We start from the raw sequence: 144,179 nt of genomic DNA, 5'->3' as shown, positions 1-144,179 counted from the left end.
ATTAAATTCCAAATAGACAGTGAGTATGTATTTTACTATACTGAAAAAAAACTATTTGTCGTCGATGTAGATTTCTTGATGGTAAATAAATTACATGTAGAGTCATCGGACTTCGAATTTAACGTCGCGACTGGGATTCTACTAAATGTTGCCTGAGTTTAAAAACAAAAGAAATCGAATGCCGCCGATGAATAGTTTCGATGACTTTTCACCATGGGCATATAGCATATAGGTGTCTCAACCACCCCTTTCTAGATCCACGCATGCCATTTACTATGATGTACCGTTACATGTACCTAATATGCTCTTAATATCAAACAGTGCATCTGGAGAGGGGGCATGAACACATAATAATGTGTTAATGCATGGTAAGTAATTTTTAAAAAATATTGTTAAAAGTTTAACGAAACACATGCGTAAACCAAACATCATCACAAAACAATACATGTAATATGTGGAAGAGGTTGAAACGTGGGGTGTGGCTGTGGATGATTAAAGTTAACTAGAGATAAAGAATTTAAATTGAATTGAATTAACATATTAAGACTAAATTAAGACTAATTTTAAGACATTATCTGAATAGGAAAATTGGCATACATGTGGGAGAACTTTTAATCGACTGTTTGATCAGTAAACGACACATACATTTTAATAAACCGAGACGTTTATGGTCTTGTGATAGTCAAATCAAGAATGGCTTGCGTCAGCATTTACATTTCAAGTGTTTTCTGCGAAATGAAACTATAAGCATTAGGGAAACGACTCTTTAAATCACCAATGCCATAAATTAAAATGATCACGTGATAATTTGCTAGACTAAGAAAAGCTATAATACTTTGTTCGTCATGCAGTGATATACAGGGTTTGTATTTGATCATAAAGAAATAACTAGTGTCCAGGACATAATATGTAGTAAGTTCAATGTGTTTATTCTAATTTTAAAAAAAATTATTTTTGATCGGTAAGAGACATATGAAATAAAAAAACCCAGAAACATTAAAGATCTGGAAAAAAAGGTAAAATTAAGAACGTGATCTTGTCAAAAAAAAATCAGCGTTGCTTACTCTGTTTTTAAAACTTTTTAGTTCATTGCAAAATTTATAATTTAATAAAAAAAGATATGTGGTCTAACTAATTATGTCTTCTTCCAGATTCTTTTTCAAAAACCATTTAATTATGGACCCCCGGCATGGTGCTCAGGATTTATTGAGCTGTCATCTCTGTGAAACCCCGATCCCCTCTTTATATTGCGAAATTTGTGATATACATGTTTGTTCAGTATGTGTTGGAAAACATATCTTAGATGAAACTACACAACACAAAGTGGGCCCGTTTAAAAAGCGGGGATTTGCTACCATATGTCAAAAACATTCCACAAAAATATGCGAACTTTACTGTGAACAATGCGGCGTTCCTATTTGTGCACAGTGTGCTTCAAAAGAACACAATGGTCATGAATTTGCCGAAATTGTTGAAAAGATAGAAAGCCAAAAAAAATCAATGCTGAAAGACTTACAAGAATTAGAGAAATTCATTTGTCCAAAATATCAAGAGATTGTATCCACCATCCCAGTTCAGAAAGCAGATCTGATTGAAAACTTACATAAGTTGACAACAGCTATCGACAAACACGGAAAAGACTTGCACAGAGAAATAGACACCGTAATTAAGAAACTAAAATCATATCTTGATGAAATGGATTCCAAACACCTGACTCTCCTAAATAAACAGGAAAATGAAATCACACACACCATTTCTGAGATAAAAAAGAGCATTGCTGGTCTGAAGAAGTTATTGAACTCAAATGATGTTAGTCTTTTATATGCATACAAATCCAGAAATGCTGAATTCAGAAGATTGCCTCGTAGACTTACGGCTACATTACCAAAATTTAAGAGTCCGCAGATCGATAAAGGAGAAGTTAATCGACTGATTGGTTCTCTGTCAGCGTTATCTATCAAAACAGACGAACATGGCTACACGATAGATTCTCCAGGTGCTGAGTCTTCTCCCCGGAACAGACCGTTCATTGAGGTACCACGAATCGTCACTGAGATATACAATAAGTATAACGATGATATCAGATTACGCAATGTGTCCTGTCTTAGTGATGAAGATATTTGGATATGTGGTAATGACAAAATGATGAGCCTGTTAAACCTAAATGGGGAACTCTTGAAGTCGGTCCAAACCAAATCAGAAAAGAGGCCAGATGGGATAGCAGTGACAAGGAGCGGTGATCTAGTTTACACTGATTACAGTGATAGAACTGTAAACATAGTAAAGAATACACTGATACATACAGTGATCAAACTACAGGAATGGAGACCTCGCAATGTATGTAGTACCTCTTCTGGTGACCTCCTGGTTGTCATGAGCAATGATTATAAACAAACAAAGGTTGTGCGTTACTCTGGCTCTACCGAGAAACAAATTATACAGTTCCAAGAAAACGGAGAACATCTCTTTTTTAGGGGGGGATTTAACCTTATATGCATAAGTGAAAACAGAAACCAAGATATATGTATGTCTGACTGTGACGCCCGTGCAGTAGTGGTTGTCAATAAGGCTGGGAAACCTCGGTTTACCTACACTGGTCCTTCCATTACAACGGAAGATTTATTTATACCATACGGCATCACTACAGACAGCCAAGGTCGAATTCTTATAGCAGATTGTGACAACAACTGTATCCACATCCTGGATCAGGACGGACAGTTCCTCCGCTACATTGAAAAATGTGATTTACAAAGTCCATATGGTTTATGTGTAGACACCAGAGACAACCTCTTTGTGGCTGAATGGGCCATAGGTAAAGTGAAGAAAATACAATATTACTTATGAACAAACTGTGTTTATTTTTATAAATCATTCACAATTGAGGGACCAAATGACGAATGTTATAGAAATATATATGACTGTGGCTGAATAATTCAAAAGTTAAGTGAAGAAAATACAATTTGCTTATAAACAACTATTAGCACTCCACACCAATGGGACCGAATGACGACGTTTATTGACGAAAGCTCCTCATTGTGGATATTTTTACTTGTACTTCAATATGTTCCATGCAATGATATCAACAAACGAAATGTTTCATGTAATTATATTACTAATGTTTTGATTAATTGACTTTTTTATAAATTGAATGCAAAAGAGCTTTATTTTGTTAATTAATCAATTAAATGTAAAAAAAGTAAAAAAAAATGTCTGTAATTAAACTTGTCTGCAGAATTAATGCTATACTTATAAATTAAGACATTTTGTCAATAAACTCAAACATGCGTGCACCATTAACTGCTTACATCTTTGGTATTTCAACACGAGACAAGCTTTAATTGAATTTTACCTAATAAGCAGTTATTGTAAACTTATTTAAAAACCTACTATCATTTTCGATAAACTAACCCGAAATAGCCAGGCACGTAGCGTCGCGGGGGGGGGGGGGCACTTTCTCTTACAGCAACTAATTTTCTTAGGTTTACATATAAAAAATTGAATTATGATGGAGTTGGTCCCTACATTTTGAAATTGAAATTGAAATAAGGAAATAAATAGTGAAATTGACGCTACAGATATATTAGCCCCCCCCCCCTCCCCTCCACGGATAATTATTAAGATTTTGTAAATTGATCTTTTTTTGAAAAATTGGTAGAGAAGTAAACATTATACATTAATTTGTAAATCATGAGCAATCCATATGAATAAATGATGTATGCACACGGCGGGGAATAAAGTTAAATTGGAGGGGTTGTATGGTCAACCTATTGCTTATTTATGGCCCTTAATCGTTGTCATTAATAATATTAATCTCACTTTTTTTTTACAAATACATCCCAGATATCAAGCAATCCTAAAACATTAATTTCACCACATAGAGATTACACCTGCTCTACGGACAAAATACTTAGTTAAAGTAACGACAACAATCATAAATAATCATGCATCTTCTTTTATTAAGCGGCGATATAGAACAAAACCCAGGTCTTTATGATACTTGCGCGGGCCTTAATCAAGACCCCCATTAAAGTTCACTCTATCAGTTTTTGGAGAAATCGATCACTTTAGTACATCCCAATGTTCAAAGTGTTAGTGATAAAATTGATATCATTCAAGCAGAATTATGGGGGTTTGACACCATAACATTGAATGAAACGTGGCTGGACCACAATACAGATTCCGAAGATTTGATAATTCATGGTTTTCAAGAACCAATGAGACCAATGAGGCGCGATAGTAGTGACAATAGATATGGGGGCGTAATGATATACGTCAATAGCAATATCGTGTGCATGCACAGAACCGACTTAGAAGTTACCCAGGTAGAATGCATATGGGTGGGATGTATTATATATAAAAAGAAATTTCTTTTTGGAACGTTTTACTGCCCCTCTAAGTCTGAAACAGAAAAATGGAACTTAATAGCGTATTCTATGGAAAAGGTTAAAAATACAAACATATCAAATATTATTACGCAGTACAGTTAAGGCGGTCAATAAAAATATGGGCAAATTTTTGTGATGAAAACACGTATACTTTAGTTCAACTGGCATGTCCTTTTTAAATCAATAACAGTCACTCAAATGCAATATATTTCTAAAATATATATATAACAGTACAATATTTTATGTTCTTAGTGGTTACGTGATATGGCAGTCGCATGGTACAAGCAGATGTATTTGTGGTTTTGAGGTCATTTAAAAAATTCAATATTGCTAGGGCATAATCATGTCAAAATTCACAACTGAATTATGAAATAACTTGATGTTATATCGTAGATTTTGAAAAACGGTGCGAACTTTTTAAGATAAGAATATTTGTTAGTAGAAACCGTAATTTATAATGCATATGTTGAATAATTTTGAAGGTCATAGGGTTAATTTCATTAAAAAATAATTAATTTGTAAGATTTTACAAGGATCGTAGAAGTTTTTAAGTTACATAGCATATTTCAAATTCACATGTAAAAGTTTGTCGGGATCAGGTAAGTGTATGCCCTTGCAATTAAGTGATTTATTTAGGTACTCAGATTTTAGATATACGATATTTTATACAAAACCGAGGTGGCTTCTTTATACGATGCATACTTTTAACAAAATGAAAATAAGACAATATAAGTAGCATTCTACTACTAATAATTTTAAACAAAATATTCATTTATACTTTTCCGTTAATTTATGACATTTATTTTTCTTCGCTATAAAACTGCACGATAGCCTTCAATGATTTAACTTAATGCGTCATTTTGAAGCATATGACGTCATATTTTGTAGTACAGCGAGAACGACATCTCGCTTATTTTTCAGTGTGTACGATATAACGGACATCAAAATTGTAAGTAATAGCATTTGTTGTTTTTAATTAAAAGATTAGTATAAGTTAATTTTACTAATAAATAGATTAATAAGTACTTTCGAGGTTTGTAATATACTGTGATGTCATAATGCACATTTCCCGTACTATTTGTCTGAACGGAGTTTATTGACAGCCTTAACTGTGCTGCGTATTACAGGGGATTTCAATGATAAACTTTACAACCTAAGAACTTCCAAAATTAATGATATTATTAAAGATCTAGGAATGACAAAACTCATCGCAGATCCTACGAATCTTACGGAAAACTCTGAAACATTAGTTAATAGTTACAAAATTACAAATGTTAAAAAATGTAATAAATCTACGTATTCCCCAATAAAATTAAATGATAACAGCACACTTGTAAACGAAAACTGTCAACAATCGCAAGTAGATGATGAAAATATTACCCGTAAACTACGATAATAATGACCCGTATTGTACCCTAGACAATATCAATATTTCTGTTCAAGATGTCAAGGACAACTTGCAAATCTTTAAATACTAATAAAGCTTCTAGTCCCGATAATTTAAATCCTATGTTTACCAAACAAGCTTCATCAGAACTTGCTTACCCTCTAACAAAACTCTTCAATTTTTCTCTGCAAAGCTCTACTGTTCCAAATCAATGGAAAATCGCAAATGTAACTCCCGTATACAAGAAAGCCCAGCAAACACAGTGAGCAACTATGGACCAACATCCCTGTTTAGTGTCCTTGGGAAGTGTTTGGCAAGATGTATTTTTAAATACCTATACCATTTTCTCCACTCAAACAACATATTAACTCCATTTCAATCTGGCTTCCGCCCTAATGATTCTACTGTCAATCAACTGCTTAGTAAATCTATTGATTTTTATCGAGATATTGATCAAGGCAAAAGGATAAGGTAGTAATATAAGCAAAGCGTTCGACAAGGTATGGCATAAAGGTCTCCTGTATAAACTTACTAATTTGGGAATACGTGGCAATTTATTGAAATGGTTTCATATTTACCTTCATAATTGAAAACATATCTCGTTATTAACGGTACCAAATCTTACCTGAAAAACGTGCAAGCTGGTGCTCCGCAAGGAAGTATTTTAGGTCCATTCTTTTTCTTCTAGTGGTCGATAATTGTAAAATTAAACTGTTTGCTGATGATACGCCAATTTACATAGCAGTTGATAACCCGTTTAGCTCTGCAGCTCTACTTAACTCCGATCTTGAAAAATTAATGACTGGTCTAAAAATGGTTTGCACTGCTTCAACCCTTCCAAAACTAAATAGATGACTATTACCAATGACATTAAGAAGCCTTTTTTTTTATCCTTTGCTCATATTTGATAATGTCCACCTCAGAGAAGTTGAATCGTACAAACACCTTGGTGTAATTTTTAGTAGTATCTTATCGTGGAACCTGCATATAGATCAAATGATATCCAAGGCTCATGCAAGATTGGGACAAATGCGCAAAGTTAAATTTTTATTAGATAGAAACTGCTTACAAAAATATACTTCTCTTTTATTACACCAGCCTTAGAATACGCTGATATGATATGTGATAATTTACCGGAATATCTTAGTCTAGAAATAGAAAATATTCAGTTAGAACCGTCACAAATAATGACCGGGGTAATAGAATGGCGTCCAAGGCATTTTTATACAAATAAACAGGTTGGGTGTTACTTTCAAAGCGTAGGGAAAACCATCGATTCGTTCAATTCTTTAAAATGTCCATGGCAAAACTCCAGAATATCTTTCTATTATTTTAAAAACACAAACTTTTAAAGATGGAACACATTAAATTTGTGAACGAACAAAACTATATTATGAGTCATTTTTTCCAAGCACAATAAGGCTCTGGAATACACTACCTAATGAAATACAAAACAATCCTTCTTTAAACAATTTAAAAAATATCTAAATCGTAGCTATATAAACATTCCCGATTACTATAATTTTGGATCGAGAATTGGACAAATTCTACACTCACAGTTAAGATTAGAGTGCAGCGCTCTGAAACTTTATATGTTCCAAAGAAAACTTTGTCCCTCCTCTTTTTGTACCTGTGGTTCAATTGAAAGTAATGACCACTATCTTTTATATTGCCCAAACTTTAATGTAATGCGTAGTAAAACCATTAACAAATTCGAAATTCAACAAATGTCAACCTATTACTCTTTTGGTCTCCCTATCTAAGCGATAATGATAACAAATACAATTGTTATATGGTTCAAGAATTTATCATCGACAGTAAACGAGTTCAGGGTACCTAATTTAACCTCGACACTTTTTCTACTTAATTATATTCTTTAAATATGTGAAAGTATCTAGGATATATTTATACAGGGATGTATTACATATATGTATTTGGAGTTTTACTTCAGATTGCTCTGAAGATTATTGTATTGTTTCTCTTATAGTATTACATGAAATTATACGCTCTTGTGTCGATTACCTCACTGAATATTGCATTCTATAATTCCAACTCTCAAACTCGTTATTCATATGTCAAAATGTCTACTCTCGATTTTTTTCTTATCTAAGATAGATCGACTTGAATAGGTAGAAAATCTGGACATCACTAATCTATTCCTATGCGGTCTTGTTGCTATGGTAACAGAGAGTACAGAGGTCAAAATGGCATTTAAATTTTGTGACAAGGTGGAGAGGTAAAATAATTCTAAAGCTTTATTTTTGAAAGTTGAAACCGACCTTTATGTAAAACAGTAAAGACATTAATCGGATAATGATAATACAGTGTATTTGGGAGAGTGTGGAGCGTGGATAGGCTCTTGTTGAGTAAATTTTAGTAGAAACAACAAAACCTTACCTTTTTTAGAAAATAATTTCAATCTGGACATTGATATCGTCTTGTCAATCTTTCAAAATTTTAGCAATACGTCAAGAAAATTGCTAGAAGGCATTGGAAACAAAGGTATTTATTTGTTCAAATTTTAAATAAAAAAAGATATTTTTCTACAATTTGCGGAAAATTGTTATTTAGGGTTAAAATCTGAGTTATCATTGGTAAATTGCTGAAATCTGAAATTTTAAAAAAACTATATTATATAAAAAGGTATCAATGCTTCACTTTTAAGGTGTAATATCCCTCTGCTATATGTATTAATTTTACCATAATTGATTTTCATCAAAGTCAATATCAAGAGATTCAAATGAAACAAAGTTGAAGTGATGAAGCGCCCTTAGGTTATTGTGATATGAAGAACATTGGTAATAGTGTTTTAAAAAACCAAACTTTTACCAGTACAAAATTAAAAATAACAAATGAATATGAAAATAAAATATCGTTATATACAATGTCAAATCATGTTACAACACATAGTTAAGCGATGATTTTTAGTTCAGAATATCACTTTGTTGTATAGGTTTGTAACAGAAACTGTTTCAATCAGCAAGAGTTATCTTTCTTTATCATAAACTATTGAAGGTCAATATTCAGTGAAGGACAAATGAAAATTGAAATAAATCTGAAACGCTGAAGATCTTGAGAAAGGTCATGATAAACTGATTTTAAAATGCCTTCGTGTTTACATTTACATCATAAACATATATGATTTTTTAAATAATTACATATTGCTTGTTCATTAATAATTTAATCTGAAAAAAACATTGTGTTTGACAATGGATCCTCGGGGTAGTACTATGCAGGATGTGTTACGATGTGATCTCTGTGAGATCCCAATCCTACCAACAGTGTGTATGTATTGTGGCATTTGTGACAAATATCTATGTATTCCATGTGTGGGGAAACATCTCTCAGACGAATCTAAAGAACAAAAAGTAGTACCTTTCAAAAAGCGTGGATCAATTACTTAATATCAGAAACATTCTCCCATAATATGTGAACTTTACTGTGGGCAATATAACGTTCCTTTTAATGTGCAGTGTGTTTCTTAAAAAACACAGAGATCATGAATTTGTTAACATGACGAGAATTCCAAAAAGCCAAAAATACATCATGCTGAGAGATTTACAAGAATTTGAAAAATGTATTGATCCAAATATAAAAATATTGTATCAACCATCTTAATGCAAGCAGATGATCTTAAGAGAAACACCCAGGTATTAACAACAGCTATCTACAAACATGGAGAACACTTGCATAATGAAATAGGCAAAATGATCAAGAATCTTAAATCAGATATTCATGCATAGACTCTCCAAACATATGGTTGTCTCAAACTAACAGGAAGATGAAATTACAATTACCATTTCTGAAATTGAACAAATTACTTCACTCCTATGACGCCAGCCTTGCTTTTTCTACAAATCCAGGAATGCTGAATTAGGAAAATTGTTTGCAAAACTCACTTCAACTTTGACAAGTTTAACCTCTCAGAAGATAAACAAAGATTGCAAACAGTTGGGTTTTCTGTCGGAATCAAGGATCAAAACAGAAAAAGATGGTTACACAATAGGTTCTTTAGTTGTTGAGTCCTCTACCTCACAAAAATCACTGGGTCATCACAAATATGCATACTGCGTAATTTATTGGCTGGAAAAGTTACGCAGTGTGGCCTGCTTGAGTAATGATGATATCTGGACGTGTGGTAGTGATTTAACAAGAGGAAACTTTAAAACTGCAGGAGGGATCAGTAAAGTCAATCCAAACCGCGTCAGGAAACGTGCCACAGGACATAGCAGTGGGAATCTACTTTATCCTGATTACCATGATATAATGGTCAATATATTGACAAATCACATATTAAGACAATGATCAGACTAAAAGGGGAAAACCTCTTCATGTCTTTAGTTCTTCCTTTGGTGACCTTCTGGTTGTCATGGACAGTGATTATTATAAACACACAAAAGTTATGCGCTACTCTAAATCAACAGGGAATAAAAGTATTCAGTTCAATGACAGGACAACCCCTCTATTCATCTGGTTCAATTAAATACATCAGTGAAAACCGGAACCTAGACATCTGACGGTCATGCTATTGCAGTAGTAGTAGTCAACCATTCACCTACACTGGTTCTCCGTCTAATAACAAAGGATCCTTCAAACCATACTGCATCACCACAGACAGCCAGATTCGGATCCTGACAGCGGAACATTGGAATTGCTGTATCCATATCCTGGATTAGAACGGACAGTTCCTCTGCTATGTTGACAATTGTCATTTAGAACAACTATGGGGTTTATGTGTAGACAATAGAGACAACCTGTTTGTGGCTGAATGGTCAACAGGTAAAAAAAATATCGTATGCATTAACAAACTTTGATAATAAACTCCAAAGACCAAGAGGCCGTGAATATATGCATATCAGAAGACATATTGGTTATGTACATTCTTTTATGTGATGATTGTTACAAGTAATTATATATTTCAGTCTTCAGTTTGAAATGCGTTGATTCATTGAATTTTTATTACGGACTGAAAGTGTTTTCGTCAAAACGCTTGTATGCGGGTCATGTAATCAAATTGTTATATATAAATAAAATGTTAATGAAAATATAACAGAATATGTGCCTTATAACATCAGTGCAAAGGCTATTGATAATCGTATGTTGACGGGCGTTTTTCTTACTAACTGTTACACCATAAATAATCCCCTAATTGTGTACGGACTTTTCCGTTTTTCTCGATTACGACAAAGGACAAACGGCAGGTATGACCGGTCACCAGAGGATGCTCTTATTATTATTTTTTAAGCGGTAAGTGTTTGCTCTGTTCCTGTTTTGTAATTTTCCTTTGGACTTTTGAATTGGAACACTGTTCGTAATCACCACATGTCACATTATTAGCATTTTTTTTTTACAAACTTAAGTCAGCTAGATGTCCTAACAAAAATAAGAATTGTTTTATATTGAAGAGAAACGTCCACCTCTCATAAGTATACTAAGAGCTTATACCTTTTTCTCAGTACTATATCTTTACTTAACAGCTATTTGTTTAAAAGGTTTTTTGGAGAAAAACAGGAAGATGCCTTATACTCTGTTGTATAGCCCTTGATCTGGTTTTTAGCTACAGTCGACAAGGAATTATGAAATGCACGTTTTGCATGCATATTTAAAAAAAATGATACCTGAGGAATACCGAAGGAATGCTTTTTGCCATTTTCTTTCCAGGCTTTAGCCATCCTTGAGGCATCAGGTAAAGCATTGTCAGTTTGAAACATGCGTGTCTTGATTGTAACATATTTGGCTATTACTAGTCTCATGTTTTCATCTAATACTTTGATTCCTTTTTGAATTCATTGTCCAATTTTACGTCTACAATTGTCAATAACTCCTGACTATGGTATGTAAAACAAGCGAATACTATCTTTTTTAACTTATTGATTTTACTTAAATGTCTGGGTTTTCAGTTAATTTCAGAACAACAAGCTTAACACGATGTTGCACAGTTCTAGTGCTGGAGTGAACAAATTTTTTTTTTATAAAATGGCATCCAAATTGCGTGACCAGGCAAAAAGATACAAAAAAATCTTAATTTATGTCTTCTTTACGAATTTAGTTAGCAATAATTTGGAAATCTATGAAGTTTATCATAATTATAAATCATGTTTGCATCTTAACATTAACTGATTACCCTTTAGATCTACTAGACTTTGACCCGCGCGTGCACGGGTTGAGATTGTATATGATGTTGGACATAGATACATCGACACACCGTATTGTTGCCATTTACATAACAAAGCTTTAAGCCTACAATAATGCTATTAATTGCCCTACACTCTGCTTAGTTAGAATAATCTAAATGTGTTTCTGGGCAGGCCTAAAATGCCTCCCATATACCCTTAATGTAGCAAAAAATTGCAGAATCGCTCCGAAACGATGCTGGAGAAAATCGAAGCTGCATTGAAAATAACAGTCAAATTATTCAAAATAAACCATTTTGAGGCTGTAAATACCTTTCATCTAAAAATTAAATTCATATTAATGAAGAATTCAACACTTTCTCCAGTAAGGGTTTTTACTCGCTTCGAGTTGACATTCGAAACTATCGTGATTTTTCATATTAAATGCACTGAGTTAGAATTATCTCCCGTATTTCCTTTGATGAACAGAATATATATATATGACAAATTTTCAGTTAAAAATTACACGTATTTGTAATGTTGTTTCTGAGTTTAACCATGCAAATGTAATATTGTGGAAACAAAAACTAAAGAGCCTTCCGTCATTTAGCATGAATGTAATGTGCAAGATTGTAAAATCCGGAAAATCCATAATTTGATTTCCGGATTTTTTAAAGGAATTTTCGTTGATTATTGAGAAAAAATAAAAACAAATTGGTAATTTGCAAGTACCAATAATGTTTAAAATATATATAACAAATGACAGTACTCTTCCGATTTCTCGGTATTTAAATTTGGATCCCTCCGACCGTAATATTTACCTTTCCAAAAATTTTAAACAATTTTTAAGTCATATCAGGGTGGGAGGGGGGGGGGTCAGGGGGGAGACAACTTTTTCTCGCAGCAAACATTTTTTATTTTTTTATTAAATTTGGCATATAAAAAAAGTAAATCTAGATGCCCCCCTCCCCATTCTAGGAGCAGGTAAAATATGAATTGAAAGGAAGGAAACTAGCAGTAAATTTGATGTTATTTGTAGGTACGTTACAGTATGCTCTGCCCCCTCCCCTCTCCATCCCACCCCAACGGTTTAGAAATTTCATGATTTTTGAGAAGTTGTTTTTGTTTTTTGTTTTTTTTTTGCTTGTCAAGATTTTTTGGATAAGTTAGGCCTTTCCACTTTCAAAAAAATAATGTTACATGCCTATGTCAAACAAAGTTTAAAAATTCAAAAACGGTGAATGCTTTTGATTATAATGTGCAGAGTGATCCATATATTCTGATACTATTTTTTCATAAAACTCTTACCCGATGAGGTAAACTCTGAAATAAGGTATCATTCTAATCTCCAGTGACTAAAATTTTATATCATTTGTAATGTACAAAAAAATCTCCTAAATAAAAGGTCAATCATTTTAAAGTTTGAAAATTCAAAAATGGTGAAAGCTTTTGATTATAATGTACTTTTATCTATATTAATATTGACAGATGTTCTATACCACCATAAAGAGAGTTGGGCCGTCCCTTTAAATCCACCACTTTAGTCACGTGATAATTTGGTAGACCAGGAAGACAAAATACAAAATCCGCCATGTTGTGTTGATAGGATGCAATTTGTTTATGTAACGGGTGTTCCAGATATGATATGTAGTAAGTGTGCCTTTATTCTATCACAGTAATCAACCTTTTGATCAGTAACGACAAACAAAAATAAAAACTAGCAGAAACCAGCTCAAAACTTTAAAGTTGTTGAAAAGCAGCTGAAAAGGTCAAAATCGAGACCGTAAATTTGGCAATGCATGAAAATTTCACAACTTAATTTAGTTTTGCTTTTTGTTAAATTTATTGTTTGAGATAGATTATACTACTGTAGATTATACAAGAACTATGTAAATAATAAAAGAGCTAACTCAATAATATTTCTTTCAGAATTCTCTTAAAAAACTGTCAAGGTGTCTGACAATGGACCCCAGGCATAGTGCTCAGGATGTGTTACGGTGTGATCTCTGTGAGACCTTGGTCCCTCCATTATACTGTGACATTTGTCACATACACTTATGTACAACATGTGGTGGAAAACATCTTTTAGATGAATCTTCAGAACACAAAGTTGTGCCATTTAAAAAACGAGGATCTGCTATCAAATGTCAAAATCATTCTTCCAAAATATGTGAACTTTACTGTGAACAATGCGACATTCCTATTTGTGTGCAGTGTGCTTCTTCTAAAGAACACAAAGGTCATGAATTTATGGACTTGATGGAAACAGTCGAAAGCCAAAAGGAAATCATACAAAGGGATTTACAGGAATTGGAGAAAATCGTTTATCCAAAATATCAGGAGATTGCATCTATCATCCCTGTACAAAAAGCTGATCTAGCCGAAAACTCCAAGAAATTGACAACAGCTATTGACAGACACGGAGAAGACTTGCACACAGAAATAGACATAATGATAAAAAAACTAAAATCAGATCTTGGTGAAATGGATGCAAAGTACCTGGCTGTCCTAAATATGCAAGAAAATGAAATTAAGCGCAACATTTCTAAAATCAAACAGAGCATTACTGATTTGAAGAAATTACTTAATTTCAATGATGTCAGTCTTGTTTTTGCTTACAAATCAAGGAATACTGAATTCAGAAGATTGCCATCTAAACTCACAGTTACCTTTACAAGTTTCACCCCTAAGAAGATAAATAAGGAAAATATTTTTCAACAGTTTGGTTCTCTGTCACCACTATCTATAAAAACAGAAGAACAAGACAACACAATTGATGCTGAGTCATCTCCCCTGCACAAAAAATTCATTGATGTACCACAAATCATCACAGATATGAACACCGAACATACTGACTTACGCAGTGTGTCCTGTTTGAGTGATGAAGACATTTGGACGTGCGGTAAATACAACATTATGAAACTCTACAACTTGCGCGGAGAACTAAAAAATTCAGTCCAAATCAAGTCAAGGAACAGACCAGAGGACACTGCAGTGACAAGAGGTGGCGATCTTGTTTTTACTGATAAGAAAAATAGAACTCTGAACATAGTTAAGAATACAGAGATACAGACACTGATTAAATTTCAAGAGTGGAATCCTAACGGTGTCTGTAGAACCTCCTCGGATGACCTCCTGGTTATTTTGAAAAGTAATGATTATAAACAAACAAAAGTTGTGCGTTTCTCTGGCTCAAGAGAGAAACAAAGTATTCAGAACAATGAAAAAGGGCAACCTCTCTATTCATCTGGTTCTTGTAGATACATCAGTGAGAACAGAAACCTAGATATCTGTGTGTCAGACTATGGAGCCAATGCAGTAGTAGTGGTCAATCAGGCTGGGAAACTCCGGTTTACCTACGCTGGTCATCCATCTCCTACTAAAGGATCATTCAATCCATACGGTATCACGACAGACAGCCAGGGTCGGATCCTGACAGCAGATTCTGACCGCCACAAAATCCACATATTGGATCAGGACGGACAGTTCCTCCGGTACATTGACAACTGTGTTTTACAGTCTCCATGGGGTTTATGTGTGGACACTAGAGACAACCTCTTTGTGGCTGAGTACCACACGGGTAAAGTGAAGAAAATAAAATATTACACGTAAAAAGCTGTGCTAAAATCTATCCCGAGATATTCATGCAGCACATTTAGACGTTTTTTAATAAAAGTATCCATACCTGTGACAGAAGTGCAGTTTTAATCGTTAAAAGGGAAAATTTCCAAGATATTTTCATTGACACATAATCCTTTGTTCACTTGAAAATATTCACAGGAACAAAAACAGATTTTTTCTTAATGAGATTTATAATGGGGAATGGGTACACCTTTTCTCCATTCGGAAGTCACTCGGAATACCTCCGCAATTTTCCAATGTTTTCATCCGGGCTTGTTCCAATACAAAATCCCCGTAGACATCACACATTGTAGTCGTTTATTGAAACCTGATAAGCTAAGGGGGCGTTGCAACTGAGAAATCTTGGATAAATGAACTTCGTTTGAACCCTGAGGTATTTATAAATATCGAGTATTGAGGCAAAATGTGAATCGATGATATTTTGGGACAGACTATAAAAGTACTCAACATCAAAGGCGGCAAATATGATGTTTATAGTAAATGTATACTATATTTATTACGTTTTTCTGAATCTTAATATATATGTATTCATATCAACAAACTTAATGTATATGATAATATCACTTAGATTAATTGACTGTTTTATGTGTTGAAAGTAAATAAGCTGTGGTTATTTACTAAGTAAATGTAAGCAAAATAGATTTAACGAGGCCGGGTCTAATTTTTTCTGCCCTAGATTTTTTAATGAAATTTTTTACAAGAATTTCTACTGATATAATTATTATTTTAAGGGAAAAAAATCAGACATTTACCAAAGCGTTTGTTCAAGGGGTCGCCTCAAAGTTTGTTAATCTTTAACATAGAACCCTATGGGATTTTGCTTGAAACGATCAATTTTGCACATTTTTTACATTTTTTTAAAACTTCTGCTTTAGGGATTTCTTTTTCTGTTCTACATATTAAGGTTATTGCTAAAAGGCATCAACTGGTCAAATAAAAAAAAACCTTTTACCTCTTGTTTTGATCCAGGGGTCTTATCAAAGTTGTTTTTTGTATGCCCAATTTCCCAGTTTGCCAGATAATGGCTAATTTTTTATTTGACAAAGACAGAAATGGTGATCTTTATAGTATTATTAAAACATCTTAAGGTAAAAAAACACCACCTGTGATGCAAATGGTAATTTTTTAATTGTTGATGTTGAGATTGAAAACAAAGATTTCCTTTTAGTTAATGTATATGGACCAAACACAGATCAACCTGATTTTTATATTAACTTAAGAAATGAAATTGAAAAGTTGTACATTAATCAGCATATAATACTAGCAGGAGACTTTAATGTTGTTTTGAACCAAGAACTAGATACCATGAATTACAAAAAACTAAACAACCCCAAAAACCAACGCGAACTTACTAAGATAATTGATATCTTAGATTTGGAAGATATTTTTCGTATTTCTCACCCAGAACTTAGAAGGTATACTTGGCGTAAAAAAAAATCCTGTAAAACAGGCAAGGTTAGACTACTTTTTGACTTCCAATTCCTTATCACCCTTTATCCATAACATTAAATTTGAAAATAGTTATAGATCAGATCACTCCCCAGTTGTTCTCTATTGCAGACTTACTGAACTTAAAAGGGGAAGAGGTTTTTGGAAATTTAATAACTCTTTGCTAACAGATATTGAATATGTACAATTAATTAAACAGAAAATAACTGCCATTAAAAAGCAATACGCAGCTTTAGTTTATGATATTGAAAATATTGAAAGTATAAGTAATGCAGATATCTGTTTCAGAATAAAAGACCACATATTTTTAGACACTTTACTAATGGAAATAAGAGGAAAAACAATATCATATGCAACATTTAAAAACAAACTCCAAAATGAAACTGAAAAAAAGTTAGAGAATGAAATTATATTATTAGAACAAAATACTGACAATGAATCAATAAAACTAATTGAGGAAAAACAAACTGAACTCATAAATATTAGAAACCACAAACTTAGAAGAAATTACATAAGGTCAAGAGTTAAATGGATAGAAGAGGGAGAAAAACCATCAACATATTTTTGTAATTTAGAATCACAAAACTTTATTAGTAAACAAATAACTAAACTAGAAAGAGAAAATGGCCAAATTATATACAATCAAGATGATATCTTAAATGAAACAAAAATGTTTTATGAGAACTTGTATAAGAAGAAAAGACAAATAGAAAATGAAAATATATGTTTGAAACTAAATAATTTGGACATAAGAAAACTTACAGAGGAAGAAAAAGAAAGCATAGAAGGACCTATAAGGGAACATGAAGCCCTGAATTTTCTGAAAAATATGAAAAATGATAAAAGCCCTGGTGCCGATGGTTTTACAGCTGAATTTTTAAAAATAATTTGGCCTGATTTGAAATACTTTGTTATTAGAGCAATTAATAAATCTTATGAAATAGGTGAATTGTCTTCTACCAATAAATTAGGAATAATTACTTGTATCCCAAAACAAGATAAACCAAAACAGTTTTTGAAAAATTGGCGTCCAATAACTTTATTAACAGTTGTATATAAAATAGCGACAGGCTGTATAGCAGAAAGAATTAATTTTTTTTTAGATAAATTAATTAGTAATGATCAAACAGGCTTTGTTAAGGGTAGGTTTATAGGGGAATATATTAGACTTGTATATGATATCATGAACTACACTGAACGTAAACAAATACCAGGTCTAATTATGCTTATTGATTTTGAAAAAGCATTTGATTCAGTGTCTTGGAAATTTATTTTTGAAATTTTAGAGTATTTTAATTTTGGTAAATCAATAAAAAAATGGATAGAAGTATTCTACAACAATATAACTTCATGCATTATACAAAATGGCATAATATCTGAATATTTCCAACCAGAGAGAGGATGTAGACAAGGGGATCCCATTTCTCCATATTTATTTATACTCTGTGCTGAAATTCTTGGTATCTTAATTCAAAATAATAAAAATATAAAGGGCATAAATATAGATGGGGAAGAATATAAAATATCGCAGTATGCAGATGACACTTCATTAATCACAGATGGCTCTCCAAAATCTCTTGATGGAATTCTCCAAACACTAGACTTATATGCAAATGTGTCTGGACTAAAGATAAACTTTAGTAAAACAAAAATAATATGGATAGGAAGTAAAAAATTCTCAAAAGAAGTTTATCATCATTCTAGATGGAAATTTACTGAATTTGACACAAGGTTTAATCTTTTGGGTATAAGTTTTTCAGTAAATCTGGAAGAGATGAAAGATATAAATTATATATCAGTAATGGAAAAGATTGATAAACTCTTAACCAGATGGAATTCTAGAAACCTTACACCGATAGGCAAAATAACAGTTATTAAAACACTTATAGTCCCAAAAATTAATCATTTAATTTTAACACTACCAAACCCAACATTAGAATTTATTAGAAGTTTTGAAAGAAAACTTTTCAAATTTATTTGGAATGAAAAGCCAGACAAAATTAAGAGAAGCACTCTTATTCAAGGATATGAGAATGCCGGATTAAAAATGATAGATTTCGAAAACTTTATGATAGCACTTATAGGCTTATATTTTCAAATTCAAAATGGACAAACTTGTTTAAAGCTAATTTTGGACATAATATGCAAACATTGATGAAATTTGGTATTGATTTTACTAATATGATTATGAAAAATTCAAACAATAGATTCTGGAAAGATGTATTGCAATGTTGGAGAACAATTATTTATGTGCAAAAAGGAAATTGTGATAGATTGTTTAATGAACACATATGGTATAATCCAGATATTAAAATTGACAATAAATCAGTTTTCTTTAAGGATTTATTTAACTTAAGTTTTATATATATAGGGGATATGTATGAATATGACAATCAGATTTTTAGTTATAATCAGTTGAAAAAGAGATACAACTTAAAAACAAATTTTGTTCAATATCTCGGTTTAACACAAGCATTACAAAATTATGTGAAAGTATTAAATATACCGTTAACTAAGAATTGTAATATTGGTTACCCAAATACAGTAGAAATATTTTGTAGATCTAAGAAGGGTTGTAGTGACATGTACAATCTCTTGATATCAAAGAAAAGAACATCCAAAATCAGAAAAAAATGGATGTCAGAAATCAAATTAACTCAAAAACAATGGAGGAAAATTTATAGTTTGCCCTTTAAATGCACAAAGGATTCAAAATTACTGTGGCTTCAATACCAACTATTACATAGGATCTTGCCAATCAATTATCATTTACATAGAGTAGGGATAGTAAATTCTCCACTGTGTTACTTTTGTCAACAGACCCCTGAGACTATAGAACATATTTTTGTTGACTGTTATTTAGTGAAAGAAATTTGGATTGATTTGGAGAAATGGATGACAGATATCTTTGGTTTACAAACAAATTTTGACAAATATTCAATCCTTTTTGGAAAATTTGATAATAGAGATATTCATAGGTTGGAAAATTTAATCATTCTTTTCACAAAACAATGTATTCTGCAAACTAAAATGAAAACATCCAGGCTAAATGTAGAAAACATTAAGAAATCTATAACCAGAAGACTGTTTATTGAAAAACTTTTGCTTCTGAAAAACTGTAATTATCACTTGTTTGATATTTATTGGAAAGATATATTTCAACGTTTGGAACATTCATCACCATCTTTATTCTCTCCTTAATGTCCCTGTTTCTTATTATTTGTTTGGTTTTGTTTGCTCTGTATCTTTTAATTTTTCCTTTTCCTTTTTTTTTCTAAAAAGAAAACCATTTTTCACATATATATTTATACCACAACTTGTTCAAATTATATCGTTACTATTCTGAGAAGTAATACATATATGTTCATATATACTTTATACCAAAATATTGATTATATCTATCAAACAAATACTATAAATTTAATGTATATGTATATATTGCAACATATATTTATATAAATGTTTATGCTATGGTATGTGAATATGTGAAAATTCAATTAAAAAAAAGAAAAGAAAAAAAAAACCAGTCAGACCCATTTAAGTACTAAATAAATATATAACATCGCATATTAAGGGTCATTAATATAAAATACATGGTTACTGTCTTGAAATATATGAATTAAGCTATATTTAGGCGGGTTAAGAAAACGTGACAGAGGGCTAGGCTTGCTGAACCCTCTTCACGTTTTCGAACCGAGCCCAAATATAGCTTATACTTCGAGACATTTATGTTTATTCCACAATATAATATCAATTTTACGCATCAATCGAGCTATTTTCAACAAAATTCGCTGAATATCTGCAGATGAAACTATCACGCCATGGCGTCAACAAAGCAAAAAGATGACGTCACAATACAAATGAAACGCTGCGCGAAAGCGTGCGTACTCGTTCTGTACTCGGCCTCGTTAAATGTGATTATTGTTTGAAGGTTATCGAGCTCTCTCTATTTACATTTAAATCTCAAAGGTAGACAGACAGAACAACATTGTGTTAATGCAAAACACGTGCAAATACAAACACTGGTAACATATTTAGTGAGGACGTAGATGCTTGAGCTTATTGAAAAGTTTTAAAAATTACAAATCATAGATAAGGGGTCAGTAGCAACCCAAGACGAGGTTAATATCTACAAGGGTACACAAGACAATATGCCCAGGTGACGGATAGACTAAAGGAAAAACCCAAATACTTCAACATAAAAATGAAACAACTAAAAGTATATTTCAGAGATTAAGTCAACAATAAATATATGAGTATAAATACATACCTACACAAATTTAACATGATTTTGTAAGATGCTTCCATTCGCGTTAAAATAAGAAAATGGTATGCAGGGCTACACTGCGTGAATGCTTGACAAAAAAATTAAATAAAACAGAAGCATAACTTGCAATTATGTAAAACTTAATATAGCATTTTATAGTGAAGGGAAATATAGATTGATGTAATGATGTGTTCAAGAAAAGAATAGATAACTAAATATACAAAATATAAAATAAAAGTAAGAGTATGACTAAATTTCAGTGTAAATGGTCCTGTAAAGTGGGTGAGTGTTGGTAAAGGTTGTTTGACCCCGTTAATGCATCACTAATTTAGTTCAATAATTCATGTAATAATTCGCTATATACAAAGTTTACATTGCAAAATTGAGCAATGTAATCTGCTAATAATGCTAGAGTCTTTATAAATAAGATTTGTGTTGTTCTAATATTTATAAAACTGGACCTTGATCTGGTAAGTAACTGAAGTCGAAGAGGAATTGAGGAATACAAGGTTTGACGTATATATATATATATATATATATATATATATATATATATATATATATATATATATATATATATATATATATATATATATATATATATATATATAATCACTCGTTTTGGCTTTAACCTAACATTTACCTATATCGACGATGTATTATCAATTAACAAGTGTTACGTCCATACGCCGACTCGATAAATCTCAGTAAACTCGAAATTAAAGATGCCACAGAATCTGAATCATCTGTTCATTTCTGGATATCTTACTGGAAAAGGAGATTAATGGTAACCTGACAACAAAATTTTATGATAAACCTGATGACTTCAATTTCTCTTTGATCAAATTTCCTTACTTATGTAGAAATATACCTTCATCAGCTGCATATGTAGTTTTTGTTTCTTAGTTAATTCAATACTCAAGGGCATGATCTTCGTAAGAACAGTTTCTAAGGTAAGCTTCTGACTAACAAGTTGATGAAACAGGACTATCACTAGTACTGATTAAAGTAGTCTTTTCGTTAGTTCTATGGTCGATACAACGACCTTGTCAGCAAATACAATCTTCCACTGGGCCGCATGCTGACTGACGTTTTTTAACTTATTGTTCGACCATAATCTATCACCTAATTGTATACAGATTTTCCCGTTCTCCCGATTACGAAAAAGAGCACACAGCTGGGTTTTACCGTTCAGTAGAGGATACTTACTCCACCATGGCACTTGATCCTACCACTAATTTTTTAAAGGTCCATGTTTGCCCTGCTCCCGTTTTGTATTTTGGACTTTTGATTGTTAACACTTTGTTATCACCACGTGTCATAGAACATGGCATTTGGTGATAATAAACAGTGTTAAAAATCAAAAGTCTAAAGGAAGAATACAAATCTATTAATGTCCTTTTATGCCTATATTTACGTGACTTTGTAACTAAGTTTTATGTAAAACGATGTTATAGTAATTTTTGTAGATATATATCTAGATAATATAACATGTTTAAGTGGTCAAGCTGTCAATTAACTTAAATCGTACAGGCCATATATTTTGATTGGGTGACTTTGTATCGTCTTTGCAACACTGAATAGGTAGTTGCTTTTAAGTTGTAAAACAGGGGCAAAGCCAAATTATGGGTCTTTTTCAGATCACTTATCTAGTGAGGACGACATAGATAGTTGAACTTATTAAATAGTTTTAACCCACAGATCACATGTGAGGCGTCAATAGCGAGCAAAGTTAAAGAAGAGATTACTACTAGAGTAAAGAAATACAACATGCGCAGGTGGACTGATCTATAACAAAAATGACGTTGAAAATAGATAAATTAGTATAGAGCAATACATGCATACATACCCACATACATACCAAAACGTTAAAACGATTTTCCAAGATGATACTGCTTGGGTTAAAAAGGTAAGCAGGGTTACACTTCCCAAAGGGCTGAGCCCCCCCCCCCCCCCCTCCAAAAAACAAAACAAAACACAAGTTGTAAAAATGGGCATTTCAATCTACAGGGGGAGAGAAACATGGACGATGTGTTCATGTGTAGGAGGGAAATCAATATGTACATAAAATCAATTTTTTTTAACAATTGAATAAAATTCAGTCTGATGATTGGTACTGCAAAGTTGGGGGTTTTTGAGGTGTACTAGGGCGTCCTCTAAATGCACGACTAATAAAGTTCAATAAATCAAGTGATTAATCGGAAGATGCAAAGTTCATCATGTTGAATTGTGCATGATTGTAATCTGCTGATGAAAGCGTAACCGGACTTCAAGATTTAATATGTTGTAAGTATTACTTCATTTTTTTTCTCTGAAAGAAACATTTTTAACAGTAAAACAACGAAAGGAGATATGAATTAAGGTCAAGATCTAGATAATGATAGGAGCCTACCGATTTTTAAAAATTTAGATATCAATTCATTTAACGATGCTTCATAACTATATCTCGGGTTTATAAGGTGTACCGTGGCTTGATTTTGCGATAACACAATGAAAAGTTGTTTTAAGTTGTAATGTTTACCAACATCTTAAAAATAAAAACATCTACAGATCTCGGAGTTTTCCCGTTTATAATAAATGAAAAATATTCAGAACGTCTACAGTCTTCCTAAAAACACCATATTGAATGTTCTTTACTTCTTAAACAAGAATATTAGTAGTGATATTGGTCATTTTTTGCAAGTATTGCATCCGTTAATGCCACACGAGGTGCTCTGAGACGTTGCTTATCCTTAAAGTCTGTTTGGCAACTTTAAATTTGCTGAACCACCTGTAAACTTGTCTCAATTACATTAAATTGTTTCAATACACATCACACAGTTCTTTGAAAATTTCTTTCGAATCTTTACCAAGTCTGACACATGCTTTTATGAAGTCTCTAATTTCAGTCTTATTGGAAGATGACTAACCAGTCATAATTTCATACAGTGTTTCGAGTAGGGGTTATATATCTGCTTCTCAAGGGAGTATTTGGTGAAGAAACGTGGTAAGAAAAACGGCCATAAATATATATGAATCAAATCAAGCGTGAAAAAGTTCAAACGAAAATTGAACCCTGTTTTTATTAATCTGATTATAGTGTCATTATTTTTTTTGAACGCCCCTTGTAGGTATCAGTATTACATTTTATAAGATTTCAACTGGAATGTCTGAATGTCAAGAAAATGATTTATTTTCTCTTAATTCTCATATTTTAATAATAAAAAGTACAAGAAAAAGATATATCATATCAGTGATTACGTCAGAATGGGTCGAGAACTTAAAAGACATCACTGGGAGTTATTTTGATATTTGTTTTGTTTTCGATTTATTGTATTGGTTAGTTTTTAATTCTATTTCAAGTGATTTCTTTCAATTTCAAGTTAAAACACACTGTTGCATCATTATGATATACAATACAACTACTAGATCTTGACCTTTAAATACTGATCAAGCATTTGCTTTGAGTAACATACTAATGAGATAAATGCAGATTTTATGAAAACGTTTTCAAATGATAATTTAGCGAACTCATTGTTCTTCTTTTAAGAGTTTTAATAAAAACCTAGCAACGTGTCTGATCATGGACCTCCAGCCTATTGACCACGACGTGTTATGCTGTCATCTATGTAATGTCCCGGATCCCCCTATGTACTGTGACATTTGTCGTGTACACTTGTGTAAAACCTGTGTTGGGCATCATATCTCAGTGGAATCGATAGAACACAATGTGATGCCATTAAAAAAGTGGGTATCCGCAACAAAATGTGAAGAGCATTCATCAAAGATTTGCGAACTTTACTGTAAACAATGCGACAAACCTATTTATGTTCCGTGCGCTTCTTCTCCAGAACACGAAAGCCATGAATTTATTGACATAGGAGAAAAGCTAGAAATCCATAAAAAGTTAATCCTAAAAGATTTGCAAGAACTTGAGAATTCCATTTATCCTAATTATCAAGATAATGCATCTATCATATCGGACCAGAAAGCTGATTTTATACAAAACTCCCATAAATTGATGATAGCTATTGACGAGCATGGGGATAATTTGCACAAAGTAATAGATAGCACGATTAAGAAACTGAAATCAGATCTTAATGAAATGGACTCAAAACTCTCGGCTGTTCTAAATAAGAAGGAAAATGAAATCATAGACACCATTTCTGAAATCAAACAGAAAATTGCTAATCTGAAAGAAAAAATGAGTTCTAATGATTTCCGCTCTGTCTCTACCTACGAATCCAGGAATGATGAGTTCAGAAAATTGCCTACCAAACTAATATTAACTCTACCACGTTTCATCCCTCAGAAGATAAATATGGAACATATTTATCAAGAGTTTGGTTCTCTCTCAACATTATTTATGGATTCTTTAGATGTTAAGTCCTCTCCACCGGACAGTCAGCTCATTATTGCACCACAGATCATTACATCTATAAACACTGAGTATAAATTCTCAAATAGATTGTGCAGTGTGTTCTGCTCGAATGATGAAGATATTTGGACTTGTGGCAATGACAAAATAATTAGACTCTACAACCTGCAGGGCGAACTAGTGAAGTCAGTCCAAACCAAGTCAGAGAACAGGCCAGGGGATATAGCAGTGACAAGGAGTGGGGATCTAGTCTATACTGATAAAGATGATGGGACCGTAAACATAGTGAAGAATACAAAGGTACAGACAGTGGTCAGACTACAAGGATGGAGACCTCTCGGTGTGTGTGGAACCTTCTCTAGAAGCTTTTTGGTTGTCATGGTTAGTGATGATAATAAACAAACAAAAGTTGTGCGTTACTTTGACTCCACAGAGATACAAAGTATTCAGCTCGCTGACAACAAACGGCCTCTCTATTCATCGAAAGGCACGAAATACATTACTGAGAACCGAAACCTAGATATCTGTGTGTCAGACCGGGGAAATTGCGCAATAGTGGTGGTTAATCTATATGGGGAACTCCGGTTTACCTACACTGGTCCTCCCAATACAATTAGTGATTCATTTGATCCACGCGGCATCACAACAGACAGCCAGGGTAGGATCCTGATAGCAGACTGTTACAGTTATTTCAATCCCCGTATTCACATCCTGGATCAGGATGGAAAGTTCCTTCGCTACATAAGCAACTGTGATATACGGAATCCATGGGGTATATGTGTTGACACCAGTGACAACCTCTTAGTGGCTGAGTGTGAGACTAATAGAGTGAAAAAAATCCAATACAGCATGTAATCAAACTCTGTAACAATAACTTTAATCAAAGTGACTGGGTCATATTTATAAACAAAATATCTAAAGGACTATAATTATAGCCTGAAATTTAATGAAATTCGATGCATAACAGATATGTGTAGGCTTAGTGATCAATACAACAGACATAAATTCCATAGTTAAGTATCAATATGTAAGGGCGGAATGGTCCTAATAAATAATATTTTTCTAGTATTTGAAGAACTGTCCCACTTTGCTTTTACTCTATGAAAATTAATACAATAAAATACCTTGAATGAAATTCCTTTAAATAGTTGTTCCTAATGGAAAAAATTCATCTTTTTAATAGCAAAACATTTATTGATATTTTTAGAATTTTAAATAATGTTTTGTCTTTTTAGATCTTAATGCAATATTTTTGTTTGATAGGTAATAAAGTCTTTTGAATATTTTTACAAATACTACTAAATCTACTCTAAAACGCTTCGAATTAATATCAAAATTTTAATACGTGCTGGATATTCAAGGTTACAAAATTAATGCTATTATGAATCGCATATCTTAAACATAGTATGTTACATCTTTCTATTGTATTTATACATGTCAACAAACTGTATTTATATATGTATATTTACGTCTACGAAGTATAATTCCCTCTGTTTCCTATGGAAACTTATGGTTAATTCATGGCTCTATAGAAACAGCTAGACTGAAATCTACCCGGCCCGTTTATCGATTGGTCAAAACCTACAGGGATCTAAGAAAAATCACGAACTGCACGAAATAATCATGATTATGTCAGACTCAAAGTCTCACGGGAGACGATTTGACTTTTTCTTTTAGCTAACTTACTTATGTACATTAGGAGTAATTTAGTGGAATTTACTTACTTTTTATGACCAATTTATTAATGAGTTAAAAGAAAGATGTAAATATAAACAATAAAATGCTTTCTTTGATTATTCATGCGGGTTATGAAGGTAGCAATTATTGCAAAAAAAATTGTACATAACCCGCTAACGCTGGTTATATTTTTTTTCTGCAATGTTGCCACAAGGGTTTTTTTGTGAATAGTATCCATAATCCACTTTAAATTAATAAACACTACCTATCCAGAGAAATCGGGTAATCTACATGTATGAGGAAAAAAAATTAATAATTAGGATTCTTTATATCAAGTTAACTTGGAACCAATTTATGTCTCTCTTTGTCCCATAATGAAATTTTTTTTAAAAAAACGTTCTATCTTGAAAACTGTAGGAGGACTTTATCTTCACAATAGGGGTACCCTAAATGCAATATTATGCAAAAAAATGACAAAAATTCAACAGCTGGTACTTTTGTATTCATTATCAAAAATCAAAAAAATCCAAGTAATATGCACATCTCTGATGTATGTTTAACTGATCAGCAAAAATTAAAAATAATCCTGCCTTGAAAACTGTAGGAGGAGTAATCCGTACAATATGGGTAATCTTTTGGTAAAAACCCAACGGACCGACATTTTTACCATTATAATAACTGGATGTGTTCCTTCGGACTCACAGTTTTTAAGATTTAGAACAATTTTAATAAGAGCTTAGGCATTAGGTAGTTGTGTCATACAGCAATATGCCGTAGGCTTGTCTATTTCAGTGCTAACCACTCGGCCATAGCTCTCTGAAATCAAGATGTGTCTGGCTTTTGAGGTAGGAATACGCAATCAGTGCATATTTCACTCGAAACCAGAGTCATTTTCTACTTGTTTTGAAGCAAGAAATAAATAAATTGTCAACGTCCTACCGAAAAACCAAAGGGCTTCTCGGACCACTTGATCACATACCAACCAAGTTCATATCCCGGAGAACTTAAAACATTGATGTTTATTAGTTCATTTACGTTTAAGAAAGCCAAATCGTTTATAATTAGAACCATTTTAAAAAGAGCTTGACAAGTTGTGTAAAAGAGCAATGTGACGAAGGCCTGTCTACTTAATTGTTTGCAACTCAGCCATGTTTCTTTGAAACCAGCAAGATTTTTCTGGCTTTTGAGCTAAGACTACGCAATCAGTGCATATTTCGCTTGAAACTAGCGTCATTTTCAACTTGTTTTGATGCAAGAAATAGATAGTTGCTTCCTACCGAAAGTCTTGTTAAAATGGTTTTATTAACATAACCATAGTTTTATGTTAACAACTACATGTGTGCAACCGTCAAACGATAAGCATTGTGATTTCGCTAAAATGTTTACACAAAATGTTTACACAAAACGGACGTGTTTGCTACCCACTAGGTTCATAGCAGGAAACATATTTGCAAAATGTCAATGTTACGGTTTTGAAATGACTATCAACATATAACTCAGGTATATCGTATATGCCGTCTCAATAATTCATGAATTCAACAACTGCATGGCAGTTTTTTCCTCTTAACATCGCATTCGCAAATAAATATGCTTTACAGTAGCTGTACAAGTATGTCGAACAAGAAATAAAAACTGAATTAAAAATCCATGATTTCATCTTTTTAATGGAATCCATTAAATAAGGTATTATATTCATAAGTGGTATAAGATTGTCAACACAATTAAATATCTTAGTCATTCAATATAATTCATACAATGTATCATTTTGCAATCCAACATGATAAGAATCGGTTTTCTGAATAAAATATTGATGAACTATCTGCATTGTGAACATAATTTTGCAACATAAATAACAGATTATAAGTCAAGACATGTGAAAACTCTGGACTGTTTGATCATATTGTAATAATATAATCATTATAATAGTTCATTAAATAATCAAATCAATGATCGACAACAAATGTCTTATCATACTGGACTGATAGTATACAAAAAAAAACCCCAATATATGGTGGCATATTTCTGCCCCCTACATGCAAGATTAATTATATCAACATACGACCTTATGTGAACATGCAAGATAATTATGTATACATGCAAGTTATTAAGTTCAAATGCAAGTTACAAATTCTTAAGTAAATCTGATTTATATGTACATGTACTTAAATCACTTACTACATGTAACACGCGTATCTGGCATCCCATATGCAAGACGCAACATAATTATGTAGACATGCGACTTATCCATGTCAATATGCGAGTTAATTATGTGGATATGCGACATATATATGTACACATGCAATTAATTATGTCAACATGCAAGATATTTATGTCAACATGCAACTTATCACGCATGTTAACATAAATAACTCACATGTTGGCATATATACGTAAGTCGCATGTCCACATAATTATATAACTAGCATATTGACATTAATATCTCGCATGTTGACATAAATATCTTGCAAATTAACATAAGTAACTTGCATGTTTACATAAAAACAGTCGCATGTCGACATAAATAAGTCGCATGTCAACATAATTAACTGGCATGTTGGCATAAATAAGTCGCATGTCTGCATAATTCACAGGCATGTCGACATAAATAAGTCATAATTTTATTGCATCTTGTATCTTTTATTTCGAATGCGGGCGTTAGTAAGTGATTTTAACCATATAAAAAACAGATTCCCTAAATAGATTTGTAACTTGCATGTCAACATAATCATCTTGCATTAAGACATTATTTTGCATGCTGACATAATTTTCTTGCATGCAGGGAGCAGAAATATGCCACCATAGGATAACAACTTAACATTGATTGTGCGCATAGAATTAACTATTATCCTAAAATTGTAAAATTATGTTAATTCAGCGGGGATACATACATGAATTTAATGAGAAAGAAATAAAAACAAAAACATAAATAGGGACTATGGGATCATTTCTAACCATGACTGGGTCAAGGTCAAATCATATGCATATCTGACCTTGCATATTCTCTCATGATTTGCTATGAAATATGGTTTTTATCCAATGAGTTGTGTGTTTTCTATCCCACAGCCTTGGCGAGGTAATAGAAAACACACAACGTGTTTGATAAAAATCATACACCATTGCAAATCATGAGAGATTCTTTTATAACATATTTATTCTATATATTGTTAAACCCCATATATACATGTGATAAATTGCCACAATATGCTTATATATATGTGTGCATTACTACGACTTGTTGTAATGCTACATCTTGAACTGCTTACAATTACAATAATGCTAGAAAAACGGATACCATCTTCGCTAGCCAAGGGTTTTCGGTCCACTTTGCTCCCCATTATGGCTAGTGAAGATGGAAAGATTCTAATATGATGACATATATTAGTTTTTTAGGTATCCCTTTCAAACAATGTCACTTTCACGTCAACATGATTGTATATTAACACGTGATGAAATAGTCAGAATGTTCAAAATGAATAAAATTCAGAAAGCTGTACAGATCCGGTCATGTTGACGTCATACCTGAGGAGTTGTTTTGGTGCAGTTGTACTCAGGAAAACAAACTGTAAAAGGCACAAGGATATTGTGGAAAACAGCCACACTACACTATATACCCTCTGTCAACAATTAGAATTCTATCTAAACTAATCACTGGTTTATTCAGGGATTTTGATTATTAAAGTACTGGAATAGATATTAGATAATATACTTTCAGAACTTGCTCAAGACTTTAACTTAATATGCACAAAAGATGCATTCAACAAAATTTGATTTAAGCAATAAAATAGCTAAAATGGGACTTCCTATATCATCAGCAAATGCGATACATTATTTGCAGCATAGGATTCAAAAACAAATTATTTGAAAATTGTCACAGACAAAATTCTATAACTTTACTGCATGGTATACTGGTATATCTATCACCAAGGACACTGAACAATTAGACGTACACATATTGTATATGACCTACAACAAAAAATCTTGAAGAAGTCTGGCAATACTGTAAACCAACTTACTTGTGATGACTTTTTATCTTTAATTGAATATAAACTGTTTTGCAGTCACTACATTGTAATTTTCATGATCTTAAAATAATATGCTTGAGATATCTGAGATCTAGTTCATGGTGAGAAAAAATCGCAAAGACGAGGCTCTAGCAGCATGGAATTCCAGTAAAACTGTGTAAGGTTATTTTTCCCCTTCTTCACTTGCAAACAGTTTCACCCTGTTTTGAACTCGCCCAAACAAAGCTTGTGTTTAAAAATTGATAATTTGAGACAATGGAATTTGCTAAGACTTGAATTTGCACGCTGACAATAAGGGCCAAAGGGGCGAAAATAAAACACAGGCGTGAATATTACCCTGTATACAGTATCTCGTAGTGTGCAAAGGAAAATACTGATACATGTTCATTGTACTATGACTGATTCAATGACAACAAACAGATAGATTATTTGATGCATGTCACAATAATGATTAACATGCACAAACAAATTGAGCAATTGAGTTAACTTTGGAATGCTATCATTAAATAACAAAGATATGCTTTAGTCACATTAGACGTATGAGCATAAAAGTATCAAAAATTCAACATTATAATAAACTCAGTGACATACTATTTGGTTAATGCATAATAACAATAATAAGGTTCCAACTAGAATATTTTTTGCATACAGAGATGAAAAAAATAATAATAACTAGAGCAAAGCTCGTTGCAAAGCAACGAGTGGGTCTTCCGTTAATGTCGGAAGTAAAGCCGGAAGTTCCTGTAAGAAGCAGAGCTCTTAAACCAACAACAAGAGTAACTAAAATAAAAAGATGAAAAAATCGAATTATTCCTGGTACGACTTAACAAAACCCGAATGATTTTAAGTACGAATTAACAAAAACTTTTCTGATTTCAAGAACGACTTGACCAAAAAAAAATCCGAATGTGTTCAAGTACGACTTTACAATTATTTTTGGTACGAATTAATTTTACTTTGAACATTATGCTATTTTTTAAACCAAGGACGCGGAATCAAAATTTCCGGAAAAATCATTTTTTAAACCCCGATATCTCTGTAAAGCATCGTCCGATTTTCAAACGGATTTCAGTTTTGAATTCACCATGGCCAGTACTATAAGACTGGTGTATTGTCTTATTTTGTTCAAAGAAATGAAAATTTCCAAAAATTGGAACTGCTTCCGGTTTTGAGCAAAATTGATGAACAAAATTTTAAACCCCCCAGTACATTATAGAATTAATACATCTATCATCAGTAAAAATTTCAAAGCGATATCTTTAAAGTTTACGGAGATTTCTTCCGGACAAAATCACTTTTTTTAAATTTAAAAATGGCCGCCAAATTTGAACGGAAGTGACGTAAATGCTGAAACTTTAAGATCTTTTAGGCACGGTAACTTTACAAAAACTCTGAAAATTTCATTGAAATCGGATGAAAACTTTTTGAGATATAAAGCCGAGAAGGAGTCAGAAAAAAAATAAAAAACTAGAGCAAAGCTCGTTGCAAAGCAACGAGTGGGTCTTCCGTTAATGTCGGAAGTAAAGCTTGAAGTTCCTGTAAGAAGCAGAGCTCTTAAACCAATAACAAGAGTAACTTAAATAAAAAGATGAAAAAAATCGAATTATTCCTGGTAAGACTTAACAAATCCGAATGATTTAAGTACGAATTAACAAAAACCTTTCAGATTTCAAGAACGACTTAACAAAAAAATCCGAATGTGTTCAAGTACGACTTAACAATTATTTTCTGGTACGAGTTAATTTTACTTTGAACATTACGCTATTTTTTAAACCAAGGACGCGGAATCAAAATTTCCGGAAAAATCAATTTTTAAACCCCCATATCTCTGTAATGCATCGTCTGATTTTCCAACGGATTTCAGATTTGAATTTACCATGGCATGTTCTATAAGACTGTAGTATTGTATTATTTTGTTAAAAAAAATGAAAATTTCCAAAAATTAGAACTGCTTCCGGTTTTGAGCAAATTTGATGAACAAAATTTTAAACCCCCCAGTACATTATAAAATTGATACATCTATCATCAGTAAAAATTTCAAAGCCATATCTTTAACGTTTACGGAGATTTCTTCCGGACAAAATCACTTTTTTTAAATCTAAAAATGGCCGCCAAATTTGAACGGAAGTGACGTAAATGCTGAAACTTAAACATCATTTAGGCACGGTAACTTTACAAAAGCTCTGAAAATTTCATTGAAATCGGATGAAAACTTTTTGAGATATAAAGCCGAGAAGGAGTCAGAAAAAAAATAAAAAATAAAATAATAATAAAAAGAAACCAAAGAAAAACAAGAGGGTCTTCCGTTGGAAACGGAAGACCCTAATAAAAAAATAATAAAAAGAAACCGAAGAAAAACAAGAGGGTCTTCCGTTGGAAACGGAAGACCCTAAAAAGCCAAAAAGCCATTTGCTGGTGTACCCGACTACATTAATAGTTCAATTCCAACACAAACTCTGAAGATAAAGGCAAAAAGACCTTACATATGAATTTTACATAAATTAAAGTACCGGTACTTTAATAGGATTTTCACATGCGACTGTTTTTACTTAAAATTTACATGAATATGTGCATACACTCACAGTATAAAAAGTAGCTGCACGTGATAAAAAAATTTCATTTTAATAACATAATAAAATATAATATTCAAACTTGTGACATTTTTCTTAATTTCCAGAATTTCAGTAATGCTGTTTTTTATATAAATTAAAACAAGACAGGACATGTTTGTAGTAACCTTGGTCAATCGATTAAAAAATTCAGTAGTTCAGGCATGTACTTTTGAATCATAGGATCTTCACACATTTTCTTGTAGAATGTCAAAAACTCTTCATTCATTTCTCTCAACTTCAGAAATACATTCATAATCCTTGAAAAATGAAGCCCACTTTCATTCCCTAGCCTCTTTTTGAGAAGGTACTGAAGGGCATCTATAAATAGCATCTGGATCTCTTCAACCTTGTCTCTGGCATCAAGGTCACACCTGTCTGTTAAAGAAAGTAAACCAATTACATGTATGTTAGATTTAGTATTCTGAAGAACTAACTAAACATTAACATAATATATTAAGGGGGAATAGAAAGACTGATTGTTCAATGTCATCCTCAATATTTCATTTCCCATTCCTCACAAATATTTTAGGGTGGTACATGTAATGCATAGGTATTTTTCATTAAAAAAACCAAAACCTTTATCATGGTTAAAGAGGGTAAAGGGTTAAAAACACAGATACATAAATATTGAGAATCTATTTCCTCTTTTTACAAGAAAAATGTAAAACTTGGTGACCTTAAGGTCAAAGGTCATTTTGGTAACATTAAAGGTCATTGGTCAAGTTCAGATTGATAATAGATGATTTTACTGAACAAAGAGGTCATACTCTGGGACATGATGTAGGATCATTATTTTTTTTCTGGTAGTGGCAGTGATGGTGGGCGATCATATTTTTGGGGTTTTGGAGATACCTAACTCAAGTCCCAACATATAGTGATCAATTAATTGTTCTTCTCAATTAAATATATCAAATTTTTTTCAAAAAATCATTATTCCAACACACAATAAATGTCGGATATTCTAGCCATTCTAAGAAACAACCTAAGTTCAATAAAATCTGAATTATCCCAAACTACAAGTCTTGATTTTTAATTTACCTGTAAAGGTGAGACAGATGGCAAGAATGACAGCGTGCTCTTGAGTAGTCAGGCTGAGATTTCGGACATCGTCGGAGATGTTGACCCACTTCACTGCCATTTCCTCGGATATATAAGGGTAATACTGTCGGATGGGAAATACGAGACCTTTGTATGTCATCAGCATTTTGGTCTCGGAATCAAAACTTCTGTAGCCCAGGATGAAGAAAAACTCCAGTCTGGCCGCTGGAGAGAGAAATTAAGAAAGAATTATGATCACAATTGTTGAAAAAACAAGTCTTTGTTGAAAGTCTTTATCTATCTTTCTTTAAAAGTGTTTGAGGAAATGACCTTCATTAAGGTACCTCACTTCACCTACACTTATACTTTTTAAGACACTGCGTCACAAGATGGCAATTTAAATGTTTTGTCAAACTGTTTATATCATTCAATAGGGTTGTATATATTTGTAGGTTAGTGGTTAATGTATTGGGCTTCTGAACCGCAGATCACGAGTTCGAATCCACCTGGAGCTTTTGTTCATATTAACTGAATTAAATTTTTTTGAAAATGTAACTTTTCATTCAAAATTGCACATTTTTTTTTACCTTAAATACTTCTTATCCATTATGATATCTATCACAATCAAGTAATATGGTGTAGTGAGCCACCTTACTGGTCTTTATTTTGAGTAAAAAAAGTCATGAATGTAGTAGTGTATACGCTTAGATCCAGTAAATTTTTGCCAAGGAGTCAGAGGAAGAAATGTATTTGCTATAGGGTCAGAGGCCTATGTTTTGTTAATTTTAAACTGCAAATATAAGAAATTTGAATTTTCAAAAGAAGGTGCCCCCTCTAGATATGTGCATGGTGTAAGTGTTTTATTTCGTTTACCTTTAAGGAGCTTAGCCTGGTCTGTGGGTGGGAGATCTGAGAATCCTGGGAGACCATGGGTGAAACGAACATACTCCTGGACCAGTATGCCAAGTTCATCTCTTATCACCTGTTACAATGGCATAAACAAGCTTCAGTTCTAGATAAGGCCTAGAAATTAATCTTTAGATTCTCAGGCGATACATATCAAAATATAATTTGGCAGCTAGACAAGATTTTTTTGAATTTCTATTTACTATACAAGATATGCAAATCGGAACAACTCAATTTTCATAGCTATTCCTTTTCAATACGGAAATAAAAATTAATCAATGTGGCACCAGTTGACCTAATGTGGCTGCGGCTGGGGCCTGAGAACAAATACATTATTTTTTCCATTTTTTTTCTTGCCTAACAATATGCTGTTTTTATCGTACCTCAAAGATTTCCATCCGCCCGTCGATGTCCATCTGCGTGTTACTGTAGATTTCACTGTAGACACCGGCGGGGACTGGGTCCATGTTCCCAAACACCTCCACTTTCTTCATGTGCTTCTCCTATAAAAAAAACCCCCAAAAACATGGATTTATTTGGAGACTGGGAAGTCAACAAATTAACCATCAGATCTGCCTTAAACCTTAACGTAATAAAGTTTTGTCCTTAAACTAACATTTAGTACAGAAAAAAAATCAAAAATCTTATCTTTTAGTTTTTTATATTAATTTTTAATACAGAGCTCTTCTTCTTTGGAGATTTAAATACCGACAAACCATCGTCTAAAACCAGCCTCGACCCACGAGCCCTCTTAAAATCTAAGGAAGGAAATTTTCTTTTTTTGGAAACATAATTTGGTGGATTTATTTGTTGCTTTCATTGAATAAATGGATTATGCAACTATAATTGAACCATCACGAATTCTGATGTTTCCACCATAACTGCAATTATTACAACTGTCTGGTGCATGCAGCTTAATACTCGGCAATTTTTTAAACATATTTATGTGTAATACACTGACGATCTAAACAAAATTTTGGGACTGCTAAAAAACCTGTGTCAACATGGTCAAAGATCTGGTCAATGCTTAAATTAATACTTACTGTATTTTGGGATTAGGGAAAACTTTAAATTTGCTAAAAACATGAAAAACTTTCAAGTTTTCTTTATTGAAAAAAAAATAACTGAAGCATTTGTTCTTCTGTGGTCAAAATCATTTTTTTTTCACATATTTGCTCACTGCATGTATATATGTTAACATTTTTTTTATCAAAGGACTATATATGATAAGGGCCTAAAATGGCCCCCTTAAATGAACATCATCATTTTACTATCATTCTTTGTTTTCTTAGTACAGATATGTATGTGATGTGTTAACGTAATATTCATTTTGGTTCAAGTGCCCACAATTTAGAAATATGACATTGTAAACTTAAGACAACCTTTTCCCGCCATTTTTAGCGTAAAACAGCTTGTTTTCAAGCAGTTTTTCCTTCCGAAAACATAGAGCGCATTCTTGAACAAATAAAATATTTTAATCAGAGATGTATCTAGCCCAGACTAATAAGTGACAAAAAAATTTTCCTTGTTCAAGCATGCGCTCTATATTTCCCATTCGTAAATAGATAAGAAAAATGTCAATTTTTGGCTGATTTTGATTGAATTATAGAAATGGCGTCACTTCTGACGTCATATACTGCCAGTGAGTGCAATTAAATCAAATAAATAGATGAAAAATATATTTTATATCAACTTTTCTAAAAAATTAGATAACATTTTATTGTTCCCGAAACACTTAAAAAATGGCAATTTATGGGGGCCAAATTTAACTCTTATCATATATAGTTCTTTTTTTTTAAGCGATAGGGTGGATGGAGGAGGGGAACCAGCTAACTACATGTAACTATAATAAACTCACATATCCCTCCTTGAGGATAGCCCTGGCTTCATCATCACTTAAAGACATGATACGTGGAGTGAGTTCATGGTATCCCCTGACGATTCTCTCCAACAAATCGGTCATCTCTTTGCTCGCCTCCTTGTCACTATCTGACCTTGACATTTCACCTTCGACCTCCATAGCTGAGGAATTTTCAGAATGTGTGGCACTGGCTGATTCTTCTTCTGGTTTTGGTAATGTTAAGTCCAAACATTTAATGGCTGGTTCCTGATTTGGCCCTTGACCCTGGCTGACCTTTGAAGTTGAACTGTCTTGTTTCAGACGCTTCATTTCCTCAATAGCTCGGGTACGCTCAGTGGCTGTGTATCTTCCTTGACGGATTCCTGGTCAAAAATCAAAGTATTAATATGTCCATGGCACTCAATCATATATAATTATTGTATACAGACTTAACATCATAACTACCCAGCAGATATGAGAGTAATACATGTGTACCTGCATGTGGAAGACCGAAGATCAATTTCACATAAATCTACAATATTTATGGGATATGGATATAATTAAAATTTTCTTTAAGATTCATCTGTGACCTTTCCCGTTTTTTATGACAATTTTTCAGAGAATGAAATATTTAATGAGGAATTACTCAGGAATCAGTATCTTAAAATCAAATGTGCCAATTTTTCAGAGAAAGCAATCTTCCAGAACTCTTGGCAAATATATTGCCGAGTTGCTACTAGTAGTTTTTCGATATTTCTTATCATTCTTGTTACAATATAATGTTATACATCATACTCATTGAAAAAAATAAACCACAAAGGCACATAAACTGCAAAAATACATGCGTATTGTGAGATGGATATTGGTAATCATATTCTTAATAGCCAGGCAGATTGACCATCAATGAGATGAATCCCCTGAACAATCAGTAACAAAGTTTAAAGTAATTTTATTTAGTACCTTCACGACACATTCCGCAATCCAGGCACTTTTGCATTCGACAGGCAGAACACAGAGAATTCTTCTTAATGTTAGAGTTCTCTAGACATTTTCCGCCTTTGTTGCACTTGTAGGGAACATTTCTTTGGAGATATCTTCGAAAAAATCCCTGGAAAAAATATAAATTAATTAATATAAAAATCATATGCATTGTCAGGGTTGTCTCTAAGACCCGGGAGGCGGGGAATTCCCCCGCCTGTAATGCCTTAATTACCCAGCTATTATTGCATTTCAACTCAATGTAGCTATAAGCAAGACTCCCAGACCCCCCTTTTTATTTTTTTATTTCTTCCTTCTACTTCAATTTTTAGAGACAACCCTGATTGTCATTATTATTTCTGATATAAATTAAAAGTTGACTGAGATGATATGATATGACATGTAAAAGTGGTAAGAATGTGGAGTAAGGGGTGTGTTTTATTTTCAAGGCATATACCCCCCCCCCTCCCTCTCTCTCATTAAATCATGAATCCTCAACATTAAATGCATGTTGAAAAATAATGAAAATAACTGAGCCTTTCACATACCTTGCAAGCTTCACAGCTATTGACTCCGTAATGATTCCCAGAAGCCTTTTTCCCACAAATTTTACAGGGGGGCAACTCTAGTGGAACAGCATCAGGAATATACTTATCTCTCTTCTTCCTTTTTTGCTTTAGTGGTTCAGAACTAATTTCTGAACAGCTGATCTCCTTCATCTGTATGCTGTCTGCTTCCTGTGATTCTGAAGGATTCTGGGAGGGGATATCATGGCCACTGTCTGTGTTCGAGGTGATGGTGTCTGATTGGCAGACAGATTCTGATGGTAAGACAGTGGTCATCACAATATTCTTCTCCATTGCTACAATAGTCTGTCACATCCATAAAATTAGAATACTAAATACATGTTTACTGTTGGTTTACATTCATAATATAATGGAAAATTTCAATTAAGGGGGGGGGGGGGGTAATTCAATTATAATATAATTGAAATAATTAATTTAATTTTTTTTTTTTTTTGAAATTGCAAAACATTAATATATATATATATATATATATACAAAAACTATAAAAAATATACTCTATATACCTATGATCTTGAAAATCTCCTCTATGAGGAAGGAAAAAATGGATCACTTCAAGTGAAGTGACATCACAGCTACAATACTGGATTTCGTTGTTATCAACTTAATTTCAAATTTGCAAATTGTTCGCATCTTTGCAACTTTGACAGAAATTGTCAAGTGATGTCTGCATATATGACGTTTCAATGCAGATTAAGGGCACGACATTAAGGGGTATGAATGCATAGAAAGGCTCATCCAATTTCTGCATAATTTTTATGAATACAAATAAATAGTATTTTTTGCTTCGCCCTTAAACAGTCAAATACTGGAGTGCAGCCAGGTACTATTTCTTACCAGTGCATTGTTACATAATTTATTTATAAAATTTTGTGTGTTGATAAAGGTGAAGTAACAAATCCACTGGCAAGAAATGGTTCTCGGCGCGAACTGATCGTACGCCAGTTTATTACTACGCGGTAATCTTATCCGCTGAAACGATTAGGCAAAAAGTAAACAGTATCATAAAAAATTAGTTAAAAGTGTGCATTAAGTTTCATTGTCAAAGAAAAAAAAAAACAATACTTTAGGCCCAATAAACCATATTTGACCCTGCAAAGGGAACTGTTTTGTAGTTAAAAAAAATTGTTGTAAAAAATGTGAATGTCGTCTGTTAATTTTATACCTGTTGATCTGTAGTTATAGTACCGATCAGACCCAACCTAACACCAGAGTAAACACAAGGTTCACTTTTGGGGTTTACTTTTAGAAAATTTGGGTCCACTCAGGGTTTACTCAGGAATTGCATTTGCGGTCATCTGTTTGCACTGAAGTGTGAAGCAGACCTGTTTTTTATCTTACCATCTTACTGCCTGTAATTACTACCCTTTGTATATTCCGAATACACATATAGCGTCTGTTTCAGGGGTATACTTCTGATTGGGGTTTACTTTCTGTATCCACTCTAGGTTTACTCTTGGTCCACACTAGTAAACCCAGAGTAAACCCAGAAAGTAAACCCAGGGTTTAGTTGGGGTTTACTTTCTGTTAGGTTGGGTCTGATCGGTACTGTAGTCTGTACGTGACAATTTAGTTCAACACTGACCTAAAATCCTATGAACGTCTCACAAATGTCACGTATAATCATGACAATGATGTCTTTTTTTATATTGTTGGATCCAATATCATCAATATTCACTGAAAATTTTGATCTCCGATCATCTCGTGAAGATTGTTTGGATTGCAACATATAAAGGGGCAGGTCTATTCGCCGGAATGGCGACGGAATAGACGTAGTGATATGTATAAAAAGGTCGGTAACTTGTGTTAGGTATAAGCTATCACCATTCGGTTTTCAGTTTTTTGATCTGTGGATAGAGGGCTACCGAAATATGTAAAAAGTTTTTTGATAAGTACATGTTTAATACATAAAACCTTGACCGGAATGAGCTATGGTCGCAAAAATCAGCTGCCGGAATGATGAAGTCGACTTCATGAAACACCTAATATCTCAAAAAGTGTTTAATATTTTTTCATTCGGAAACGATTTTTTTAATCACAACGACCAGGCCTATAACATGTGAAAAAATTTAATCGATATCTTTAGATTTAGTATGCAAAACCTTGACCGGAATGGAAATTTTTCGTTAAAAAAGAATGCTGTAATCGTGCAGTCATCTCTAAATAATCACCTGTATCATAAAAACCATTCATTATATTTCCATTCGGTCAAGATTTTTTTCATCCTTAGGTATACACCTATCAGATAATATATAGTTTTATATATTAAACTATATTTATATGCTCAAAACCTTGACCGGAATGGAAATTTTACACTCAAAATTTACAAATTTTATTAATGCGCTCAGGTATCGCTCAGGTAAAGAAGCCGTACTACAGGAAGGTGTGAACAACACCTGTAATAAAAACATATAAGTACTACATGAACTCGTATACGTAGATAATCTTACATGTGCTTTTTTAAACATCATTTTAAAAAGAAACAATATATACGCGAAATTAAGATAAGGAAATTGTTTTGGTAATTTATTTTTTATTTAAAATGTTATTAAATTATTTATTAAAAATAAATATCAACTATGCTTTTATCACAGTAAGTAGAACAGTACCAAAGCTAAAATTGAATTAAAAGCTGCTTGTCAATGTAAGCCGTGATGATGATTTAATTGTTTAAATCAAAGTGAATTAGAATGTATCAAAACTATATATATATAATTATATGTAAAAACTGCTTGTCCGTGTATAAGCCGTGATAATTAGGATCGGATGATGATTTTAATTGTTTACATCAAAGTGAGTAAGAATGTACAAGAGCTAAATACATAGAAGCAGCTTGTCCATGGAAGCTGTGATATATAAAATTGAAGGATAATTAATTGCTACAATTAAGGATGGAAATTAAATCTCCACGTTCATTGGTTAAAAAGAAATTAAGAAGCATATATATACCCTTAGCGAGAAAAAATCATCACTTGCTATAATTAACCTGTCTCGTACAAGTTGTAATAGTGCTCTCAAAAGTGCCTGATCTATTGTGAAATTGTGAGTTTGTGTTCAAGTGAGAAAGTTCGTGATCCATTGTGAAATTGTGAGTTTGTGTTCAAGTGAGTGTGTAAAATGTCTGTCTTATTCGTGGGAGATTCACAGCTGAATTATCTTCACCATGTTCAGCTGGAGGACAACACCGCCGTCCGTTGTACATCAGGATTTCGCGTGGAACAGATGTGGGCCCTCTTCTCCGGAATCGTCCAAGACGACGACATCATCGTTATTCATGCCGGAACCAACATCGTCCCGAGGGAGGAACCAGCGACAACTCTTCATCGATACCAGCACCTTCTCAAGATCATCTGGACATCAAACCCAACAGCGAGGATCATAGCATCTGCCGTCTTGCCCAGGGATTATAACGTCTTCGAGGGAGCAAGGAACAACGTTGGATTCATCGATGGATGTAACAGGAGAGCGCAAGAAATCAACGATGGATTAAAGATGATAGCTTCAAGATCAACGCAGCTGGAAATGGGTTTCTGGGCTTACAGTTTCGCACAAGAAAAATATTTTAGATCCAAAAGGGTGGTTGTGTACCGATATTGTGAATTATTCATTAGATATAATCAAAAAGCAGTTTGAACATATACATGGGTTACAGTTAACAAATTTTGCACCACTATTTGACGAACAAACTAAATCATGGAAATGCGATAAAAAATTTGAACATACTCAACCACCTTCAGTTCAGATACATCATACGGGTAGAAGTCATTGGGTAACATCTTTTCAAAATAACAATAACGAAATTTGTATTTTAGATAGTCTTAGCAAGAGCAAGAACCAAACAGTAAACACTCCATCTCTTGAAATTCAACTCTCTCTTATTTATGGGCGTAATAAGACTTCTATTCCTATTAAAATTTTAGATTCTCAACAACAAGAAAATGGCTATGATTGTGGATTATTTGCAATTGCAAACCTTGTAGAATTTTGTTTTAATCCCGATAATTCATTTCAAACTAAAACCTCTTTTAAATCAGAAAGTATGAGCAACCATCTTGTAGAATGTTTAGAAAATGGTTTATTTACGCAATTTCCGCAAAATTCATCACAAACTCCTGACATTACAGTTTTAAAACATAAGATTTTAACAATTAATTGCTGTTGTTCTTGTGGATTTCCAGATTGGGTGGATGAAATGGTAGGCTGTGATTTTAAATTAGGGAATACTTAGCTTTGTAATGTTTGGAAACATTCAAAATGTGCAGATGTAAATAATGATTGTACAGATTGGCTATGTATTGACCATTGTCGTGATTAAATTTGTGTTGTTCTATTGAAATTAGTTGTTTTAATAAATTCTCTATGTTTTTATTACTTGTGTTGTTCACACCTTCTTGTAGTACGGCTTCTTTACCTGAGCGATACCTGTGTGCATCTAATAAAATTTGTAAATTTTGAATGTAAAATTTCCATTCCGGTCAAGGTTTTGAACATTTAAATCCAGTTTGATATATAAAACTATATATTATCTGATAGGTGTATAACTAAGGATGAAAAAAATCTTGACCGAATGGAAATATAATCAATGGTTTTTATGATACAGGTGATTATTTAGAGATGACTCCACGATTACAGCATTCTTTTTTAACAAAAAATTTCCATTCCGGTCAAGGTTTTGCATACTAAATCTAAAGATATCGATTAAATTTTTTCACATGTTATAGGCCTGGTCGTTGTGATGAAAAAAATCGTTTCCGAATGAAAAAATATTAAACACTTTTTGAGATATTAGGTGTTTTATGAAGTCGACTTCATCATTCCGGCAGCTGATTTTTGCGACCATAGCTCATTCCGGTCAAGGTTTTATGTATTAAACATGTACTTATCAAAAAACGTTTTACATATTTCGATAGCCCTCTATCCACAGATCAAAAAACTGAAAACCGAATGGTGATAGCTTATACCTAACACAAGTTATCGACCTTTTTATACATGTCACTACGTCTATTCCGTCGCCATTCCGGCGATTAGTCCTCACCCATATAAAGTTCCGGTGATGCTGTTTTGATTAAATAGATAAGTCGTACATAAGTTAAAAGATGTTTTTGCGTGTGTAGATCTAATGCATATGTATCACACCTTTATGGTTTATTATTTACTCTCATTTTACTTTTGAAAAATTATCACTAGACCTCTATCTGGACATTGCAATCTGATAAGAGGCTAACGTTAAAACAAATATTTGATTTTAAAAAATATGTCCTAAATATTCTGATGATAGATATATGTATGTAGTTAAGTAAATTTAAGTGGTAGAATAAATATGTGTGTCATATCCCGGTTGGTGCACTTGAAACTTATCAGTCACTTGAAAAATAGAGGCGCAGTATAAAATTCCAGGAACGAGTTATCTAAACATTTCTCCCACATGGCGTCCGACGATTCCAAAATGGCAGACAAAGAGTAATATTTTTTAATATCTTTATTGTATTCATAATTAAGAGCACTTGAGATGGAGTTTAAGAGAATAAGAATCTTAAATAACCACATTTATCATTTGCAGTAGTTTTTAGCGAAAATATTATTTTTCATTTCAATAAGGAAAATGAAAATGGAATTTCCCGAACATTCTGTAGTTATCATGGTTATGAGTGCACTTGATCATCTTTTGTAGGCGAAACTAGGATAAAAAAGTTAACCATCAGTTTGAATTTATGGAAAGAAATACATTAAAGGGTTTTCAATTTCCTCATGTTTGTCCTAATGTCACATTGTCAAACAATCAACTTCCTTCAACGTGCAACATCTACCTTAAGTACCTATGTAATGTGGGTGTATTCGTTTGCTACCTCTAGAACTGGTCCAGGATATCTCCAGCAGCTACTTGCTATTTGGAAAGTAGACCGCATACAAGTAAATTAGAATTACTCTTGCAGCTCTACAATGGACCAAACAAATACATTTACTCCCTCTTTTTACGTTTATTAAAGGCTTTAGTATCGGCAGCTACCTCACAATAGGATACGTTTCACGATGTATTGATGTGATACATCATGTATTATGATATAGTTTTCAACAATAGATAAACTGATATCTAAATCAATCAACAATAATTGACAAAGATATAAAATTTAATTAATTATAACAAAATTTACAAATCATTACTATTTTTGATGGAAATTTCTGAATGTCTTCATGTTATGTATACGATATATAACTATTGAAGAAAGTAAATGAAAATTAGCCCATATTGTGTGTCAGGATATACATGTGAGGAAACGTACGTGTATCAAGGGCCCTCGCAATCAATGTATTGCTGTAATGTTACAATTCTAATGTTTAACATTGAAATACTCTTAAACGTTCAGACATTGAGGCTGACATGAAAATGAAGCAGAGATTTAGCTGAATTATCATGTGTACATTTACATTTGTTGACAAAATGATAGAAAATTGAACAATTAATGCTTCATTAAAGATTCCTCAATTATTTGTTATCCTATTCCTATTTATTTCAGTAAAGCTCTACACGCTCCTATGGAATGGGCTCAAAGAAAAGACAAACTGTATCTGACCATTGATGTGGACGATGTTGTAGAACCTCAAATAGAGCTCACTGAAACGACGTTAACATTCAGGTAAGCAGATAGGAGGTTGCTCATTAAGACAACGTTTAACTTAACATACAGGTAAGCAGACAAATGGATAGTACAACCCCAAATACTCTTTGTAACAATGTTAAAATTCAGACAGATTGAGATTGATAGTAGCATTATAATTATTATTATTAAAATAAAATTTATATAGTGCAAAATATATATATATAGAATCTTAAATAGTCTTAAAAGAGCTCAACAAAAAGACATTACCATTCAGATAACTTAGACAGGTGGATAGTAGAATCCCCCAATAAAGCCCACTGAATTGATGTTAAAACATTCAAGTATGCAGACACTCTGACAGGGATTGGTCTTTATTTTAGGTTGAAATTTAAGTCTTAGCACTTAGGCAGACCTTCTGTAAGAGATAGATTAATGCTCAAAGCCTAATTTGTTGGCCTGTTGACAAATAGCCCTCTTAATTTGTCAAATGCATTGCATTAATTAGAGCATAGAAATGGTTTGCAAAAGTTTGTACTGTTACCATGGTTACATAAATACAAAGTACAAGTATGTAGTTATTATAGTTTATAGTGCATGATTTACTCTCTTAGTCATGTTAAATGTTATTCAGTATCAGTACAAGTATATATATATACAATGGAGCCTCAGATATCCGGACGCCAGATATCCGGACGCTTCACTTACCGGTCGATTTTTATTGGGAACGGAATTTTTACACAATAATTTGTCTCGTTTATCCGGAATTCCGCGTTCCGGATCCGGACGGTCAAATTTTACCACATAATACAGTTTTCCTTTAAATTTTACCTCATTTAACCGGACGGTCACATTTAAGTGTTCGGGGGCACAAAAGTTTTTTATGCGCAAGTGCAAATTGGTGTAAAAACATCTGACACTGGTTGTTGGTTTTAAACAATGCCTTCGTCCGGTAATCGGGGTCACCTGTGTCACGCTATGTACTCGCCCGAGGATATTACGATAACCATGGATGCGACATGTTTAATTGTCGCCATTTAACTTATGAACTGTTATTGTTTAATTAAAATGTCATGAAAATTGTTTAATTTGTGTTTAAAAAAGTCATCTATTGATTGAATTAAAATTCTATTAATCGTAGTATGATTAGATCGTTCGTACGCCTATTCATTTTAAAACGTAATTGAAATGAAATATTTGATAATTTGAGTTCTGTTTACGATAGTTATTAAGACCGCTTGGGATGTTCAGGGTATCGACATTAATTTTCAATAAACAGTGTAATAATAATTTATGCCAAACATGGCGTGGATGAGTGTTCACGCTACTTGTAAAAATCGCTTGGGTGCAATTAACTCTATAGAAAGATGGATACGTAAAATTAGCTTGGGTAAGTTCTGTCAATGAAAAAATAGCTTGGACAATTATCAATAAGGGAATATATACAGATTTTCACCCATTTTCAATCATCAAATGTTGAGCAGCTTCAAACATGTCAACACCACCGGCCAAGAGAGCGAGAGTTACGATCACCGCTAGCTTGAAGAAAAAGATTTATCAGCGTAAAGTGGAACACCGACTTTCTTCTCTTCGCTTTGTTATGCGAATGTAATTAAAATATCGGTTTAATACAGGGATTGTTATGTACATGTACATGTGTTGCATTGAAGAATGTAGTGCTAAGTTTCCTGTGGAAAAAACATACCTTAAATAATGTTTTTAACAATATTTTGTTTTGTTAATTTAAAAAAAATCTAAACTTTTTTTGTAGTGCCTATGGCTATCAAAATAAAATATTTAATTGTATAATTAATTTATGAGTTATGTTTCCATAAATATTAAAGGTAAATATCACAATTCAGATATCAAGACGCTTCACCTATCCGGACGATTTGGCCCGGGGACAAAAGTGTCCGGATAAGTGAGGCTCCACTGCACATTCATATTGTATTTTGACAAGTGATATTAAGAGATGAGATATTGACAATAATATTGATTTGGTTTATTTCAGAGCGAGAGGAGGTGCAGAGAAAAAATGGTATGAGGCTAAAGTTGAATTCTTCAAAGAAGTTGATCCCAAGGTAAAAGTTTAAGTGGATGTATCATTAGCTTTTTAAATAAATGCTTTGTGAATTGACATAATTCAAAGTCAACTTCAGAACAGTAACAGTTGTTGGCTTTTTCGATTTACACCACACATTTATTTCTCATTGCTTTGACAGGAATCAAAATATACAGTCCTCCCTAGAAATGTCCCATTTGTTATAAAAAAGAAAGAAGAGGGTCATTTCTGGCCACGATTAATTAAAGATAAAGTTAAGGTTAGTATGTTTGTCTGTCACTCTATCTCTGTCTTTCTCTCTCTCTTACCATATTCTGTTTGGATCACATTGATGTTGTACAATTGATGAATCTGAAGAACATTTGGCCTGAAGGTTACGTAGTTGCTATTTTATATGTAGGTACATTGGATAAAGACAGATTTTAACAAATGGAAGGATGAGGATGATTCAGATTATGAAGATGATACAGGCGACATGGATTTAGAAGCAGTAAGTTGACCCACATTGCATTGTGGGAAGAATTACTACCCCCCCCCCCCCATGTTGAACTGTGATAAATCATATCCATTGATTTTTGATGTGCCCTTTATTTTCCTGCGAGCTAAAAAAGAGCATTTCACAAACATGAAAATAATTAATGTTTAAGAGGTGTCAAATTCAACTTCAATTGACGATGACCCTGTACTTTGATAACTACTGTTTTATCAAAAGAAGAAATGCATGCTTTTGGTTTCCCCCCTCCTCTTAACATGCAAAGAGATTTGGAGAGGGGGGGGGGAGCTCTTTTTGGAGAGAGGGGACTGATGGACCAATAGCAGAGGAAGTAGAAAATACATGCGTATACCCAGAGTTCTATCGGTGTTCTTTTAGAGAGAGAGTGATCTAAGTTACAGAACTTGTGCCCAATCCCAATCGTAAATTTAAAAATAAAAACATGATCAAATCAGTTCTTTCAGACTCTGAGATTTATCAAAGCTATCAGTAAACCCTTTCCCTCTTGAATAAGAATTTAAAACTCACCTTTTTGAAACAGAAATTTCTTGGATAATATATATACACAATATTTTGCACAATATTTTAAAAAATGTGCTTTGTTATTTCCTTTTTTGTCCGAGACAGAGGCAATTAACTGCATATGTATCCTGACTTACAATCTTCCTCATTTAAATACTTTTGTGATTTGTGAAACATCCAAGCTGTGAATTGATATTGATCACTAAACACGTCACACAATGTGAGAACTGGTATCTGATGCAGGATGCTAACATTGAGAAACTTCGGTGTTTGATCCAAGGTCATTTAGTAAGGTCATTTAGTACAAGTCGAGGGTATTCAAATGATAATTGTCAAGAAAGTTATTATTGATCTATGTGCTTTGAGTAGCATTGTACCACTGCCTATGGTTTCAAAGTTTTGAATATAGCAATTCCTATGATTTTTGGAACTTAAAGCAGAAACAAACTTGACCTGTTCAGATTAACAATCCCACCTACCCTTTAGCTTTGTGTTGTCTCTGAGGTCACAGATATATAATTGGTTGTCTCCTCATCTGTTATACATATAATGATTTTAACCAGACATCAGTGGGTTACATCACCTTTATAAATGGCATTGATGTTAATGTGTTCCAGAAAGTTGGTAATGCTGGGTCAGTGAATGACATTGTGCAGTGTTTGACCTCTGACCCCTTCTGTGCTATTAATGTCATCACCCCAGGCCTATAGATGACATTAATGTTAATGTGCACCAGAAAGGTTATTGTGCTGGGTCAATGCACAACATTGTGCACTGTTTGACCCTTGACCATTAATGTGCTATAATGTCAATGATTTTGTTGGAGTCATAAGCTGCATTAATGTTAACATGCACCAGGAAGTCGATTGTGCTGTGTCAATGCACGACCTTGTGCAATGTTTGACCTCTGACCCCTATAATGTCCATGATATTGTACCTTTACAGATGATGTCAAAGATGGGTGGCTTAGGTGGAATGGATAACCCTATGGGAGTAAGTGTGAACCCCAACTCCCTGTCTAGTAACATTGTTGTCCCAATTCATTGTTTTCCATGTATATTTGTCTGAACCAGATTCATTGTCCTTAAACAAGTCCATTTATTCTTCTTGCTCAAGTTTAGTTTCAAGTAATAGTTCATCATTCCTTTTGCTACTATTGATAAATCACTTATTAATGGTAACTTTAAAATTCTATCCTGTTGGTGCCCATTATGAAATTGGTGGCCCATTGTTTTCACTGCAATTGCTCCTAACAACCCTGCAGTGTGGTCTACTTATCAGGAAGCAAAGGGAGACGGCTCCTGTGCTTAAATGTGTTACAAAGAGTTTTATTTCAATTTTGTATTAAAAATTATTTTTCAGATGATGAACAACATGGGAGGAATGGGAATGGATGGGCCAGATGTTGGTGTAAGTACCTGTATGATATTTTTGATGTTCATTGAATAATAATTAATTAACAAGGGGAGGGGTGTTGTTAAAGTTTGGAACATCCTTCCCAACCAAATGTTTTGAACTTCATGAACCCTTGCTGAGGAAATAAAGCATTGGTTCGTAGGGGCAATTTGAAGACCTTTTTTTTTCTGGTATGTTAAAGTTTCAATTTTGATTTCTTTACAGGGCAGAGACTCTGAAGACAGTGATGATGAGGGTAGGTTGTTCTTATAGTGACTAGGTCAAGCCAAAAAAAAATATTTTCAGTTTTTCTGGATTTCAAAAAGTGTTGTAAATGGAATTTTGTTTTAAATTTGATTGAAAGAGAAAGTAACTCAAATATCTCTGATTTAGAATTGAAAATTTGAGTTATTCCCCCTTCCATTCAGTAATGCAATGAAATAAATCAAAACAACAAAAGTTCTTGAGTTGACAAAATGTAGATGTGCCTAAAAAATGAAATCATAATTTTTTGGCCTCACTTAAGCCAAATGCCTGAAGAGTGAAGAAGTGAAATCTGGATGTCTGGATATTCCAGATATAAGACCCTGTGGTCAATGTTTAAGGAATAAGGAATCATTCTTTTAGTATTATGAAGTGATAATTTCGGTGGGGTGTAATCAAATCACAGAAGGCCTGAAGGGCCTTATGATAAATTTGATCACACCCCACCGAAACTATCACCACATGATATTCAACTATTGATTCCTTATTACTTAAATTTATATAATTTTATTGTAGGATGAAATATTGTATGATGAATTAAGCAAACCCTGCTTGCGCCCCAATTATACATTACTTAAATTTATTTAAGTGTATAGTACACAATCTATATGTAGTGTTGTCACAGGCAAAGACACTGATAAATGTAAATATTGTGAATTGGAAGTGACTGGTTAGTTATTGCTGGCACAGACAGCCATTCTGTGACAGCGTGTCGTACCTTCCTACAGAAATACAAGGACATCTGGGAGCTCTCTCAAGGCATGAGGGGAGTTCTTCGTTCCCCCTTGGACATTTTGTGTTTTCTGTAAAACTTGTGAATAAAGAATTTGGACCTTGGTTATATCAATTCCGAACTACTTTCACTCTATCATATGGAGATATAAAGACTCATCAGAATTAACTCCCTTTTGAAGATATCAAATATAAAAAGTTTGCAAGCATCCATAACCCATTAAGATTACTGAAAAAATCTTGTCATTTTTGTTCATAGGCTTGAGTTTGTTAAATAGTTGTGAAAAAGTTTTATTTTTAAAGAGAAATTATTTTAAATTTACAACAAATATTCACATCTGTATAGTCATCTATTATAGTATACATGTAAGAAACATTTTCCAACCTTAATCTTTTTACTTAAAAATGAAAGAAAGCTTGATGGAGAACGAACTGTAATTTTCCATTAAGACGGCATTCTGTGTTACCGCTAAACCAAACTGATAATTTATGGAACATTTTACATGATTAATATACGGGGAGAATCTTTTTTAAACTATTTAGGTTTATGAATAAGAATTAATTTTTTCTTTCCTATATTTTTTCAGACTTACCCGACTTAGAGTAAAGGAAAGCCATTCAAGATTCAAGGTTATGAAGAGATGAAATCCTCTGTAAGAAAAGTCATCCGACGTGACTATGTGTTTCACCATTAGGAGGATTTGAATTTTACTGACTTTCAATTGTTTCCAGCTTTTTTATAGTTACATGTGTATATACCTGATACATCAAATATAACATGTATATACAGGACATGATTAATATTTTTTTTTGTACTCAAACATAACAAAATTCATCGTGTGATTATGGAACCTCCGGACGTTATTGCTGTACATCGGTGTTAATTATTTGCAGATTTATTCATGCCTATCTCTTTTAGAGGGGGATAGGGTATTATTAGATGCCTCGGCTGAGAGGGGTACATTGGGAATCGTTTTCAGCAGACTCATTTATCACAACGCATTTCACTTGTAATCACTATCTACATGTGTTTTTCAGTTGGATGTACCGTAATCATGTTTAAAGTTAGAAGAAAAAGATTAAAATTGTTTCCTAATTTTTTACCCTTTTGTGGTTTATTTTTTTGACATGCTGATAATCTTATTGTTGGAATTCGGTTTGTTTTTCACCACTTCAGATATGCTAAGAACCACCATAAAAATGTTTAGATGTATAAATTAGGTTACATGTATCTTCTCAAAAGATCTGCACTGCTGTACATAGAGCGTTGCTTTGGGAGGATGTATGTTAAATAAATATGTTAAAAAAATATGCAGTTGAACTTCGATATCTCAAACACAGATATCTCTTATCAATGGATATTTGGAAGTAATTTGCAAGTCGGCAACTACTTATTATTTAAGTATTTATCTTGAATCCTCGGATATCTCGAAGTTTTCAAATAGTCCCATCTAGTTTGAGACAACGAAGGTTGACCGTATGTTACATGAATACATCCACTAAGATTTTAAAGTGGGCGTAAAAGTTTTTTGATTACATTCAAAAGGATTTTTTTGGTAGACGGTAAAGCAAAATATATGTTTACAAAACATTTGAAAGTTTGTTTATGGAAACTTTTGTGATCCTTAAAGTTAGCAAAATTTACAGTAGAATGATTTCATGCTATATAGATATTGATAAGGGAGGAAATATCGTTGATAAGTTAGTTTAATACAGTACTTTATTGGTTGATAAATACATGTTTGACGTTTTTAAGCACATGTTGGTAGGCAGACCAAGAGTTGACCAATCAACGTCTCCATACTGGACAAACATATAACTGGGTACGTTAGTACCCCTGAAGAAGCTAAAAATATTGATTTTAGGGTCGCAAAGTCAAGGACCAAACCAAGCCTTGTTACATAGTGTATCTGAAAGATTATATTCATAATACCGTATGTCAGGTTTTCTTTTGATAAAAAGGGGAGGGGGGGGGTCCATATGGTTTGTTCGATTCAACTTTTAATATACATGTATTGATTTAAAGAAAACAGCAATTTAATGAAAGGAGATAGACCGTTTATCCAAAGGACTGATAATGTTAAATAAAAACAGCTGAAATAAAACAACAATTTGAAATTATTACAATAACAAAAAAGTAAATTACGGATATTGGAATAGAAAATAAAATAAATTCAAAACGAATTTTGTAGTATTATAATAACAAACTCTTGGAAATTTGATTGCGTCATCATACACGTTTCTTTGTTTGAAAATCACATTAATGAAGTAACGCCCATGTGATTGTCAAACAGTGACATTGTTTGATTAAAGGGGGTGTGATTTTTTATCTAGTACAATTAAATACACTGTACCTACGTGAATAAGATGTGGGAAACTTCTTTTTCTAACACATCCCTAGGAACTCTCCAGATGGTAAAAACCGCTGAAGTTTATCGGCTGCATTCAGCTTTCCCAATTTAAGACAGAAAATATTTTGAAATTATTTAAGGCGTCGCACAAGCGGTCTTACTGTTTTCAAATTTTTTAATTAATATTTCGAAATTGTCTCATTGTAAGACGTTTTTGCATGTGAACCATCGACTCTGACTTGACATAGGTCTTGATTTTTCATTAAAATTCACTCAATACGTACCATAGCCTTTGTTGTTAGACGTTATAATTTTTTGCGTTTATGCAAGGTTTGGATGATATGGGGGGGGGGGGGGTGGAGGGTGTGACTTAAAGGGACCTATAGACATGATTTTATATTTGATTTTTATGTATGGAATGGTTTACTTGTGCATTTTTAATGATTGACCAAAATTTGAAAAGGCCTTAATGATAGATTTGATCACGCCCTGACTGAAATTATCACCTCATAATATTCAAAGAATGATTCCTTATTACTTATATTTATATAATTTTCAGCCATGGTACGATTAAATGTTAAAATATAAATAAGCAAACCCCGCTATTTGAAGTTATTGGACTGTATAGTACAAAATCGATACGTAGTGTTATCACAGGCAAAAACACTGAAAAACGTAAATATTGTGAATTGGAAGAGACTGTTATGTTATTGCTGGCACAGAGAGCCTAAACTTAACTAAACTAACTTAACTTTTACCTAAATGTATCTCCACCATTTTTTGTCTCTTGCTGTGGTTTTTCTCCCGAAATTTTATAACACACAAGTTTTGCGCGTTGCCCTTTTCAAATATTTTACGTCTTTTTACTCTAAAATGCAATCCATCGCCTCTCATTACTCAGGTGATCTATTGCTATCTGTTTTTGTCTGTCGTCGTTCGTCGTACATAAACTTTTAAACATTCTTCTCTGGAACCACTGGACCAACTTCCACCAAATTTGGCATGTAGCATCTATGTGTAAAGGGGAGTAAAAATCGTGATATTCATGGCCCCTGTCCCTCCCCTGGGGCCTAAGGGGTGGGGATAAAACCATCAAAATTAATGGAATGATTTTTTAAAAAGATCCTCTTCTTATTCTTCAGTACAAGCGGGCCAAACTGCTGGCATGATTGTAATTGCATTGACCCAGGGTCATGGGTTCTGGTGTTAGGACAGGGCTATTATAATAATGATTATATACATGTACATGTAGGGTAGAATGGTGTAATTTCAACCGATTTTTTTTGTACTTTGGATTTGTTTAAAGCTGCTTAATTGGTCCGATTTTATATCAAATTTTATGCACGCTTTTAAACGATGGCTATGCTTAGTATATGTATAATAATAGTCATTGCAGTAGTTTTACCCGTCAATTATGCCAAATTTCAATGAAGAAAAATACGTACAAAATTTGCTAACAAAACAAACGACATTAAAAGGTACTGCGTTATTTCGCCTCATGTTAAATTTCACCCCTGACGACGAGACGGGTATGGTTGTATTACGACTTTGACATCGCTTTAAATAAAGGTCGAAATGATCAGAAAAATTACAAATAAACATGTGTACGTTTTGTTCGCTAATATTTCCAAAGTCTGCTTTCTTTACAATCGATGCATAGGATGTGGGTTGAATAACCCCAATCATTCGGGGTGCGAAACCAAGCGGTTTCCTTTTCTAAACATTCCCGTGATGCATTTTCGTTTGTTTTTTCGTTTGCCCAAAGAGAAATTATTTTTATTTACTTTGAATATTTCTAACTTTGAAAGGAGTCTGATTCTGCTGGTGTAAATAGGAGAAAGTCCACAACTTTTTAAGATAAATGATTTGTATGGAAAAAAATTTGATACTGTAATTACAAAAAAATCGGACCAAGCAGCTTTAATTATGTCACTGTATGCTAAGCTACAATTTATAGATATTTTTTTTATAACTTAGAAAGTTTTTTTTAAATCAAACAATCCAGGAATAGTAAGATTGATTTCATTATCCCTGTAATCATAATGCACATGAAAATACATTGCAAAAGCCATACTGCAGCTACTCATGTGACCGATAAGGCCCATGGGCCTCTTGTCTTACAAAGATTTTTGTTGAGGACTGAATTGAGTAATGTACAAATTACGGGGCCTAGCCGAATCATAGCATTATACATGTATATACATGTAGATCCAATAAGGCGTTTATCAGTCAAACTGATGTATTAGATTTGATAAGTGAATATATTATTTTTTTTTACATATATTCATGTACTTATTCTCAATGTACCTCGTAGGAGGGATGAGGCCATAAATGCACAATCTTAAATCAAACTTTATAGAATCTAACGGTTAATAAACGCCTTGGTCATCGAGTCCCTCAGAGCATTGTATACTGTGTCAGGTGTCCGGATATGCTTGTATCGGCAAAGGTCGATCAATACATCACCTTGGTCATCAGATTGGAGAGCTCCTTAGAGGTCAGCTGTCCAGGTAGGATCGTATTGACATAATCACCATGTCCTGGGTTGTTAGTATGGAACGTTGAAGAAGTTACCATATCCCTGAAGGCGCTTGGGTACTGTTGTCCAAATACCGCGGACCATGTCACAATCTACAAGTCTAGCTCTGGTCCACTGTCTGGGGTGTTTGTTGTATATCTTTTTAGGATAATTAATGTCTACCAAGACAAGAATTGCATTGATAACTAAACTTAAACAGGGATACATGTAATAATGACAAAATGACTATTGATTTGTCATAATTATTTAAATTGTTACACAATGCACTATAAACACACAGTCCCCTTCGTCGGCATCTGTATTTAAAAGAATCTCGATGAGATGTAAAACAATGAATAAATTTCATATTTAATTTATTCTTATACTCTAATGGGAATAATTACACAATCATATAAATATATAGTTGAATAATAATTTCACTGTATAAAAGTTTACATTTCAAGAGAAATGCATCAAAATAAGAAATCAATTTACACGAAGCTGTATAGATAACAGTAAGCACATGTATTGCGAGACGTAATGTGTGACTGCACATGTGTAAGTAGTGAATTCGCCTTATACTATACATGTAATCTTCAATGACAGTTCATATCTAATATATGTTTAATTCTGAGGTGAAAGGTCCCTGCTATATATCATACAATGTACAAATTTAGTGGTTGAAGGCACCAAATCCATGCTTTCTACTATGATATGCATCATTTCCCTTTTGTAATTAGAGAGGTCTTCTCTTCTGTAGATGTTTTCATAGAAAAGCAGGGGGATAGAATCGGTGGAAACTGTGATAATTGTTATAAAGGCTTTCACGTTTCCGTAAGAAGCACATATGTCAAAGAAACGCTTGGCTAGCGAAGATGCACATATGTATGGTCCACGTATCGCAGTCCTTTTTTAAAGGACATTTAACTTATAAGCATTTTTTATCCTTGCGACGACTTCCAATCTAGCTTCATTTTTGATCTCATTTAAAGATGCGGTAACATTTTAAGATGTTCCAGATAGGTTCTAATCTAAATAAGCTATTGTTTTTTATGAAATGTAAAAAGAATCATTTAAACATATAAAACAATACTAATTACTATTGTTTGTAATTTCAATTTCAAAAGTGATTAGAATTTAATATCATTCGAAATTTTTTATGCTCATGTAATTCTGCCTAATTATCATTTTGTTTGTACTTTTTATACGTTTATTGTAATAATGAATTGAACAATATGTAAAATTTGCAACATCAGTTTTATTTCAAAGAACATAGGCAATAAATAGAACAAAATTCAAAAAATAAATATATGTATAATTATATATGAACACATTTGACATGAAATGACATTTAAATGGATTTTCTTTTCAAATAACTCTTATTGTCACAATAAAATAACCCCATATACATCAAAAGTGTTTAATTGCCATTCATTTCATTCAAAATAAGTGACAGCCATGCATGTTTGTGACAATGAGATGTTTTGTGTCATATACACAGTTGGCGATCTTCATGTGCAGAGTGCATTCCTACATCTTAAACTCATTAAGTTTTCTGGGACAGCAATTTGAAATAAAAAAAATTATGGCTATAAATACTTAGGCAGTTTTTTTGCACATGTTTTAAATAGAACATGCATTATCAGGGGAAAACACACAGTCCAGCTCTCACGATCTGTTTGGCAGAAAAATTGTTTTTAAACATGAAACAAGTGATCTAAACAAACATCGGTATTGTTTTGTTCCACTTTCAAAACGCAAACTGTATGATTGATGATCATAGCAAATTCTTAACATGCAATCCCATGGAAGTTATGGCAATGCATCATCGGAAGGTTCGTAAAACAAATTACAAGACTGGTTGACGACAAACTTAAATTTGGCAACCTTAATGTGTTTTGGCAAGCCGGAAAAAAACCCCGATGTAATTTATGGCGCTCTGGTACATGCAAACTAAAAATAATGCTTTAGATAGTCTTCTCTGTCTTGTATTTCTTCCAAAGCGGTGTTTTGTAGACTTTGAAGTCATAAAAGTTTAAGTACACAGTTGTCAATTTTTCACTTTATCCGACTGCGTCGCGTTTTTTGTGTATGACGTCACACGCCGGTTCAAGTCTTGGTTGCCAGCTACAATCCCGTACGGTCTCAAATGGTAAACAAAGAACTCTAACGAGTACATGCTCTCGGGTTTTATATAATGAAATGAAACAGAATAGTCACTGATACTTTCCAAGCCCTGAAAATCCAAAGGAAAAAGATCATAAGTTTTTGTTTTATTTTCTTTTTTGATTTACAATTTGAATTGTATTTGATATACAAAGTGAGCAGTATTTGATCAAATTCAAATCTTCCAATTCCACCACAAAATTTTCATTTCGTCAGCAAAAAAAATAATATTGTTTTCAATTAAGAAGCATAGCTTACCTGTTAAATCATTCATATTGATCAGACATGCTTGTGCAAAGGAAAGTAAAAAGTATGAAAAGGCAAGATATGAAACTAATCTATTGGGAAACAGATGCAGGTGATCCGAGGATATTGTTACGTCACAATCCCCATAAAATGTCGGACATTACTTGCGGAAATTAAAAAAAAAATTGCCTCTTAGAAGCAACACAAATCAAAAATATAAAAAAAAAAGCGTATGAGTTAAACTGGGTTTCTTTTTCTTTAAAAAAAATTATTATCATTTTTTAATTTATTAAAACAGTTTATTCGTAAACGGGCCAATTAAGATTTTGGAGGCCGTTGGATATGCCGTAGGGCCGTAAGTGGTATATAAAGAATTCCAGTCCGTACATTTTACGGGGACCAACATAATGGAAGGAAATAGCATAGTCGCTGATGCTACCTAGCCCCTGCAAATACAAAATACTTACATTAAGATGCATCTTAATATGTCACCAGTTAAGGTTTAACTTTAAATTTTCTATACGCTCAGATATATATGATAATTATCATATGCTTGATAACCTAATCATAAACTTATCATTTAAAGCAATATGAGCTGCAATTTTCATGCTGAATTTCTTGTTTACGAAAATGTTATTTACTACCAAAATGACAATAAATATCATGGTTTCATTTAGAAGTTTTAATTGAAGCAAAATTGAATTAGTGTCGTCCTGTACAAAAATTGACCTGCTATATATTTATTCCTTATAAGAGAAATCTTTCTTCTGACAAAAAATAATTACTTTTTTTTTGCAGCAGAAAAAATTATAAAAAAATACAGCTCATATTGCTTTAATTTACGTGTTTTTTGTTGAGTGGCAAAGTCAAATATTTGAGAAAGGTGATATTTACTTGATTGATAATCGAATAAAGGAATAGAGGTAAATATTTCAATTATTAGAGAGTTTAAAAAATTGTACAACTGAATTATCATAGAAAACTTAAATGAACCTAAATTAATTTTGTATTTCAATGTTTCCACGTAGATGGACGGTAAAAATGTCATTAATACAAATAGAATATGCATTAATTTGTTTGAACTCTTATTATTGCATTTGAGGAAATTATTATCATCTCATTACCTTCTATATGTTCTATGTAATTGTTTTACGTCCGATTACAAAGGTAGGTAGGTAGAATAAAATCAATTCTATGTAAAAATGCATCATAAATGTTATAACAAATAAAATGCCCCGGATGTGAAGCTCTAAATTATCCAATACTACACTGTAACCCTTTTTCAAAAAGGTTTTAAACCGAAAGCTAGCTAAAAAATTTTAACTTATAAACAATTTGTCGATTTTGTGTCTGTTTATAGCGAGTAGCAAATCGTAGAAAGTCCCAACAATATTCGATTATATGCGTATATACATGTAAATTTACTTTAAGCGGGAGGAGGATATGGAAAGGCTATAACTATTGTGCAAACATGGGGTGTTGTTGAAATAAAGGTATTTAAAAAACAGCAGGGAGACGGGAGAAAATTAAAAAAAAAAGCAAACGAAAAGCAAAGGTTTTGGATTTCTATTTTACCATTTGCAAATAAGCAAGGTTGCTAAAAAGATATTTGTAGCAAAAGGAAAAAAGGAGAGGATATATATTAAAGATAGAAAACTTCTTCATTACAATATTTGAATTAAAAGCATACCTTTTTGGCACCATTTGCGTCGTATTTGTAATACCAGTTGGGATAACCTCCCATTAAATGCGTCTCCGGATCAAAACAGTGGAATCTGCTTCTACCGAGGGCATCTGTGGAGTTGGCGGTCCTCACTCCGAGGTTTTGCATACATTTACCCAGTTCTGCATCTTCCGCCCCGCCATCTTGCCGGCAAAATTTTGGATCTTGTCCCGTGGTTGCTAGCCTCCTTAAAGTCTCTTTACTGAGGATATACCCTGCTCCTCCACTGTAATAACCCTGTCTCACTATTGTCTTGAAATGGTGACCGAAATACACCGGTTCCATTTTATCCTGCGAGGAGAGAAAGTAACGCAGATTCTCCATAATGAAATACGTGTCGTCATCAGCTTTCATGAACCAATCAGCTTCGTCGAAAAAGTTGTCATGCACATATTTGAAAGCCTGCATGGTTTTGCCCGTTAGATGCTCTCGACCTTCGGAAACGTTAAGTCCAATGGTAGGAAAGGTGTTGTTTGTCACAGAACTAAAAAATATCAGTTTTGTGCAACGTTTGCCCCACGTCTTTTTCACATGAATGGCTTTCTTGTCCAGGTTTTGAGGGCCAGTCATAACCCAACACAAAATCCGAATTTCCTCGGCCAACTTTCTGGCTACTGCATCGTCATCTGCGCCGATAAAGAAAACCAAACAACCGTTATTGTTATTCCATCTCCTCTCTTGATGATACATGTAACAGTTGTGTGTGCTTGTGGACAAGACCGTGCACTACCCCCCCCCCCGTTTTCAAGTCCTCAATTTTTTTTTTATTGAATATTAATTTTTTTCGTTCCTTATCTCTAATAACTTGTCAAGTCGAAAATAATAGAAATATCAGGACTTGGCATTTAAATTCCTATTCACACTTGTTTCATATAGTCGTAGTGCACGTTCCTGTCCACAAGCACCTGTGGATGATAATAATGTCATTTTGTAAATTTTGAATTTACCAGGTGGCAGTAAATACAAAATTTACAACATGACAACAATAAGGTTAATTTATTAATTATACAAGTACATGTAGCTTGCAGTTTAACCTTAATTAATATTATTAGACTAAAATCATATTTGCATACTATTGATTCTAGTTATTAGTTATCAATGTTTCAAAATTGAGTTAAATTTTTTTGTAAAGTCTGAGGAAATTCGGAAATACGCACACCTTACATTTGTTTGTGTTTACTACTTTTTCAGTGAAGAATTTGAAACTGGGAATTAATTCAGCAAATAACACCTTACTGTAACTGCTATACGAGGATTGGTAATAAATTTGTTTATTTTATGTTTGTATTGGGTTTTAAAGTATCAATACTGCATGACTTGTTTTTGGGATTTATCTTTGATATTGTTTAATCGATGTTTATTTTATCATTTGTGTTTTTATATTTTAGTTAATATTTACTTAAATTGGTTTTGTTTGTTTATTATATTGTTTGGGGTGTTTTGAATTTTTCACTTAGGGAGGCTGGATGGTCAACAAATTAACCATCAGATTAACCAATAATTGAAGATATGGTATATTTAGCTATAAACAATATTTTAGTATAGAAAAATCCAAATATTTCACCTTCTAATTTTTTGGGCGTTTTACGTATATAGAGCTCTTCTCTTCAAGAAGATCAATACTGTCTACAAAAAGGCCAATACCATCGAACCCTCTTAATATCTGCTTATGTTTTTTTTTCAAAATCGACTTCACCCACCATGATGTTTATGGTCATCTTCAAAAAGGACTTCCTTGACCTCGTTCTTGGACAGCCTCTTGTCCATTTCCTCGTGCATCTCCTCGTAAGTCCCCGCCACTTCCTGGAGGGACCGGGAAGACAGGTAGCTGTCGAACTGATTGGCTGCATACTTCCTGGTCAAGATGAGTGGCGTTTGTAAGGAACTGAAGCTGGCAATCAGGAAGGAAATGACCAGACCTACGGACAGTCCGAAGCAGAAGTTCAGGTGGGAAGTCTGGACACATCCAAGTACTGCAATGTACAGAAGAATCAAAGTACTGAAATGCACTTACAGCAAGTTCATTGAAAAAATGCAATCATGGTTTAATTAATAGGGTCGGATGGTCAACATATTACCGATCAGATCTAGCTTAAAATTTTAAATGTATACTAAATAGACGTTAACTATTATTTAGTAAAGGAAAATACCAAATATATTACGGTGATAAAATAGTTTAATAGTTCACTCTATCTTTATACATACACGCATCTCTATTGGTACAGCTAAACATGGTAAGAAATATACCATTTGGCAGATGTGTTGATTGCTTAGCCTTAGGTTACCGAATGCGATAATTTATGCCACAAATTGATAACATTTGATACGAGTTGACAAATGTACACCCTCTACTACTGGCTTAACTGCATCAAATTTCTCAGGCCTCCCAACGTCTCTCTCTCTCTCTCTCTCTCTCTCTCTCTCTCTCTCTCTCTCTCTCTCTCTCTCTCTCTCTCAACATTTATATATCATTGTTGTTCAATGAAGAAGTTAATCGATACGATTAAACAAAATATAACAGATGCGATTGTTAAAATATAAAACTGATTATATAACCCCGCAGTAATCTATAAGGGAAACATCGCATTAAAATGTGTTTCCTTTTAAGCATATGTGTAATGAGAGTAATTAAAGCAAAAAAAAAGAAAAAAAGAAAAAAAAACTACGATTATTCATATATGATATACTTAATATACTTTGCGCGACACGTGGACATTTATACATATTGCGTAACTATACTTTAAAAGCTGTGCTTGATTCTTTATGATTATACAATTTAACAACATGCGTTACACTGTGCCCCCCCCCCCCCCCCAAACAAAAAAACAAACAAAAAAACAACACAACTCTTAACCTAATCAATAAAGGACATCACTCATATACCATTTCTTGATTATATTTTCTTTTCTGCCTATCCTTTATTCCTCCAAGCATGGTAGGGACGTTTTTAGAATGATTTAAGTATTATGCTGGCGAAATGTTTAAATAATCAAAAGATATGCGCAACACTTGCCACAAGAAATATTTTAACTAAAACTGTTTTATTTTGTAAATAGGTAGTAGTTTATAAACTACGCGATTGAAAGATTTTTTTTTCTTTGATCACCAATTGACTGGGACAAAACCTGACAAAATATGAGTTAGTTTGTCGTTCCTCTATTTTAGTTTGAGATAAGCAATATTTAAGGGAGAGAAAAAAAAAAAGATTTCTCGATAAGGCCGAAATAAACTCCAGATGTTGGTGTAATAAAGTGACGTGTTGGCGTATTTGTAAAATGATTTACATGATTGTTTTAATAAAAAAAATTGAATTCATTTTCTTCTACATAACATTAATATCGCATGACACGCAGATGAGGAAACCATGCGATGTCACATGTCGCAAAAGACATTTTACTAAGCAGTATTTTTTTTTTTATCTCGACACAGCATGAATGCACGGAATAAATACTTTTATTGAGATGAAAGCATTGATTTCATCCTGGCTAGAAGTTTTTTATTGGATGTAACAGCAGTGTTTTCTAGATACAATTAATAGATACTAACTTAGCAGTACGAAAATCCGCATAAAATTTGTCGTCAGAATAAGAATGGGACCTACTGTTAAATCGTACTGCATACAAAAAAACTTAAGATGGTTAAAATGAAAAACGAGAAATGAATGAGTTAAATGGCCAAACGTTATGAAATACGAATGAAGTGTCTTAAGAAAAGACTTACTGAAAACAACAAAGTTAAAAAAAAAATAAAGATTTTTTTTAAAGGGAGTGTGACAGGAACCCTAAAACATACATGCATGATGGTAAGACTATTATGTCTATGTGTCTACTTCCATTCGTTTTATCCGAAATGCATCGACGTGCACCTGTAACATGGATCGGGCTCGTCATCCAGAGCGAAACAAGGTCACGGCGCAAGAGAGCCGCCTTCCAAGAAAGTACGTGGTATTTAAGAGGTAAATGTTCTCCCTTTACCTTTTCCCCTTTTTGTCACTTTCTCTTTATTGTCCTTGCGCGTGGCCATGAAGCATAACCTAAACCGTCCACTATAATGGTATGGAAATCCGGGGGGGGGGGGGGGGGGCGAATGACCGTGGAATAAAATTTGATCGAAAAACTTAGGACTAAATTGTAATTAATTCTCGCATCCAATATGATAAAACTTTTTATTATACCGAGCATATCATATCATAATTGTATCACCCGGGGCCCAGCACAGAAGCTAGCATTACTTAAAATTTTGTATTGTGTGTATACAAATGATCCTTAAAGGCGCACCCCTAAGAAATTTTGTGACCGTATTCTCAGTTTTCTTCCGATCTCCAAATTTCTCATTTGACATTTATCAGTATAAAAGGCATGGTCATCGGTGTAACCTTGCATGAGAATTTCAACACATTTTATTGATTCTGGTTATACACAAACGGATTAAGCCGAAGTGTCCATCCTTGCGGTACGCCATTGAATGCATTAAATGTGAAATATACGCTTTTTTATCTGACATAAACTGACGTGAAGACATTTGGTTCAGTGCATAGCGCAGAAAAAGGTCATTGGGGCATTTCCTGGACACACCACAGCGGTGACATTTACGACCCAGAGGCCTCCAGAGCCCACGAATCATTGACCACATCCAGACAGGTCAAGGAATGCCATTGATGTCTTAATGATGCAAGCTTATTATATACTTTTTACGACGAGAAGGCCAGACGCAATGGCAATTTTAACGGTAAAATATGGTCCTATATTTATTTCTTCAAGAGCTAGTATGTGCAATCTCAAGCTTACGATTGAAAAAAAAAAACACTTTGAGAAAAGATTAAATAGAAATAAAACTTATGCAACTTAATTAATTTCTGATCATCAATATTATTTTATGTAGCTTTTTTAAATCTAGAATTGAAAGCGGACTTTGGGGAATTTTCAGAAAACATCACATGCTGATAGTTCTAGAGTATATATTAATATTCAATAAAAGCTTGTAACTCGATTTCCTATTTCTGAATACATTTGAATATGTACTAAGAATTTTAAGTATGATTTTCTGCTATATTTTATACTCATGACTTCATCTTCAGTATATTATTGAAAATGAAATATCGAAATTGACATTTTTATAATCAAGTTCTGATTATAAAAAGTGCAATAGAGGAACGTTTCATTTTAAAAAAGGATGAATAGATCGCCTTTTAAGCTGTATAAAATCCGATCAGCATACTGTAAGTTTTGTCAAATTAATTCTTACTCCACTACAAACTCAGCTTGCATTAAAAGCAAAAGGTTGCACCTTGATGGATGCTTCGAAAAAAAAAAATAAAAACCGTTTAATAATCATTTTTCTTAATCATTATAAATTAATTATAAATCATTATAAAAAGGACACTTTTCTTATGCATACTTAATTTGTTCCCAATGTACTGCTTGGTATTATAATGCATATGAGTGATCAAATATGATTTGAATAAAAAATAGGTTCCGGTGTCATGTTTCCTCGACTTTCTCTGTATACTCATTAACCCGAGGGTAATAATTGTTCATAATGTTTGCATATATTAATTCCTGAGTTGACTTTTAAGCTGACAGCGATGGCGAGAGTGTCAAGACGACCAAGGACCGGTGCATTCATTTAATAACTCGCTGATAATAACATCTACACACCTTTGACACTGTTATCACAGGTATACAGATAAATTCGATAAACAGCATTCATGTTGTGTGGTTGGATTCTATATATAACCCATAAGTATTATCAGCCCCACTCCCCCCTCCTCCCCCCCCACCACTACTACACCCTACCCAGAAAAAAATATGTATTTAATTTTGCCCCCCCCCCCATTCCCAGAAAAAACCCTACTTTTCCAATTTAATTTGTACTGGCCAACGTACAGCTTATGGTTTGAACATATTTCATGTATATATATGAGAATACAAAAGAATGATTAAGAAACAAGTTTGAACAATTTACAACTTCTATTTACATGCAAATATTACATGTGTATATATATTACTTGGATAACATATAAAAACTTCATGAAGGCTCGGTCCACAATATTTGGGACGATTTGTGATTATGATCGTAAATATGGTTACATTAATATTAGATAAATAAGGACAGGATGAAGGCTGTTTCTATTTACACATTAGATTTGGTTCAGCATTATATAACAACTGAATGCGAGATGATTTTCATCTCAAGAGATAATGGTCTTAGTTTGATTTTATCACACATTAATGTATATATATTTACCACTGTCGATTTTTATTGACATTACAATTAAATCCAAAGCAGGAATAAATAAACAAATAGCTCTCTTTTCGGACACGTTAGATTTCATGCACTGATTATCACCTCCTCACACTCACCCCTTTTTTTCCAAACCCAGTTTCCTACCCACACACACATACTAACTAGTACTTCAAAGAAAGCAATTCCCGAGCACATAATACTTTTATTTCTTATATTTTTGTGATTAATAAACAACTGACGTATAAAGCAAACAGGAAATACAGATCCCCCCACTCCCGAAAATGCAAATTATCGATGAATAAAAAGCATATGCAATTAATAAAATTTCCGCACATCTGAGTATTAAAATTGATCATGGAATAAGTTCTATTGCAGCCACGTTATTACATGTACATGTATATATTGTAATAACACTTTTCACATACATCCGCACCCCCTCCCCCTCCCGGGGGGGGGGGGGGGGATCCGAGGCCTATTTTGGGGAATTTTACTATGTGAATTTTTAATATTCCAGGGACCCCCCCCCCCCCCCCGACCCCTCTATACTAGATCCGCTCCCACTCATTGTCGTCATACACTCATAACTTCCCAGAATATTAATCACACAAACATGCGAGAACGTTTTTTTTTTTAGGTCAAAACATAAAACATGTTAACATTTTTCATTAACCGTCCATCTCAATGTAAAGCACGAGCAATCATAACTTAATGAAATTAACATTTAAAAAATAATGCATATGAGGTCTTCAAAACATGCAGAGTTGTTATTCATTTCACAGAGTCCCTGTCGCCAGCCTTGTTAATTATTATACAATAATCGTGCGGATACAAGGGTCTAATAAATGAATTGAATAACAGTAATTATAATATTAAGTGATTTAACCCGTACTAGCATTTTAATGTCTTCATTAGTCATAAATTCAAGCACGACTGGCTATATAATGTAATGGAACAGAAAATAAAAAAAAAACTTCCAAGGAAACGTTGTAATGTAAATTTAATGATTTCTAAGCATGAGCCACCGTGACCATAAACATGATTTTGATAAGAGCCCCCCCCCCCCTCCACTCCCCGTCCCTCTTCCCAGCGTCGATACCCCCCCCCCCCCTTAACTATGTTAACGTGTACATACCAGCAAGATTTTTGTCATGTGAATTTGAATGTTTTCTAAACATGAGAATTGATCAATTAAGTTAAACACAGATTAATAAACATGAGCCCCCCCCCCCCCCACACTTTCCCTAACCCCGAATACCCTCATAACGTAACAGTTTACTCATATATACGAGATACTATAATAAACTTCGTTCACTAAAACTGGTCAGACACTGATAGCCTTTCAATCAAATTTTAGGTGAACTATTTCAGAAAGTAAAACAAACCTGCTCGCCCCTCCATGTTGGAACGCCAGTGCGTCTTTTCTAAAGTCTCTACTGCGTGATGTATTTATAGATAAGAAACCCCATTACTCTAACCTGACGATACAGATATGGGGAGTTTATGTTGGCGGATCTCATTGATGATAAAATTTCCAACAAAATTTCTTCTCTCTCTCTCTCGCTCTCTCTCTCTCTCTCTCTCTCTCTCTCTCTCTCTCTCTCTCTCCTCTCTCTGTGCAACCCTTTCTTGGGCCTTTAAAAAAAATGAAATTATTAAAAACTTCATTTATTTACCAGTTTCTTTACATGTAATTTTAATTTATAAACTACCTGGAGAATTCATTTTATTAATTCGCATTGTAAAATTACCGAAAAAACAGGCCTGGAACCCCCAAACCCCCCACCCCCCCCCGCCCGCCCGGAAAACAAAAATGATCACTCGGAACCCAACCCCCACCAGAAAAAATCAGGATCCGCGGGCATGCCAGCACCAAAGCTCTGAAAATGTGGGTAGGGTGGTTGTGACAACATAAGATCATATGTCAGATCGGCATTAAAAAAACGCCAATCTCCCTTTTTTGGTTTGATAAAAAGATAAAGGGGGGGGGGGGGGGTTAGGAAGCAGCTTTATATGGTACATTATCATCATCTGCCTTTAATTAATGCTAACAAAACAATCTTACCTTTAGATAGGGATTTCAAATTGTACCTCATTGATGGTGATTTATTTACCCGTGTATATCGATGTAAGTATTAATTCTTGTCACGTTGCACCGTGTGCGAATTAACATTTACATGTATACATACAGAACCTATGTGTGTAATACTTGCATCAATGCGAAATCTCAGTCAATTTCTCTAGGGGCAAATATATTATTCATCAAGTCAATGGGTTCAAAACAGATTATAAATAGTGTGTTGTTTTAGTAGCGATAAAAAATAGTTTAATTTGAGAGTGTGTTTCAATCCTTCAAACTTATACAACTTTTAAAGTGCTTCCATTTGCATGAAAACTGAAGGGTTTCATGTAAGCATGTATGCATGTCCCCCATTATGTTCCGAGTCATTCATTAACATGTCAACATTATAATTTCCAAAATACATGATATATCTACCCCATCTTCCCCAATCCTAGTTTTCCAAATTTAATAGATGTCACCATCAATGAATTTTATAATTACTTGTATATGCTACACTTTTATATGTATGGCAAAAAATGTAAAGAACTTTCAGACTCTACATGTTTTACACTTCCTTTACATGTAACACCACCCTTTGGAGGGCAAAAATCACTCCTTAACATGTTACTTTTACACCATTTATTATAAAGTCAACTCATATTACACATTTTTTTTTTATGATAAAGCTTGTTACATTTAGCACACCTTTTCAAATATAACACTGCTCATGTACATATTACTTCTCTCTTTTGCTCTTTGACCACCTATAACGTGTTATACTCAATCCTTTACATATAATAACACTCCTTTAATCTAACACCACTCATATACATGTAGCACTCAATCCTTTCCATGTAATAACACTTATTGACATGTGACACCCTCCTTGACATACCGGTATAACATCGCTTCTTTACATTTAAAGCACTTCTTTACATGGAACACCCTTCATTGAAGCTACACCCTCTTTGACGTGTAACTTTCACTCCTTTACATGTGACATCCTCCCTTGAATTGTAACTTTTACTCCTTAACATGTAACACCCTCGTTGACATGTAACTCTCACTCCGTTACATGTAACACCATCGTTGACATTTACCTTTCACTCCTTCTTTACAGGCAATACTCACTCTTTTACATGTAATAATTTTTGGTATGTAACACCATTCTTTTACATTTGAACACATGTACCACTTATTTAATATGTAACACTCCTAATTACATGTAACATCGACTTCCTCAATTGTTAAACACTCCCTTTTATACACCACCAATTCTTTACGCGTAACATGTCTATATAGATCCCGCAGCATTTTTGTAAACACCATAAAATCAACTTTTTAAAAACCACCTTCGTGCAAGCTTAAAAGAACCTTAAAAGTTTGTTTAAAGGAGAAATAATTGTATTGAGTTTGACAAATCCAAACAGCAAACGAATTTCACCATATATATGCAGTGCTTTGTCAAACGTTAGAAAAGATTACCTGCAAAGGTCCTGTATAAATGTTATCAAAATGATATCAAACATTAAGGTTAAACCACTTAATAAACATTGTTAGTTTATCTAAAATAAATCCACTAGATACTTGTAGTCTGTCCTCCTTATCACGCTGAAACCTCTATTTTGTGAATACTTTTTATCCCTTTTTTGTTCTGTCTTTTTTTTAAATTGTACTCCTCTGGATGTATTCGTATTCAAATGTTTGTTTATTAAATGTGCCTTACATACCAAAAATAAAGTGGTCTGAGCGAATTAATGAACTGGAACATTATAATGCTTATCCATTATAATTACATTAAAACCACATCTCTACCTTTGTTTCACTAATATGACCTAATAATCCCATTTTTCATATCTTCAAGTCGTTTATTTCAGACCGCATATATGCATATATCAGAGAATATCACAAATGATTTCGGGGTTGGTTATCAGGAGGACACCGTTTCAGACGTAGCAAGCTGCATCGATTCTATTTTTTTTTATTTCCACAAAAACTAAACTCATTTTACATACCCCAACAATATAATTTCTTAAGTATCATATTTGACATGTACCGTATAACAGATTTTTGATGAACCCCTTCTACTTAGAATTTTTCATTTTGGAAAGAATTTGTTAGAATGCGTTTTAAAGAAAAGGAGGGAGCCCCCCCCCCCCCCCCCCTCCACATACCTTTTCCCTACACCATACATTCCGTAACGTTACGTTAGATTCCATCATTTTTTTGGAAAGGAAAAGATTACACGAAGCAATCCCGGATTATCTATTTATAATAGACGTGATATCATCCACCCCCTTCTGATAAACCCTCTTTACCTCTAATAAAGGAACAAACTAAAAATTATCTTACCTCTACTCGGAAGTATCCTGGCCATTTTGACCACAGTCTCACTGGAATAAAACCGACCGGTTCTCAGGTCATATCAGCCACTGTGTACAAGCGACCTAAAATATCAGGAAAATAATTGTTTCCTCGTTGAGTTCCTTCACAGGAAATGTTTCTATATCCCCCCTGCAATGCCTGATAAATTCCTCCCTCTCTACTTCTCCCCCTGTCTCACTATCGTTGCGTCTTTTAACCTGAGTGGTAACAGTCCCTCGGTTTTCCTCGAATATGAGTTCTCGCGACAAGTTATATGAATCAAATAGCTTAATATTGCTTGTTGATCATAGCGTATAGCGGCAATACAGGTGTTGAAATGACAGCCGGGGTTCGTTAACATGTTACCTTTGTATGTATTTTACCTATATCAGAGATATATACGTTTCCCGTCCCAATGACGCGCGCGCGGGTTCATAATTTGACGTGTGCATGTTTTGTGCCCCCTCTCTCGCACCACTGCGTTCTATTACAGAAATTGAATTCCTTTAATTTCTATAGACTGTCTTACACGCAAGAATGAACTCAATAATGAATAAATACAATTGAAAACAACACATTGGCTCGGGGGGAAAAGGCAACAGTGGGATTTGTTCGTTTGTTGTATTTTATGGAGAGAAAAAACCCCAATAAGATTAATGTTAGAAGTTAAGAGTTTTCCTGAGTCGTCTTGATTTAACATATTACACATATAGAATTCCCCACACCCCCTCCCCCACCACCCAAACATTTAAAAAGAAATGCACACGAGCATACATTTTTCAAACGTGTACTTGCTTCCGCGATTGTTGTCGTAAATCTGCAACATCCATCCTAGCAGTACATGTGTACTAAATAATAAATATAATAGGCGTCGGAACCGCCCCCCCCCCCCCCCCCCCACTTTTTTTGCAAAGGTTGACCTAACCATTTGGCACATCGCATAAAAGAGGGTTCCGCCCCCCACCACTTTTTCTTTCAGCAAACATAATTGATCAGAACAGAAATATACCTGTGAAGATTGATATAATGAGTATTTCCACCCCCCCCCCCCCCCTCCCGGATAAGGAATTTCATGATGTGGGAAAAAATAATTAATTTTGTGGCAGGTAATTTTTTTTTGGATAGTATATGTATACTTCTCCCCCCCCCCCCCCTCCCGCCTCCCACGGATATGGATTTTGATGATTTGGGGGGGAAAATGTTGGTAGGTAAGAAACTGTTTTGGAAGTATAGGTGCACCGCCCCCCCCCCCCCCACAACGGATTAAGATTTTCATGATTTTGGGAATTAGGTTTTGTCAAGATTTCTGAGGATTAGTCTAGCCCCCCCCCCCACCCCCACTTTTTTTGCAAAGGTTGACCTAACCATTAGGCACATCGCATAAAAGAGGGTTCCGCCCCCCACCACTTTTTCTTTCAGCAAACATAATTGATCAGAACAGAAATATACCTGGGAAGATTGATATAATGAGTATTTCCACCCCCCCCCCCTCCCGGATAAGGAATTTCATGATAGGTGCACCGCCCCCCCCCTCCCCACAACGGATTAAGATTTTCATGATTTTGGGAATTAGGTTTTGTCAAGATTTCTGAGGATTAGTCTAGCCCCCTCCCCCCCCCCCCCCCCCCCCACACACACACACATTTTGAATTTGCTTCTGACGCCACTGAATATAAGATCTTATACCAAACCAAACAAAGGTATTTTTCATTTTGACTACATTTCCACCTACAGTACGTACAATCTATACAACTTTCACCTTTAACAACTTTTACACATAACAACTTTCACATCACAACCGTTTAAAAATACTCGACGAATACTAAAGGCTTATGGGGTAAAAAGAAATTGAAAAACTACCTTTTTTAATAACAATTCATTGAATGCCTAAACATTTTTGTCTTGAAACAATAATAAAAAAACCGCTTATTGCTTATTAAAAATGAGATCATTTTTCAATTAGTGTTCATTAATAATAATTTATTAAATGACTTCGTGACATGCACAGCTGACCGTCAATTTCATTTTTACGGTACATTTAAGTACAACTCCTTACGACGGTTAACGGTTTTGAATTACCGATGTGTTCGTGACTTATTCAACAACATGTCAATGTTAATTAGGCCAAGAAATAAAAACAAAGTGTGTGTTTCCTGTTCCCTGATCTGATCGTAACTTTCCGATGGATAGAAAAAAGACTGGAGAAGTTACAATTGATTTCAAAACACATGAATCTTTTTCTTCTGAAGATATTAGGCGCAACAAATATGTCGGTTAACGGTTTTGAATAACCGATGTGTTCGTGACTTATTCAACAACATGTCAATGTTAATTAGGCCAAGAAATAAAAACAAAGTGTGTTTCCTGTTCCCTGATCTGATCGACAACGATCGTAACTTCTCTGGCCTTTCCGACAGATAGAAAAAAGGCCCGAGAAGTTGCGACTGATTTTAAAGCACACAGATCTTTTTCTTCTGAAATATATATGAGAGATTGGGCGCAACGAATATGTCGAGCTAAATATAAAAAGTTAGATAAAGAAGGTTTTCGTTATTTACCTTGATAGTTTTATTTGTTTTATCGTTTGAAGACTAAATTTCATGTATCATTATGACAACAGATACAAGTAAATAGTACGTAATAATGCAGAATACATATCATGCACCCCATGTACTTACAATGAACCTACATATCCTGCACCCCATGTACTTACAATAAACTTACATATCACGCACCCCATGTACTTACAATGAACCTACATATCATGCACTCCATGTAATTACATAGAACTTACACATCCTGCACTCCATTTTGTACTTACAATGAACCTACATATCATGCACTCCATGTAATTACATAGAACTTACACATCCTGCACTCCATTTTGTACTTACAATGAACCTACATATCATGCACTCCTTGTAATTACATGGAACTTACACATCCTGCACTCCATTTTGTACTTACAATGAACCTACATATCATGCACTCCATGTAATTACATGGAACTTACACATCCTGCACTCCATTTTGTACTTACAATGAACCTACATATCATGCACTCCATGTAATTACATAGAACTTACACATCCTGCACTCCATTTTGTACTTACAATGAACCAACTTATCGTGCACTCCATGTACAAATTCATCTTTCCATAGAAATGCCCCTTCTTAATTCTTGGCCTAATTGGTATTTTAAATATTTTATTTAACCCTCCAACCCTATACCCAAATGAAAAAAAAACACACACGAAATAACAAACCACCACCCCCCCCCCCCCCCCCCCCATCAAAAAAGTTAATTAAGTGGAGGTGATGACAATAGCAACAATAAATCTGTTTTAGTGTACAATTAATTAGTTTCACGAGAAATGACTGTCCAAGTAAAAAAAATAAACATTGGAATGATGAAATAATGATTAAGATTAATTATTTTACTACGAACTACATGTACCTATCGTGGTCAAAGTGTTTCAGTTATCAATATTTGAACACAAGCATTCCTATTCATTTCTTTGATCGTAGAATCAAAAAGCTTGGGATATATGTACAGTACAGGCAACCCACGTCTATATATAGAATGAATGTCAAACAATTAAATTACAAGGCATTTCATTTTACGTGAGATCGAGTTATTTCCCTTAATCACCTAATTTATTCTGTAGGAAGGTTTGAAGAGTAGTCTGCATTTTTTTTTTTACTATAAATCGGGATCAAATCTAAAGAAATGTCTTGAGCAAAATCCGATAATAGATGGATATTATGTAAATAAAGATGGACTGAAGAACGTACTCAATCATTCTTGACAAGTTTAAAGTACGACCCTCTGGTAAGAAAAATAACTCCCACAAGGATTCACGACGCTAATTCCTTCATACACATATCAATACACGTGTGAATGAAAAAAAATCGATTTCGATATATATGCTGATTTGTGTACATTTAAATTGTATAATTTTGATATCAATTTTTCAAATCTCGGACATTGGACTAAGTACAAGTATATACATGCACTGTTGTAACCACTATTGAAATAAAACCACTTTTGAAAGAAATCATTTCAATAGTGGTTAAGAATAATTTTTTTTTTAAAAATAGCTGTGCAATATATATGACCTTAGTTATGTATTACCACGGTAAATGTATCAGTGTGAAACAAACACGACTTTGACAAGATATGAACAGATTATCACTGTTATCATTAATATCATTTCCTAAGGAAACACACAGAACTTGAGGTAATAAGTCTGACATACCTTTAAAGATTACACGCACGTGAAATCAATCACAGAAAGATAACCAGGATAGGAAGCGGATATTCCCAAAATTAACAAAATAATTGGCGCGCAGGATTGAGTAAGATATAGATGCTTTGATTTAGAAATTGCTGTGAATTTCTATATAACATTACTTATACAGACAAGAAAACGATTTAAAAAAACGCACCATCTCTCATACTCCCACAAGCAAACCGACACCGATTCTGGTGGTTTGATTGTTGAAATGCTAAATGCTTAAGACAGGGATTTCCCCATACCTTGGTAACAGATGGTAAAAACAAATAAGATTTAAAGCAAAAGACAATACCATTTCGTTTTCAATATTGATCTCTGTGTCAGATGCTGCATCAAGATGCTTCGATAAGCATAAATGAACGCCGCGCTAAATCTGTACTTTAGCAGGTATATAAGAGACTCCTCCATTTTGTGACGTACTTTCTTCAAAATTAACAATACCATTACGAATTGACTATGACATCATACACGTACATATGTATTATTTCTATCACCTTTTTGGATGACTAACACCATGACCCGATAGGTTAAAACGATAAACATAATATACGGATATTAGATATCGGACTTTTTTAACGCTTTGTAACGTCTTTTACTGTTCTAAGAATGCATTTTATAAAGTGCACTTTATTGCCAAATATTTTGCAATACGCAAATCTTTAAACGGTTATTTTTTTGAATTTTAACAAATAACCTAAAGGTATCCAGGCCACCTTCCAAGTATTTCCCTTGTTAAGGTTTACTCTGAGCGATTTCGATCACAAACTGAGGTTGTCATAGTTCGACTATAATGAGATCGAACTCAATTTGGTCTGACTGAAATCGCCCCTTATCAATCACCATTAGCATAAAAAATTGATTTATGAAACAGAATTCTGTATGGAAAACATTTTGATTATGTCACATATTTTCATATAAAATTTCAGTTGATAGTTTTAAGTAAAGAAGAGCAATGAGGTAAAATAAAATATTTCAACATTTTAAAAATAATACCTCCTCCTATAGCTATATATTCTTTCTGCAAACATGGCTTTTCTTTGAGTATACTATTAAGACAACATTATACAAACATGGGTCATGCTATGTTATCTGATCCTTTTTTTTTTGCTGTCTACCAAAAAATTGCTTTCTTTGATGGTTTACACGGGATTTGATCATGAAGATAACGGCCATTGCTTACTAGCAATTCATTAACCTTCTGACGCTGTTATGCGCGTGTTTTGCAATCTTTCGATGCTATTTTTATGAACATTAAAAATATATATTGTTTAGATAATACAGTATTCTATTTTTTAAAATATAGAAGGTCGACATTGCAAAACTGGGTTTGATAAAAAATTATATAGCATATTTGCATTTCCTTTATGTTCAATAGATGCTTCATGTACATTCATAAAAATCAATCATCATGAAAAAAAAAATGGATAAATATGAGAAAATTCCGATTATACCTTGCACAGATTTAAATTTCGTAAAATAATCTGTCAAGATATTGATCTCTTTAGTTTTGTTAAGATAATTCAATTGACAAGATCATTATTTTCATAATTGACGTCTTTTAAAGACATTATACATAATTTAAACATATTTAGTTGAAAATTCAAATGGATTGGGTAATAGGCAGAACCAATGAAAACTCTCTCCAAAAATCAAATTTATCATACTTTCATGTCAAATACTGAAATCTGATTGGTTGAGACTCAGTTTATGGTCCGTTCTATTACCCTCAGCGTTGACAACACACTTGGCAACGTTCGAGTAACACAACAAATTTTTACATGCGTGTAAATAATGCGCTTACGATTCATAATTAAATTCAAGCTTATTTGTTGAAGAATTATTTAAAAAATTAAAAGCAGTTAAATTTTCTTTAAAAAGAAGACATTAAATATAATAAAATAAATAGAGTATGTTTGGGAGCTCAAAAGTTGAAATTAAAACCCCTCGTGAACCATTGTTAACCTCCGCTTCGCGTCGGTTGTCAATTGTCTTTTCGGTGTTGTCAATTTGATTTGTTAAATACCCCCCCCCCCCCCCAAACAGACATTATTTATATAAACATGTATTACCATAAGACTTACCTATAATGCTACATGAGTACCATCACTTATATACTAATTAAAAAAATGTTTGTCATTTATACATGTACATATATACATGTACAACTCCACAATGAAACAAGTAATTTAGAAAAAAAATAAACTTGAGCTAAGAAAAAAGTCGTGGTGAGTCAAACTCTTCAATTCAATTGCAATACTTCAGTTCATATCCTTAAGAGACGATCTTAAAATATGAATGATAAAAAAAAAGAGATAACTTACTTTTAACAAAACTTTCACTTACTCTTCTAGTGCCTAAAACGAGTTTTCTTTATGTTTTTTTTTTATCATTATTTCATTTGTTTTATTTTTGAATTGAATTTTTTTCCAGTTTTATCTAAAATTACTGCGTAAGAATATATCTATTTTTGTCATTCTCTTTTTTCTATGGTTTTGTTATTTGTTCAATGTCTTTCCCTTTTTCTATGAGTTTGTTGTTTGTTCATTTCTTTTATGTTTTGAATGGTGAAAGTTAACAAAACTAAATAAAAACAGGCATTTACTCAAGATGAATCAAATCTGTTTCAAATAAAAGTTCATCCTGTAATATTACTATATAGGGTGAACCTTTAACACCGGAACAACTGCCTGTGAATCAGTCCCTCTTTGAGCCCCGATCTCCAATCTAGTACGACCAATCTACTGATTCAGCCAGTCATCAATTGTCGCTTTGTTTTCAATCATACTAGTATTGTAAAGTACATCTGAATACAATATATCTAAAATCCGCTTTGGCCGGAAATGAGGACTAATAAATAATACATTTTTAAAATGATAATTTACACCGAGACTAAGAAGTTTATTAACAGTGTCGCGTGATGATTACTGCTTTGATTTTGTTGGCGCTTCACTGCCAAGCCATTCAGGGTATGTTTTTTTTAAATATCAATTCTTTTTTCAACGTTCAACACAGTGAATCTAACACCTTTGTAACGTTTCAATATTTTTATAACCAGTTTTTTTGTGAAAACTATAAGGTACAAAGTTAATGGAAATCCAATATATTTAAAAAAAACACATGTATATCAGGAAAGACTATAAATAATTGTCAATTTGAACCACGAAGTCCGCATATTACCCAAGTTTTGGTGTTGTTGAAAGTATTAATACACTGAAGAGAGAAAATATGTTGTGTTACAGTGTAGCTGCATGCGCCCTATACTATACTATATGAAAATAGTAGAATCGATATTTTGTGCCTAAAGTGCGGGAAAGTTCGAGTAATAACTTGTTGACCACTCCGTCTACTTAAGGAGGCTTGGTGGTCAGTAAGTTAACCATCAGATCTACCTTAAACTTTGGCATATTATAATTTTGGCCATAATCTAACATTTAGTACAGGAAAATACCAATAATTTAGCGTTAAGATTTTAACATTTCCTATAAAGCTCTTCTGGACAAGGAGGTACGTATAGCCTAAAAATGACCATAACTATTCAGCCATGTTAAAAAACTTAATTCCATGGTTGTAGGTCTTTATGACTCGGAGTGTCCCGGGAACTACTACGGATCAGACTGCAGTATAAGCTGTGGAAAATGTGGCGGGAACGGAACATGCTACAAATCAAACGGAATCTGTAAAACGGGTTGCCTATCTGGGTACGCGGGTCTCTTGTGCCAAGACAAATGCCCGGGTACATGTGGAGGAGACGGGAGCTGTTCACCAACTACTTTGTTCTGTCGGGACGGGTGTAAAGCTGGGTACACGGGCCTGCTTTGCGGCTCGGATGATTCGAACACGACGAGTGTGAAAGAGTGTTCGAACTGTCTACAACCGTGTGGTCCTAACGGGTGTACTTACGGCTGTGTGACTGGGTTTTATGGCTTGTACTGCAGCTTGAAATGTGTTTGTCCGGTAGGGGTTCCTTGTCAACAAAACAGTGGGAGATGTTTCACCCAAAGAGGGAATTCCACTCCTACTGCGGCACCTGATGTCATAGTGACAACGTTATCAAGTAAGTCGTTACATTTCTTACTTTATTCATGCATACTTGTTCACAATATAAATATAGAATAAACTGTACATGGAATTAAAGTGCGTTTATTGCTTTTGTTTGGTATCATTCTACCTATCCTCTAAATATGATGATTCATATTTCAAAAAATTACACAAAATTACATTACTTACGAATCAAAGTGGTCGATAAAAAGAATTTAAAATCTGATGTTTCATATTGAAAAAAATTAAGAAAATGTACAATGTGTGACTCTAATAGTAATAGTGATGAATTCATTATATTTTAGAATGTGCACAATTTGTAAACGATAGAAAACTGTTTTTGTCCAAGAGATATTATGAAAACCCAAATATTATAAAATTTAAAGAGCTTATGAATACTTTTAATGTAGAAAAAAACTAAAATACTTGTCAATATTTCGTATTTATTAAGAAAATTTTCAAAGTCTGTACTTCCAGAAACCAACCTTAACAACCTATTGTATTGTAAACTTTACTTCTACTGTACATGTGACCCTTGACTGTGTTTGTGTACATTTTTATATACTGATTTTGAACCTCAAATACCAGTGAACTGGTCTTGAGTGAATAAAAGAATTGAATTGAATTTCATCCGAATGCTTAAATTAATGCTACTTGTTTTGGTTGTGATTGAAATGTTCGATGGTCTACTGATGTTTTTTCAATGACCGTATGAATTATTTTAAAACATTATCGTACTTTTTTGGCTTAAATATACAGGTGTAAGGGCTGCTTCAGTAATCAACGTACTAATGACACATTTAATGCATTTATATGTAAATATTAACTCTGTGTATTTACAGCATCGGTTGTAATAGTATGGTTACCGTTAGCTGTAACGATTTCAATCATTTCATTGGCGTTTGGAGTCTTTCTCATCGGTTGCTGGCTGTACAAAAGGTAAGGACACTAACTGTGATTTCAATAATATTTGTGGACACCATTGTTTGTGGATCTAGTGAAATCACAATTTCTACGACACATAAATTTGCGGACAATAATTCTTTGATACCATACGCGCCATATTATTAAATAAATTATCCTCAACTCAACAACGAAACTACAAAATTTGGTATTCAAAGAATCAGAATATTCCAAAAAGACTACTCAAAATACGATGGAATAATTACTTGTTTTGTTCATGAATACAATGTTTACAAGAGAAAAACACTATATTTTTTACATCACAATCATCCCCTCCCACCCTCCTCTCCTCTTTCTAATTAGTGAAGGATTCTATTTCAAGAACATTAAATGTCAAGTTCTACCTTGGAAGCAAAATACATGTACATAAGCAAGACATTCATTACAAACACTAGTATCATACATGTATACGCAAGCCTACAGGCGAAAAAACCAAACCATCAGAAATCGAATGACGTTTTATGTTAAACTTTTAGACAAAAACACCAGGGCTATCCAACATACGAAGACCCGATCATGACAACCGGAGGTAAACTTTTTAATGATTTTTTCCCCAGCCAGTTGGTGTGGGGTGTCCTTTTTCACATTGAGTTCAAAACCTAAAGATGAATATATGGTAGACACCTTTAAGGAATTAAACTTATGAAAAAGTTGAATTTTAGCTACAGTCATCTATTTTTAGAATTCTCTACAATCAAATTGTTTAAATGTTTTATCAACATCGATATAGTTGCAGTTTAATTAGATAAGCGATGTGGATGATAAGCTTTTAAATTTAGCACATTGATGCACGATTTCTTGACTGCGATATTTTGTGAAAATGGTTCTTTTCTGCTACATAGGTCTACCATACAATAGACCACAGGAGCCTGAACCTAACTCACACAGTTACCTAGAAATTGATGGCACCGCTTCTTCTCTCTATGTGTATGTACAATTAATTCATATATAATTGTAGTCAAACTGGTAACTTTAAAGTACATCGATCAGTAAATTGATTTAAAATTATTTTTTGTGATATTATAATTTGCAAAAACGATTATATTAGTTGAAGACACAAATATACGTTTTTAAAAAAAATATGTTTATTTTCCTTTAAAAGGAACCCATAAAAAAATCAATGAAGAAAAATACACAGTGAATGTAAATAACAGACATACATGTAATCATATCTAACTTGAGTCTACATGTTTATCTGTTTGTAGGGATGAGCTAGACAGCCCACATTACGCAACCATTGAAGAATCTCGCCTGCATATATCAACCATTTCAGCAAACCCATACTTGAACGATTCCGAATCTATATAAACAGCGTAAAATTTTGTTCAAGAATACAATTTGTCAATTACATTTTGGAAAAGTTAATTTATTCATCAGTTCGGAGACTCTGATAGGATAGACGACTTTTCTATTTCGCCCGGCCCTTTTTTTTAAAAACACATCTTATCTGTTCTGGGACAGGCCCAATATTAACAAATTCGGGTCGGGTTAATGGTAACAAAAGGAATTCCATCTTAAATATCAAACTCTACAAATCAGCAACATGAAGGAAATGGATTCCAGTTCTTTACGTGTACCAGCTCGAAAAACCCTTCAATACACGATGATTGTACATGCAGTTCGTCACAGTTCGCCAATACACAATACGATATTTCCACCTATGTATTGATGATTCCAATATATTTGTTTTAGAAGTAAATCATAGATTCATATGTCAATTTTTTAGTTGCTTTTTGGGGGTATTTTTGTGTGGTTTTATGCCATGGCATCTGTATTATTTTGTTTTAAAATATGTTTATAATAAGATTGCTTCTTCTCTTTGCATTTTCTTTCTTACATAAAAGATATCAGATAATGAAAACAATGAAATTAATAAATAAAACCCCAATGAAAGATTTTGATTTGAATTTATATCAGATGACTTCATCTCTCCATTCATTGAAGCATATAAAAGTGCATTGTAAATATAAAATCTGGATTCAGCCAATAACATTAACACAGACCAGGAAATCCTTGTTGAAAGTTTCTTTTATTAATAATAATGTCTTATGCGATATATGTGATTGTAGTATAAATTCTGTATATTAACTATCTGTTGATTACACATCCGCAAAATGTCATACAGTCGAGAAATTGATGGGGGGCAATTAACTTCCGGACCCCCCCCCCCCCCATCCCATCCCGGAAATGTTTGAAAGTTTAAACCCCTTGGCAAAAACTCTCTACTTGCGCCTTACAGAGGTAATAATTGTGAGGTATTGTTTTCAAGTTTAGAAGTAAATGGAAAAAATTATTCGATAGTATTTCCAAACGTTCATGGACGTTTGTGAAACATCTTGTTGATGACCTGATATAAGTGGATCGTATGGACACCACGTTCCCACAATATCCTAAATACACTATTTAGTTCATGAATAAATCGGCGTTTACTTACACACATTCGAATTTAGTCGTTCATTGGTTTACAGAAAAATTGCCAAATGTAGTTATATTTGATGTATACTGATGCGGATTAATCACAAAAATTACTCCATCAGTCATTTCTAATCTTTGCACTCTAAATATACCCCAATTTGGGTATTATATCCAAGACAGAATATTATATTCCATTTTGGCGATTGGTTCCAACCCGATTATTGTCAAACGATAACGAGAAATACATTACTTATTACTTTTAAACCCTAGTCTATGACGTTGGATACAGTGTGTTCTCATCAAAATTGAATTCTCTTGTAATTCAACAATGCAAACAAGTAATTCAATTAAGACATTTATAAATGAAATAATTCCTTTGTTAACAATATTAGAATGTATGCATTTCTGGTTTTGGACTTAAATCATTATAAACTCTGTGACGATGATATAGATGTAGACAAGGAACACAATGCAGGATGAAAATCATGAAATATATGACAGAGCATATTTTACATTATATCTAAGTCCATTTGTCGCCTCTATCAGCTCAAGCAACTGTTATATGAAAAATTAGTGGGTTTGCGAGGGACTCTTGGTTGTCAGAGGGGATTTGTCCTTTTTGTTTTAAACCACTGTGTCATAAACTTATCGGCTTATAAAACAAGTCATGTAGATTTATAATTTTAATAATAAGAAAGAAACTACCTAATAACAATAATTCAATCAATTTAACAAAATATTCTAAAAAACTAATAAATGACTAATGATATATTAAGTCAGACAATATTGCAGTTTAGCTGCGTTAACTTGCAAATAATAGTACTGACGCTAAGATGACTTGAGTTACATAAATGTACCTTAAAAGAAAACAAGTTCTATAGTTTTATAATTGAAATAAGAAATAAGAAATAAAATAAAACGGCGTTTGGCTATTTTATTACACAGAACCTGTTTTCACTACCTGTTAAATTGCTTAGTACCCATGTGACTTAACCGCAAGTGGTCCATCTGATTGTTTCCCAATCTTCATAAAACCAACTCGCTGCCAAAATTTCTAATTTCTTATTTCTTAACTTAAACAGTGACCACGTACATGATTCATTTGATATCAATTAATTACCCAAGTGCTTGGTCCTAATAATAATTTGTAATCAAAGAAAATGTAACACGTTAATCGTCCTTCAATAGAGACCACCTTGAATACACAATTCGTTACCAAAGATCAACAATATCTAAATAATGACCATAAGTTATCTAACATTTTACCTTGGACTGGATTTCTAAAATATGACATCGAACATCTATCAGTTTTATGAACTTGCACTGAAATATGAATATAATACAAACAACTCTACATGTATATCACAGCGATAAAAACAAGGGTACATGTACAATGCGTCTCAACAATATCTCAACTACATTTAATTTTATTGTAAGTTGATCCAATTTTCGATTTTAAGGACACTTATTTTAAATTTGTTTGTGAACTACGTGATTGTATTTGAGATATTTGTCATATTTTAATTGCTACCAAATCATAACAGTATTTAGTTAAAATATAACTGAGATGAGTTTGTTTATAAATTCTGAAATAACTAAGATAATTTCTTTCTTATCAGTATTAATTTTTTGCATTAAATGTCATTTAGGTGAAAGTTGATTCCATATGATGTAATTATTATATATTGGCCGGCATTGGCCCATAATACAGGATATGCACATATTATACTTAATATATAAAAACAATGCATAATTATAAGGAGCACTTGTTTTTGATCTGATATTTAAAAAATGACTTCTAGAATTAGAATTAGAATGTACTTCTAGTAAGCAGAAAAAAAGAATGAAATACTTTTAAACATGCATGTATTGAACACTTTAGTCTTAATACTACAGGTTTTTACAATTATTAATTAATTCTTGTATTATAAAATGAAAAACATTGTATACTAGTACTCAATTTTTTTTTATTGATAATACGTCTGTTTAGTCATAAATCTAACTCATATAAAAATAGATTTTCATTTACAAGTAGCTTGTATTTCAATTTCACTTGTAAAGAGATGGAGTGGAAAAGGGTGAACATGAGGCTTGCACCTAACATTACAATGATATTATTATTACTAAGTTTTGAGACTTACAAGGAGCTGGAGAAAGTATTCAAGGGCCGACTTCTGTAGACAGACAATTGGAAAATATCTTCAGCAGATAAGACTTCGGGACTGGAGACCTATAAATATGCACTATTTCCATGCAGATGGAAGCAAGGTTACGCAATACCGAAGTATTCTTTATTCTACTAGCGTGAATCAATTTTATAAACATTGAAACCCTTCACATTTTAAATAATTCACATTGAGTTTCTCTTCATTTTAATGAAAAACGTATAACCAGGCAGCAAGCAAAAAAATCAAAATGACAATTTGATTTATAGTGTTTAATTACCTAAAGTGAAGGAGTTGCCTAAGAGGTTGAAGTCAAACAAACCGCCAGCTGCAGGTGCAAGTTGACTAATTTTATTGCAGAATGTTGACTTCTCTTGATGATATGCTATCAAAACTACATTTTCTTTTAACAGATTATATTAATGAACGTTTGGATCGAAAAAGCACCTCCTCAGAAGAGAAGTTACAAGGGCACATGGTGTCAACGCTCTAGACAATGGGCATAGACCAGTTCCAATAACCCAGATGGAACAAAGAATCAGGAAAGAAGATATGGGAAGATATTGTAGCATCTCATAGATAGAGCCAGGTTTATTGATTAAAGACATGAAAAAAAATGACATTAGTTAAGATACTTAAAGCCACATTAGTTTTGTATACAACACAAGATGACTGTATTCGTCTATTTTTCTTTCCAAGTCTGTGGTTAATTCAACAGACATTTTTTGCATGCAAGATATCATGCAAGAAGACTAAATTATAAGAAAATGAAGAAAAAAAACAGTGAGAAAAAAAACTCTATAGTATGCAATTTTAAAATTTTCTTCAAATCACCAACCCTAATTGATTAAGAAAAAGTGCAATGTACTAGAATTGACATCAATTTACAGTTAACTGCTGAAACCATTCACTTACTATCCAAATCACTTTCTTCTAGTATACAATTATCTTAGATGTATTCATGATATAGAGTTTTTAAAGGAACATTATGCAATAATTGCATGATGGTGAAGGGAAATATGAAAATTTATTACCCCAAGAAAAATCATACTTCCCGAGGACTTCGCCGTAGGGGAATTCTGATGTTTTTCTGGATAATAAATCTCCATATTTACTGTACAACATATGATTATACAAAATTCGACAATAAGTAATGTTAATTTTTCATTCTCTGAAACTTAAAACGTTTTGATTTTTAATATATCCTATTTATTTTATATCATAACCAGACTTTAGTTGGTTTCATATTTTTGTTTCATCACATTTGTCTATATCGTATATTTGAAATGAAAAATCCTAGATTCCGTGGAGGTTGAATATAATATTATTCCTCAGGAGATTGATGTTTTGCCCTGCCGCGTGACTCTCTTGACCAATGAGATGACGAGGTATTAGAATATTATTCATATTGAGGTATAATAAAATATTATAGTTCACAAAGCGGCAAATAGGTCATATTACGACAACTGGAACATAGTAATACTATTGGTTCATACATATCCTGCGCAATTCTCAGCGTCAAATGAGCTTAGGGTATTCCACCATAACAATCATTATCAATGAAATGGGTTATTTTCCTTGGTTTCTTTGATGTCGTCAAAACCAGGAGAGGTAACACCGGTGGTAATGTTAAAATATCGATACTTTTGATATTTTTTAAAACTTAAGCTGTCATTTTAAAAGTATGCTAGCATTGTTATGATAAATTTTTACCATTAAAATGAAAATTTATTGACATACAGTGCATTTTTATTATAACTACACTTGATATTTAATTTAGACAAGATACTAAACAAATACTATTGTTTGATGTCTTTTAAAAACTGAATGCATCTCAGGTTAGACCATCGACGTTTCCCATCAGCGAAAAAATCAGGGTGTTTTTGGTTTTAAACATCCGTGTTCTTAACGCAATCTTTTGACACTTTGACACAGAAGACCCATAAAAAATGCAAATAAAGCCTAAAACTTCTGCTATTTAATTTAAATTGGATTTATAGGGGTTCATGTACCAAATACAGCATTCATGTTAGAGTGTATATCATATACTTTACATGAAATAAATAGATATATAATCACAATACCCGGTATATCATCAACGAAATGAAATGATCTTAAGTCGGGTTTACTAGGTTGTCAACTATGTATTTATATTAAAAAAGAGAGAAGAAAACAGACCCCTTTTTAGTCACGCGATTATATTATCAAACCCTGAGCGTAAAATACTATGTGTGTTCTCGGCCAGAAAATTCTTTGTATCGTTAAAAATATCCCCATATTTGGATGCTTTTTCAAACCACTGGTTTCGTTTTACCCTAGACGCAAAGGTCTCTGGGGGATCGCTGATTACACGGATGGTATTGTGTGAACTCTTAAAAATAGTTTGAAATTAATTTTGACTTGTTGAATTTTTTTTCTTTAAAGTTAGTCAAGAACACTGTATTGGATCGAAAACATATCTCTTGTTTTGCTAATATTCTTTATTTACTCTTAAATATTCAGATACCTACTTGGTGCCCCAACTTGTGTACCCACTATATAGAAAATACCAGAAAAAGTTAAAAAATGAGATGTTTTTATTTTTAGATCGAGAACAGCATTGTTGCCTTGAAGCATTGTGCAACATTATTTCATAGTCTTCGCAAATACAAGTGTAAGTCAACTGCGATTTTGAAACTCTTACTAAGCGAATGTGTAAGTACATTATTTATCTTATGCATGGTAAATGTTTTTCCCAACAACAACTGCATTGTTAATGTAAATTTAGAAAAACCTATTATATCGTTTATCTTTATACATTTTAATTAGGTATCGGTTCAAATAAATTGAAATCTGAACTTGGATACGAGGTAAGCAATGGTACTTAAAATCATTGTAATTTTCATTTTTTTTTCATTCACACAATAACTGATTTGGTAATTGGATTGTATACTGCCTTTAATCTTTCTACTAATTTGCTACATGACTTTTTGTTGATGATAAAATGGTGTTAAAATGACAAAAGCCGTTTTGTTAATATACATATTTTACTGGTAATCATCCATCTGTTGGTATTATATTTGAGTTGCAGGGGATATCTGTTTGGGGTCTGCTTTGTGAGTGGTCTGTACTGTATAACCAAGATTGAATGAGCAACATTGACTTTTTTGTCTATGCTACTCCCTCCGAAAACCACACTGACTCAAGTTACTCTTTTTGAAATTCCTTTTCAACAGTGATTTATCCCTTCCGCAAGACGATATAGAACTTTGTAGTTTTTTTTTTTAAATCTAATACAGTTGTCTTTATATGTAAGCAAAGATATACAAACTATTGCAGTATTTCAATGAGGTTTAATGCTAAAGTATTTTCTCATCAATTTGAGACACTTGTTAACGACATGAAAAAGGGGGTTCCGTGATAGTGTTGAAATATTTACATTATTGCGACTATACTTTCATATCAAAATGCATGATGCAGGAAAACAGGACTGCTTGTTGAAGTAAAGAAGGGCGTGAAATGAAATTTAATCTTTATACTTGGCGTATTTTGCCTTCTTTATAACAGCACGGTCTGATAACCACTTATAAAGTAGCGTCTGTACATATCAAAATACTGTGTAAATCGCAAATGCTTAATTTTTATTCGTATCACGTATTGGTTAAACGTCGAAATATATAAGGTCGTTCTCTGCACTGCTTGCCAATTTTTATACGATATTTTTATATATTTACATTCTACTGTGTTTTTCCATTAAATTCCGTGATGTTTAAATGCCTCTAAATGCAACAAGTAGTCAAAGGTCAAATTGACGAGATTTATTATGACGTCACAAACGATGAACGCTTTAAACTGCAACGTCACAAGCGAAAATCAAAGTTCACGCTTGTGGCTGTTACTGTGGCTCTTCCATTAATATTAACTTACCCTTGGGATAAGATAGGAACTTTAAGGTATGAATCACATTTGCAGACAAGGCAAGAAGTTAAAAAAATGTAAATATAAGCATTAAATCTTAATGCTATAATAAATACATGTGTTTCATTAATATAAGTGTTATATATAGATGAAAGATGTTAAACTAGCTGAGGTAACTTGACACATATTATTTAGGATATACATATTCATGCATTGGAACTTTTTAAAAAAGAATATCTTAATTTTTTCTCGATTAAAATAACGTTCAGCGTATTTTTTATTTTCTCTGAAATAACAGTTGGTCCGCTGCTAGGAATTCTTCCAATTAATATGACATGAGATGTAAAACTAGCTTAGGTAACATGACACATATTATTTAGGACATACATGTTCATGCATTGGAACTTTTAAAAAAAGAATTTCTTAATTTTTGCTCGATTAAAATAACGTTCAGCGTAATTTTTATTTTCTCTGAAATAACAGTTGGTCCGCTGCTAGGAATTCTTCCAATTAATATGACATACATAGTGTGTTTTATGTACTTGTGTTTTATCATGATATACATTACACTTTTGTGTAAAAGTAAGAACACCACAATTTTTTTTTCCAGAAAAATGTTTATGTTTTAAACAATAGTCTGGTTTTCAAAGTTTTCGACAAACATATACTTTGGAAAATAAATAAGAAAACGAGTCATTCTTCATTAAAGTTTCTCTCAATTAAAATTACTTTGTCCAATGGTATACTGTAGATTGGAACATAATAACGATGGTTTTAATTTCACTATGTTTGCGATTAAATATTTTCCCTCGAAATTAAACCCATCGTAAATACTATCATTAGATTTTAAAAACGTTTCAATGCTTATAGATTCTGATCAATTGATTTTTAAGCAGCGTGAAATTAAAGCCATCGCGATTGATTCTTTAATAGAAATTGTGAAATTTTAACACCATGGAATTATAACGACTTACATTATCAAGTTTAATGAACGCTGTAAAACGATGGTTTTGTTTCATATATGTATATTCATTATATTGAGTTTATTCATATATTCAGTAACTTCCTGATCATAAACAATAGTTTTATGGGACGAATGATATACAAAGTCTGTTTACAAAACAGACTTAACCTAAAAGGGTAATGCAGCATATCGCTTCTTATAAAGGCGGTGTGATTATATTACGACTTAGGCATTTGCATAAATTAAGGTAAATTACCTTTCAAATATGTATGGAAGATCTGAGATAAACCTATGAGGTTTATTTCGTTCTTAAGATTATATGTTCAATGCTAATATTTGATGTTAACTATGCCCTACAATAAACCCAAGCAATCAGGGTACGAAACAAAACGGTACCCTTTAGTTTCCTTTCGTTATCCTTATCCTCACACTCATGACGAATGAATTTTGCTTTTTGTGTTATTAAACACGAGTTAAATTTTCATTTTTTCGAATATTTCTATCTTTGAAAAGAGACCAATTTTGCTGGTGTAGAGAAGAGAAAGTTTAAAACTGTCTTAAATGTTTGTTTGTATAGACAATTATGTGATACCGTGATAGCTGAAATAAAATAAAACCAAGCAACTTTGATCACGGAATTCTGTTTTCAAACCCTGAACATCAAAATGCCAAGGACGTGCTATCAAATGTATCTTGGTTTTACATTGTTGAATGGTATCACTATTATGGATGCTATTTTAAATCACTAGTTTCTTTCTTAATGCCTGGTACAGGGACCTTGGGATCGTTGGTAAAATAATACTAATTCTGTTGAATCCATTGTTTAAATCAATCACAAATTTTATTGTTGTTTCAATTTTCAATGTTAATAAAAAAAACAACCCATTTGTTGCTTCAAAAGAACACTCAACTATTTTTAAAATGTAGTTTTGATTTCAGATCGAGTGCAGTTTTGAATCATTTAAGAAGTGTCCTCATGCACACCATTAGCGGAGGCGAAATGCGTCTACCTACCATAGTGCGTCTTGTGATTTGGGGGATATTTTTGTCAATTATTTTCGTATTAAACGAATGTGTAAGTACATTACGTGTATTTACTTTTATGCATGAATAATGTTCAATGAAAACATAACATAATTACATGAAGTACCAGATGACCTTTTTAATATTTTAACTAATTACCCATGGCATGATTGGATTAAAAATTGTATTCAAATTGCGCCTGAGTTTATTGTCATCATTAACATATAAAGTATTTAGTAAGGAAACTGGGAATTTGTTCTTAGATACCCACGTCATAGTTTATCATAGTCAGAAAATTTTACAATGTTCAGACAATCAATATGTTTTTTTTAAATTCAGTTTCAGTCTAAAGATACCAAGGTATTCTATTCATCATATTATTATTTTTTTCGGCAAAAAATGCAAGGAATGTAATTTGATACTTCTATTTGCCATTGTGCAGCTATTTTACAAAATCACGACCCGTCTACCACGGTCTGATGAACACTGGGAAATTTATAACTGAAAATTTATAACCTTTTTTTTAATCGTAGAGGTTGAAATGTCATACATAATTGGCAGAGTTTTTTATGCTAAAAATTTAATACTGTGTTATCAAGGAGTTCCAATCATTTGAATCAAGATGTGCTTTAGAGACGGAAATGTTCCCGAGGGTAGCCATTTCGTCTTAGATTTGTCACTGTCTTGTATCTGTAAAACAAATCTTTTTTTCAATCTAAGTTTCACAATTCATTAATAACAACTTATGCATTCGGAAGCTCTATTGCAGAATTGAATTGGTAGTTTCCCTTGTACTCAGAAAAGACATGCCACAAAAATTTCCTATTAATGTATCTGCTTTTACTTCCATTTATGTATTGCTATTGCAATAGTTTTCTTTTTACCAAAGAAAGAAACACATTGCCTTTTATGAACTTATAACCTTCTCCAATACATTGGTGATCTGAACTACAGATTTGTAAATAATTTTTCTATGTATACGACTAAAATACGATCTGGAAAGAGTCCACATTTTACATGTTACATCATTCAAAAGATAAAAAGCATCGTTTGTAAAGATGTAAATTAAGGAACGATGCCTGTTGCGTACAAAGTAAACACCTTCCCCACGTCGCTTTCCTGATGCTACGTACCATTAAGCATGTTTGATATTTAAACAATTTAAAAAATCATGATATTGCAAGATGATATGCAATTGATCTTAACTCGTATTACCATTTGTCTCAAATTGCAGATAATATTTACCTTAGTATCATTCAATGTGTCTACTAATATTACTAGGATACCCCAAATATGGGTCACTAGAAGTTTTTGCTCCTGGCCGATAACATTTGAGTAATATTGCTTTTTCTCACGGAAAGGGCTAACGCTCATACTTAGATCTTTTTTATAACTCCAACAAGAATAAAATCTCAGACAACAGTCTTTAAAAATAAGGAAGGTAACATGTAAAGCTCCGGACAGAATGACAGAATACTGGATTGGACAAAAGTAGTATGCCTCTATCTTTACTCCTTGGAGAATAAGAAAAAGTCCCCAAAACACGCTTAACGCAGGGTTTAAATTTATCAGCAATTTTAACGCGTTATGCAATAAAAACCTTTGGTTTTTCTCTGCAGGACTTGCCAATTTTCATTAAATATATTCAATATTTTTTTTACCGCGATTCGCTTAATAAGATCGGTAACCTACTTCAAGTAACGGTAAAATGAAAATACTGGAAGTTAAGACGATTGAAAAAAAATTTCATTTATAGAATTTTCAGCTATATCTGTAGCTGTTACTTCAAAACATATCAAAATGAAAATGGAATGTGTCAATACGAACAGTATTCTTAATCAAATGTCCAGAGGAAAAATACAAAACAGGACCCGGGCAAACACGCCCCTTTACAAAATTAGAGGTAGGATCAGATGCCATGGAGTAAGCATCCGCTGCTGACCGGCCTGTTTACAGAAATCTGTGGATATGAAATATAATATACTTTTTGACATATTTTTTTGTTTTATTAATAAAATAAATTTTTCTTATAAATACTAGATGAATAAAAAAAATTAACTTTTAATATTTCAGAAAAAGCTTGATGGTTATAAGTTCCCAGTATACTCAACACCATTTTGTCCAAGAAATGAATCGGAGTGGAACAAGAGGTCGTCAGCTCTAAACTGTAACAGGACTAATGGCTACACTTGTTTACCGAACGAAAAGCTCACGGAACTGTTAGAGTTCTGTTATATAGAACCTTGGATATGGATTCAAGAAGGTGCACGGTATCATATGCAAAATATTTTTAAACCGTTGACAAGTCAGTATATTATGTTTGCAAAAAAGATATTTAGATATACTAGCACATTTTCTCTATAAATTTATTAATTTTGAGGCGGTAATATACCACAAACGTTATGACAACTTAATGTATTGATAAAGAGAGTCCATACCTTTGGGTATACTTTCATTCATTTTCAGGTCTCTGTTTATACCTGGAAAAAAAGGGTTCATACGTTGATTCATTCAGCTGCGGTCACTTCATACACGGATGCCACAATACCTCTTATCAAAGCAGAAGAATATTTGAATGTAAGTGGTGGTGTAAGTCATTCATGGTACATGTACATCCCTCTAAATCATCTGAAATATAAACAAAGAAGAAAAATTATATAAATGATAAAATTTGTTAACAAAAATCTATACGTGACTTGGGGTTGCATGTAGGAAAAATGTAGGATAAATATTTTTTTTTTAACTTGATTGACTCATCATTATCAGCTTTGAGATTGTCTTTACTTCTTGCTTAATTTAAAAAACGTATCAAGCTCTCAATATTACATTAAAAAATAATCTAATGACTGCATTACGATTTCTTTGCTTCACATTTTGTACCAACACCATTATACGTGACTAGAATCAGTATATATATATATATATATATATATATATATATATATATATATATATATATATATATATATATATATATATATATATATATATATATATATATATATATCCAAAGTCTCTTTTTCAATGAATAATAAAAAAACTTTTAAAACCCTGTTTCAAAATATTTCGACCGTGTTACCGGTCTTCATCAGTCGGTGTTTATTGTCTATAGCAACACAACGTAGAACATATACTATGACGTCACAATATGAATACAGTCTAGAGACTGTATTCATATTGTGACGTCATAGACTGTATTCATATTGTGACGTCATAGTATATGTTCTACGTTGTGTTGCTATAGACAATAAACATATACTATGACGTCACAATATGAATACAGTCTAGAGACTGTATTCATATTGTGACGTCATAGTATATGTTCTACGTTGTGTTGCTATAGACAATAAACACCGACTGATGAAGACCGGTAACACGGTCGAAATATTTTGAAACAGGGTTTTAAAAGTTTTTTATTATATATATATATATATATATATATATATATATATATATATATATATATATATATATATATATATATATATATATATATATATATATTCTTTTTAAGGTCAAGATCTAGTAAATGATTCCAGACTGTCTTTTTGGTGCTAGAGCCATTATGACGTCATAATTGACTTGATGAATCTTTTCCCGTATTTTACGGCTTTTAAGGAATTATGTAGCAAAAAAACCAATATTTTGACATTCTTTATTTAATCACGTGAAAAGTAATCCCGGTACATATTTTTAATTTGACATCATTTTAAAGAGGAGGTCAAGAGCTTGTTTATTGCCGTTTTTGGAGAGACTGTAGGCATTCTAGATATATTTCATCAGTCAAAAATGGACAAAACTCTGAGATTTGTTACTTTTATCCTTCATATTTCATAGAAAATGGTTGTTTAAAACATGATTTTTCATTGTGTTTACCAAATATTTAAGCCCCGGTACACCCTATGAAACAAAGATATTGTTATGAAGCATCATTAAAAGAATTCATATCTTGAATTTCATAAACCTGTAGGCACCTTTCATTTACTAGATCTTGACCTTAACTTATGTAACTGCCATAACTAAACTAATAAAAGTATGAAAATTAATTTGTGTTTTACAGACCCAGCCTGCACATCTATCGGGAACGGTTGTTTCCTGGCCGAAGAATCTTGTAAAAGGTAGTGTACATTTGTTAGAAAGAGATTGATAAAGTGTAGTAAGGTATGTCTCAAAGTCATATGACTTTTAAATCACATTAGTCATTCATGTAAGCTATTGCAATCGGTCTTTGTGCGTCGTTATTAGTCGTCCGTCGTGCGTCGTCTATTAACATTTTACATTCTTAACCTCTTTTTCAAAACCACAAGGTCAATTGTTACAATTTTTGGTTTAAAGTGTCTAAAGAATAAGAGAAGTTTTGACATATATGTCCATAACATCCGACATGAAAAAATATTAAATCATAAAAAATTGCCTTTCCACATCCACAGCAGGAGGAGACAAACTGAATGCATGGTTACGGTATTCATGAAGCCCTCTACCTTAATTGTGAAATTAATGATCCCTTTGTCAGGGGTTCAGGACCCTTGGGGAGGTCCAATATGATAATACATATATATTGAAAGTTATTTCATTTTACAGTATTTTACCTCTGTATTTTTAGTGTTGGGAGATAAAGAAATTGCATTGTTAATTTGTCTATAATGTTCTCTTTCGAAATTGTAAAATTCACTGCCTATGGGACAGGGTTTGGGGCTTTTTATTTTGCTGTGTGTGTGTGGGGGGGGGGGGGGGGAGGGGGGGGGGCAAATATATAGTAAGAAGAATGTCTTTTCCCAGTTAACCTTTTGTCGTTTTTCGTCCTTTACAATTATACATGGCCATACTGAATTTAAAATGTGTTCTATCTTAGAAAATCTACTTCAATTTCCTGTGCTATGTATGCTTGTACAAATAAACAGTATGAATTTTGTGTGCATTATAAATGAAACTGTGAATGTAATAATAATTGACTATTAGAGGCCTGAAGGTCTCTTTTTACCATAAGTTTACAATGTGTGGCCGCCTCTGGAGCTTTAATAGAGATAAACCAAAATTCCACCGATTTTCCCTCCTTTTTTTTTACACATAATTTTTTTTCAAAACATCAAAAAATGCATTTTCTCTTGAAATGCTAGTTTAACATGGTATATGATATAAAAAAAAAATCATATCTTAACTACTTAAGTTATTTTTTCCAAAATCTCTACAAGATGTATACCCCATTTTTCATAGCACATCTGCATCCATTTTCCATTCTTTTAAAAAGTTAATTTTTGATATTTTTTTCCAGTATTTATGCATATTTTTAAATCAAGTACTGCGTGAAAAACACATTATCAGGGTTATTTTTTAATTGGTAAACAAACATAAAGACATTTTGTGTTGGTGTTAAAAGTATATCAAAACAGAAAATAAAAAAAATAAATTTTCACAAAAATTTGAAATATTTCAAAACAGTTTTGTTATTTAATGGTTAGCTGGCTTGATATTTTCTTTAGGATTTAAAAGTTTTGTCTGTTGCACTCGGAAAGCAAAATGAAATAAATAGTTTCATTAAATACAGGGGTCAAAACTGTTTTTCAACTTTTAGATCCTGTGTACCCTGATTCGCTAAATGAAATTTGGGAAAATGTCATTAATTAGTTTTTCTTCCAATATTTCTGACTTAATTAGTTTGTATGTTTTTAAAAATATTTGACGTTTTTATTTAGGGGGGAACATGTGATAAGATATTCATTTATTTTTTGGGGGGTGGGGGGATGTGTGAAAATGCAGCAATGCATGCACATAAACAATAATGTGAAGCGGTAGGTAGTTAAAGATCAAAACTACAAAACATGTAGAAAATTAGGCTTCAATCTGCTACTAATGAAATATTTTTAAGCCAAAGTCTACACAATAGTTCTGTGCTTATCAACAATGATAACTACATATTTTATGATTAAGTGTATACAAACTATCACTACTATGTCGATCTAAAGGCTACGGTACTCAGGTGACCGTCAAGACATGTGGGGCCCCCTTTTTTATCCAGATCATTTTTGAAGGGAAGAAGACAGAGTGCATATGGAAACATTTAAAATATTTTTACTTCTTCGACATTATCATTATTATTGATAATACACTGTAGTTATAATCAATGAAAATAGACACAAAACCATCTAACTATTGTTAATTTAATAATAAAAAAAAGTAATGATAGTAATAATTATCAGTAATGATTTTAAATGTTTACAGATCTCCAAACAATACTCACCGACCTAAAACAACAGAAAATAACCAGGATGACTGGTTTTGGGTCGTGATTGTAATAGGAATCGTTGTTGTATTTGTGTGTGCTTCATTCTGCATGCTGTACTTCTACCGGAAAAAAAGAAGTGAGTTTGTGTTAAAATATAGAGAGAATAATAAATCTTACCCTTTTCAGTGTTACAAACTTATTTGTCCGAGACACCAATATCAGCCAGAGGGCCAAACAAGATACGGAAAAAGTATATCACACTTCAAAATTTTTGTTATTAAGGTAAAGATCTAGTAAATGAAAGGTGCCTACAGGTTTATAAAATTCAAGCTATAAATTCTAATAATGATGCTTCATAACAATATCTTTGTTCCATAGGCTGTTCCGGGGCTTAAGTTTTTGGTTGACACAATGAAAAATCATGTTTTAAACAACCATTTTCTATGAAATATGAAGAATAAAAAGTAGCAAATCTTGGAGTTTTGTCCATTTTTTACTAATAAAATATATCTAGAATGCCTACAGTCTCTCCCAAAAAACGGCATCTAACAAGCTCTTGATCTCCTTTTTAAAATGATGTCAAATTAAATATAGGTACCGGGATTACTTTTCCCGTGATTAAATATAGAATGAAAAATATTGTTTTATTTTCTACATAATTCATTTAAAGTCGTAAAATACGGGAAAAGATTCATCAAATCAATTATGACGTCATAATGGTTCTCGCACCAAACAGTCTGGGATCAGTTACTAGATCTTGTCCTTAAACCTGTGATATCGCGATTAATCATGAATCGATTTTACAATAGGTCTTGTTTTAGCACTGAATTTAAACACATGTAAAATATGTTATTTAATGCCAAATACAGTAAGTGTATTAAGGTACGGTTTACGGCTTGCATTTTTTAGAGGTTGTACCAAAGTTACATACCATTTTGTTCATAATACTAAAGTCTTTTTTCTCATGAAATTCAAATGAATTTTGCCTGTCCCGTTTTTTAACTACAAAAGGTCAAAGTTCATGATTTCCAATTTTCATTTTGATGAAATGTAAACATTTTCGTGAACATATGTACATTTTATATGTGACTATTATGGGGGTTATTTATGCTTAAAATGTTCGAAAATAATATCACTAATATGTTTTACGGTGCTACCGTTCTGGCGAGCGCAGCAAGAATTACACATACCTTGTATCATTGTCAACTTATAGTAACGAACGTCAAAGAGAGTATTGCTTTACAATAAGTATGCCAAAGGTACTAATTTTAATGGTTATGATACATACAGCGCAACCCCCTACCCAGAGAGAGAGAGAGAGAGAGAGAGAGAGAGAGAGAGAGAGAGAGAGAGAGAGAGAGAGAGAGAGAGAGAGAGAGAGAGAGAGAGAATGAGAGAGAGAGCGGTATCTGTTTGTAGGTGTGTAATTTCCCACTTTTAAATTTGATGGTCTGACTATATGCAATATCTACATAATTTTTTTATGTGTTTATTTTTTCATTTTATTCCTTTTTATTTAGTTCAAAATGTCCTATTGTTTATTTCCCCCCCTACTCATATATACTTATGTACTGACTACTGTACATGCATGCACAATTAGCTAAAAATGGATCGATATGACAGTAAAGTATGGCACTTGCTAGTTTATATATATAAAATCTCTATATTAAAAAAAGATTAAAAACAAATCATATGTCAATGAGGCAGGTATCGCAGTCTATACTGAAATAGCTAGTACACTAATTACAGATGTTTGATCCACCTCTAAATTATTCGCGGGAAATATAGCCCGAGTGCAATGTGACGTCATCCATGACTTTCTTCGTCTTTGTTTACGTTTCTCGACTCAATACGAAGGTATGGAAGCATGCAACAAATCCTTTGAGTCACGCCAAAGCATATGCGGAACTCAAAACGTGTCTTCAAACTTAAAGTCACCGTAAATTACGAGTTAAAAGTCGGCCATTTTTGGCATAGCACCACGGGTGAATACATTAGAGCATTATGGGACGTAGACAAAAATTTTGTTTGATGAACTGTAGGTTTAGCTCGTTCTTTTTCCCGCTCACACTGGTTCTTAGAGCTCGCTTCGCTCGCCGGCGCTGCGCGCCGGCGAGCTGCGCTCGCTATTAATATCATGATTCACTTTTATTAATTTCTGATGAACTATCTAAAAATAGAAAAAAATGCATCAAAAGTCTTAATTTTGGACTACTATTATGTAAACGAAAACATTTTATTTGAAACCTTTCCAAGTCCACCGATTTCAGGAAAAACGTATCTTGGAATATGTGTAATCTGATGTTTCTAAAACACTATTCAAAACCATATGATGCGGATTTCGTTTTCCTGGAAATTGATAAAATGCTTTTGTCCTCTTAGTTTTTCATTGAAACTAAAAAAAAAACGCGAAATAAAAAAACCTGAAATCAATTATGACGTCATAACTGAAATAAAGGGTAGTTGGTGTTACGTCACAATGAAAATGTGTGTGTTATCTCCCTGTAACCGCAAACCTTACCTTAAAGAATAAAAATCGTTTGTTAAAGTACAACTTAATTAAATTCTGGAGCGAACAAATCAGAGGAGTTCCGCTAAGAGTGTTATACTGATCCGCATCAGCCCCGGAGACTTATAAACGTATTATTTAGTAAGCTGTTTCATAAACCTTGAGTTTAAAACCAAGTATAGTATTTATATAATAGCGTTGTGTTGTGCATGTACTATGCCTAAATGCCTCTGGCTCGTGCACTATGTATTAAACCCTGACTACTATTTAAGCATTGTACACGCACAACACAACACTATTGTTATTATTATGCCGAGTGTTGTATATACTGACGTGCTTTGCTATAAGTTGATGTGACGTTTGAGTGTTGTTTTGTCCCAAAAAATAAGCACCGGAAAAGCTACCGTTTGTTCTTTCTAATCAATCGATTGATTTGAATGATTATTTAATCATTAAGTTGTTGTGCAATAAAAAATCAACAAAGGTTAATGTTCTTTTCAAGAAACGAGAGACGTTTCACCTTACCAAGAAAACTCGAAATTATTAGCGGACGAAATCTTATTGAATTTTTTTCTTGTACATTCTTTATCTAGCGTCAATTTAAAAAGCTTTTTTTTGTGTTTCTCATGTAGAATTTCTTTCGAAAAATGTTTAAACAATTTGTTCAAAAGTTAGTCAAAATTTAAACTCATAAAACTATCGTCAATAATGAGGTCTTTTTGGAAAGATTAATAATTTTAATTGCTTGATGTCAATCGTATTTTTTTTATATATAAATACCGCCAAGGCAGCTTTAGGCATATGTAGCGTAACGGGGACGCGTTGGGCTTCAAGACGAAATTTATTGATGGTCAGGGTTCGAAACCCGCTGTCGGCGATTGTAAAGTTTTCGTTGTAAACATTTGCCGTGCTTTATTTCGGCATAGTATGCTTACGCTACATAACCCTTTGTATACTATGCGAAAATAGATGAGTATTGAATATATATGGACAAACTGACAGGAGGCATAATAATATGATATATTAGTTAATATCGATCAAACATATGAACATTTCTTTAACTCTAGAGTTAAGGGGTACTGATATAGAAAGAAATGCTGAATTGGAAGAAGAAAAATTACTTATCGGAAACACTCAGTCTGAAAAGGAGAATTTGGATTTTTCTGACAAAGGTAAGAATACAATTTCAACATAACCACCGTAAACAGTAAGCGGTTTTAATTTTCTAAAATATTATTCTTATGATAACAATTGAAATTAATTAAATCTTCTAAATCGGTAAACTAATAGAAGTAAAATCATAATTTATAAACCAAAAAGGTCTGATATAATAAATAATATATGATATCTGATAATTCAAGGGATATCTATTAACCACATAATTATATCAAAGTAATACATTTAATATCTTTACAAAGTCCAAAACAATCTGTAACGCTAGAAATTCCAGTAGGCAAAGTATATTTTGTTGTTCGTTAAAGTTTAGATGAATTGTTAAAATAAAGTCAATTATTGCAGGCATTGTAAACGAGAGAAAAAATTGTTCATACGAAGGTAAGAATATGATTACAAAATAATGCATGGCATTACTAGGACTTGAATCTTATCGGTTCTTTTAAGAAATTCCTTTTAAGTGTTAGAACAGGTGTTAGGTGTATATTATGTGTGTGGGGGTGGGGTGTGATGGGGGCAGTTGATGTTGGAGAGGTGTGTTCGTGTTGATGAACATAAATGTAACGGACCATGCTGATACTGCATTAAAATGGTCTTTCCTTTTCCGACGAATGACCCATACTTTATCCCTTTGTTTCTTTTTCCGCGTCCTTATTTTTTCTTACCGATGTTGGGCACATTCTCGTAAAAGAATCAATCGAGTTTAATAAAATCATCTGATCGATCGACATTGACATGAACCTTTTCGGATATTTTTTTTCCTTTTAGTCACTTCTTGTCTCGAGATATTGCGAGTTATTAGATTTTTAGGAATATTTCGTCCAGCGATCATCTTTTTAAAGATTTAAACCATAAAGTTAATATTTGCAGAATATATTTTAAAATATTCTAAATGAAAAGTGTGATAACTTGGTAGGACTCGTAATCCAAATTGAAATCGTAATCGAGATCCATTCCGAGTCTCATTTTGTTTACAATATTTTAACATACATTCATAATGCTACCTATGCATTTTACTTTCTTGTAAAAACGGATTTTAAGGGCCCAAATACGATTGCTTAATCTTTAATAATTTTTTATTTCGATAACTTTGAATACTTGGATAATATTTATTGAACAGAAGATGCTCAAAATAATGGATCATAGTTTGAACAAACTGTAATCTATTTTTACCTAAAAATGATTTTTTTTATACAAGTGACAGCTTCTCTGGTCAACCGGTTTTTGACTAAAAATGACTTTTAAAAGATTTTCCCCTATGTATTCCTATGTAAAATTTTGTTTCTTTGCAGAAATATATTTTCTTATGTTGTGTTAGATTTTTAACGGCTAAACACATTTTCGAGTTATTTTACTTTCTTAAGTTTTATCCTTTAGTATAGTGATAAGCGTAACAATGAAAGTCGGGCACTTCTATTACGGTAACAGGAGATGAAAGTGATATAATAATTATGAATTCATGTCAGCCTCAAGCCCATTATGGTTATTTTTAGAGTTCACAGAAATACAATTTATTAAATATGTTTAGCCTTTTTACGATATCGAGTCTTCGTATAAAATCTATGAACTTCAAATACATCGAATTCTTTTTTCTTGTATTAGAATCACATTTTGACGGAGCTATATTTGAACAATGGGATCAAGAAAACAAACGGTTTATTTCGTCAAACGCTTGCACGGCGGTTGAAAATAAAACATCAAGCCAGAATTTGGTGATTGTTACAGGACATTCTGGTTCTGGGAAATCAGCCATTATTCAACATGTTGCACTTAAACATAGGGAAAATGGCTGGATGGTGAAACCGGTAAAAGATATCGAGGATATAGCAAATTCCCCTTTCGTACGAGACAATTTAACAAATATTCTGTTTGTTTTTAACGATCCACTTGGCAAAGAATCTTTGGATGAATTATTGTATAATAAATGGCAAAGATATGAAGAAGCACTGCCATCTTATCTGAAACGAGCGAAACTTTTAATGTCGTGTAGGAAAATTATTCTCTCTGATAAAAAGTTAAAGGGACTTTTTTGTGATATGTCAAATATCGTAGACATCAATATGGAACAATACAAATTAACCGAGGATGAAAAAAGAAGCATTTTAAAAAGTTACAAAATTAATGAAAAATTATCTGAAGATGAGTGTGTCGAAATTGTTAAAGTTGAAGAGTATTTTCCGTTATTATGTAAATTATATTTTGAAAGCAATATGATGGAAGGATTAAAATTTTTCAAAGAACCTGATAAAGTTTTAGCAGAGGAAATAAAAGGGCTCAGAAAAACAACGAAAGAAAAATATTGTGCTTTGATTCTACTTATTATTTTTAACAATGAACTCCGCATTGAAGATTTACCAGGAAACAAAGAAGTTAAAGAAAAATATGAACATGCGTTGAACCTTTGTGGAATGGACAAAAAGACGGCAGCTTATTTGATAAGGGACGAACTTGAATCACTCAAAGGATTTTTGGTAAAACAAATTAAAGACACTTATCAGTTTTATCACGACTTTGTGATGGAAGTTACTACTTTTATAGTTGGAACAGATTATCCTCTAACTGTCATAAAATATGCCGATATTGGTTTTCTCCGGACACGAGTTAGATGCGAAAGAGGTAACGATACCCCAGAAAAGTTTACTATATATATAAGTGACAGAAATATCGATGAGCTTGGGAAAAGGCTTTTTTCTGAAATATTTGGAGAGCGACTTTTAGATGTAGTCCTCAATCCATGTTTACAAAACGAAAATGTGAAGAGGGTATTTGAAGAAAACCTCAAAAATAATTCAGAAAAGCAACAAATGTTGCTGAAGAAAATAGAACTTCAAACTGATAAACAGAAACTTCATCAAACATCAAAAAATTTGAATTTGTCCAAACTTGCATTCGTGCATTTGGAAAATGGAGTAGCATGCCTTTTTGCTTTAATTATATTTGGTGATACAGATATATCGCTACATTACCTAAACACTTTACAAGAAAACCAAGTCAATTTAACAGGTTGTTCCTTGTTCCCGGCGGTGTGTTGCAGTGGTTCAGTAAAATTGTTTGATTGGTTTTTAACAAACAATAAAAAATGTTTGACGGAGAAATGGGGAGGTCTATCTCCTATTCACATTGTAACCGTGTTTCATTATTCTGAAATTCTCAAAAAGTTGATCGATGAGACCACTATCGATGTTAATTTGAAGATTGACAAAATCAATGAACCGAATCGTTTGATTATACCAACTGAAAAAGATACAGAATTAAACACAGGTCACAAAAGAGAAAATTCATTTATGAAACAAATTGACAACAGAAAACTCTTTATTAGTACTAAAGAAGACATTAATGAATGTTTGAAAGAAGATACTAGTTCTCTCTTTATTGCTTCTTTTGATGGATGTGATAGCATTGTAAAACTTTTACTGAAGAATGGAGCAGACATGAATCTCTGTAAAGAAGACGGAATCAGTCCTCTTCATGTAGCTTGTCAAAATGGACATGAAGGCACAGTACAACTGTTACTGAGTAATAAAGCAAACATTAACTTGTGTGAAGAGGAAGGAGCAAGTCCTCTCTATCTAGCTTGTCGAAACGGACATGATAAAATAGTAGAACTGTTACTGAGTAATGGAGCAGACATTAATATATTTAAGAAAAACGGTGCCGGTCCTCTTACTGCAGCTTGTTTTTACGGACATGATAGCACAGTAAAACTGTTACTGCGTAATGAAGCAGACATTAATATATGTATAAAGGAAATACCAAGTCCTCTTATGTTGGCTTGTTTTGACGGACATGATAGCACAGTACAACTGTTACTGAGTAATGGAGCAAACATTAATTTATGTAAAGAAAATGGAGCAAGTCCTCTCTTTATAGCTTGTCAAAACGGACATGATAGCACAGTACAACTGTTACTGAGTAATGGAGCAGACATTAATTTATGTGAAACAGAAGGAGCAAGTCCTCTCTATATAGCTTGTCAAAACGGACATGATAGCACAGTACAACTGTTACTGAGTAATGGAGCAGACATTAATTTATGTAAAGAAAATGGAGCAAGTCCTCTCCATATAGCTTGTCAAAACGGACATGGTAGCACAGTACAACTGTTACTGAGTAATGGAGCAGACATTAATTTATGTGATAAAGAAGGAGCAAGTCCTCTCTATATATCTTGTCAAAACGGACATGATAGCACTGTACAACTGTTAATAAGCAATGGAGCAGACATTAATTTATGCATGGAGGACAAAAAAAGTCCTCTTACTGCAGCTTGTGAAAACGGACATGATAGCACAGTACAACTGTTACTGAGTAATGGAGCAGACATTAATTTATACATGGAGGACAAAACAAGTCCTCTTACTGCAACTTGTTTTGACGGACATGATAGCACAGTACAACTGTTACTGAGTAAAGGAGCAGACATTAATTTATGCAAGACAAACGGTGCCAGTCCTCTCCATATAGCTTGTCAAAACGGACATGGTAGCACAGTACAACTGTTACTCAGTAATGGAGCAGACATTAATTTATGTAAAGAAAATGGAGCAAGTCCTCTCTATATAGCTTGTCAAAACGGACATGATAGCACAGTACAACTGTTACTGAGTAATGGAGCAAACATTAATTTATGTGAAGAAGAAGGAGCAAGTCCTCTCTATATAGCTTGTCAAAACGGACATGGTAGCACAGTACAACTGTTACTGAGTAATGGAGCAGACATTAATTTATGTAAAGAAAAAGGAGCAAGTCCTCTCTATATAGCTTGTCAAAACGGACATGATAGCACAGTACAACTGTTACTGAGTAATGGAGCAGACATTAATTTATGCATGGAGGACAAAACATGTCCTCTTACTGCAACTTGTTTTGACGGACATGATAGCACAGTACAACTGTTACTGAGTAAAGGAGCAGACATTAATTTATGCAAGACAAACGGTGCCAGTCCTCTCCATATAGCTTGTCAAAACGGACATGGTAGCACAGTACAACTGTTACTGAGTAATGGAGCAGACATTAATTTATGTAAAGAAAATGGAGCAAGTCCTCTCTATATAGCTTGTCAAAACGGACATGATAGCACAGTACAACTGTTACTGAGTAATGGAGCAGACATTAATTTTTGCAAGACAAACGGTGCCAGTCCTCTCCATATAGCTTGTCAAAACGGACATGATAGCACAGTACAACTGTTACTGAGTAATGGAGCAGACATTAATTTATGTAAAGAAAAAGGAGCAAGTCCTCTCTATATAGCTTGTCAAAACGGACATGATAGCACAGTGCAACTGTTACTGAGTAATGGAGCAGACATTAATTTATGCATGGAGGACGGAACCAGTCCTCTTACTGCAACTTGTTTTGACGGAAATGATAGCACAGTACAACTGTTACTGAGTAATGGAGCAGACATTAATTTATGTGAAGAAAAAGGAGCAAGTCCTCTCTATATAGCTTGTCAAAACGGACATGATAGCACTGTACAACTGTTAATAAGCAATGGAGCAGACATTAATTTATGCACGATAAACGGTGCCAGTCCTCTCCATATAGCTTGTCAAAACGGACATGGTAGCACAGTACAACTGTTACTGAGTAATGGAGCAGACATTAATTTATGTAAAGAAATTGGAGCAAGTCCTCTCTATATAGCTTGTCAAAACGGACATGATAGCACAGTACAACTGTTACTGAGTAATGGAGCAGACATTAATTTATGTGAAGAAAAAGGAGCAAGTCCTCTCTATATAGCTTGTCAAAACGGACATGATAGCACAGTACAACTGTTACTGAGTAATGGAGCAGACATTAATTTATGTAAAGAAAAAGGAGCAAGTCCTCTCTATATAGCTTGTCAAAACGGACATGATAGCACTGTACAACTGTTAATAAGCAATGGAGCAGACATTAATTTATGCACGATAAACGGTGCCGGTCCTCTCCATATAGTTTGTCAAAACGGAAATGGTAGCACAGTACAACTGTTACTGAGTAATGGAGCAGACATTAATTTATGTGATAAAGAAGGAGCAAGTCCTCTCTATATAGCTTGTCAAAACGGACATGATAGCACTGTACAACTGTTAACAAGCAATGGAGCAGACATTAATTTATGCATGGAGGACAAAACAAGTCCTCTTACTGCAACTTGTTTTGACGGACATGATAGCACAGTACAACTGTTACTGAGTAATGGAGCAAACATTAATTTATGCATGGAGGACAAAACAAGTCCTCTTACTGCAACTTGTTTTGACGGACATGATAGCACAGTACAACTGTTACTGAGTAATGGAGCAGACATTAATTTATGTAAAGAAAATGGAGCAAGTCCTCTCTATATAGCTTGTCAAAACGGACATGATAGCACTGTACAACTGTTACTGAGTAAAGGAGCAGACATTAATTTATGCTTGGAAAACGGTTTCGGTCCTCTCCATATAGCTTGTCAAAACGGACATGATAGCACAGTACAACTGTTACTGAGTAAAGGAGCAGACATTAATTTATGTAAAGAAAATGGAGCAAGTCCTCTCTATATAGCTTGTCAAAACGGACATGATAGCACAGTACAACTGTTACTGAGTAAAGGAGCAGACATTAATTTATGTAAAGAAAATGGAGCAAGTCCTCTCCATATAGCTTGTCAAAACGGACATGATAGCACAGTACAACTGTTACTGAGTAAAGGAGCAGACATTTATTTATGCATGGAGGACGGAACCAGTCCTCTTACTGGGGCTTGTTTTGACGGACATGATAGCACAGTACAACTGTTACTGAGTAATGGAGCAGACATTAATTTATGCTTGAAAAACGGTGCCGGTCCTCTCTATATAGCTTGTCAAAACGGACATGACAGCACAGTACAACTGTTACTGAATAATGGAGCAGACATTAATTTATGCATGGAGAACAAAACAAGTCCTCTTGCTGCAGCTTGTTTTGACGGACATGATAGCACAGTACAACTGTTACTGAGTAAAGGAGCAGACATTAATTTATGCAAGACAAACGGTGCCAGTCCTCTCTTTATAGCTTGTCAAAACGGACATGATAGCACAGTACAACTGTTACTGAGTAATGGAGCAGACATTAATTTATGCTTGGAAAACGGTTTCGGTCCTCTCTATATAGCTTGTCAAAAAGGACATAAAAGCACAGTACAACTGTTACTGAGTAATGGAGCAGACATTAATTTATGCATGAAAGACAAAGTTAGTCCTCTCTATATTGCTTTTGAGAAAAGACATATTGAAACAGTTAATGTTTTGCTTAACAATGGCGTAGACACTAGTCTGGCCTGTGGATGGAAAGTCAATCCCGCTTTGGTAGATTGCTTTAATAAACGTGACAGCACTTCTATCTTTTTGCTACAAAAAGACAACATTTCAAATAATGTGTATGACCCAGATTCGTATTTTTCTCTTTTTGTATCATGTCAGGTTGAAAGAGTGACAAGACTGATATTTAAGAGGTAGTCTAAATGGTTTTATGATTATATTCTACGTGTATTTATTTCAGAAATAAACAACGTTACTTAGTAAACATGGTGTTATGAATAGCAATTGCTCTACTGGCATATTCCATGACGCGTGCTAGCGCCATGTTTACTAAATAATCTTTGTTTTATACTTATTTATCACGTGTTATCTCAGTATACGGTGGATATCACTAATGGGATAATTTGTTGATGTTCCACTGTGTGTTCTTACGCCATGTAACGTCATAGTTAAACATTACGTAGGTTGAGGCGGTTGATTGACGTAGAATGAAAAAGTACAAAAATAATAAATTTTAGTTGAAAGTGTGGAGTTGTATATTAAACGGCATTTAAAATTACTTTATTTTTTTCATGAATTGATATGTTCGAAAATGAAATGTTAACGTTTCTTTGTTAAATGTTCAAGGAACTTTTATACATGCGTAAAGTTGTTGACGTTTTGCAGTTAATGTGTTGTGTGGCTCACTATTATAACTTTTACAGAAAGGATGAAGGTTTAACAAAAGACGTGGTGAAACGTGATAAAAAGAACCTCTTATGAATTTGCAATGGTATATGATTTTTATCCAACCGGTTGTGTGTTTTCTATCCCCGAGCCCTGGCGAGGGGGTAGAAAACACACAACTCGTTTGATAAAAAATCATATACCATCGCAAATCATGAGAGATCCTATATATTTGCATTTACTACTTGCAAATACCCTGTATTAAACCTTGATATTTAGATATTGCATCAAACATAAACGTTCAGACCGTAATGTATTTTTGTATTTTTTAACTCACATAGATTTGTAAACAGAATAAATATGTTATAAAACAGTAATTTAAAATGTTAATGTAAGACATGTTTTACTGCACAAATTTTAGGGAGTTGAAGAAAAACTCATGTATCGTATAGTGGTTTAAATTAGTCTGAGTATCGCACTACGTCATAATACGGATTTTACAATATTGGTTCGACTTTTACAAAGCGTTTTAGATACCCGGTTTTGATGCCCCCCACCCCTCGAAATTTTCTTTTTCTTTTACTAAAACCGGTTTAAATTAAGAGACAGAAGCGAATTCGAATTTATTCAATCGTCAATTAATTAATGTTTAAATGATATCTAACATTGTTGACAAATATAGGCAGAAAACTGTAGCAAAATGTGATTTTTACGGATTTTTTCGTCAGGGTCTACTTGGTTTAGAGCTTATAGCGTGAAAAGTAATCCGTCAACATTTAATTTATTTTACCAAATCTTTTTTTTTGAGATGTCAATCTATAGAATAAACACCATGAATTTAAGTTTGAGTCCATAAAATAGTAAACAAAATTACCAAACGCGATACTAGCATTGCATTTTTTGTATTCTATTTTGATACATCAGGTCCATAAAGCGTACTTACTTACAAAAATTTGCGCAAAATTATTGATGAGATATGGCTTAAAAAATATTAATTCTCTATTTTGTATGTTCAGTTCTAATTTTCCCAAAATTGGTAATTATTTTTAGGAAAAACGGACGTCTGGCAAATTTCATAATTCTCAATAATTTTCGCAAGGAGGTACACCCGTCTGAGAGGTGATAACAAACAAACAAGCATGTAAACATGCATATTTTCTTTTGTATATGTATTGCTAGAATGTATATTTATCATTTAAAGCTAAGCTTTTAAAGATTGAGCCCATTTAGTGCCGAGTATAGGACTACCTTAAGGACGTTGTTTACTCAGGGTTTGAGTTCTCGAATCCGGATAGTTAAAAAGTTCAATTTCATGAGTAAAATTTGTTTTAAATACAAAAAGAATTTATGAAATGAGTTATTATTGACATAACAATCGATTTTTTATACTAAATTGTGGAACTAAGCTAAGACAAAGTTTGACCTTTAGCAAAACAAAGAAATTCGGATAAATTTTTTCAAATTTTGTTTTCCACTGAAATATTTTTGGTAGTACTATAATATTTAAAGTTAAGATTTTATTTGTTAGTCAACATATTTTTGCATATTTTATGTTGGTTTTAACTTGCCTTTTCGTATATATAATAGTATGGCACACACAATAAAAATATTGAATAATGCTTAAAAATGATAAAAGACACCATATCTCAAAATGTTGATCATTGACCTCATATAAATTTTATGCCAGCAGAGAAAGGTCAATATACTATAAATGTCAAAGCATTATCATCATTCAGGTTTTTGTTATATTGAATCAAAAATGGGTAGTAATTTGAAAACTGATAGAGGAAATTCGGACTTGAATATCTTTAAAAATTGTGAACGAAAACTTAATGCTTTGTATCTATTTTATGTCACTACCATTCATAAACTGTATTTCATTCGATAAAGAGTTAAGCAATTTGTATTAATTTCACAATTAAGAAAATCTCAATCATAGTGTAACATTTTTATGGATTTTTCTTACATTTTCAAAAAATATTCAACGGCCATTGACTCAAAAAGTAGGTCATTGACCAATTTTTATGAAAGTGAAGAATAACACTACCATGTAAGGTCTATAACACAAAATAGTTTTTTTTTATTATCATCAGTGGAATTGTTTTTCATTCTGAGTCATCCTTAAAGTATCTCATGTTATGTTCTTTAACGTTCAGGAAAAGTTTATGACGTCAGACCTTTATGACGTCAAAGTACGCCAACAAAGTGTAAGGTACATAAATCATGCTATAATGAAGAAAAGTTACCTTTCCTTGTACATTGAATTTTGTACAGGTAAATATAAAAATCAAACACTTCCGTTTTATTTGTGTACATTTTTATTATACAATAATAAATAACATTTGTAATTGATTAAATGTAGATATGAATAAAACTAAATTACATTGTATTGTATTTTAAAATTTAGATGATTTATATTAACACTACATATTTTTTGTTATTAGAAATATTTACTATATATACATAAATAAAAATCATTTTTAAAAGCTGAGAGTTCGCTATTTGAGAGTCTGCGAGGCCAAATGTAAATACAGTCAGAGCATTTGCGATTGTAGGGATATAAATGTAGCTCCTCGGTGTGGACTAATGGTGGGTCAGGCAATGAATATTCAAATATATCATTTTGTAAACCGACAAATACGTTTTTCGTAGGGCAGACGTCATGTTTATAACAAATATTTAGATAGTATAATTGTAGCGTATGTTTTAATATTTTACAAATAGATTACGTGAAGTGATTTCTAATGAAGATTTTTTTTTTGCACAGAATGAGTGCTAAGTCTAAAATAGGTATATAAATCATTGTCAATATGTGTTGACATCTTCCAATTACAATGTACTAGTTAAGTATATAATTGTCTCCAAGAGAGTAATATGAATTTATGAATAAACGTTAACCCAACGAATTGCATTGAATCACATTTAACCGAATTATAATACTTTTTACTTGTGTGTCTGTATTCACGTCTGTGTATTTGGTAAATAAATTGACCAAAAAAAATGTATTCTACATATAAAAGTAGTTTGACCTTTGATATAGTAGTCTTTAAACCATGCAATGAAGCTGTTTTCGGTAGGGATGATCCCGACGAATATTACTAAATAAAAGAACGGAGTTCATAATACATGAAGGTTTATTAAACTACAATGTACGCAGTCACTATTGAACAACGCAGTCACAACGCAATATAATGACAATGTTCAACACTCACGCACGTTCTCATCACCTCGCATTCCTTCAATACGTGAAACTGTAATTAAATGAAACTACTGAAAAGCGCTAACCTAGCTTGGTTCTAAGGGAAATTTACTTTGTGCAAGCTTAGTTAGAAATGAGACTTATCGACATAATGTTTATTAATATTAATTAAAAGTATCTAATGCCAGACGGGTCGAAATGGCGTTTAAGTTGTACTCACCCACAATTTATCTTTATTTGATTTAATTTGGATAAGAAACATTGATCGAAATTACGTTTCTTTTAAATATACATGTATATTATGATTTATCATATACACTAAAGTTAATTTAAATCAAAGCTGAACACGACTTCTAAATGGACACCTGCCTGAATCATGTTATATAAAGGCCTTTGATTTTGTTACACTTTATTTCACATCTGTACCTTGTGTGCGACGTGTTAGATACGTTTGTTTGACAAATGTCTGCACTTGTATTGTCGTTATACGCGTGCATTTTTTTTTATAAAGGTATTGCATTGACCATTATAATTGATGTTCTGAATCTTCTTCTGCATACGTACTGCATTTATCTGGTAAGTTGTTGCGTCTAAGTAACAAATGTAAGCGACGTAAAATATACGTCCACACAGATGAGATCTACTATGCAAACTTAAAGTGTTTAGTTCCTTATATATGTGCTGTGAGGAAAGCGGCGAACACCAAAAACTATAAGTGGCTATTTACAAGTCGTTTTGATTTTTCTACATTTCAGCTTCTGTTTATGCACTCACAAGATTAGCTTTTTTAAAAGCCAAGAAACTCAGCCACTGGAATATATATTTAAGGTGACAAGAGCACCTGATACGAACAAGGTTACAGCTCTGAATCAACAAAAAGTTAACGGGGTTATAGCTCTCAATGCTGTCTGTGGTATTACCATTATACCATACTGTGGAGTCATTAGATTTCGTGGTGGCTCAATTTTCGTGGAATTCGTGGGTACCTCGCATCCACGAATTAACATCCTCCACGAATTAATAATTTAGGGTAATAAAGTCATATATCCTTTGTAAGTATCAGAGAATACACGAAATTACGTCCCCACGAACCTGTAAAATTTTAGCAATCCACGAAAATTGGCCCCCACGAAAATTAATGATTCCACAGTATACTATTGGGGTTAGCGTTCAAAACAGTAACACCAGACGCAGTATACGGAAAGCCTCGTTCTTTTTCGCACACGGCATATACTATAGCTCGTTGAGCACTGTAAAAGAAAAAGAGGAGGAGTGGCTTAAAAAACTTACCTTTAATTTGAAAAAAGAAAAGAAAATAAACAAATATGATTCGTAATATCTATCTATACTGTGTTCATTAATATTATTTAATTAATTAATAGTTATCATTTTCAAATATTTATATCTATACTGACTTATCATAAAACATTTTTGTCCTTTGCGGAGTCATTTTTTATCCACATACAGTTCTAAACTCAGTAAAAATTATACATGTATGTGCGCCAAACACATTATCAATGAAAGCCAAATTTAGGATCTTGCATAGAGGTCAAATGACCTAACATTAATTTGGTCTGTGATTGGACTTCGAGCACAGACCGCATATTTGATAAAAAGTACGTTTTAATTCCTACGTGGTATAATTTGTTTATTTTGTATAATTCCTCTAGATTAGATTACAAATGGTTATATATATATATATATATATATATATATATATATATATATATATATATATATATATATATATATATATATATATATATATATATATATATATATATATATTACTGTAATAGAAATAATAAATAGTTGTAAATATTACCCATATAATTTGCTGCGGGTTGTAATTTTATGAAAAACAGATGAGACACCTACATCATGCAGAGAAAAAAGATGTAGCATGGGCCCCCCACAAATAGGCTTTATGAATGGGCGCAAGATCCCACCCCCACCCCCACCCCACACCCGCTGGTTAACACAAGCGGTGTTATTAATAAAATAAAACAAAACGCAACACGGGTATCTGAAGGTAATAATCATAAACTCTTTAATAAAATACCTACAAGTTCATGCGTCTTTTAACATTTTTTAATTGATCATTCGCATACCCGTACCGAAGCATACGTGTTTTTTTCGCACCATATGAGAAGTCACTTGATAAGATGAAGATTCAGAACGCGGTCAAGGGGTAGACGCCAGTATTTGCTCAAAGGCATTCGTTTTTAAAATTCGTCAACTGTCCAGTTAAAGGTAAGGATGTTAAAACATCTTATTGAAGGGAGGGCTTGTATTGTCTTTTGATCTCAGTAATGAATCTTTTTTAATAAATCAATAATAGTTGAAATACTTGAGTGTTGTCCCTTGGCCGCCATATTTGGCTGATTGGAAAGGGAATTTTAAAATATTAAAGAGTATGAATTCATTCAGTAGTCTTTGCGAATTTTGTCATTAAACAGGAGAATTTTTTTGCAACGTAAACTTTATTTTATTCACCAAGATTCTGCCTGGGCCTGAGTATCGCAAGCTACCTCATGCGCGGATCCAGAAAATTTTTCCGGGAAGGGGGGGGGGGGGGTCCGACGGATATTTCAGTGTGCCGGGGGGGGGGGGGGGGGGTCCGAGACATATTTTTGTTATTTTTATATGTAATTTAAAGAAATTGGAATTTTACAGGGGGGAGTCTTGACCCCCTAACCCCCCTCTAGATCCGCGCATGTATCTAATATATGATACAATACATATTGCGAATTGTTCATGCATGACTGCAGGTCTATATACATGTATATATAGTATACTTTTGTTTTGATCTCGGCCCTGGTATCCGCCCGAGCGGTTGGTATTGGCCCAAGCCCTTCGGGAATTCAAAATTATCGCGAGAGAAACTTCCATCCTATGCAGCTTCGTTATGAGTTAAATTCTTTCACTGGAATTTCGTAAGTTTCCCGTCAGATTCCATTCATAAAGATCCATACTGTTATAGGCCCTAGAAACTAGACAGTTGTTTAAGAACGTTCATAAGCGCGTCCATTACTTTAACCCCTTAATTTTTACAGTCTAATCTCTGGTTTTCTAAGATTAAGTCCATCTGTTCCATCCTTCTCTATATCTTCCATAATTTAAACGTTGATTGATATTAAATAAAGCGTGCTATTGTTCTAAATACACAACCGTTGTGTAGGTTACCTCCCCTTACTTAGATACACATCACTCTTTGGCGCTATTTTTGAATTATTATTTTTCAATTTTCGGTAATAAATAAAAATATTCAGACGTGTAAGGTGATAATTTGTATAACTAGTCTTAATTTAAAGCAGAGATATATGGAAATTATCAATTTCAAATTTGAGGGCAATACACCCCCTTGACGACGGGCTGAGACAGAGAATTATCAGCCACGAGGACGATACAGCCCGAGCTTCCGGTTGCTGTCTCACCTAGTCAAAAACATGTGTATCAGGGCTGATACACTACTAGGTATATGATATATACATGTATATAGCGCCCAGACTGGACAACTGGACGTTAAGGATAAAAAGACTTAAAGATCATTATTTCAATTTGAAACTAAGATAGACATTCAGCCTCAGAGAATGGCAATGGGGGCTAGTTGCAGGCCTTGTTATTTTTATAGCATAAGTATTCATTTTTTAAAATCACAGATTCAGATAGCGAGTGATCAATCACTATTGTATTACATGTATTATGATTAAAAGCACATTTTGATATATTTCATGTTTTAATGTTTAGATATGCCACTTAGAAACAAAGATGTCACTAAGGAGTAAAAAATTTGTACAGAAAATTAAAGTAATTAAATTCAAGGAAGAGAGAAAAGAAATTGAAATTGTAAAGTTGGAGCCAAAATGTTCAGACCCCAAGAAACCAAAGAAAGTTGTCACAGAGGAACTATGGGATCAGCCAACAACTTCAGTTGTTCAGGAAGGTAATTGGCTAATTGCCACACCTGCTTAAGCAACAAAGTATCAGTGATAAGCATGATGAAAAGCAATGTGTTAATTAGTATTACAGACTTGTTTATATTTTGATAATTTCATTTTGAAAAATAGATGTAAGGACTTATGTATCCAGGAAGACTAAAGAACGTGAAGGATGGGAAACAGTACAGCCTTCAATGTTCAGGGCTAGGGTGGAGGAAATGTGCCCATCAACATGGGAATGTTGTTTTTGTGGCAAGGAGACAATGCACATCATTCACTGCCCAGACTGTGGACCAACAGCCCACTATTGTGAAGAATGCTGCACACAAATCCACAGAGTGGTGCTTTTTCACAAGCCATGTGTTTGGGAAATAAGTAATTTTTAACCTTCACCATTTGCTATTTATTTTCGTACATGTTTATGAACTGTCTTTCTGGAAGTGTTTTTTTTTTGTATTTAAAAATTGTGAAATTTAATGTGCATGGGTATTCCTTGGGATTTACCGGGTATATGTGTATTTTATGATTTAAAAAAAATGAAATTTAATGCTTCCAACGCCAGTGATTTATATATAGAGAGTTTAAAGAAGAAATGATATACATTAATGAATTATTTTGTGATTAAAAACTTCTCGCTAACCTCAGTATGGGGAATTTGCGTGATGAAAACGCTGCTCAATATTCATTTCTCATTACACTGTATGCTATTGCTTTATTAAGCGAGAAAATTGATATAGTGTATGTTTGTTACCGCATGCGCGGATCCAGAAAACATTTCCAAAGGGGTGTCCGAGGGATTATTTTGTTTCCCAATGTTGGAGAGGGGTTTTGAGGCCTATTTCGAGAGTGTTGCTATATAATCTTATATAATTTGAATTTCCCAAGAGGTGGAAGGAATAGTCCATGCGCCCCCTTCTAGGTCCGCACATGAACGATTATGATCTTCCTGTTGTAACAAAACAACGAACAATCAAGTTGAACAGAAAGTGTTATTCAAAATACCCCAAAAGACAGTATTAATGATTTTGTAAATAGAATCATATTTCATAGGCTTATCGTGAAATTTTAAAAGCTGCTATGCCCGATTTCATTAATATTTAAAATTGTGTGTTCGCTTTTATACGATGGCTATGCTAAGTATGTGTATCATAATAGACATTGCAGTAGTTTTCCAGGTCCATTAAGCCATATTTTAATGAAAAAGTGATGTACACAATTTATTTACAAAAACAAACGACATAAATTGTATTGATTTCTTTCGTCTCATAATAAAATTCGCTGCTGAGGTCAAGGCGGGTATGGTTGTCTTACGACTTTGAAAAAAAATCACTAATATTTGGGGAAGTGTTTTGTATACATGTACAATCGATACATCACATGCGGGTTGAATAAACCCAATCATTCGGGAACAAAACCAAACGGTTCCCGTTTCTAAACATTCCCAAGATGGAGTTGGTTTGTTTGTTTTGTTTTTTGTGTTCTCATACAGAATTTTTTTATGTACTTTAGATAATTCAAACTTTGAAAGGAGACGGATTTTGCTTGTGTAAATAGGCATCTTTCTAATAAATTCGGTCTGTATAGAAAAATATTTGATACTCTCATAGCCAAAAAAATCGGACTATGTAGCTTTAAATTATCTGTATGTTTTAAAATCTTCCTTTTCTCGGACAGGTGAACACTATCTTAATTTTTACATTTTATTCCATACAAAGTAAAAACTTTTACCACATCATACGTGTAATATTGACAATCACGATCGTCAGTTGTAAACGTTTGAACTCTCGGAAAAAGATGTATAATTTTGTTCTTAATGTTCTCTAATATCTTAGCTTATTTATCGATACAACTACGATTGTGATTTATATTATAGTTCTAATATTCAAAGAATCAATAACAATATAGACCTAAGAAAGTTAACGATTACACAAGATTAAAGTGATAGGCGTCCACTGTACAATGATTTATGAAGATTTGATTTTTATACAACACTATTTAAAAATTGGTTAAAATTGGGGGCAGATATTAGACCATACCGCACATTGTCCTTTACTATGTTCCCACCTTACTCGTGTAAATCTCACACACACATATTTCACTGGATGATCGAATCATTTTGCATATGGTTGCTTGTAATATGATCCTAGACATTTTAGGCTTTTATTTCATTCATTATTTGTTATAATTATGATATTATTTTTTATGTATATGCCCCCTGAGGGTCCTTGATTTGTGAATAAACACTAAAATGTGAACTGTAATTAAAATGGTCAATTCAAAAATACATGTACACATTCATAATGTCTTAAAATTTAGTCCTACATTCCTCAGAGCAGGAAAAAACCTTCCCCAACCCGGAAAAAAGGGGATATGGGTATGCCAACTACATGCAGAACAGCTGATGAATATGTAACTTGGGGAGGGGGGTTTCTCCCTTTTCTGACATGTAGTAAGTTATATAAAACAAAGACACTACGATGTGTCCCCTGATAACCTTTTTTCCTAAGCAATGCCTACTCTGATGCCTACGTAACACACCCTCCCCCACCCGATTTTTCTTCGGGCCTTCAGTGCAAAAACAATGCCTACCTTCTGATGCATATTGCGTACGTAACACCCCCCCCCCTTCCACCCGATTTTTCTTCGGGCCTTCAGTGAAAAAGATTCCTCTCAATTTATATGAATATGAATGGGAAAATATAAACTTATGATTATATTTATAATTTCTTACTGTGTTTTCAAAACATATTATGAGGCTAGGAGCAGATCTATAGAAAATCAAATGGAAATACCGGTAACCCCCGCATCACCCCCCCCCCCCCCTTCTACCTACTTAACTATCCGTAAATGTCTTAACGAGGCCGGGTCTAATTTTTTCTGCCCTAGATTTTTTAATGAAATTTTTTACAAGAATTTATACTGATATAATTATTATTTTAAGATACAAAAATAAGACATTTACCACACCGTTTGTTTAAGGGGTCATCTCAAAGTTTTTAATTTTTAACATAGGACCCTAAGGGATTTTGCTTGAAATGTACCAAATTTGCACATTTTTTAAACTTCTGCCCTAGGGATTTCTTTTTCTGTTCTACATATTAAAGTTATTGCTAAAAGGCATCAAATTGTCAAATAAAAAAAATCTTTTACCTCCTGGTTTGTTCCAGGGGTCTTATCAAAGTTATTTTTTGTACGCCCAATTTCCCAGTTTGTCAGATAATGGCTATTTTTTATTTGACAAAGACGGAAATGGTGATCTTTATTGTATTATTAAAACATTAAGACATATTTAAGTAATAAATAAATATATAACATCACATATTAAAGGTAATTAATATAAAATACATGGTTAATGTCTTGAAATAAATGAATTAAGCGATATTTAGGCGGGTTAAGAAAACGTGACAGAGGGTTAGGTTTGCTGAACCATCTTCACGTTTTCGACCCGAGCCCAAATATAGCTTATACTTCGAGACATTTATGTTTATTCCACAATATAATATCAATTTTACACATCAAACGAGCTATTTTCAACAAATTTCGCTGAATATCTGCAGTTGAAAATATCACGCCATGGCGTCAACAAAGCAACAATACAAATGAAACGCTGCGCGAAAGCGTGCGTACTCGTTCTGTACTCGGCCTCGTTAAAAACAAATGTTTTACACTTACCTTATCCATCCTTAATTCTTCTTCAATAGATTTTAAAAATATGACGGGATTTATAGGCTAGAAGTTACTCGATCTCTTCTGTTGTCTTTTTGAAAGCGCACGTGCGATTATAAAATGGCGAAGGTGATGAGGCTACTTGTAGGAATCAATCGGTCATCAATTTATCACGTGATAAATCATAACAGCCCGGTCATAAATTTAGTTTATCATATTTCTATCATAAACATGTAAGTAACATATAGATCAAAGTGAACACGGGTGGTGGTCGAGCATCTGGCATTCCATAACAAACATGACAAAAAGATATAATCGGAGGGGGGGGGGGGGGGGGGTGATTACGATCGTTAGGCTAATGTTACAGGTCTACTCTACAAACAAATTTACAGAAAAACGAAGAAAAACAAAGTAACAAGTTAAAGATTAATTCTGAAATGAATATTGATTAAATTTTCGAATTATTATAACTAATTTTCAATTAAATAGTAAAAAAAAAATACGGCATTAAAGTGTGCAGAAGCAGTGGTTTTTCCAAAAGCCATGAAAGATATATGGCCTTATTGATTGATGCATGTAAATTATGTTTATTAAAAGTGTAACAAAAACAATATTTATACGAATAAAAGTAGAACGATATATTTAGTTTACTAAGACCGAGGTTTTCCGCAAACCTGGTGTTACTGTTCTGAACGCTAACCCCAATAGTATATGGTATAATGGTAATACCACAGACAGCATTGAGAGCTGTAACCCCGTTAACTTTTTTGTCGGTTCAGAGCTGTAACTCTGTTCGTATCAGGTGACAAGAGACTATACACTCTACATGTATAAAAATACAAGATATAAATATTTTGAATGATAATATGCAGATGTACATATATTTTTATAACTGTATGTGAGGAGGCAAGTGTGTAGCAGTGTACACGTATGCAATGCAGTTTGACCTAAAATTCATAACTTCTTCGAATTTCACTAACACGGACTGTCTAGTAATTCCTTCCCAGAATTCCAATTTACGCAAGCGCATTTGAAGTTTCACTATAACTTAATAATTCAGCCCGAAGGCTGACTATAATCACTGCGTAGCAGCCCCTGCAGTGATGTACGTAAGCCCTGCACATTAGATTTACAATAGCCGTTGCAGTTATGTGCGTAAACCCATGAAACTGGTTCCCCAACCAGTTTAAAAGATGTATATTTCTGCTAATAGGGGGCAGTTATTCGATGCACCGGAAGTAGAAGTATAACGCCAATAAAGCGCTGAGCTATGCTTAGCGCTTTAAAAAGCATAATTATACTAATACCATGCACTGATATATATAAACGTTACTGAGTTAAATCTAGCAACATTTCATGTTTACAATGTCAGATATATATATATCTCTACATACCTCCTTGCGCCCACTTATAACCGAAAGAACACATGCATTTTTCACTTTTGCACTCGCACATAAAAGATTCTCGAACACAAAAGCGTTACAAAAATTTGTATATAGCCATTCGTGAAATAACTTCGACCGTAACAGTAGCTATCATCTAATAAGGGAGAATCGATTTACTAAGTTTCAATTTCGCAGAGCAAAATCTTCACGTGACGTGATCAAACAACACTTCGTTTATCGTTCAATTTTTATGGTATTTTTAGTTTGACATAAAACATAAGGGGTCACCTATACGTTGGAAGTTATATGTATGTGTTATGTTTGAAGTCTGCCATATAAATGGTTCTAAACATTTTTATTTGACAATACTCTCTCTCTCTCTCTCTCTCTCTCTCTCTCTCTCTCTCAATAAAACTCTTAAAAAACAAAAATGAACGTTGTATGTTGCATTAAATTTCCAAAATCCTAAAATGATACCAATTGATTATTTAATATGACATGGAAGACAAAAAGTACAAATACGACTTCACGACTGTGTGAAATTTTATCAACTTAATCATGATATCAAAACATTCTGCCATTTTCCAATGTCATAAATGGAACAAAAGGAAAAAAGTATAATGTACATGTAATTCTCATGAATGATTTAATAGTATTATTTTGCTAATACGGCAATTATCTAGGTATGTGAAACTGTGAAAAAGATATACATGTATGATATAATTATAAGAACTATTGGTGGTGAATCTGGGCAATAACCTGTATCTAAATAAGGTCACTTAGCACACTTAACTTTTATCAAACATTGAGAACTAATCTCTTAGAAATTCTCTTAGAAAAATACACAAAAATCATTTCAAATTAGTATACTAAGACCATAAATCAATCATTAAATTGTGAGACTATGTTTCAGAAGACTTATTTGAAAATGATCCACTCGATAAAATGAGGATGTACAGCCAAATCACTTACCGATGCAAAAGGACAATACTCGAAATGGAACACCACTTCAGTACCTGATTGGACTTTGCTTTCAGAAACTTCCCATAATTGAGTGAAGTAATTGTGAACTTATACAAGAGACCAATAGACACTTACGTTTACTTTAGTAGCATTAATCTAATAGGTCATACATAAATGTGCCAAATTTAAAAATAGGAGCTTAAAACATGCCACAATATTTTTAATACCCGGTACTCGAATGAAATTCTGGACTCAAAATTATCTGAAAGGCCCGTTCACAATTGGCGCACGAGCAGAAGTGATAAAATATTTGTGAGACCGAAACATTTAGATTTGGATCGTAAACTGTCGCCGAAATAATCGCACATGAAGAAAGTATTCTTATTAAATTTGCACGATCTAAAGCTATCATTGTGCGATGCAAACGCATTAAATTGCGTTCATATACGACTGTTAACGTTGTTAAATGAATGCAATACATTAGGATTGCGGATGTGATCAGGTGATCTGACGTTTTAACGTTCTCCTTTGCGCTTGGACGTGCGGCGCTCGTGCGATCATTTCTTGGTACGAATGCTCTTGCGAGTCAGAGGGGGTATACATACCACTTGTTTCCGACGACCTTCAGTGGACATATATAGTTGAATGCGAGGAGATGTTGTGCAGCAACATCTATGATCAATTGTGGTCTGAAACAGATATGCTTATTCAGGGTATATAAACTAGTGGCAAAGCATGACATATTGAAGCTGATAAATCGTGCAATGATAGTAAAATGTTGCAAGATTGCATGAGACAGGTTGCGCAACAGTCTAACGGTCGCAAAGTACACGCATAGACATGTTAATCGATTCATCTTGCGACTTTCAGAAATTGTTAATCACTCTGGCGAATGCACAAAACATTGTAAGATGTCCGTAATAATGTGTGCATTGCATTGCGATTATTTGGACCTGTCTGAACAGTGTGCATGTCCACTATTTTAGGGAGAGTAGATACGACCGCTTAAACGCATGCTACGAATGCGAGACATCGTGCAACCTATGCGAGAGTTCGTTCAAAGTTAAAACATTCCGATCACAATGTGTTGTAAAGTGCTTGTGCGCCAATTGTGAAAGGGCCTGTAAGTAAACAATCTAAATAGCTACATTTTTTCACTTCAAAATAATCCTAAAACCAGAGCTCCTCAGAAAGGATCATGATTTTGCAATTCTGTGAATCTCCTTGCTAAATGTAAATATACTGTTTATTACGCATATATCATGTTCGTTGTATTGGAAACGAAGCCCTCTCCCTCAACCTTTGAACAGCTGAATCCTAAACCAAGGGGTTACCATTATGAATTTCACAAATTCAGTAGATACCTCATTGCTCATTCTTATGGTAAAGTTAAAGAATCTGAATTTTGAAGCCTATTATAAGGCAAGAGGATTTGAGATTTTTTTTAGGATAAATGTATATTTACTCTAAATGAATGACCATTGATTCCCCCTCCTACACAATAATCATGATCTATGAATGTGTTGGGAATTTCACAAATAGAACTTTAGATTCATCTTAAGCATAAAGTGTGTTAAATTTGCGACTAAATCAACTTCGATTTTTTTTCTAATTGTGTTAATTTTGGGACCTAGTAAAGGCACTCTGATTATTTTTTTTGAAGTGCGTTATTATGGTAAATCAACATTTTTTTTTATTACCGAGACAGTTAAGAGGGCTCGATGGTTGCTGCCATTTTTTAAGACTGTAATAATCTCCTTTTAAAGAAGAGCTCCATATAAAAAATATAGGAAAATTCCCAAGTGTTAGTTTGTAGCTTAACAATTCATATCTTAAAATTTAAAGAAGATCTGGTGGTTAATTTGTTGACCTTCCAGCATCCTTAACTGTTTACCTTATTGGAATTTTTACTTCCCGTTTTATATATTTCATGTGAATCGCACACACCACACACCACGAGCGATTGGTGTACGCGACGTAACACGTACATTTACCGTGCATTCAGATGAGTTTAAGTTATCTCTTAGTAGTAAACGCGAGCGACTAGTAGTTTACGTACGTATAATGCAATGGACAAGTGTGATCTCCTTACGTCATTCCAGCATGAATTAAGAATTTGTCACAGTATTTCCATTACTGTACATAACTGAAGAATTGAATGCGAGATAATTCCATACAAAACGAGCAAATGATACTGTATGTAACTACATGTAGGTAAATTGTCTAACCTTTTTAATGGTGGCGAAATTTAATTGCAAATCTTTGAGTTGATTTAGATGTATTAATTATCCCTGTACATATACCATTCGTACATTTAATATTTGACATATTACCATTCCAATCCTCTGACTCTGTTAAAACATCACTTTGCGAAACGAATGCTTCTAAACACGAACCCTAGAAATCGTTATCTATTAGAAAGATTCACTGTTGGTTGGATGGTTACATGTGTCTATGGTAAACATAACAATCACTGGATCCATGATTCTTCATATACGAACACAGGGGCTCGTCACGAAGTTGTTCAACCCTTTATATGTACCACCTCTATACAATAAAATACAAAAGGGAGGAATCAAAACTCGAAAAAATCGTTACCTCCCGATTTCGGTCGCCTCGTATTAATTTTTCTAGGACGTTAAACCTTGCAGTCTAGGTATCAATAGATCGGGAAAGGGCCATAGTTTTTTTTAGGAATACCTGCAAAATTTAAACATCGGCAAAATTTTTAGACGTTCTTACGCATTTTCTTTCAGTTTACGCTCCGGTCAAACTTTTTATTGCATAGAGGTGGTATATATAAAAGGTTGAAAAACTTTGTGACGAGCCCCTGTGATGCGAAGCTAAAAAAAAAAAGTACCAGACATGTACATCCATTTTCACATTCTTATAACATGAATATAAAGGACTGTTCAGCAAATGAAAAATAAAGATAATTGACATTATCTGAAATGAACATGGCGGCAACTAAGTTACCTTTAGCCTGAAAAACAATATGGGGTCAGGGGTCATCCTACTATTATTGGGAGGTGATTTTAATCAACTCTCCTATACAGTTACTCTCTCAAACCGAAAGTGAAACATTGTTTGGACCTAAACACAAACCATCACGCTAACAAGATCTAGTTCTTGAAAATATTTGATTTATTCGATGTAATGTATGCTAAAGCATTCCTTTTCAAGAAAATGTATTTATAAATACCTTCAAAATAGTCAGATTTTAAATAATACGAACAGTTTAGATATTTTTTTATGTCTTATTTATGCCTACGCCAGAGTTCAAGAGTCTCGTTCAACCCGACGCTCGGCTGTCTCCGTAAATATCCGACATGCAGAGAGTCATTCTATATTTAGGGGTCTCGTCATCAAGCTATCACGTGACCTGGTTTACACATTGGCAAAGAGTTTCTCTTGCTTGTCGGAGATTAACAACGACAGCCGAGCGTCTGGTTACAGCCGAGCGTCTGGTTTAACAAGAATAGAGTCCATTATTCCGTGGCTCCATATCATTTTCCAGAAATATTTTGATGATTCTTATGGGGTTTTCTCGGAATTCTTGTCGGACAAGTAAAAAAAAATCATATTATAAAAATGTGAATTATTCAGATAAGGATTAGAAACTCTTTGCCATGCAGAATAACATATCGATGGTTTTAAAATAAATAATAATCGATAAATTCAGTACTTTGATTAAGGATGACTGCTAATCAAATAACCTTCCAACTATTAATAGAACAACAAATGCTCTTCTAACGGACTGCATTCTTCTTTGAAACAAAATTTGAATAAAAGTCCACAGTGCTTAAATAATGTTCTTCTACTTTATACAATTATTCAGGTTTATTTCAAGTATTTATATACTTCATAATACATGAACATGTGTATGTAACAAAAAAGCAAAAAAAAAAAAAAAAACTCCCGAGATATGATCGTTCATTCCGGTTCATACTGATAACTGATTCTGACAAAGCACATCTGATCAATTCTACATATCAAGATAAACAATTCAGCTTTTGTTAGATGAAAAGTACCTCATGTCCTCTTTAGGAGCATAATACACATTATACATGTATTTATTGGTTAATGTCCCTTATATCATACATGTACGTACATGTCTATCGGAATGCAATAAAACAAAGTAAATGTCAATAAATAAAATCCAACAAGTTCATGGGGTTAACACATGGTGAAAGTACATGTAATGCCACATGATATAGCACAAAACAGATAGCTGGTATATAAGTCGCAGACACATAGTCAGCACAAAGAGATGTTAGTTACAGTAAGTGGCTGCCAGCAAGAAGCTATGCATTGTGGGAGTTTTTGTTGGCACTACACAGATCTAGCAATGGTTTCCGTGTTTCCACTATCTTTCTCCTCCTCTTCCCTCTTCTCCTGTATATTAGGCATCCCGGCATGCACTGGGCCTTGGTTACTGTCCTGTCTCTGCCACAGATTCCTAGCCCGCATGTCCTCTATATTTTCATATCCCATTTGACCTTGACCTCTCTGTTTGCGAGACTGAAGGTCGTGTAGGTACAGCGCGCTGACACTCATGTCATGTGACAGCAGTTCAAATGAGCCCTCGTCCACACTCGGCTTGGAGCTTCCTATGGAGTGGTATCCCCCCAACCCACTGCCGATCATGCTGGTCGAGTCCTGCATGGTTCCCACTGGTCCACCGATAGACCGTTCCAGGGGTCCCTCAGCGGTGGATATGGCCCCCCGGAGCCTGTGGTGGACCCCACTCACACTGGGGGCAATGGACAATTGAGTAGACTGGGGGAACATGCTGCTCTGTATAGCGATGCTTGACGCAAGGCTGGTGTACTGAAATGGTAAAAAGAATTTTTATACAAAACAATAGACTTGGACCTGTGTGTGCACTGGTTGACATTGCATATGATACCAGACATTTACGAAATAGATACATCGACACATCATATTGTTGACATTTACATCACTCTTTTATATCTACTACCTCTATACAATAAACTTAAGGCTCGTCAGGAAATTTTTCACCCTGTTATATCTACCACCTCTATACAATAAAATGCACAAGGTATAATTTATTGTATAGAGGTGATAAATAGAGATATAAATATAGATATAAAAGGGTTAAAACTTCGTAACTTCGTGACGAGCCCCTGTGGTCTTTTAAGAAGGATGCAACACATAATCAATGAGGTTTTTTTTCGCTTCGAATATACACACCATGTTAACATTCGAAACTCTCGGGATGTTCATATTAAATGCACTGAGTTCGAGTTATCTCTTGTATTTCCTTTGATGAACAGAATATATGACAATTTTTTAATGAAAATTTACACGTATTTATTATACACTTCTGAGTTTATCCAAGCAAGTGTGATATTGGGGAAACATAAACTAAAGAGCCTCCTCTGATTTAGCATTAATGTAATGTGCATGTGCAAGATTGTAAAATCCAAAAAATCCCGATGATTTCTAGATTTTTTTGAGGAATTTTCGTTCATTATTATTTAGCAAAGCTTGATTGAGAAAAAATAAAAACAAATTGGGAATCTTCAAGTACCAATGATGTTTAAAATATTTAAAACAAAAGACAGTACTCTTCCAATTTCTCGGTATTAAAGTCCAAAAATTTGAGTCTATTATTTAAATATACCCGGTAGCAGTATAGATAAAGCTATGATTATATCTAACAAGGCTCCTTGCATAGAATGGATTTAAAAGTTATTCTCAAGAAAAACTCCATTGTGCTTTCATTGATTAAAAAAGTGTTTTTAAGATACTTGACTGTGAAGAAAATGAACGGAAACAGCAAATAAGTAGCATTTAACAAAGTCCAAGGGGCATAACTCTGTCAAAAAATTGCTCGATCATACCCATAATCGAACATGACCTAGATATTATTATAATAAATCTGTACACTAAATTTCATCTGAATACATGCAACATCTGGGAAGAAAAAGAATGGAAAGCATTGGTGGACCGACAGACAGACAGACATCAGCAAAGCAATATGCCTTCCCTTCTTCGAAGGGGGGCATAATAAGAATAGCAAAAAGCAGCAAATAAAGCATCTGATTTTCAAGAGTGCAGTGTAAAGGGGGGTATGAATGTCTTGCTTCTAATTTTTACCTGGTCTGTTGCACTTTCCTGAAAACCATCGAATTATATGATAACACATCAATGCTTTCAAATAAACAAACATGCATATAAAAATATATATATAACTATGATATGAATAAGAAACAAACCAAAAAAATCTTTTATTAAGTAAAAAGGTTTTGTTCAGCATTTAGTGGATTGGGGGGATTTTTTTGTTATATTTTCTCCATTTCACCAGGGGCGAATTTAAGACTGGGCTAATTACAATGTCTCAATTCATCTCTCTTTAAACACAACTTTGTCTGAGCGAATTCAAAAAGAGACAAAACTGTTTGCAAGTGAAGAAGGGCAAAATTAAAAAGAGGCGAAAATAACCCTGTATACAGTAATTGAAAAAAATAAATGTACGTATTAAACACCATGTGTATTTAATACCTTTTTCTTTAATGTCATTGATGAACAGACTGCATTCCTTGGGAGGTTTCCACTCTGGGTTTGTAAGCTGTTATTTGTAAAATTTAATGTTATCAGAGCATCATTAAACTTACACACAATCATTTCTCTATACCTGGTGTATACCATGTAATGTATGTAGTTATCCATACTAACAGAATATGTAAACTGTAAAAGCAGAAATTTCAATGAATTTTATCCTGGTAAAATGTTTTCATGGGGATTCATTTTTAAAAAATTCCTATTTTTTTAAATAACCATACTAAACATATACTGGACAAAATTGCTAACGCACCATTTAAAATGAAATAATATTTACATCCTAAAAATTTTAAAGATAAATTTAATGTTTAAATAGTTGATCTTAATCATAAGTAAGACATCTGAATGCCCAAACGGATAACTGGATACAATGTTAACTGAAGCGTAACTGTTCTGTAGAAATGCTCAAATCGTGCTCACATTCTTTTGGAAAAATAAATCTTACTTTTCTTTTTGTGTTCTTATTATTGATGCATGTATTCCTAAAAACTCACAAAAAACCTGACAGGGTATGCCGCATTTGACCACAGAAAAGCGTGGCAGGGCAGTTGGTATGGTCTCTGCAGGATGCACCTTTAGAAAGGTTATAAAATCTTTTTAAAAATTTAACGGTTACCTGTGATATTGGCCAAAACATGATGCAGCTTGCTTATCGAATAAAAGCAATGTCTTTTTAGGTAACCACAGTGTGTAATGGGCTCCACACGTCAATTGCAAGGTTGTACCGGAAATGTGTACAAATCGGAAGTGTGAGGAACTGAGCAAGAGTTTCAAAGCGCCGCGTGACTTTTATGCGACAAGACAGACACATCGCATTTATCCGAGCAAATGGAGGTGACAGAGGCCACACCTGATATTGATATGTGAATCACATAGTAGGGGTACCAATGTTTCATAAACAGTACTCAAAGCAACTGGTCAGTAAGTTTGCAACAAATGATGTTTCATTTTCTGTATTATAATAAACTGTTAAAATAATATACTAATCAATCTTTCTTCAGATCTAAAACAATCAAAGAAATAGTAAGTGGTACGTTAGCAATTTTGCCTAGTGTGTAATGGCAGTAAAATTTAACAATTAAAAGGACTATATATGGTTTGAGCCTAAAATGTCAACTCTTCTAAAAATTAACACAACAAATTAATGTACCTAAAACACTTTAAAAAATGGCAAATTATAAGAGCCAAATTTTACTAATATCATAATACAGTTCTTTTAAATTAAGTTTGGAAATATTTTGATGAAAACAATGAAATTTTAAATCCCAACGAATATTAGATCTTTTTAGTACAAACATTTTATTCAAAGTACATGTACAGTGCTGCTATCGTAAAAGTTGACAAGGCAATCCTATCCTATCCTATATCCTGTATCCTGAATCCTATCCTGCAAAACAGCTCTATCCTATACTATCTCATATCATCCATGTTTAGGAATATGAGTTAAATAAAATGAAAATTTAGTTAAAAAAATCATTTTATATACAATTTATCGACTAATGTAATAATCGAAATGTCTTATCAATGCATAAAACCGCAAATATTTAGAACGAGGTAACTTATTTATCTGTGCATCGGTGATATTAAATCATACGCAGAGTGTACTCAATTACGTAAACAAACAGGTTAGCGATATAAGTTTAAATGTTTTTATTATGTATACATGTATAATAATGATGAAAAAGGAGATAAAAGGCTTTTATTTATAGCTAAAACAAACATTTTAATATAATTCATTTCCTTATAATATTATATGCACGGAGATAATCGGTATTCAGCTGATTCGGTCGGCAATAAATGTAAACACAACTCGGGAAATCATTAGTTTATGAATAAATTAAAATACCACATTTGTTGTTATAAGATGAGACTTTATACGTCCTAGTGATCGGACATTGAAGAAATTAAATGAAATATGATAATTACACACACATTAAGATACTTGTCAAATTATTCCTAAACTGAATACTTCTATTTTTATAATGTTGAAGTCTTTAGAGAAAGCAATAAAGCATATTATATCAAGTAATTTTACGCTGCATTGTTCATCCCAAAAATTTACAGTAACTCTATATTTGTTTCCGAATTGACAAAAGAAATAGCGCGCATCGATTTCTTTTTTCCTCTATATATACATTAATAATAGTTTTGTAATGTTTTACTTTCTGTTATGAACAAAATTGTTGTTGTAAATGGATTTCAAAAGTAATTTTCGTTTCGCAAAACCACTCTGAAATTTAAACTCGAATTGGCTACAAGATGAAGGATAGGAAAGAGTTTGATTTCATTATTTCTATCATGTATCCTATCCTGCTATACCCTATCTTTGTCAGCTTTCAGGATAACAGCACTGTATTATGTTTTACTTGTTCAAGAATTCTCTTTGTTTATGTAGCAGGAATGGGTTCAAGTCACGTTATGTATTCCCTATTTGCCCCTACTTTTGTTTCTAATAATAGTTAGAAGTTTCTAGTTAATATACTTACTTCCGTGGTTACTATAAATAGGTTTGCTTTGCCATATAGATCGATAATAATCCTTCACACGTGTTCGATCATCATAGGAAATGTCCAGTTTTGTTTATACTTTTCCATTGGTTAATATACCGGAAGTAACCTTTTTCGGGTGGGGCTAAATACAGTCAAAGGTCATACCCCTACAGTCTATTCACTAGATTTAACGTTATATTTTTCTATTGTCGTGGTTGCTATATAAAGCCCCGAAATTCGTAGTTTCTTGGGGACTTGTTAAGCATTGATTTGCTGTAAGTTTCTCACTTCTCTAACATGGTTTATTAGGTATTTAACAGGTTGCACCCGTTAGGAGAATAATTTGATCATTTTGTCGTCGTCATTTGCTCCTGTTGAATTATTTTTGGCCCTTAAACTAAAAGTTAAGTGTTAGGTTCTTATTAAAAGGGATTTTTGTTTTAAACCTAGGCCGTTCCCCCGGCTAGGTGGGCTAGCGTTCCCGTACGCTAGGATGGGGGGTGATTTTTGGTTGATGATTTTGATGGTGGTGTTCATAGGGATTTTTGATAGGAATTTTTGATAGTAACATTGTTTTGGTTTATACTCGGCAGGAATTTACCATTGTTATAATTATTGGAAACTGAAAATAAACATGTTAAAGACATTCGGAAATCAAATCCTGAGTTTGTTACAAGTACTCCAATTAGTTATGGAGATAAATCTTCATTTTCAAATCAAAATAAAATGCCTAAAACACCGGCACGCGTACACTTTGACTCGACGTCCGCAGATTCCCGTCAATCCCGACGCGACATTCACTCGCGTGAGAGTTCAAGAGATACTTTGGACAGAAGGTTTTCACAACCTGGTACTCAAAGACACTCTGTTTCAACTCTCAATACTAAACCGTCCTTGCATGCTTCTCAATTAAACAAGAGTTCCCGAATAAATGAGAATTTTGAGACTCCGCGCCGAATGTCAAATAATCAGACAAGGGGAATAACTCCTACGAGATTAATTCCGCAAGCAATGGCACAAGAGTTACCTCCTCGTGAACATTTTGTAAATTCTCATAGGCTCTCAAGAAAAGAAAAAGAACCTCAAATTTATGATGGTACAACAGACTTGGAAATTTATTTACAGCATTTTGAATGGGTTGCTAGGTACAACAACTGGACAAGTGCTGAAAAAGCACAACAGTTGGCCATTAGTTTAAAAGGGGAGGCTCAACAAGTTTTCAGAGATTTGGACCCTTGGGAGATTAGAGAATTTAATGACATTAAACAGGTTCTCTTACAGAGATTTAACCCTCCTGGTCGTGAAGCAGCATATCGATGTCAATTTAAAAATCGCAAGCGCATTGAAACTGAGAGCATTTCAGAGTTTGGTTATGCACTAAAACATCTTTCAGCAAAAGCGTACCCACAATTAGATAGAGTTGCTAGGGAGACTTATGTCATTGATCAGTTCATTTGTGGTCTTAACCATACTGAAATAAAAAAACATGTTCATTTTAGACACCCTAGATCTGTTGATGAAGCTATTACATTGGCTATTGAATATGAAGCATTTGAGGGGCCCAAAACAATTCTCAGAAAACCTTTGAGTGAAGAGAAAAGTGTGCATGTTATTTCGGAAACTCCGCAAACTTCTGAAAATTCTGGGAAAGATTTGGCTTCCATAATTTCTGAAGAAATGGCTAAACTTATGAGTACGCTCACATCTGAAATAAGATCAATTAAATCAGAAAGATGGTTTAAGTGTAAATATTGTCAAAGGAGAGATCACCCTCATTGGAAATGCCCAAATAAACCAAATTTTAACAGGGATCAAAATAATGTTCCAACCACTTCAAACAATGTCAATTCAAATTCGGGAAAATAGGTGGGGTTGGATTCGAGGCCGACAATTCAGCCCTTAAAACTGGTGAAGAAAACAAACTTACCAATAGGCCAATAATTTCATTGAATACAATAAAACCAAGTTGTTTGTTTGTTGAGGCAAAGATGGATGGTGTTCTAATGAGTTTTCTGGTTGACACAGGTTCTGCAGTTACTATTCTTGATGAGGATATATTTGACATGTTATATGGAAAGATAAAACCTAAGCAGCTGAAAAGCGTAAATAAAACGCTGTTGTGTGCGAAAGGTGAATCAATTCCAATACTGGGAATGTCAAATTTTTCATTTAGTTTATGTGACTCAGATACTATCTTTGAGCAAGAAGATGATTGTTGGAAAGTTAGAGGGAAATATTAGTATTTTGGGAGTAAACTTCTTGAAGAGTTATTCAGGAGTTATTAATTTCCGTAATGAAAGTTTGCAGGTTGGCAAACAGATATTTCCTCTTTCACAAACCCCACTAAACTTGCATAGATGTGCCAGAATCCGACTCTGTGACACTATTAAAATACCCCCTGACACAGAGTTCTATTGTAAAGGGTACATTCAAGGGAAACTTGGTACAGATTATGGTTTTGGTGGAACCCAAACAAATTGTCAATGTAAATGGTCTTTTGATGGCTAAAACTTTGGTCAATCCTAAAAAGGATGAGATTTCTATTTCACTCCTTAATCTTACAAACAGGTCAGTTAGATTGAATAAAAATACTTGCATTGCTGATCTAGAACCAGTGGAGAGTGTGCATTATATCGAGCCTCAATCTCAAACTCATTCTAAAATTTCAAAACTCCCAGATCATTTGTCTACATTGTTAAGTAAAGTGTCAGATGAATTGAATGGAAAAGAAAAAGATCAAGTTAAAAACTTATTGACAGAATTTGAAGATATTTTTATGAAACCAGATGGAAAGTTGGGTCACACAGATTTGGTTGAACATAACATTGATACTGGGTATGAAAATCCAATTAAAATACCTCCACGTAGACTTTCTCCAAAGCAAAAAGAAATTGTTGACACTGAACTTAAGAAAATGCTTGAACAGAATATCATAGAGCCTAGTAATAGTCCCTGGTCTGCTCCTGTTGTTTTGGTTACAAAGTCTGATGGGTCTACCAGATTTTGCATAGATTTTCGCAAACTTAATTCAATAACAAAGAAGGATGCATATCCCTTGAACAGAATTGATGATGCACTTGAAGCATTATCAGGTGCACAATGGTTTTCCACTTTGGATTTAGCTAGTGGATATTGGCAATGTCCATTGAAAGAGTCTGACAAAAGTAAAACCGCATTTACCACTCACAGGGGATTATACCATTTCAATGTTATGCCCTTTGGGTTATGCAATGCCCCTGCAACATTTTCACGCCTTATGAATTTAGTGTTGGGTGGACTCAATTGGACGAGATGCTTATGTTATTTAGATGACGTCATTGTATTTGGCAGTACATTTGAAATTGCATTAAGAAATCTTAAAGATGTTTTTGAATGTTTACGGAAAGCTAATCTGAAACTCAAACCTAAAAAGTGTACATTGTTTCAAACTGAAGTTGCATATTTAGGCCACCGGGTTTCTAACGCTGGCATTAGCTGTGACCCTAAGAAAATTTCTGCTGTTCAAGATTGGCCAATTCCAACCAATGTTACAGAAGTTCGATCATTTTTAGGTACTGCAGGTTATTACCGAAAATTTATTCCAAATTTCTCAACCATAGCATCTCCCTTGAGTCAACTCACGAGGAAAAATAAAAGGTTCAAGTGGGATGAAAACTGTCAGAAAGCTTTTGATGAGCTGAAGTTATTGTTAGTTTCTGCTCCAATATTGGCATACCCTATTGCTGATGGAAAGTTTGTACTTGACACAGATGCAAGTGATACTGGGTTAGGTGGTGTTTTGTCCCAAATTCAAAATGGGGAAGAAAAGGTTATTGCCTATGCAAGTGTTTCTTTACTAAACTCTCAGAGAAAATACTGTACAACCCATAAAGAACTTTTAGCAATTGTTACCTTTTTGAAACATTTCAGAAATTATTTGTTTGGTCAGAATTTTTTACTGAGAACAGACCATGCTTCTCTCAAATGGCTTAAGAACTTTAAAAATCCAGAGGGGATGATTGCTCGTTGGATAAGCATTGTAGATATGTATGACTTTGAAATTGAAAATCGTAGGGGAACTTTACACTTAAATGCCGATGGTTTATCCCGAATTCCAGTTAAACGTAAATGTACAAGAGAAAAATGCCCCGATTGTGATTCTCCGGAACACTTAGCAAATAATCATGGTTTAAACTTAGAGGTTGTGGCTGAAGAAGGAAAATTTCTGCATGAAGAACCTAAGTATTCTGAGCAGGGAATCTATCCTGTGCAAGCCATTGACAATACTTCTGATGTTTCAAATTGGGTAGAATGCTGGGGTCCTGATCAAATAAAAGAATGGCAAAATGAAGATAGCAATATTGGCAAATTTAAAACACTCAAATCAACAACTGATCATAAACCAAACAGACAAACAATGGGGTCATTCTCCTATGAAGTTAGAATTTTATGTCAAATGTGGGAAGAATTAGAAATCAAACCCGATGGGATACTTTACAGAACAAGTGAAAAAGATCCACAGGGAAACATCTTAAATCAAATTGTAGTGCCTCAAATTATTAGAGAAAAGATTTTAGAATCCCTCCATAATTCCAGATTATCAGGTCATTTAGGTAGAGACAAAACATATGAATCTATTAAGAGAAAATTCTATTGGCCTGGAATGTCCCACGATGTAAAACTTTGATGTCAATCATGTGATCTTTGTGCACGTCGAAAACCAGGTCCAGGGTTTGGGAAATCTCCACTTCAATCTTCTCTTCTTCAATCTACAAAACCTTTAGATAGAATTGCAATAGATATTTTGGGTGGTTTACCTAAAACTAATAATGGAAATGAATATATCATTATTGTTGGTGATTATTTTTCAAAGTGGAAAGAGGCTTATGCTGTTTCAAATCATACTGCACTTACAGTTGCTGATAAACTTGCTACTGAATTCATTGCACACTATGGTGTTCCAAATCAGATACATACAGATCAAGGGAGAGAATTTGAGAGTGAATTTTTTTCTGAACTTTGTAGACTCCTGGGTATTGAGAAAACAAGAACTACTCCTTATCGACCTCAGTCTGATGGACTTGTAAAGCGTTTTAATAGAACCATAATTGCCATGTTGTCCGCTTTTGTAAATGAAAATAAAGATGACTGGGATGATCATTTGCCTTACCTTATGATGGCTTATAGAGCTACCCCCCATATTAGTACAAAATGTAGTCCAAATTTACTTATGCTTGGTAGAGAAATATCTTGTCCTCTAGATATTATGGTCGGAATACCTCCTGAAAATCCCCGGAAATTGTGTCCTTCAATGTATGTCAAATGGTTAGAAATTGCAATGAATAATGCTTTTGAATTTGCTCATGATAATTTGTGCATTGCAGCTCAGAGACAAAAACAATATTATGATAAAGGGTTAAAACCAAGAGAATATGAGCCTGGTGATTGGGTTTGGAGATGGTATTTACCTGCGATTTCCAATAAATTAGGTCAAGGTTGGACAGGGCCATATCTGGTAATAAAAATAATTTCAGATGTTACATACGAAATACAGTTAAATTCTGAAAAAAATCCCATAGTCGTCCATGTGGATCACCTGAAACCATTCCAAGGGAGACAACCTCCTATCAATTGGCTGGAAGAGGTAGAGAGCTTCCAGGCTGATGAAGAAAATCTGAGCGAAACTTCCCCTTCACAAATTTCTGATGATTCTCTGGTGCAACCTGTACATAATTCTCCTGTGAAAACAAGAACTGGGAGAATAGTTAAGCCAAGAGAGATCTATTCTCCATAATTTAATTGCAGATAAGTTAAAAATAATAACAAATTCTTTATATCAATATCTTTTATGCAGAAATTTTCATTAGATTAATGGTTAATTTTTGTTTGTAAGAAGGGGATTGGAATATATATAAACAGCTGGTCTGTTGAGCGCTCTTTTCCAAACCCTGTAATTACTAGTACACTCGGACAATGAATAATGATCTGTATATATTGTACGTACTTAATTGTCATAAATAATTTCAGAAATATCTATGGAGGATTTTGTTTTGGACCTATTAGTGAGCGAAGAGGAGTTAATGGAGCTTGATAGAGATATCCGTCCCGTCTGGCAGGAAGGAGGAATGAGATGTCCGGCCGACGGATGCGACATCTTCCTGGAATGTGTGGCTTAATGTCGGAGACATTGGGCAGAGATACATATGGAATATATTCATGGATATCAGTGCACCCTGTGTCGGTTTGCGACAATGAGGAAGAACCAAGTCAGCAGACATATGGGTCGGGTGCACCCAAATCAGCCAACTGAGGACCTGGAGCTGAAGACTTTTCCCAATAGAAAGTACCATAATCCAGGGAATGGCCTTATGCCAATCTGTGAGATCACAGACAATAGGAGACAGTTTCGGGATGAAGAGGCCAGGCGGCGGAGGTCACTTGTTGCGGGGATCGCGACCCCTTTAGTAAAAGATGACACCAACTCCCGTGACCAGGTGGTGTTCGCGTATGACACCGAGACAGTCGTAGTTACAAAGAAACTCTGGGGGCCGAATAGCAAAGAGAAGGTTGTTAGATTGAGGAACTGTTAGATTAAATTTAGTAGGTACGCAGGGTATACAAATATTTGGCCATTATAGTTTTATTTTATGTTTTAATAATGATTGTTAATCACTGGCCATATATTGATTTCATTGTTGAATTTTATATTTTGTTTGTAGGGAAAGAAAAATGTTTGTTTTACTTTTATATAAATTCCTGCTATGATTATGTATAACTTTATCCTTAAAATAAATGATTATATCATTTATTCTTAAGCAGGGGGGAGTGTAGCAGGAATGGGTTCAAGTCACGTTATGTATTCCCTATTTGCCCCTACTTTTGTTTCTAATAATAGTTGGAAGTTTCTAGTTAATATACTTACTTCCGTGGTTACTATAAATAGGTTTGCTTTGCCATATAGATCGATAATAATCCTTCACACGTGTTCGATCATCATAGGAAATGTTCAGTTTTGTTTATACTTTTCCATTGGTTAATATACCGGAAGTAACCTTTTTCGGGTGGGGCTAAATACAGTCAAAGGTCATACCCCTACAGTCTATTCACTAGATTTAACGTTATATTTTTCTATTGTCGTGGTTGCTATATAAAGCCCCGAAATTCGTAGTTTCTTGGGGACTTGTTAAGCATTGATTTGCTGTAAGTTTCTCACTTCTCTAACATGGTTTATTAGGTATTTAACAGGTTGCACCCGTTAGGAGAATAATTTGATCATTTTGTCGTCGTCATTTGCTCCTGTTGAATTATTTTTGGCCCTTAAACTAAAAGTTAAGTGTTAGGTTCTTATTAAAAGGGATTTTTGTATTAAACCTAGGCCGTTCCCCCGGCTAGGTGGGCTAGCGTTCCCGTACGCTAGGATGGGGGGTGATTTTTGGTTGATGATTTTGATGGTGGTGTTCATAGGGATTTTTGATAGGAATTTTTGATAGTAACATTGTTTTGGTTTATACTCGCTAGGAATTTACCATTGTTATAATTATTTTGTTTTTGTTATTTTCTATAAAGTCGTAAATAAATATTGTTGTTTGTTGAAGCTGGTGTTTTTCATTACAGTGTGTTGAACGGTGTCAAAAGGTGAAAAATATATATTCTTTAACTTAAATTTAAAAACAAGCAGAATCTCAAATCATAAAGAACCTGGGAAATAAATTATAATACATAGGAAACGGTAAACATATTTCAGAGTATGATTCTGACCCAACCCGTCCTATTACATTTACATATACTGTATCCTTGACACTGTATTCTTGACAATTTTTTTTTCAGACTAAACTGCTCAAACACTTACGTGGAAGTGCATGAGGGACATCTAGATCTTGCCCTCCTGTGAGGTATAGAATAGGGTACTTTTTATATCCTATAACCAGGCACTATAACCAGGATGTGCGCATGCGTGAACCAACTTTCCATCGGGATCGGTAAACGATTGGGAGGAAATTCGAAAGCTATTTGGAGGAACTTCGAACTGATATATGTGCAATTTAAAAATGCGATTTTTATATGAAAAATCTGATCAGAAGTGATAAAAATGTTACGTACATTAGATTTTACACCAACAAATTAAATAAATAATTGAGAGAACAATCAAAATCAATGTTACAGGAAAACAACAGGCACTTAGCATCGGAGGGGGGGGGGGGTTGGAATGGGGGCAGGGACAGGGGGACGGGACTGCCCCCCTCCAGCACACGTTTTCTCGCAGCAAATATTTTTCTTGAATTTACTTATAAAAAAGTAAATGAACATACAGTTGCAAACCCCCCCACCCCCCCAATGTTTTTGGGACCATGTAAAATTTGAAATGAAAGAGAGGAAATAAACTATGAAATTGAAGTTAAAGGTACACTTAGCCCCCTACCCCCACGGATTAGGATTTTCAATTATTTAAAAAGTATTTCTGAGTTGGGTTTTTTTTCAAGGCAAGATTGAATGAGTCTGCCCTCAACCCACTTTGCTACGATGCTAGGTGCCTGAACAAAATATCATGGTTTCATTACATACATGTATGCTAGTATAAAGACTTTATGTAAACCAATATTATCTCGTGCATTGTTCCATTCACCAGGTTCTACAAACACCTTAGTCCAAAATAAATAAAAAATCCAAGACTAGGAGGGGAAGAAAGAAGAAATCTATTTTCCTTTTTTTTTTTTACTCAGGAGCTATTTTGTTGGGGGGGGGTAGGGGTGAACAGGTCACTGACCCCTTGTAGATCTACCCATGACCTATCACCATGGTCTGTATACACATAACCAGGGTCAGTATACCCATCATCATGGTCTCCAGGGTCAGAGTACGTATCACCAGAGTCTGTTTGCCCATCACCAGAGTCTGTACACCCATAACCAGGGTCTGTATACCCATCACCAGGGTCTCCATACGTATCACCAGGGTCAGAGTACGTATCACCAGAGTCTGTGTGCCCATCACCAGGGTCTGGATACCCATAACCAGGGTCAGTATACCCATCACCAGGGTCTCCATACGTATCACCAGGGTCAGAGAACGTATCACCAGAGTCTGTGTGCCCATCACCAGGGTCTGTACACCCATAACCAGGGCCAGTATACCCATCACCAGGGTCTCCATACGTATCACCAGGGTCAGAGAACGTATCACCAGAGTCTGTGTGCCCTTCACCAGGGTCTGTACACCCATAACCAGGGCCAGTATACCCATCACAGGGTCTCCATACCTATCACCAGGGTCAGAGTACGTATCACCAGAGTCTGTGTGCCCTTCACCAGAGTCTGTATACCCATAACCAGGGCCAGTATACCCATCACCAGGGTCTTCATACCTATCACCAGGGTCAGAGTACGTATCACCAGAGTCTGTGTGCCCATCACCAGGGTCTGTATACCCATAACAGGGCCAGTATACCCATCACCAGGGTCTCCATACCTATCACCAGGGTCAGAGTACGTATCACCAGAGTCTGTGTGCCCATCACCAGAGTTTGTACACCCATAACCAGGGCCAGTATACCCATCACCAGGGTCTCCATACCTATCACCAGGGTCAGAGTACGTGTCACCAGAGTTTGTGTGCCCATCACAAGGGTCTGGATACCCATAACCAGGGTCAGTATACCCATCACCAGGGTCTCCATACCTATCACCAGGGTCAGAGTATATACCACCAGAGTGTGTGTGCCCATCATCAGAGTCTGTACACCCATAACCAGGGTCAGTATACCCATCACCAGGGTCTCCATACCTATCACCAGGGTCAGAGAACGTATCACCAGAGTCTGTGTGCCCTTCACCAGAGTCTGTATACCCATAACCAGGGCCAGTATACCCATCACCAGGGTCTTCATACCTATCACCAGGGTCAGAGTACGTATCACCAGAGTCTGTGTGCCCATCACCAGGGTCTGTATACCCATAACAGGGCCAGTATACCCATCACCAGGGTCTTCATACCTATCACCAGGGTCAGAGTACGTATCACCAGAGTCTGTGTGCCCATCACCAGAGTTTGTACACCCATAACCAGGGCCAGTATACCCATCACCAGGGTCTCCATACCTATCACCAGGGTCAGAGTACGTGTCACCAGAGTTTGTGTGCCTATCACAAGGGTCTGGATACCCATAACCAGGGTCAGTATACCCATCACCAGGGTCTCCATACCTATCACCAGGGTCAGAGTATATACCACCAGAGTCTGTGTGCCCATCACCAGAGTCTGTACACCCATAACCAGGGTCAGTATACCCATCACCAGGGTCTCCATACCTATCACCAGGGTCAGAGAACGTATCACCAGAGTGTGTGTGCCCATCACCAGGGTCTGTACACCCATAACCAGGGCCAGTATACCCATCACCAGGGTCTTCATACCTATCACCAGGGTCAGAGTACGTATCACCAGAGTCTGTGTGTTCATCACCAGACTCTGTACACCCATAACCAGGGCCCGTATACCCATCACCAGGGTCTTCATACCTATCACCAGGGTCAGAGTACGTATCACCAGAGTCTGTGTGCCCATCACCAGGGTCTGTATACCCATAACAGGGCCAGTATACCCATCACCAGGGTCTCCATACCTATCACCAGGGTCAGAGTACGTATCACCAGAGTCTGTGTGCCCATCACCAGAGTCTGTACACCCATAACCAGGGTCAGTATACCCATCACCAGGGTCTCCATACCTATCACGAGGGTCAGAGAACGTATCACCAGAGTGTGTGTGCCCATCACCAGGGTCTGTACACCCATAACCAGGGCCAGTATACCCATCACAGGGTCTCCATACCTATCACCAGGGTCAGAGTACGTATCACCAGAGTCTGTGTGCCCTTCACCAGAGTCTGTACACCCATAACCAGGGCCTGTATACCCATCACCAGGGTCTCCATACCTATCACCAGGGTCAGAGTACGTATCACCAGAGTCTGTGTGCCCTTCACCAGAGTCTGTACACCCATAACCAGGGCCAGTATACCCATCACCAGGGTCTTCATATCTATCACCAGGGTCAGAGTACGTATCACCAGAGTCTGTGTGCCCATCACCAGAGTCTGTACACCCATAACCAGGGCCAGTATTCCCATCACCAGGGTCTTCATACCTATCACCAGGGTCAGAGTACGTATCACCAGAGTCTGTGTGCCCATCACCAGGGTCTGTATACCCATAACAGGGCCAGTATACCCATCACCAGGGTCTCCATACCTATCACCAGGGTCAGAGTACGTATCACCAGAGTCTGTGTGCCCATCACCAGAGTCTGTACACCCATAACCAGGGCCAGTATACCCATCACAGGGTCTCCATACCTATCACCAGGGTCAGAGTACGTATCACCAGAGTCTGTGTGCCCTTCACCAGAGTCTGTACACCCATAACCAGGGCCAGTATACCCATCACGGGGTCTCCATACCTATCACCAGGGTCAGAGTACGTATCACCAGAGTCTGTGTGCCCTTCACCAGAGTCTGTACACCCATAACCAAGGCCAGTATACCCATCACCAGGGTCTTCATACCTATCACCAGGGTCAGAGTACGTATCACCAGAGGCTGTGTGCCCATCACCAGGGTGTGTATACCCATAACAGGGCCAGTATACCCATCATCAGGGTCTCCATACCTATCACCAGGGTCAGAGTACGTATCACCAGAGTCTGTGTGCCCATCACCAAAGTCTGTACACCCATAACAAGGGCCAGTATACCCATCACCAGGGTCTCCATACCTATCACCAGGGTCAGAGTACGTGTCACCAGAGTTTGTGTGCCCATCACCAGGGTGTGGATACCCATAACCAGGGTCAGTATACCCATCACCAGGGTCTCCATACCTATCGTCAGGGTCAGAGTACGTATCACCAGAGTCTGTGTGCCCATCACCAGAGTCTGTACACCCATAACCAGGGCCAGTATACCCATCAACAGGGTCTCCATACCTATCACCAGGGTCAGAGTACGTATCACCAGAGTCTGTGTGCCCATCACCAGAGTCTGTACACCCATAACCAGGGCCAGTATACCCATCACAGGGTCTCCATACCTATCACCAGGGTCAGAGTACGTATCACCAGAGTCTGTGTGCCCTTCACCAGAGTCTGTACACCCATAACCAGGGCCAGTATACCCATCACCAGGGTCTTCATACCTATCACCAGGGTCAGAGTACGCATCACCAGAGTCTGTGTACCCATCACCAGGGTCTGTATACCCATAACAGGGCCAGTATACCCATCACCAGGGTCTTCATACCTATCACCAGGGTCAGAGTACGCATCACCAGAGTCTGTGTGCCCATCACCAGGGTCTGTATACCCATAACAGGGCCAGTATACCCATCACCAGGGTCTCCATACCTATCACCAGGGTCAGAGTACGTATCACCAGAGTCTGTGTGCCCATCACCAGAGTCTGTACACCCATAACCAGGGCCAGTATACCCATCACCAGGGTCTTCATACCTATCACCAGGGTCAGAGTACGTATCACCAAAGTCTGTGTGCCCATCACCAGAGTCTGTACACCCATAACAGGGGTCAGTATACCCATCACCAGGGTCTCCATACCTATCATCAGGGTCAGAGAACGTATCACTAGAGTCTGTGTGCCCATCATCAGGGTCTGTACACCCATAACCAGGGCCAGTATACCCATCACGGGGTCTCCATACCTATCACCAGGGTCAGAGTACGTATCACCAGAGTCTGTGTGCCCTTCACCAGAGTCTGTACACCCATAACCAGGGCCTGTATACCCATCACCAGGGTCTCCATACCTATCACCAGGGTCTGAGTACGTATCACCAGAGTCTGTGTGCCCTTCACCAGAGTCTGTACACCCATAACCAGGGCCAGTATACCCATCACCAGGGTCTTCATACCTATCACCAGGGTCAGAGTACGTATCACCAGAGTCTGTGTGCCCTTCACCAGAGTCTGTACACCCATAACCAGGGCCAGTATACCCATCACCAGGGTCTTCATACCTATCACCAGGGTCAGAGTACGTATCACCAGAGTCTGTGTGCCCATCACCAGGGTCTGTATACCCATAACAGGGCCAGTATACCCATCACCAGGGTCTCCATACCTATCACCAGGGTCAGAGTACGTATCACCAGAGTCTGTGTGCCCATCATCAGAGTCTGTACACCCATAACCAGGGTCAGTATACCCATCACCAGGGTCTCCATACCTATCACCAGGGTCAGAGAACGTATCACCAGAGTGTGTGTGCCCATCACCAGGGTCTGTACACCCATAACCAGGGCCAGTATACCCATCACAGGGTCTCCATACCTATCACCAGGGTCAGAGTAC

The 144,179-nt window shown here is 34.1% G+C and overlaps 5 protein-coding genes, 1 long non-coding RNA gene and 1 pseudogene across 12 annotated transcripts; 4 read left to right on the top strand and 3 right to left on the bottom strand.

Moving 5' to 3' along the window:
- Positions 1-33,905: 33,905 nt before the first annotated feature.
- LOC105336956 (vitamin D3 receptor) lies at positions 33,906-40,992 on the bottom strand. 2 transcript variants are annotated; one of them, XM_011441469.4, is made up of 8 exons: positions 40,843-40,992; positions 39,222-39,535; positions 38,656-38,803; positions 37,714-38,078; positions 36,239-36,358; positions 35,823-35,931; positions 34,950-35,174; positions 33,906-34,286 (listed from the first exon to the last, which is right to left on the bottom strand). In XM_011441469.4, the coding sequence occupies exons 2-8, from the start codon at positions 39,531-39,533 to the stop codon at positions 34,042-34,044; spliced, it is 1,524 nt and encodes a 507-aa protein (XP_011439771.3). In that variant the 5' UTR covers positions 39,534-39,535; positions 40,843-40,992; the 3' UTR covers positions 33,906-34,041. The 2 variants fall into 2 exon arrangements, with proteins under 2 accessions (XP_011439771.3, XP_011439772.3); XM_011441470.4 differs by having other exon boundaries at positions 39,222-39,545; positions 40,843-40,986.
- A 3,575-nt stretch (positions 40,993-44,567) lies between these two features.
- On the top strand, positions 44,568-52,422 carry LOC105336957 (prostaglandin E synthase 3). 2 transcript variants are annotated; one of them, XM_011441471.4, is made up of 9 exons: positions 44,568-44,717; positions 45,773-45,892; positions 47,865-47,934; positions 48,076-48,174; positions 48,316-48,405; positions 49,876-49,923; positions 50,293-50,340; positions 50,551-50,581; positions 51,909-52,422. In XM_011441471.4, the coding sequence occupies exons 1-9, from the start codon at positions 44,683-44,685 to the stop codon at positions 51,926-51,928; spliced, it is 561 nt and encodes a 186-aa protein (XP_011439773.3). In that variant the 5' UTR covers positions 44,568-44,682; the 3' UTR covers positions 51,929-52,422. The 2 variants fall into 2 exon arrangements, with proteins under 2 accessions (XP_011439773.3, XP_011439774.3); XM_011441472.4 differs by lacking the exon at positions 49,876-49,923.
- A 5,006-nt stretch (positions 52,423-57,428) lies between these two features.
- LOC105336958 (glycoprotein-N-acetylgalactosamine 3-beta-galactosyltransferase 1) lies at positions 57,429-71,373 on the bottom strand. Of its 4 annotated transcripts, XR_010710083.1 has the most exons (5): positions 68,634-68,771; positions 62,026-62,298; positions 60,293-60,951; positions 58,615-59,048; positions 57,429-58,426 (listed from the first exon to the last, which is right to left on the bottom strand). XR_010710083.1 is itself a non-coding variant. In XM_034452719.2 (4 exons), exons 1-4 carry the CDS (start codon positions 71,005-71,007, stop codon positions 58,241-58,243), a joined length of 1,143 nt encoding a protein of 380 aa, XP_034308610.2. In that variant the 5' UTR covers positions 71,008-71,373; the 3' UTR covers positions 57,429-58,240. The 4 variants fall into 4 exon arrangements, 3 of the variants coding, with proteins under 3 accessions (XP_034308610.2, XP_034308609.2, XP_034308611.1); XM_034452719.2 differs by lacking the exons at positions 58,615-59,048; positions 68,634-68,771 and adding an exon at positions 70,983-71,373; XM_034452718.2 differs by lacking the exon at positions 58,615-59,048 and having other exon boundaries at positions 68,634-68,766.
- Positions 71,374-78,090: 6,717 nt separating this feature from the next.
- Positions 78,091-82,038, top strand: LOC105348385 (multiple epidermal growth factor-like domains protein 10). The gene is made up of 6 exons (XM_066072802.1): positions 78,091-78,258; positions 78,864-79,346; positions 80,173-80,269; positions 80,770-80,822; positions 81,136-81,220; positions 81,499-82,038. Exons 1-6 carry the CDS (start codon positions 78,210-78,212, stop codon positions 81,599-81,601), a joined length of 870 nt encoding a protein of 289 aa, XP_065928874.1. The 5' UTR covers positions 78,091-78,209; the 3' UTR covers positions 81,602-82,038.
- A 5,415-nt stretch (positions 82,039-87,453) lies between these two features.
- On the top strand, positions 87,454-109,040 carry LOC105341815 (uncharacterized). The gene is made up of 10 exons (XM_066073519.1): positions 87,454-87,567; positions 90,674-90,809; positions 92,831-93,020; positions 93,224-93,334; positions 94,818-94,875; positions 96,977-97,116; positions 100,557-100,661; positions 101,008-101,043; positions 102,265-106,062; positions 109,033-109,040. Exons 2-10 carry the CDS (start codon positions 90,711-90,713, stop codon positions 109,038-109,040), a joined length of 4,545 nt encoding a protein of 1,514 aa, XP_065929591.1. The 5' UTR covers positions 87,454-87,567; positions 90,674-90,710.
- A 4,810-nt stretch (positions 109,041-113,850) lies between these two features.
- On the top strand, positions 113,851-116,540 carry LOC136272289 (uncharacterized). Of its 2 annotated transcripts, none has more exons than XR_010710252.1 (3): positions 113,851-114,063; positions 115,561-115,756; positions 115,881-116,540. It is a non-coding gene; the product is annotated as an uncharacterized lncRNA (long non-coding RNA). The 2 variants fall into 2 exon arrangements; XR_010710253.1 differs by lacking the exon at positions 113,851-114,063 and adding an exon at positions 115,120-115,287.
- Positions 116,541-125,681: 9,141 nt separating this feature from the next.
- Positions 125,682-144,179, bottom strand: part of LOC136272253 (autophagy-related protein 9A-like) — a 161,812-nt pseudogene continuing 143,314 nt past the window's right edge.

This window comes from Magallana gigas, chromosome 10 (genome assembly GCF_963853765.1).
Source record: "Magallana gigas chromosome 10, xbMagGiga1.1, whole genome shotgun sequence".
NCBI classification, from domain to species: Eukaryota; Metazoa; Mollusca; class Bivalvia; order Ostreida; family Ostreidae; genus Magallana; species Magallana gigas.
The sequence above is the reverse complement of the archived record's forward strand: the minus strand, read 5'-3'. Positions and strand labels throughout refer to the sequence as shown.

Excerpts from the sequence above, each read along its gene's own strand:
- LOC105348385 (XM_066072802.1), top strand. The coding sequence starts at position 78,210 with ATGATTACTGCTTTGATTTTGTTGGCGCTTCACTGCCAAGCCATTCAG. Across the intron at positions 78,259-78,863 it reads TCACTGCCAAGCCATTCAGG|GTCTTTATGACTCGGAGTGT; the intron begins GTATGTTTTTTT and ends CCATGGTTGTAG. Across the intron at positions 79,347-80,172 it reads CATAGTGACAACGTTATCAA|CATCGGTTGTAATAGTATGG; the intron begins GTAAGTCGTTAC and ends GTGTATTTACAG.
- LOC105341815 (XM_066073519.1), top strand. The coding sequence starts at position 90,711 with ATGCACACCATTAGCGGAGGCGAAATGCGTCTACCTACCATAGTGCGT. Across the intron at positions 90,810-92,830 it reads TTTTCGTATTAAACGAATGT|AAAAAGCTTGATGGTTATAA; the intron begins GTAAGTACATTA and ends TTAATATTTCAG. Across the intron at positions 93,021-93,223 it reads TTGGATATGGATTCAAGAAG|GTCTCTGTTTATACCTGGAA; the intron begins GTGCACGGTATC and ends ATTCATTTTCAG.
- LOC105336956 (XM_011441469.4), bottom strand. The coding sequence starts at position 39,533 with ATGGAGAAGAATATTGTGATGACCACTGTCTTACCATCAGAATCTGTC. Across the intron at positions 38,079-38,655 it reads TTGCGGAATGTGTCGTGAAG|GAATCCGTCAAGGAAGATAC; the intron begins GTACTAAATAAA and ends ATTTTTGACCAG. Across the intron at positions 34,287-34,949 it reads CATCTGTCTCACCTTTACAG|ACAGGTGTGACCTTGATGCC; the intron begins GTAAATTAAAAA and ends TTTCTTTAACAG.
- LOC105336957 (XM_011441471.4), top strand. The coding sequence starts at position 44,683 with ATGGCGTCCGACGATTCCAAAATGGCAGACAAAGA. Across the intron at positions 48,175-48,315 it reads TAATTAAAGATAAAGTTAAG|GTACATTGGATAAAGACAGA; the intron begins GTTAGTATGTTT and ends TTTTATATGTAG. Across the intron at positions 50,582-51,908 it reads TGAAGACAGTGATGATGAGG|ACTTACCCGACTTAGAGTAA; the intron begins GTAGGTTGTTCT and ends ATATTTTTTCAG.
- LOC105336958 (XM_034452718.2), bottom strand. The coding sequence starts at position 68,664 with ATGAGGTACAATTTGAAATCCCTATCTAAAG. Across the intron at positions 60,952-62,025 it reads AGATGACCATAAACATCATG|ATGACGATGCAGTAGCCAGA; the intron begins GTGGGTGAAGTC and ends TTATCGGCGCAG. Across the intron at positions 58,427-60,292 it reads ACGCAAATGGTGCCAAAAAG|GGCTTGGAAAGTATCAGTGA; the intron begins GTATGCTTTTAA and ends TTGGATTTTCAG.